Source organism: Hemitrygon akajei, chromosome 30 (assembly GCF_048418815.1).
Source record: "Hemitrygon akajei chromosome 30, sHemAka1.3, whole genome shotgun sequence".
Lineage (NCBI taxonomy): Eukaryota > Metazoa > Chordata > Chondrichthyes > Myliobatiformes > Dasyatidae > Hemitrygon > Hemitrygon akajei.
The window spans coordinates 11,007,883-11,136,134 of NC_133153.1; the positions used below are offsets into that span (position 1 = coordinate 11,007,883).

Genomic DNA, 128,252 nt, shown 5'->3' on the forward strand with positions numbered 1-128,252 from the left:
CAAAATGTTCCAGTAAGTTACAGTACTGATATCTAGTGGATATTGTGGACAATTGTCCAAGCATGGGATCACCTACAAGCTTAAATACACAGCAAAATATTAGGTGCCATCAATACAGCTATCAGTAGCATTGATAGCATTATTAAATGATTCTTAGGGATAGACATTTAAACTTTCCAACCAAAACTTTTAACCTCTGCTCCTCTTCCAAGTGTTGCTCAACACAGATGATGATGTATTCATCCTGGCTACAAAGGGAGTACAGTAGATGGAAACCATACATCTTTGCCCACATTGACACTTATGACACAAGATACCATGGGTGTTAGAGTAATAGTTACAAAGCCATTTGGCACTTAAACTGTAAGGTATGGAGATGTATGATCATGGCAGGTTGTTGCTTGACTTGTATGGGGAATGCAGACACACCAGTCCCTAGATGGGCAGAGGTCAATGGCCAGTGAACCTTCTAGCTTTATTCCTAACACATGTTTGTGTACAGAATTTGATAGTTAAGAATCTGGTAGCATTTAAACTTGCTAGTTAGGAAACGACACATTGTGGTGAAACCACAGACACGAACCATGGACCATGTAAAGACAGGTTTCCTCTGTAATGGTGCCTTAGTAAACAAGATGAGCTTTCGCAAAAATCTCGGAGTCACCATTGGTGAGGCCAGCATTTTTAAAATGTAATTTCAAATTACTGAAGTGAATTTAAATTCACTATATTCTGTGGTGAGTTTTGCGTTTGCATCTCCAGATTACAAGTTTAGATTTCTGGTTCATGTGTCAGTAATTTAATCACACTACCAGAATACCCAGGCATCCCCTGCTGAAAAGTCAAAAGCAGAGTATAGCTCCTCCCCTTCTTATGAACACACAACTTACATAACAGACCATATACACAAGTGAGGGGGAGATTGGTAGGATGCATTTGCCGGTTGCTTTGGGGCTGCAGGCACCTTCTGCCTTGTGGTATCTTGGTTTGCAACTGCACTCCCAACTTACAAAGTGCTCATGTTTCAAGAAGTTCTCAGGAAGGGACCCTGTCATAACCTGGGAAGGATCTGTATATATAACTGTCATAAGAACTTGAATGAGTAGAAGCAGAAGTTCGGTTTTTGGATAAGTCCCAAAGAAACATAAGAAAGATTAGCATTTACGTACTACATTTCACAAATTCAGGATGATATCTCAAAGTACTATTACTAAAACTTTTACTGTGGTTCACTGTGGTAGCATTGCATGAACTCATCTGAAAGGCCATTGACCCTGAATGCCAACTGTTCCCCTCCATTGATACTGTCTGACCTGCTGGAGATTTCCAGCTCTTTGTTTTTAAATTCAAAGCGATATGCAAGTACTGCTTACCCATAACTGCAGTTACCGTTTAAACTATACTGGTGGTCAATAAAGTTCAGACTACCTCAGGTGGATCTCTGACCAGCTGGTGATTCCTTCCTCCCTAAATATTGAAAGGAATGGGTTAGGAAACAAATACTTGGAATCCAAGTTCATAATGATATGCAATTGTTCAAAAAAAGAGATCTTTGGAATATGACATTTATTCGGTTGAAGCTAACTTTACAGAATTATTTTTTTAAAACCTGCTGATTTTCTCCATTCCCCTGCCAAGCTGTTAATTTCTTTTAGACAATGCTGAGTTAGCAAAGTAACAACTAAGTACAAGTGTGGCTGCTGCAACTGTTAATGTGAAAAAATGCTTACAGTTTATATATTGTCATATTTAAGTATTTATGTAGCACTTTTAAGGATGCTTCACAGGTAACTATGAAACTAGATTTAACATTAAAGAACATAAAGTTATAGAAGTGCAGAAGACCTAAAGCTTGCTTAGAACCTTGGGTTTAATAAATTAACTTAAACTTTATAGAGGATTAGACAGACTTGGGGAGGGAACACCAGCAGCTGGCAACTGAAGCCACAGCGCCAGGTATGCTTTATAGAACTGGAGGTACATGTGAAGCAGAGAAAGTTGAAGGGCTGGAGCTTGATTGGTTGAGCTGCATAATTGACATCCAATGTAGATCAGGAAGCATAGGAGTGATGAATAATTGGGAGGATGAGGTAGGAATTGGGAGTTAGAAATTATTTTAAATTTAAGGAGGGTCAAACAAGGGGTCTTTGTCAATAATGCACTGAAATAGCCAAGTTTATAGGTAAGAATGGCAAGGCTTAAGGTCTCAGAGGTACTAAGTGAGAGGGCAGAGGCCTTCAGGTAATTTTCTCCTTCTGGTAAACAAATCCTCCACCTCCCCCCCCCCCCCCATTCCCCACTCTGACCTTTTACTTCTTACCTGTCTATTACTCCCCCCTGCCTCCACTCTTCCTTCCCTTTCTCCTGGGTTCACTCTCCTCTCAGGTTTTTTTTTCTCTGACCCTTGACCTTTCGTACCCACCCGTCTTCACCTGCCACCTTCCAGCTATCCTTCATTCCCTCCCCGTGCCTTTTTATTCTGGCATCTCCCCACTTCCTTCTCAGGCCTGATGAAGGGTCTCGGCCCGAAACGGCCTCTATTCATTTCCATAGATGCGGCCTGATTTGTTGAATTCCTCCAGCATTTTGTGTGTGTGACTTAGAGATAATATTCTTCCATTCTCCACCTAGCGCTATTCTTCAGGTTGAATGGTCCACAATTTGTGATATTGGTACTCAGATTGTCTTTGTTTATTTTTAATTAACTATCCTTTCAGACAAACTCCAACTCCAAGAATATCACTTCTGCTGCCTCAGAACCATAATATGTATTTTGCCTCTCATTAGAACGATGCATGGCACTAAGTGAGTGCACGTACCCTTTCACTAACTCATCAGCAGCATTTAAATACTTGATTTAAGCTAAGTTGTTGATTTCTTGAAAACTTGAGCTAGTGCATTAAGTAGGACTTAATTTCATCTTCAGATATTTTGTGTTTCTTACCAAAAATGCAGCCTGGAAATATGGGTATCACCTTCATAAATGACACAGACAGCAAACATCCTGGTAATAATAGTAATGTTATTAACAAAATGGATACACTGCACAGATTAATCAAAATATATCATAGAACACAGCAAAACTTATATTCTTAACCAGTAAAGCTACACAAGTTTCATGATAACATGGTCATGTGCTGCTTGAAACATTAATTATAACATTTTGCAAGAGCTCTCCATTCATAGATGGATTTGACTGTCAGATCAATGCAAAGTTATTCCATAGTTACTACTTCAGAACCATCAGTAAGACTAATGGGTATGCCACCTGTGAATTGTGTTAATCAGAAATTGCCATTTATCCCAGCCTTGCCTTGTTTGTCTTGTTGAAGTTTGCTGGTGAAACACAAGAGTTTATTTTCTCCAACTATAATCCTCACTCGGGCTCTGTAAGATTTCTCTGATTTGTTTTCTGGTTTTAGTTCCAACATTTGAAAGAAATGAAGATATATAAAAGCCTATTGTTTCCATTTGGTTGGATGACAATTTCTGACCAATGAGCTAGAGTGATTCATATGAAAATACACTTTCAAATGTCGGTAAACACTCATACAGATATAAAACAATTAATAAAATTAAACTAAAACTTTCTCAATCTACCTTGGTGATTAAATTCACCAAAGGTTCAGGGTAACACGAAACTCAAACAGGTATCTCAAGTCACATTCAAAGTATCCGAATACAAACAATATAACATAATTAACACTTAAATATTTTATTGAATTGTGGCATTTAAATACTCTAAAAATGTATTAATTTGTTTACATTTAGAACACAAAACATTTACAAAAATTAGTGGTCCATTTCTTCAAACATTAAATAGTTCCGTTGGTACATTACCAGTTATAAAACTGTACAAAAAAATTCATCCAATGAATTCTTGAAGATTTTAGTTTTTCTTTGGTATTTCAAGTTAAGGTGAAAATGTACAAAAAACACATTAAAAAAATTATGACACCTATGTATCATAGCATTTTTCCACAAAAAAAATCGTTGAGACATTTCTGTATTTACTGAAGGATTGGATCCCAACCCATCAAGTCTAGAAACAATGCACAATAAAGTTTGGTCATCAAAGCTGTTCAACTCCAATCAATTATTTTCTGTATTCTGAAGGCTTTTTACTATATCTCCCTTTGATTGTTACAAATAAAGCTAAATAGTTTGAATTCTCAAGACAGTAGTTCCCCAGTACATCTTGATAGCACAATAAACCTTTATTACAACATGCGTTCCAGGATCACCTAAACGTCCTGAACATCACTAATTTCAGAGGCCATTATTACAAAATTTAGGACTAGTCAGTGCACGGGTGCAATAGGCAAAAGAAAAAAAAAAACAAGTTGTAGTGCCAACTACATACAGGGTGAAGGAAAATTTAGAATAGCCACGAGAAAACTTGCAAGTCTTTCTCATACGAGGGTTAAATGCTCCTGAGTACATGTATTCCTAGCAAATACAGTGTTACCTGAAAAAAAGCCAGAAACAACTCAAACTTTAATTATAAATTTATTACTTTAAAAAAGACAAGAAAAATAAAAATGATGGTTTCTAGAATGCCGAGGCTCCAAGACACATAACTCCTAGTTATTTCTTTTGTTTGATATGTCATTGTGGAGAGAGCCACTCCAGTGTCAGACCAGTATTAGATGTATAAGGCATTTCATATTTGAAAAGTAAACACCAGAGCTTTCTGTAATACTAGTGCCAATGTTCCAACATACAGTCATTCCAATAATAGTTTTATTGTTGCTTTTTGCAAAGGCAACATTCAGAATCATAGTAAGTCACTAAGTTTTATAGTGGAGCACGTTAACATTGTCACTGATGTGAAGACAAGTGTTGGGTCTTTAAAACTTGTGTGTAAATAAGAACGTTAAGGTATGGGATGTGCAAACATGCAACCACTACCTAAGGAAGGGAGCAAACTGTTAGAAGTAACTTTGAACACTCCTAGTTTACACATCCTCCCATCTGCAACAATATACAAACACATACCACAAAACCTGAAAACAAAATCTAGAAAGTGTCTGTTATGTCTCAGTGGCTAAAGCAGATTCTTGCCTTTACTTTTGCAAACTACAGAGTTGATTCACAGCAATCCTACCATGAGGATTCCATTGTTTATTATTTACTTCACTCAAGACGGGGGAATGGCAGTGAGAGCAAATAAAGAGAAAGAGGGCAGTAGCCTCTGTTCTTACCACCCTGGTCTTCATCACTTCTTTATTACCGTACTTCACAGCTACATTAAGTTTCCAAGCAGAGTAGAACCATGCATCAAGTCTGTAACAGGACCATTTTCTCTGCACTATAATTTTCTTCAAATTTTGACAGAACCAAGCATAAATTTCCATTGACCTCTGACCTCATTCTGGTAGGTAGAGAGAAGATCCTTTCATGATCTTATTTTCTGAGTTTACAAGACCTAATGTGCGAGGTGAGGGAGAAATAGGGGCTGAGAATTGATCAGATTCTTTTTTCAAATCATTTACTGCTGAATCTTCAATCTATGTGCTGGTATGCAGTCCTACTTCAAATTACTATTTCTGGTTTTGATTCTTGTTTCCATGAAGTATATTATTGTCCTCTATAAAAACTAAAGTCAAACTAGAAATAGGGTCTGCATTTCAATCTGCTTTATCATTGCCAATCAGATGTCAAATTGTAATTCTTAATTTATTTAGAAACCTAAGATCCAAGCTCTGACCTGAATTTAAATAAGAAGCACTATTTGTTCTGCTTAGAATTTGACTCAAGTGAAAAATATGGTAATATATAATTTTAGACTGAAGACAACATGCATTAAAAAGCTGTGTAGTTTTAAGATTTTTTTGTTCTGAAACAACTCATAGATACAAAAATGACTGGGCAGACACACAAATACACACTGTCATCAGTGCTGAAATAACTCCAGATAGTTGTTTGAAAAAACTAGAAGAATGAACTGAATGTATACAATTATATTATAACAATGGAAAAGGTTAGCCTACAATGTAGGTCAAATTAATGAGCCCCTGTCATTGACAGAACTGAAAGTGCCAATTCCAGTGTATCACAACTCAAGGGCAAAGATAACAGGCAGGTTAGTAACCAGCACAAACTGATGAGAGGGCACCATGGACTGAACAAAACTGAGTGAAGACATTTATTATATGAACATCTGATTATGATACACTCACTTGTCATCTCTTCTCCATCCCCCAATATTCTAATGCATTCCAGCATGTGACCAGCATTGCTAAAGCACCACAAATTTATAAGAGAAGTGAAAAACAAAAGCGGTTTTGGGATCAGTCTAAAAGAAAAAAAGGTATGGAAGGTATTGCAAGAAGTCCAAATCACAATGGCACCTTTGATGATTATATCTTATAATGTAAAAACACCAAACTGTGATGGCACCAGGAGACAGACTGTAGCAGTCTGCATTGTGAAGAGCATACACTGTCACAATTTGGAACTCTTTTATTTAAGACAAATTAAAAAAAAATCAATGGGTAAACATGTTGCTACAGAAGTTTAAGTTGAGGGGAGAAGGGCAGAGAGTGAAGTATCAATAGATGATGAAACAGATTACCATGGTCAAGTGATAGCTTCCATAACTTTTTTCTTTAAACTTCCCAACTGCCTCAGTTGTTCATGCAGCCTTCAAGTTTTCTTTTGAATGAAATGATCTGATGCACCATTTAATCAATATTCTATTTCCTCAAGGATTTCTTTTTTATTTCACTCTCAATTCTCCCTTTTACTAAACATTTGTCAAGTGTACATTATGTAGATACTAATTCAACTGTTTTCCACTTCTGTTTCACATTTCAAATTTGATTTAGATCAATTCTGATACAAATTTATAGATGTACCAAATATTTACTTATTCCATGACCACTACCATTCAAATGTCACCTGCTTCAGTTGAGTGAATTTGATCAATATGTTAAAATGAAAACCATGTGTTGAAAAGGTTGAATTGAGAGGGAGGAAATACTGAAACGTTTTGAACTTTACTAAATCAAAGAGTTAAGTATGTTAGTTTAGAGCATTTGCTTGGAAGTGAAGAGATTCTCCTGGAGTGGACCTACTGTGACAAATAAGTTCTTAAATTCAGAGAGGTACAGACACCCGCATTGACTTTCAATTTCATCAAATTGGGAATTGCATAGAATGTACTTGGGGCAAGGCCGTGCCTACTGCAAACCCTCAAGACTTCAAATTTTAACATTCAGATGTCATCAAACTTGTGCTTCAAATAGTCTTTCATAACTTTTGCAAGAGGGAGTGACTCCAGTCCTTTCAAATTCTGCAAGCCTATACATTGTCGGATTTTAATTCGGCACAGATCCTGCAAATTTCTAGGCTGTCCTAAAGAAGGAAGAAAAATATGAAAAGCATTAATGTTTCATAGCTGTATTATCAGATTTATATCAACCACTCCTAGGTTTACAACAGATACAATTCAAGAAAACTTCAGTTAGTAAAGACTTGCTGATCAAACTTCATCGAGATAAAATTGTTTGATCTCTATGATTTTCTTTCTTTGCTGTTGTGATGTTGAAGGTGAGCTTGAATCTTGCTAGCTGATCATATTTGCCAGGATAATACATTCATTTAGCATGTACTTAAATAATCCCATACCATTGGAGTAATTGCCATTCCCCTAAGCAAAATAATTAGATATAATAATACAGAACATTTGAATTATGATTTAATTTTATCTGCAGAGTTTTAAAACTCCATTTTCTATTGCCAATTTAGTTATTAGACATCAACTTGTTCTTTTGATTACTTTAACTCCATATTTTAGTGTGACACTATTTAGTAAATTGTATGACAACAGGTATTCTGAAGTGATGTCTTCAGAATGGTGATATTACCTCCTATTGACATTTGTAACAGTTGTATGTTATTGAAATATTTTTGCATACAAGTTGATTTTTTTCTCATATTGATTACAACCATATTGAAACAATCTTCAGCAGGAAATTATCAGAGGAATCACCAAGTGTTTAAAAGGAAACTATTTGCAGTTATTGCAGGGAGTGATGCTAACCCACTGAAGGTCAAGATCAAAAAAAATGATATTGCTTCAAGTATCTGTGTAAACTAGCAGTACAAACTACTGTATTTTCAATGAAGTGTAGACATAGAAGTTTTGTTTTAAAAGAGATTACAGGAAAGTGGTCTGTTCTGGTCTTTTATTTTTTACCATAATGCAAGACTGCTGGGCTTGTCAGTAATGAAGACAAGGAGAGAATCATCAACCTATGTGTACTGATTTTGCTTATATAAACTGAAAACAAAGACACACATCTGTCACTTCTGTGACAATTAAACATAAACTCCTGCTCCAAATACCTTTGCAAGTACAGTGATATCAAGCATTTCAATAGATGATATTAGCATTTCAGATTATGGTAGGTTATTCACACAAAAGGCATGAAACAAACAGTCTGCTGAAATATCATCTCGAAACTTGGGACCCTCTTAACATTTACAACAGCATTTGGGCAAATTCCTTTAGTTCAAGTCTAAGCAGTGAACTCAACTTGACAGAAAAATAATCAACATGGTTCCACTCTCCAAGTTTGATGAATCACTTTAAGCAAATCTTCTGAAATTTGCCTTATGGTTTAGAAGATCTATTTTCCATGCAAGCCTTTTCTCCTAACATTCCCTGTCAGTTGGACTTGCTGAGCTTAGAATGACCCAAAATGATAGAAAGGCACAATTGATTATGCCAGCACTGTAACTTTGAAAGAGATATCCAATTAATCTCATTTCCCTGATTTTAGCTCACTGATCTGTAAATTTCCTTCTCTTTTCTGGTAAATATCCAATTATCTTCTTAAGCTTACTATCAAATCAGCTTTCTGGCAGTGTAATCCTGATTACAGTTCCTGTCAAATAACCACGTATTCTCCTCCCCTGAATATTCCACCAAATACATTAAATCTATATCTTAATAGTTACCAATCCACCAGCCAAAAGATCTTCCCAATAATTCTATCAAAACCCATCATAATCGAGCTCTTATCTTTTAAAAACCATCTTGTTGCTCCATTCTTAAAATCCTTTCTCAAAAGTTTTTCCAAAAAAATATGACATGCCCACAAAAAAAAACATGTCTTTTATTTTCAGGAAGAAATCATTTCAATTTTGCATATTAACCATTTCTGACATAAAACCTTTAAACAAAATGCAGGGCTTTAAACCTCAGCTGTTAGAGGCAGCTTCCTCTGACAATGTGATACAATAGTCATTGATCCAGAAAAGTAATAAATCTAATTGGAAGTAAAATGACTAAGAAGTTTCAAATTGGAGTGTTGTAGTTTTAGAGGGGATTGGCAAAGGGTGTAACATTTCTGCCTTAGAAACTCTCCAGATGTCTGCACACTGAACTGAATGTGGTAAATTGGAAGCAGGAAAAGCCTATCTTAATTGAAAAAAATAGGGCATGCCATCATGTTTTAACAGTGAAGTCAATATGTAAACACTATACTTAAGATTCCAAAGAAAAAAAGTCATGTTTCTTAAACCCATTCACTGTGTCGTAGCAATGAATGACACAGCAGATTGTTTTCTGATTCATGATCATTAATCAATCCAACATCAGTCCTATCAAATTCAAATAAGTTTCTGACGTGTTCGTTAAGCTCTTCAGGAAAATTAGTCAATTTCAATCCAACAGCACTTTTCACTATTTATTACATATCATTCAAGGGCACAGTTATCAGCACAGATGTGCTAAGGGAAGGTTATATCTAACAAGCTGATTGTAAAAGTGGAAGCCTGTGAGATTTGAAGGGAAAGTGGAAATCAAAAGTTGTTCAGTGATAGAACGCGAGACTTGAAAAATTGCAAGCAGTGCGGTTCCCTCCCTTTTTAATGGAATGCAAAAATGATTTTGACCTCAAGATAGGGAACCTGGGCATTAGAAGGGAGGCAGGGATTTCCTTTAAATATAAAGAATGGCGAAGGTCTAAAAATAACTCCCCAAGAGACCAATAGAAGCAGAAACCCTTATCAAATTGCATAAACTCCTGAAAAAGAACTTGATGTGCTACAACCAAGAAGACATTACTTCTCATAATGAACCTAAAAGAATCTGTGGATGCTGGAAATCCTGAGCAACACACACAAAATGCTGGTGGAACTCAGCATGTCAGGCAGCATCTATGGAAATTAATATTTAACAGCTGAATTTTCGGGCGGAAACCCTTCATCAGGACTGGAAAGCTAAGAGGAAGATGCCAGAATAAGAAGATGGGGGAGAGGAGGAGTACAAACTAGCAGGCAGGAAGTGAGAACAAATGAGAAGGATTATTTTTCCTGATTGCCATGAATCATTCCAATGCCAGGCACATCCACAGTTAATTTTCAGATCCTCAATTTTCTATTTAATAACTTACACCTCAATGAATAATACAAGCAAAATCTACTGAAGCAGAGCCCGAACCAAATGCTTCCATTAAAAACCAAGCAGAACTTAGAAGCAACCATTTTGCCAAAATAAAAAAGCAGAAGCAAACTTCGTTGCGCAATGTGCTTTTTGAGTATGCTTTAGGTTCTCCATTTTGCACTCTGCCTACCAGCACGGCTCTGGCAGCATTGTGCTAACAGCTCAGATTTTGCAGAGTAATGGTGGTGAAATTACTTTCTCCAACATTACCACTGACAGCATCTTCAAGATTCCTGCACAAATGTATGTGAATAGAGAAATCAGGAAGATGCTATTAAGCAAGACCCCTTGAGCGAGCTGCATGCGCTCCAACGCTGGACTCAGGGTTCAGCGAAGAAGCGGGAACTTGGGGTAATTCCCCAAACTTACATTACGAACTTGCCAGTGAATTCTGCACCAGGTCCGAAGAGGCACAAAAGGAATTCTCCCATTGTTTTAACTGAAGTGAACAGCTGTGAGAGATTCAGACAAGAATTTGTTAATTTGAAAGGTCTTTGGGGAGGGTTATTAAGTTAAATATATTCTCAATATGGTCTTAAAATCAGTAATGGCTTACAATTTCAGATTTCTGTAAACACCTAAAGGTTCCTTAGAATTTTTAAAAAACTTAACTTTAAGTATGTACTGAAATGTATTTTTGTCTTGTTAATGCTGATTTTTTAAAAAAGATTTGAGATTTTAACCAGTTTGGCAGTTTTGGCGTTACTTTTCTGATTCAGTGGGTGAAACTTGTTTTGACCATTCCACGCTATTTGTTAAAATGCAGGCACAAGGGACTGCAGACACTGGAATCTGGAGCATAAATAAACTGTTGAAGGACCTTAGTAGCTCAGGCAGCATCAACAGAAAAAAAATGGGCAGACTCTTTGTGAACTCTGAGAGTTCTCAACCCAAAATGCCAACTGTCTACAAGTATTTCCATTCAGCAGTTTTTTTCACAGGAATCTTAATAGAGGAATCTGCCAAGTGTTACCTGCAAGTTCTTTCTAAAGTTATCACAAAAAGCAAAGTCTTCTTGTAAACCAACATCATAGACAGTGCTATGGTCAATGCAAGAATTTGGAGCACCAATCTGCTGGAGGGATTCAGTGAGTTGAGCAGTATCTGTGGGAGGAAGTGACTACTGCTTGACCCACTGGGTTCCTTCCACAGATTGTTGCTTCATTAGAGAGCGCCGCTGGCTCAGAGCAGACTCTACCTGATGTTACCCAGAGACTGAACTAATCGGTAACAGAGTCCACAAAGCTACTTGTAAATATTCTGCAGATTCACTTTATTCCATTAGGGCTTATCATTGTCACATATACCGAAGTAGAGTGGAAAAGCTTGTCTTGCATACCGTTCAAATATACCAATTCATTACACAGTGCACTGAGGTAGTACAAGGTAAAACAATAACAAAATATAAAAAAGAGTATTAACAGCTACTAAGGAAGTGAAATAAAGTGCAAAATTATATCAAAAGTATAATCTTTGATATAATTATGTCAATTGTGAGGTCAAGAGTCCATTTTATCACCCTAGGGAGCCATTCAGTGGTATCCTTAAGGCTGTGGTAAGTACTTTCTCCAGCATTTGCATCTTCTGCCTGATGGAAGAGGGGAGAAGGGATGTCTGAGATGGGTGGGGTCTTTCATTAGGCTGGCTGCCTTACAGAGGCAGCAATAAGTATTGGGAGAGTCCATAACAGGTAGGCTGGTTTCTGTGATGTGTGGAGCTGTGTCCACATCTCTCTGCAGTCTCTTGTGATCACAGGTAGAGTCGGTGCCATGCACACCAAGCCACACATTGGTGTATTCAGATAGGACGCTTTCCAGGCTTCGTTGATAAAAACTGGTAAAGGTCAACAGGGACAGACCAAATGTTTTTCGCCTCCTGAGGAAGTAGAGGAGTTGGTGAGCTTTCTTGGCGTCTACTTGGCAGGACACAGACAGACAATCTGCAGTGTTCAGTCCTAGGAAATTGAAGTTCTCAATCCCGCACCATTGATGCATGAGCACCACCTCCCTTCCTTTGCTGATATTGAGGGAAAGATTGTCATAACATCATGTTACTAAGCTCTCTATCTCCTTCCTGCATTCCGATTCTTCATTATTTGAGATACAACTCACTAGGATGTAGATGATGTTGGAGCAGAGTCAGGCCACACAGTCATGAATGCATAGGGGGTTGAGGATGCAGTGTTGGGAATAATCGAGGTGGAGGTGTTGCTGCCTGTCGTTACTGATTACATTCAGCTGGTCACAAAGGTCTTGATCCACTTGCAGAGGGAGTGGTTGAGTCCCAGGTCTTGGAGCTTGGTAATAAATTTGCATGGAATTATAGTATTGAAGGCAGAGATGCAGTCAATAAATGATAGACAAACACAGAATCAGGTTTATTATCACTGATATATTTAGCAAACTGTGTTGTTTTGTGGCAGCTTTTACTGCCCAGATGCTCCAGAGATGAGTACAGGGTTAAAGAGATGGCATCTGCCGTAGAAAGAAACTGGCTTCTCTTTCCTGGTCTGGGTAACATGTGATCTGCAGCAATTAGCTGATTCTCAAATTAATTAACCACTTCAAAGGAAAGAACATTTCAAGGTGGATAATAAGTGCTAGATACTAGTGTTGTAAGCAGTGGAAACAAGGCACTTAAGAACTCTAAACATGTGGAAATTCAGCAGATGCTAGAAATCCAAGGAAACACACTCAAAATGCTGGAAGATCTCAGCAGGTTAGACTGATTTATGGAAATGAATAAACAGTTGACATTTTGGGCTGAGACCCTTCTTCAGGACGTTGCCTGACCTGCTGAGTTTCTCCAGCATTTTGCGTGTGTTACTTAAGAAATCTGCTCCCTTGCCATGTATTCTGCCTCAACCGTGGTTACCGTCTAAAAGTCGTACAGATTGTTCACAATCTTGATGTCAGATCTGACCAAGATGAAGTTCAGAATACTTAATCAGCCATTGCAAGGATCACTGACCAGCTCAGCTGTTGCTGAAGCCTTCATTCACACTATGCTAACTCGAGACTTTATCCTCTTACGTTCTGGTCACACTCTCCCTTTGTGCACTTCATACAGTTGAGGTCTTCAAAGCATTATTTCTGATGTAATAACTTGCATCAAAGCAACACATCCAAAACGCTCGAGGAACTCAGCAGGCCAGGCAGCATCTATGGAAAAATGTACAGTCAACGTTTTGGGCCAAAACCTCTTGGCAGGACTGGAGAAAAAAGTTGAGGAGTAGATTCAAATGGCGGGGGGAGGGGAGGGGAGGGGAGAGAGAAACACAAGGTGATAGGTGAAACCTGGAGGGGGAAGGATGAAGTAAAGAGCAGGGAAGTTGATTGGTGAAAGAGACAGAAGACCATGGAAGAAAGAAAAGGGGGAGGAGCAGCAGAGGGAGGCGATAGGTGGGCAAGGAGATAAAGTGAGAGAGAAAATGGTGAAGGAGGGGGATGGGGGGCATTACTGGAAGTTTGAGAAATCAATATTCATGCCATCAGGTTGGAGGCTACCCAAATGGAATATAAGGTGTTGTTCCTCCAACCTTTGTGTGGCCTTATCACAACAGTGGAGGAGACCGTGGATGGGCATATCAGAATGGGAATAGGAAATAAAAATAAAATGGGTGGCCACTGGGAGATCCTGCTTTTTCTGGCAGATGGTGCATAGGTGCTCGGCGGAGCAGTCTCTCAATCTACGTTGGGTCCCGATATACATGAGGCCACACTGGGAGCACCGAAACAGTACATGACCCCAACAGACTTACAAGTGAAATGTCCCCTCACTTGGAGGAACTGTTTATGGCCCTGAACGGTAGTGAGGGAGGAGGTGTAGGGGCAGCTGTAGCACTTGTTCCGCTTGCAAGAAAAAGTGCCAGGAGGGAGATCAGTGGGGAAGGACAAACGTCAAGGGAATCACGGAAAGCAGAAAGTGGTTGGGGGGAGGGGAAGATGTGCTTGGTGGTGGAATCCCATTGGAGGTGGCAGAAGTTATGGAGAATTATGTGATAGGTGTGGAGGTTGGTGGAGTGGTAGATAAGGCCAAGAGGAATCTTATCCCTGGTAGAGTGGCAGGAGGATGGGGCGAGAGCAGACATGTGTGAAATGAAAGAGATGCAGTTGAGGGCAGCGTTGATGGTGGAGGAAGGGAACCCCCTTTCTTTGAAAAAGGGGGACATCTCCTTCGTTCTAGCATGAAAAGCTTCAACCTGAGAGCAGATGCGGTGGAAATGGAGGAATAGAGAGAAGGGAAAAGCGTTTTTTCAAGTAACAAATAGCTGTGACAGTCCGTGGGTTTTTAATAGACATAAGCTGTCTCCGGAGATAGAGAAAGTGAGATGCATCAAATCCTATTTAGCCATCGAATCAATTCATCTCCTGCCATTTCTCCTCTTTTTATCAACGTAGCAAAATATGTTTCTTCCAAGGATTCATCCTCACAAAGCCCAAAAGTCACAGCTTCTCTAATTTGTTCTCTGTAAGTTATCCCATACATGAGATGCTCCATCAATCCTAATCCTCCCAAACCCCTGAATTGTCCACACTTTCTCAGGATTAGAATCTGCTCATTTTTATGATCTCTTCACCCACCGTCTCACCAACCCCTCTGCTGGGACACTGTATGTTTCTCCTGTGAATTATGCCCTGTTCAACATCATCTATAATCAGATATACATTATTTGATGAACAGAAAGTATTCCCGTGACAGATCTCTGAAGCAGCCATCTTTTGAGGTTGAAGCAAATTCTTTGACCATGGTGTGAATTTAAAATTCATATCCTTGCCAGGACCAAACCTCTACTTAGCCTCGACACTATCATTGGTTCCTAAAATATTTAACAATGCTTTCACCAATTTTTATGTTCGAACAATATCCAAATTTCCATCTTGAATTGAGTCCACAGCATTCTTAAGTGGGAGGGTGAGCAGCCGGATCATGGTCCACGTCAGTACCAATGATATAGGTAGGAGTGATGTGTTCAGGTACTAAGTTAAAGCACAGGACCTGCAGGATTGTGCTCTCAAAATTGGTACCCATGCCACGGGCTAGTGAGGCCAGATACAGTTAGATTATACAATTTAACATGTGAATAAGGAGATGGTGCAGGAGGGAGGGCTTCAGATATTTGGATCATTGGGCTCTTTACCAGGCAAGATGGGACCTGTACAGAAGGGACTGTCTGCACTTGAAATGGAAGGGCACTGATATCCTAGCAGGAAAGTTTGCTACTGCTGCACAGGAAGGAGTTTAAACTAGAATTGCAAGGGGATAGGAACCAGAACATTAGAATAGATAGTGGAGTGGTTGTGGAGACAGATGTTAAGCCTACATTCCAAGTAAGGAATCAAAAGACTGAGCACTTATATTCTGAGCTGCGTATATTTCAATGCATGTGGAATTATCTTACGTTGTAGCATTACTGAGACTTGGGTGCAGGAAGGGCAGAACTGCCAGATCAATGTTCTAAGGTTCCGTTATTTTAGATGTGATAGAGCGGGAGGGATTAAAGGAGGAGAGGTGGGGGAAACATCACAGCAGTCCTTAGACAAGACAAACTGGAAAGGTGTCCAGTGACCCAACAGTCTGTGGGATTTAGAGGATAACATTTGTAGTGAGATTACAGGCTGTTGCAAGAAACATAAGATTGTATTAGCAGGTGATTTTAACTTTCCACATATTGACTGGTACTCCCATACTGTAAAAGGGCTGGATGGGAAAGAGTTTGTCAAATGTGTTCATGAAAGTTTCCTTAATCAATACATAGAAGTCCCAACTAGAGAGAATGAGACAGGGTGGGTCACAGAAGTTTGTGTGGGGGAACACTTTGCATCCAGCAATCATAATACCATTAGTTTCAAGGTAATTATGGAAAAGGATAGATCTGGTCCTTGGATCGAGATTCCAAATTGAAGAAATGCCAATTTTAATGGCATCGGAAAGGATCTGACAAGTGTAGGTGGGGACAGGTTGTTTTTTGGCACAGGTGTACTTAGTAAGTATGTTGGTGCGTGGCTAAGTGGTTAAGGCGTTCATCTAGTGATCTGAAGGTCACTAGTTCGAGCCTTGGCTGAGGCTGCATGTGTGTCCTTGAGCAAGGCACTTAACCACACATTGCTCTGCGACGACACTGGTGCCAAGCTGTATGGGTCCTAATGCCCTTCCCTTGGACAACATCGATGGCGTGGAGAGGGGAGACTTGCAGCTTGGTCTTCCATAAAAAAAACCTTTTGCCCAGGCTTGTGTCCTGGAAACTTTCCAAGGCACAAATCCATGGGCTATCGAGACTAACATAGGCCTACACACACACTTAGTAAGTGGGAGGCCTTCAAAAGTGAAATTTTGGGAATACAGAGTTTCTATGTTCCTGTCGGAATAAAAGGCAAGGATAACAGATTTATGGAATCTTGGTTTTGAGAGATATTGAGGCCCTCGTTAAGAAAAAGGAGGAGGTGCATAGTAGGTATGGGCAGGTAGGAACAAATGAGGTATTTGAGTACAAGAAATGCACAAGAATACATGAAGGAAATTAGGAGGGCTCCAAGAAGGTATGAGGTTCCTCTGCAGACGAGGTGAAAGAGACTCCCAAGGGCTTCCAGATATATTATCATGCATAATATAATGAGATTAGCCCTCTGTGGGAGGCTGGTGCAGAAATTGCAGAGGTCCTAGCAGAGATATTTTAAACATCCTTAGCCACGGGTGAAGTGCTGGAGGATTGGAAGATAGCAAATGTTGTTCCATTGTTTAAGGCTCTAAGAATAAGCCAGGAAATTATAGGCCATTGAGCTTGATATTAGTGGGACAGTTATTGGAAGGTATTCTAAGGGATTGGATATATAAGTATTTGGATGGACAGGGGCTGATTAGGAATAATCAACATGGCTTTGTGTATGGATGGTAGGCTGTGTCTAACCAATCCTATAGAGTTTTTCTAGGAACATACCAGGAAAGTTGATGACGGAGAGGCAGTGGATGTTGTTTACATTCACTTCAGCAAGGTCTTTGACAAGGTCTCGCATAGAAGGTTGGTCAAGAAGGTTCAGACACTTTGCATTCAAGAGGAGGCACTAAATTGAATGGCGAAGACTCGATGGACCAAATGGCCTAATTCTGCTCCTATGTTTTATGGTGTTAACTTGGATTAGACATTGGCTTTGCGGGAGATGCCAGGGAGTGGTAGTAGATGATTGCCTCTCTGACTGGAGGCCTGTTACTACTGGGGTGCCACAGGGATTGGTGTTGGGTCTTTTGTTGTTTGTCATCTACAGCACTATGCAAAAGTCATTGGCACATATGTATAGCTAGGGTGCCTAAGACCTTTGTACAGTACTGTATTTTTCAACGTGGAGCGGTGAGCGAGTTTGTAAATCTGGCAAGAGTAAAGGATGTTGGAAATTGTGAGAGTGAAGCACTATGGGCAGGGTGTGGGACAGGTGGCAGAGGAGTGCCAGGGTTGGTTAGACATGGCACAGGTGCATACACATTCAGCCCTGAGACACCAGGCAAGGTAATTTGATTCCAAGCAATTGGTTAATTGATCATTACGGAATGTCTCCCTGGCGCTTCCCGCTCGTTCCCCTCTCCCTTCCCCCGCCCCACCCATGATTCCCCTCTCCCTGCTCCCTTCCCAGTCTCAGTCCACAATAGAGACCCATATCAGAATCAGATTTACCATCACCCACATGTGTCATGAAGTTTGTTTTTTTCTTCGTGGATGATAGTGTGGTAAACTGGATCAGCAAATGTACGGATAACACTAAGACTGGGGGTGTAGTGGACAGCAGGAAAACTACCATAGTTTGCAGTGGGAGCTGGACCAGCTAGAAAAATCGGCTAAATAATGGCAGATGGAACTTAATGCAGACAAATGTGAAATGTAGCGTGATGGGAGGGCCAACTAGGGTAGGGCTTACAGTGAATGGTAGGGCACTGAGGTGTGTCGTAGAACAGAGGGATCATTAATTCCTTGAAAGTAGCATCACAGGTAGCGTCATAAAGAAAGCTTTTGGCAGATTGGCCTTCATAAATCAATGTATTGAGTACAAGAGTTAAGACGTTATATTTATAAGACATCGGTGTGGTCTAATTTGGAGTATCGTGAGGAGTTTTGGTCACCTACCTACAGGAAAGTAATGAAGATTAAAAGAGTAGAGGGAAGGTTTACAAGGATGCCGCAGGGACTTCAGGACCTAAGTTATAGGGAAAGGTTGATAGGTTAGGGCTTTATTCCTAGAACACAGAGGGAAGATTTGATAGAGGTATACAAAATTTTGAGGGGTATAGATGGGGTAAACGCAAACAGGCTTTTTCCACTGAGGTTGGGTGAAACTGCAACCCGAAGTCATGGATTAAGATTGAGAGGTGAAATGCTTAAGGGGAATATGAGGAGGATCATCTACACTCAGAGGATGGTGAGAGTGTGGAACGAGCTGCCAGAGCAAATGGTGGATGCAGGTTTGAATCCTAAATATAAAAGAAATTTGGAAACGATACCTGAATGGGAGGCGTATGGAGGGCTGTTGTCAGATACAGGTTGATGGAATTAGGCAGATTAATGTTTTGGCATGGACTAGATGGGCTGAAGGGCCTGTTTCTGCCCTGCAGTGTTCAATGACTCTGTAACACTCATCCTGCACAACATTGTGGGACGAAGAGTGTGTGGCCGTGCTGTACTGTTCTACATTAAAATGTGAGAAATCTGAAATTCAACAGATAATGCTAGAAATGCTACATCAGGAGAGACAACATTCACAGAGAGGGAAACAGTTAATGTTTTAATTCATCAATCATCAGAATGAAACTGGAGATTAAAAAATTGAAAAGCACAGAAAGATTGAAATGTGATGTGTACAAAAAGAAAGATCGTGAGAGAGTGGAAGGCTGGGGAAAATTAAGGAATAACAAAATAGCAGATCAACAGGGATGGAGCTGATAGGGGCATTGTTAAATTACAGAAATAGGAGTTGAAGTGTGAACAAATAATTACCTAAATTACTGCAAAATTAGAAACTGAATGCTGGACATTTGAGATGCAAATTACACATTTAAAAAATGTAAATCCCCTTCACATCATGTGCTGCTGCCCTGAATATATCAAGATGCTCCATTTAAACACCAGCACCACTGTTTTATTCAAGAGCTGTGTGTGGTCTCAATTTCTACCAGCAAAGACCGCCAATTTCTTTAATTCCCTTTTGAAAATAAAGCTGACTTTCCACTCTGCAACCACAATCACCTTCACACCTGCCCAATCCCACACAACAAAATCTATCATTATCATGAAACCAACTGCTTTTAGTGCTCACGACTGATACTGTATGTTCCAACTTATTCTAAAGATCAAATGTTGAAAGCAGAAAGAGCGAACAGTGAGGCAGAATGGAGGAGGGGGAGGGGGAGCAAGAGGTGGGGAAAGTTGGCTCATTGACTGCAAGGTTTGAGAGATGGAAAATTCAAAGATAGACAGACTGAATGGTGGAAAAGCCTCATGCTGCCAAAAAGCCGACAGAACTCATTTCCTGTAACACTTTTTCTTTCAACACATATAATAGGCAAAACCACTGGGACACTGCTACTGCTAAAGGGTGCATCAATTTACCAGTTTCAGGAACTGTGTAGATTAAAAATAGTTATTTCACTTGAAAGAGTAACTAATAACAATAAATTTACCATCAGCTGCAGGAATATAACTGTAAGATAATATTTATATAAGATAATATATCAACAACATAAATTCAGAGAATACTTGTGAAGAATAGATTGTATCTGAATTATTTGAGGCCTTCAGTGACACAACGATATGTAACAATATATAACACAAAAGATTAAAAGCAAAAGTGAAAGTCCATCAAATTATAGTATAGTAAACCTCTCATGGTCCAACAGTCTTGCAACTTCAGTGTTCCCAGATGGCAGATTTTCCAGACCAGTGGATGTTATTCTAATCTCCAACACATTAATCATTTTCTAAAGAGGTGATACACCAGTAGAATTAATTTTCTAGGTTAAAAAAAGTCTTATGAAGAAAGGTTGAACAAGCTTAAGTCTATTTTCTTTGGAACAAAGGAAATTGAGAGGCAACTTAATAGAGGTGAAAGATTGTAAGATGCATAGATAGAGTGCAATGGCTAATGTGAGAGGACATCCTTTTAAGGCGAGTGGTGGAAAGTTTAGAGAAGATGTCTGAGTTAAGTACTTTTTTATATACAGAGTGGTTACTGCCTGGAATGTATACTGCCAATGGCGGTGGTAGAGGCTGATTCATTAGGGGCATTTAAGAAACTCCTAGGCACATGGATGAAAGAAAGATGAAGGGCTATAGGCTGTGTAGAAGGGAAGGGTTAGGTTGATCTTGGAGTAGTTTAAAAGGATAGCTGAAGGAACTATGCTCTGCTGTGCTGTTCTACATTACAGGAAAAGCTGGCCTGAAGCACTTAAACAAAGTAGGAAACAGACCCAGTGAGTTAGATGCCAGATCATCATGATTTTCAAAACTCCAATTATCTGGCATTCTTTAGACTGATGGTGTGTTGGATTATCAGATTTTCGAGACTGTTATATGTTATACCTATCAACAAGCATACACTATTTTTACATGTATTACAGTAGTATAATAAATACAGTCCACCCTCCTTATCCATGAGGGATTGGTTCTGGGACCCCTCGCGGATACCAAAATTTGCAGATGCTCAAGTCCCTTATTCAACCTGTCTCAATACGGTGGACCTTAGGACCCAGCGGAACCCCAGACCTTATTTAACCTGTCTCAGTGCTGTGGACATTAAGACCCGTTATCAGAGCTCTGAATCCACAGTGTTTCTGTTCACGAAAATAATCACGATCACGATTAAAAATAAAGTGGAAATAACAAAAGCGATCGGAAAGCGGTGAAACGCCATCGGTCATTGGAAAAGTGTTAGGCTATGTCAGTCAACGATCGGAACAATTTTAAAGGATAAAGTGAGAAAGGCTCTGCCCTGATGAAAGCTACAATTATTACTAAGCTATGCAGTGGTTTAATTATTGGGTTTTGGGTTTTTGATCCTCCACATCAACCCGGCACGGTGGAGAGCGTGCTTGGAAGTGGTCTGTCACTGGATCGAACTCGGGAACTTCCCAAGCCCGGCGCTGAAACATACGTTCTTAAGTGTTTTATATGCATAGAAAGGTAAATTATATACTATACAATAAGACAAACGTTTGACTAACTGACACTAAATAATACCAGATGTACCTGTTCCGGCTTACTTAGTAAGAGAACTTACGACTTTTTTCGATCCCGATCCACGATAACCCACGCACATCTTCTGGTATACTTTAAATTATCTCTAGATTACTTATAATACCTAATACAATGTAAATTCTATGTAAAATAGCTGTTATACTACATTGTTTAGGGAATAATGACAAGAAAAAAAAGTCTGTACACACTCCAATGACAAGTGCTGGGAGAGCACTTCTGGGTTTTCGCGATTCGCAGTTGGTTGAATTCGCAGATAAGGAGGGCCACTGCACAGTTCCTCACATCATCACCTGTGTTTCACATGTAGTTTAACACTCCAGAATAAATGCATCACAAATTATAGAATTATAAGATTGAATTATGAATTTACACTGTATAACAGAGACACAAGAGAAACTGCAGATCCAGCACTTTATGTGTGTGCTTCAGGCTGTATAAACTTGGAATTCAGAGGATGAGAGGTGACTTAATAAAACTTTAAATGCTAAGCAGATTCAATTAAAATAATGTATTCATTATGTAGGTAGGGAAGTTCATATTGTGGCTCATGAAATTATAAAATATATTTAATTGAGTAGAGGACGAGACAACCAGGAAAAGTTGCCTAGTATGGAGGCTAAGGGACAAAGCGATTGGAAATATCTTGAGGGGGAATTCCACACAACTTCAGTAGTCCAGAGAATTTAAGAGTAGAAATGAGAGTGTTAAACAAGTCCTGAGAAGAAGAATTTATAAGAGTTGGGTTAAACCAGTGAGAATTGGAAATTAGAATTCTAACTCTACCACATCTGTTTGAACAGGCAAGCTATGTAAGGCATAAACACAAGAGTTAAATATCCTGCAAGTAGCAAAGTGGGGTGTCACCAGTGAGCCTTGTTTCAGTCAACACAAGTGTCCATGTTGAAGTTGTAGATGGGTCAAACCTCACTTACAAGTGAATGGACTATCAGTAAGAAGATATGTAGAATATGCTGACCTATGGGAGCATCTTCTCCCTTAGAGATGTGAAATGTTCCATGGTTCCATTCAGGAGGAAATTATTCTCTATTAAACTAATATACTTTACAACAAGTTCAACTAGTTATCTGTTTTACTGCTACTCGTGGCATACTCATGTGCAAGTTAGCTTCTGTAATTATGCTACGCCGAGACTGAAACTCAAAGGTAATTCACCAAATATAAAGAACAAAGATAAGTGTTTTATATTTGCAGATTTTTCATTGTCATCGTTCATACCATCCTCTGCAAACTTGTTTAGACTTTTCTGGTTTTATGGACCAGCTGAAAGATTGGGCTGAAAAGTAACAAAAGGAAGTTAGTGAGGCACTTTTTTGTTGAACTTTGGGAGGCCAAACGAGAGTAGGACTTACATGATGAGCAGAAGGGCACTGAGGAGTGTGGTAGAATAGAGCGATCTGAGGAATATAGATCCACACTTCCTTGAAAGTGGTGTCACAGCTAGATGGGGCCGTAAAAGTTGCTTTCAGCACATTGGCTTTCAATGTACTGAGTACCGGAGTTGGGATGTTACGTAGAAGCTGTATCGTAAGATCGTATACCACAAGACATAAAAGCAGAATTAGGCCAATTGCCCCGTTGAGTCTGCTCTGCCATTTCACCATGACTGGTCCATTTCCCTCTCAACCCCATTCTCCTGCCTTCTCCCCATAACTTTTCATGCCTTGACAAATCAACATCTGCCTTAAATGACCTGGCCTCTACAGCTGCCTGCAGCAATGAATTCCATAGATTTACCTCCCCCTTGCCAAAGAAATTCTTCATCTCTGTTCTAAATGGACATCCCTCTATTTTGAGGCTGTGCCCTCTGATCTTAGACTCCCCCACCAAAGGAAACATCCTCTTAACATCCACTCTATCTGGGCCTTCAACAAGATTCTCCTTCATTCTTCTCAATTTCAGTGTGTCTAGGCCCAGAGACTTCAAATGCTGCTATCATAACCCTTTCATTTCTGGAATCATTCTCATGAGCCTCCTCTGAACTCTCTCCAATGTCAGCAGATTCCTTCTTAAATAAGGGGTCCAAAACTGCTCACAATTTTCCATGAGGCCACACCCGTGCCTTATACAGCCTCAGCTTTTAAATTCTAGTCCTCTTAAAATGAACGTGAACATTGCATTTGCCTTCTTCACCACCAACTCAACGTGCAAATTTACCTTTAGGGAATCCTGCACGGGGACTCCAAATCCCTTTGCACCTCAAATTTTTGAATTTTCTCTCTGTTTAGATAAAGCTTTCTGCTTTTATTCCTACTACCAAAGTTCATGACCATACACTTCCCAACACTATTTATCTGCCACCTCTTTGCTCATTCTTCTTATCTAAGTCCTTCTGCAGCCTCCCTTCTTCCTTAACACTACCTGCTGCTCTATCTATCTTCATATCATCCACAATCTTGGCTACAAAGCATTCAATTTCATCAACCAAATTGTTGAGATACAATGTAAAATAAAACGTGGTCCCAATACAGAACCCTGTGCGACATCACTAGTCACCGGCAGCCAATCCAAAAAGGATCCTTTTATTCCTACTCTTTGCCTCCTGCCAATCAGCCAATGCTCTATCCATGCTTGTATCTTTCCTTTATTACCCTGAGCTCTTACCTCATTTAGCTGCCTCGTGTGTGGCACCTTGTCAAAGGCCTTCTGAAAATCCAAGTGCACAACATCCATCAATTCTCTTTTGTCTATCCTGTTTGCTATATCTTTAAACTTTTCCAACAGATGCGTCAGGCAACATTTCCCCTTAAGGAAACCATGCTGATTTTGGCCTATTTTGTCATGTGCCTACAAATACCTCAAAACCACATCCTTAACAATTGACTCCAACATCTTCCCATTCACTAAGGTCAGGCTAACTGGCCTATTACTTCCTTTCTTCTGCTTTTCTCCCTTCTTGAAGAGTGGAGTAACATAGCAATTTTTCCAGTCCCCAAACTGTGCTAGAATCAATTGATTCTTGAAAGATCATTACTAATGCCTCCACAATCTTTTCAGGTACCTCTTTTAGAACCCTGGGTATAGACCATCAGGTCCAGGTGACTTCAGACCTTTCAGTTTCCCAAGCACCATCTCCCTAATAATAGTAACTGCACTCACTTCTGCCCCTTGACACCCCAAACTTCTGGCATACTAATAGACAATAGGTGCAGGAGTAGGCCCTTCGGCCCCTCAAGCCAGCACTGCTATTCAATGTGATCATGGTTGATCATCCACAATCAGTGCCCCATTCCTGCCTTCTCCCCATATCCTTTGACTCTGCTATCTTTAAGAGCTCTAACTCTTTCTTGAAAGCATCCAGAGAATTGGCCTCCACTGCCTTCTGAGGCAGAAGTTTTTCCTCAACTCCGTTCTAAATGGCCTACCCCTTATTCTTAAACTGTGGCTTCTGGTTCTGGACTCCCCCAACATCGGAAACATGTTTCCTGCCTCTAGCATGTCCAATCCCTTAACAATCTTATCAATCAGATCCCCTCTCATTCTTCTAAATTCCAGTGTATACAAGCCCAGTCGCTCCAATCTTTCAACATATGACAGCCCCACCATCCCGGGAATCAACTTCGTGAACCTACGCTGCACTCCCTCAATAACAAGAATGTCCTTCCTCAAATTTGGAGACCAAAGCTGCACACAATACTCCAGGTGGGGTCTCACCAGGACCCTGTACAACTGCAGAAGGACCTCTTTGCTCCTATACTCAACTTCCCTTGTTATGAAGGCCAACATGCCATTAGCTTTCTTCACTGCCTGCTGTACCTGCATGCTTACCTTCAGTAACTGATGAACAAGGACACCTAGATCTCATTGTACTTCCCCTTTTCCTAACTTGACACCATTCAAATAGTAATCTGCCTTCCTGTTCTTGCTACCAAAGTGGATAACCTCACATTTATCCACATTAAACTGCATCTGCCCACTCACCCAATCTGTCCAAGTCACCCTGCATTCTCCTAATGTCCTCTTCATATGTCACACTGCCACCCAGCTTTGTGTCATCTACAAATTTGCTGATGTTACTTTTAATCCCTTCATCTAAATCATTAATGTATATTGTAAATAACTGCGGTCCCAGCACCGAGCCTTGTGGTACCCCAATAGTCACTGCCTGCCATTCTGAAAAGGACCCGTTAATCCCTACTCTTTGTTTCCTGTCTGCCAACCAATTTTCTACCCATGTTAGTACCCTACCCCCAATACCATTTGCTCTAATTTTGCCCACTAATCTCCTATGTGGGACCTTATCAAAGGCTTTCTGAAAGTCCAGTTACACTACATCTACTGGCTCTCCCTTGTCCATTTTCATAGATACATCCTCAAAAAATTCCAGAAGATTAGTCAAGCATGATTTCCCCTTCGTAAATCCATGCTGACTTGGACCGATCCTGTTACTGCTATCCAAATGTGCCGCTATCTCATCTTTTATAATTGACTCCAGCTTCTTCCCCACCACTGATGTCAGGCTAACTGGTCTATAATTCCCTGTTTTCTCTCTCCCTCCTTTCTTAAAAAGTGGGATAACATTAGCTATCCTCAAATCCTCAGGAACTGATCCTGAATCTATAGAACATTGGAAAATGAATACCAAAGCGTCCATGATTTCTAGAGCCACCTCCTTAAGTACCCTGGGATGCAGACCATCAGGCCCTGGGGATTTATTAGCCTTCAGTCCCATCAGTCTACCCAACACCATTTTCTGCCTAATGTGAATTTGTGAATTTCCTTCAGTTCCTCTGTTACCCTAGGTCCTCTGGCCACTATTACATCTGGGAGATTGTCTGTGTCTTCCCTAGTGAAGACAGATCCAAAGTACCTGTTCAACTCGTCTGCCATTTCCTCGTTCCCCATTATAATTTCTCCCGTTTCTGCCTTCAAGGGCCCAACTTTGGTCTTAACTAATTTTTTTTTCCCTCTTCACATACCTAAAAAAGTTTTTACTATTCTCCTTTATATTCTTGGCTTCGTAACCTCATCTTTTCTCCCCGTAATGCCTTTTTAGTAATCTTCTGTTGCTCTTTAAAAGTTTCCCAATCCTCTGGCTTCCTGCTCATCTTTGCTAAGTTATACTTCTCTTTTATTTTTATACTGTCCTTGACTTCCCTTGTCAGCCACGGTTGCCCCTGACTCCCCTTAGAATCTTTCTTCCTCTTTGGAATGAACTGATCCTGCACCTTCTGTATTATTCCCAGAAATACCTGCCATTGTTGTTCCACTGTCATCCCTGCTAGGGTATCCTTCCAGTCAACTTTGGCTAGTTCCTCCCTCACGGCTCCATAGTCCCCTTTGTTCAACTGTAATATTGACTCTTCCGATTTTCCCTTCTCCCTCTCAAATTGTAGATTAAAACTTATCATATTATGGTCTCTACCTCCTCATGGCTCCTTTACCTTGAGTTCCCTTATCAAATCCGGTTCATTACACAACACAATATTCAGAATTGCCTTCTCTCTGGTAGGTTCCAGTACAAGATACTCTAAGAATCCATCGCAGAGGCACTCCACAAACTCCCTTTCTTGGGGTCCAGTACTAACCTGATTTTCCCAGTCTACCTGCATGTTGAAATCCCCATTACAACTGTACCATTACCTTTGCGACATGCTAATTTTAGCTTTTTTTTAAAAACTTTTTTTATTGAGTTTTCAGATAATTACAGAAAGAAAAAAAAACCTTCCCCCCTCCCCTTAGCCCCTCCCCCCTAACATCCCTATAGAAAAAGAAAGAAAGAAAGAAAGAAAGAAAGAAAGAAAGAGTGCCTGGATATCGGAAGATCCCCACATGCTCCACGGAGTTCGTAATAACTTTAGTATATATATTTATTTATTTCCCCAAATAACCAATTATTTTATCTTCAGAGCACCTATATATTTAATCCTGTCTTTTGTAAATAAGGGAGCCAAATTTTCAAAAATGTTTCATATTTATCTCTTAAATTATAAGTAATTTTTTAAAGTGGAATACAGCTGGAAATTTCATTCTTCCAACGATCTATACTTAAGTATGCATCCAATTTCCAAGTAACTGCAATAGCCTTTTTGGCTACTGCCAGTGCAATTTTTATAAATTCTTTCCGAAATTTATTCAATTTGGGTTTCGATTTTATCCCTTCAATATCGCCTAATAAAAATAATATTGGATTATGTGGAAGTTGTGTTCCAATAAAACTCTTAAATTTGTCCAAAAAGGTTGAATTTTGGAACAAGACCAAGTAGAATGTAAAAAAGTACCAATTTCTTGGTTACATCGGAAACACTGATCAGATAAATTTGGATTTAATTTATTTATTTTTTGTGGTGTAATATATAATTGATGTAAAAAATTATATTGCACTAATCTTAACCAAACATTTATTGTATTTGTCATACTATCAAGACATAGTCTTGACCAATTTGTTTCTTCAATTTTAATATTCAAGTCACTTTCCCATTTTTGCCTTGACTTATGGACTCCGTGTTTAATTGCCTGTTTTTGAATCAAGCTATACATACAAGAAATAAATTTTTTAGTTTTTCCTTTTTGAATTAAAGTTTCTATTTCATTAGATTTTGGCAATAACATTGTTTGACCTAATTTTTCTCTTAAATAAGCCCTTAATTGGAAGTAACAAAAAAGAGTGTTGTTCTGGGGTACAATTACCCCAGAAGTTTTTTCAAGAGTTAAATAAATATGTGAGGAAGTTTCTTTGGAAAGGTAAGATGTCAAGAATATCGTTGGAAAAATTGACATGGAAATTTGATCTAGGAGGGTTACAACTTCCAAATTTTAAGAATTATTATAAAGCAAATCAACTTAGATTTATTGCATCTTTTTTTGAGAAAGGTAGACCGGCATGGATTAGAATAGAACTAGATAAAATAGGAGAAAATACACCAGAAGATTTTATATATAAATGGGAATCTAAATGGATACGGGAAAAGAAAGAATCTCCTATATTAAAACATTTGATTAACTTATGGAATAAGATAAATGTTGATGATGAGACAAAGAAATCTTTATTAGCAAAGAGATCTTTAATTCAAAATAGACTTATTCCTTTTACAATCGATAATCAACTTTTATATAATTGGCTTCAAAAAGGGATTAGATATATAGGAGATTGTTTTGAAGGACGTATATTAATGTCATTTGATCAATTAAAGAATAAATATAAAGTATCAAACTAATTTTAGCTCTTGATTCAACTTACACCCTATATCCACGCTACTACTACAAATAGAGTCTTCTACAGTGATATCAGATATTGGTGAGGCCTAATTTGAAGTATTATGTGCAGTTCTGGTCACCTACCTACAGGAAAGATATCAATAAGACTGAAAGAGTGCAGATAAAATTTACAAAGATGTTGTGGGGACTTGAGGAGCTGAGTTACAGGGAAAAGTTGGATAGGTTAGGATTTTATTGCCTGGGGAGCAGGAGAATAAGAAAGAGATTTGATGGAGGTATATAAAATGAGGGGTATTGATAGGGTAAATGCAAGCAGCTTCTTTTCCACTCTGGTCGGTTAAGTCTAGAGCTAGAGGTCAAGGGTTAAGGATGAAAGGTAAAATGTTAAAAGGGAACATAAAGGGGGAACTTCTTAACTCCTTGAGTGGTGAGAGTGTGAAACAAGTTGCCAGCAGAAATGGTAGATACAGGTTCAATTTCCACACTTAAGAGAAATTTAAATAGGTACATGGATGGGAAGGTTACAGAGGGCTATGGTCTGGATGCAGATTGATTGCACTATGCATAATAATATTTCAGCACGGATCAGATGAGCTGAAGGGTCTGTTTCTCTGTTGTTGTGTTGACTCTGACTAATCAACTTCCAATCAGCAGTAAAAAAACAAATTAGTTTGCTCTCTCATCTACTCACACAATTGAGTTTGAATTTCATATTCAAAAGTGAAGGCGGCAATTTCTAGAGATCTGCTTCCTTTGATTTTTCTTTCAAACCAAAAACTTAAATAACTTACTTGTAACTTCCTGCAAGAAATCCAGACAGGGTCTGCTAGTTCCAGATAGACTAACAGAGACAGCCAGTGGAGTCTGCCCTTCATAGTTCCTTGTATTACAATCTGCACCATAGTTATGTAACATCCTTGCACAAAGCACATCATCTTTCAACGCAGATAAGTGTAATGGCGTTTGTCCATCCTCCAGCCGCCCAAGGTTTGTGTCTGCTCCTCTTTGAAGGAACATTCTACAGTAAGAGTGGTTGCTTTTGATCACTGCATACCGTAACAAGAAACCATTCTGAATATCAATATTGGCATTGTGGTCCAAAAGAATTTTCACACAGCTTGAACGTTCTCTGATAATGGCCAACTGAAGTGGTGTTGTGCCTTTGTCACTGAGTGGATCGACTTCAGCTTTAAATTCCAGCAAAAGCTTGACAAATGAATCCCTGCCATAATGGGCAGCCACGTGAAGAGGAGTCCATCCATCGTTGCTTTTAGCATTAATAATATCAGGTCTGTGTTCAGATTCCAACATCAACCGTGCAATCCGTGCTCGGCCATGCATGGCTGCGTAATGCAAAGCAGTGAAGCCTCCAATTAAATCTTTAACAGTGGGATCAGCTGAAAAAGATTAAAAGCAATTTAAAAAACAGTACTAAATCAGTGTTATCATCTTCATTAATTGCATTGTAAAAGTATAACATCAAATATTTTAACAGACACAAGATTATTCCAGATGAATGAAACTTCCCCTGAATACAGTACAGTATATTGAAATCTCTGTCTTCTCTAGACAGCCGAGCAATCTTCAGCTCAGTTTTACTTATGTAGGGCAATAGTTTGAAACTGGTTTCGCTGCTTGTGACAACCACATCAGCCCTTCAGTTTACCTAGAAGTTAGCCTAATACTGTAACAACCTCATGTGATACTGAAACAAAAATGTGGTGGCACGTTTGATTCATATTTTGAACCACAGTGGCACTTTCCTCTCTGAACCACAACAATGCAGGTTCAACTACCACACCAGTTTCAAGCTCAAACTCCAGATTGACATCTCTGTGTAACACAGAGAGTGTTCAACCCTGCTGGAGGTGTTGAACTTGGGGCTATCTGGCCTCTATACTCTCCATGATTCCAGCTAAACAGGAATATGTGAATTTTCCTCAGAGAAAATCTCCCTCAACTAAAATCTAAAACAGATGACAGACGAAAATGTAGTAGGCCAGCTTTCACTTTAAGTCTGCTTCACTATTCATTATGATTTTCAGCAGCAGTGCAGAAAGGTGGCACAATCTCTAAATCCTATCATTTGTTTCATATCAGAGAACTTATCATTTTTTATTTTTAATGATTCAACACTCTGTGACATTTATTTTCATCTTGGTTCTAAATGGTTTACTCCTTAATGACATACCCAATTATTTCATTGTGTACAAGCTAGCTGATAGAGAGATACTTTATTTGATGCAAAGTACTGTAGGCCATATTGAGCGATAACATCTGAGGCTCTGTTCTGGGCAAAGCACATTGATCCAATCATGAAGGCCTGCCAGTGGCTCCACTTCATTAGGAATTTGAGGAGATTTTGTATATAAACAAATTTCTATAGATGTATGGTGGGGTGGAGACCATTCTGACTGGTTGCATCACTCTCTGGTATGGAGGCTCCAATACACAGGAATGTAAGAAGCTGTATATTCAGGTAGTTCCATCACAACCCTCCCCACTGCTGAGGGCTTCTTCAAGATGGCAGCATCCATCATTAATGACAGTCACCAGCCAGTACCCACCCTCTCCTTGTTACTACTGCCAGTGAGGAGTTTCCAGAGCCCAAAGTCAGGAACAGGTGCTTCCCATCTGTCATCAGATTTCTAAATGGTCCATGACCACCACCTCATTTTTTTCCCCCACACTATTTGAGTTTACAGTAAGTTTGTGCTTTGCATGATACTGTTGCCACAAAACAACAAATTTTACATTGTATAAAACGGTGATAATAAAATTGATTCCTAAATGCTAGTCTTTCATTCTTGGTTTCTGTATCTTGAAAAGCAAAGCAGCAAATCACCACCCACAGGTTTAGAATTCAGACTTTCATTGTTCACCACAAAGTATCAAAGTAGCACTACATTGTGTAATATTTTCCCCTGAGATGTGTGCAAATGTTAGTATTGTTAGGGGAGATTCAAACAAGAAGACATGAGTTGAGAGTTAAGGGGCAAAAGTTTAGGGGTAACGCAAGGGGGAACTTCTTTACTCAGAGAGTGGTAGCTGTGTGGAACGAGCTTCCAGTAGAAGTGGTAGAGGCAGGTTCGATACTGTCATTTAAAAAAAAATTGGATAGATATATGGACAGGAAAGGAATGGAGGGTTATGGGCTAAGTGCAGGTCAGTGGGACTAGGTGAGAGTAAGCATTCAGCATGGACTAGAAGGGCCGAGATGGCCTGTTTCCATGCTGTAATTGTTATACGGTTATATCATATGTGATGGAATCAGCAGTTTTACTGATAAGAGTCAATTAGAGATTTCAGTGGTGCAGAGGGCAGCATAGACTGGTGAAGCTGAAAATTCTGATTCTGTGGTGTAGACCTTAATAATCACATTCAATTTAAATCTGACTGATAAGAGTCCTAAGGCATTGTACAGAAGCACTCTCCATGAACCCCTAGCTACAATCCTTGCTTAAACAATAACACTAAAACCATTTAATTAACTTCTATTTTATTTTGCTTGAGGAATCCTGTAATGTGCAAATCAGCTGACAAATTTGCTTTCATAGCAACAGTGCCTACATTTGGAGTAGAATTATGATGCAGTAATCTGGATGTGATAACATGTTAAATAACTCATTTTCTTTGAGTCATTTAGCAGTGCCAGAGGGCACAATGTAAGCCTATAGAGGTGGGGATAGAAGTTTTGCTGGATGTTCACGCCGCAGAACCTACTTGCTCCTTGGCATTACGGGGACTGCAAAGAAAAGCCATCAGGACCATCACAGAGACTACTGACTGAGCCTCCAGATAGCTACGGATCAGGAGGTTTGACCCGTGGACCAATGTCAGGGCCTGAATGACCCTGGCTGGGTTGTTTGGGTGAGTGTCTGATGCTGAAAGATGCGAAAACACCCGATGACCCAATGTTACACTACTGAGGACGTGTCCCAGCATATCCTAGGCTGCATCTCAGTATCATGGTTAGAGCACTTTCATTTGATACCAGGAGCTACAGCAGTCAATACGTGCCATTCTTCGCATAGCCAGCAACCAAGTAGGAACAAAGTTTTGCTGACCCTATTTGATTCCCAGCTTACTGTCTATATACCTGCACATTTCCAGTGAAGCAACAATCTGCTAGCTAGAGGAACTCATTAGTTCAAGTAGCATCTATGTAAGGGGAAATTAAATCTCTGTAAGACAACTGACAGTAGAGAGAGGAGTTTACCTATGTAGAGGGGAGGGGGAAGTGATGAAGCAGGAGCACAATGCAGCATTCCCCCCCCCCCCCCAACTCACAGTGCTACTCCTCCACCCATGGAGTTCCTCTAGATATTGGCAACTGTAGTCTTTTGTCTCTCCATTTGTTGCAGGGCTTTGGATGATAATCAGTAAAGGCAATTGCAGTACAACTCTCCTCCATCCATCTCATTGGTACTGAACCCAGGACTTCCAATTGCTTTATTGATATTATAACAGAATAGAAATTAAATAGATTATCTATATTCTCAACAATAAAAGCTGACATCTATCCAAAGCCTTTAACACTAAAAGAATTTGTTAATGTGATTAACTGAAAAAGCTCAACTCTGGTAATACTAGACTCATTGTGCTAGTTTTTAAAGTGCCTTGTCTACAATTCTGGTTGGTGGATGAACAAAAACCTATAGAAACCTAGCAGTCATAAAATGGATGTTTAACCTAGAGACTGAAAATTCTAAAAGCCCTCATTTCAAATTTGTTAGTTTGCTTATTCTTGTTTAGTGCCAGGAAATCTACAAAATTCTTATAATTCCTACCACTCACTACACCAGTTCACCGACTCCCTTCAAAGAAATGTATCTGCTGCCTGAGATGGTCAGGGCAACACTTTGTCACTCTCAGGGCAATAAGTAGTAGGCAATAATAGTCAACAGCATTGGCAAACAAGCTTTAATAAGAGAATTAAAATTACATAATTGGATAATATTTTGTGTATTCCAAAATGCTCAGAATAAAACATCTATAATGCAATAAATATTTCATTTTTGCATTTAGTAAGATCCCATGTACAGATGAATGGTTTGTGTTGGCATAGAAAAGATTATTAGCATACTAAAATCTTTAATTATGGTCATAGCTTCACCAATGATCTTCTGGGTGCAAAGATGGGACACAGCTTCACAGCTCTTCTGAAAGAGCAAAATTTTTTCAATAATGCACTGAGGTAGGTGACTAGATGATGTTCAATTCATTGGGCGAGACTCCAGTCCATGAGATTCTGACTTGGAAACTTAATTAAATGAACACCATGCGAGCATAGTATGTAAGTTAACATTTTTTAAAAAGCTAACACAAAATAAAAAAAATCCTAAAAAGGATATTGGTTTAGTTGCAATCTATAGAAAGCTCTGGTTGCTATATCAGAAAGCAGAAACAAAAGCACTTTTATTTATTATTATGCTCCAAATTACTTGAAATTCAAGTTTTCAAAAACATCACCACTTTTGCAGTTATCAGTGAAAAATCCAGATAAGATTTAAATACATAAAATTAATTTTGGACAGAAAAACATTATTAAAAATTTCAACAATAACATCATTTTGGAATTACTCAGTTTCCAAAGAAATGAATCTCAAAATGCTTGTCCTCTCCATTGGTTAACACTGCCATCTACTGAGTTAGAAAACAATCAAAAATTCAGTGACAAATACTACAAAACAGATCTTGAAAATCTGAGAGGCCGAAAAGCAGAACCAAATCATGCTAAAAACATCAGAAAGGTATGCAGTATTAACAATGATCTAGAGAATGAGAAAGGATATACATTAGTAAAAGCAACAAGGTATTATTTTCTACGATGAGTTAACACTCACTGAAATTATCAGTAGCAATAGTTATTTCAGTTCTTAGAGTACAAATTTGGGTTAGATGGGTTCACATCTGTGCTATTTAACCCAGAGTAATCTGCACACTACCGTCTACACAAGCGTGTCATAAGTTTAAATTATTTGAGTGTCACAATTAGAAAATAGTGAGACAAAAGTCTGTAGATGCTAGAATCGGGTGCAACAATCTGCTGGAGGAACTCAGCAAGTTGATCAGCATTTATTGAGGGAAAGCAATTGATGTCCTGATGCAGGGCTTTGACTCAATGTCAATAATTCCTCCCTTCTAACAATGTTGCTTGATTTTTTTTCTCATTTCTTCCAGCAGATTGCTTGTTGCTGTAGGAAATAGAACCTTCGCAGCTTCAATAACTGAACAGGACAGGGTTTCAATCAATTACATGCTACTTGTGGTTCCATTAAACAAAGTGAAAGCGATTTTTAATGGGTCACCAGAACTTCCCATCTCAGTTTTGGTGTAATCTACTGATGTTAATAATTGGAACAATTGAGACCACTACTGCTTGCAATGCAGTCTATGATTTCACAGATCCGCAAATGACACCCAAATACTAACATTGCTCTCCTTGACCAGTCAGCTGGGAGATGAGACTGCAGATGCAAGGAACATTATCCTGCCAGCCTTCTTCCTCCCATCTCACGCTCCTGGTGCCTTTCATGCTTTGCAATTCTTTGCTGTTCTTCCTCATGCACAAGGTCTCTTTAACTTACTAGATTGTACAGAACTTAGCTACCACTAAAAGGTTTCACTAGCTATTTAGTGTATTTAGCAATCTGATAAAGGCAATGAGGCCTCACTGTGAGATGAGCAATCTTGCTCTCCATCTCTATGGGGCCTTGAGTCGCTTTCATTGTAACTGTAAAGCTGCTGTGGTTAGCGAGCATACTAATGAAAGTTCCCATAGTGGAAGGCAGTCCATCTTGCTGACCAGAAAATAAGGCAGCACTGTAGACCCCAGCAGGTTAAAAATATCATGTTTTCCAGAAATACTGCATGCACCAAAAGGAATTTCTTCTTATGATCCACCAGCACCAAGTATTTGCATATCCTCCATATATTGTAAATAGTATCTGGATGATCCAGATACAACATCAAAAACATTATGATGAAAGTGAAACATGAAAACATACAAATATGAGCAGGCCATTTGGTCCATCAACTCGACCCCATCATTCAATGGTATACTCCACGGAGATGTTTTTTTTCTTCCTCCTTCTGAAATGCACAAACCTCATTGCTCTGCCTCCAGAGGCGCTGTCAATTTTGTATGCAGTTTGCTTTGAACAAACATCACTTCCAGTTCACACGCTGTTTGATTTTACATAATTTCCTGCACAGGTTAATTCGGATTTGTACTTGGAGCAAGCACGGTAGAAAGACATCCATCCGCATCCGCTCTTGAAACAGTAATATCTGTGAATCTTAAGCTTTCTTGATATTAAGAAACATTTAGTATGTGTACTTTGAAGGACAGTTATCAATATTAATACAACGTTGCGCCATGAGTTCACTCTGGTCTACAGGGCATAGTAATGGAATGTTGAACGTGTGTATTACCTTGGTTAATGCTGATTGTGAAAATAGATTCAAAGATTCAAAGATTCAAAAACTTTATTGTCATTCTAACCGTACATCAGCTCTGCAGGGCAGAATGAGACAGCATTTGCCAGGAGCAGTGCAATCATAACATAACAAACTCAACACTAAATAATAAACATAACAATAAATAGTAAAAACACAACAGCCACAAGTCAGTTAAAAACAAATTATAAGTGTCCAGTACAAGTTAAAAGTATCCAAAGCAGAGTCAGGTAGAGCAGCTATTTAGCAGTCGGACTGCCTGTAGGAGGAAGCTGTTTAGTAGCCTTGTGGTTTTAGTTTTGATGCTCCTGTAACATTTACCTGATGGCAGAAGAACAAACAGTATAATCGCTAATACTAGTATATTCAGGTGTGTGACGATTCTATATTGAATCTAATACATGTTTTACTTAACTTACTGCAATTTCACAGTCTTCTCATTAAAAACCCTGAAGAAAACTTCAAGCTAGGGTGATTTTTGAGAAGGTATTTAACTCCCTGCCTTATTTTGTACACAACGCACTGTGACGGCAGTACAGTGAAAAGATAACTCATTTGCAAAGGCATTGCCCACACATTGGAGATGCATCTGAACATCATACACTACAACGCAAGCTTCCAACCCCCACCAATGTCGATCGCCACGATCTAGAAGTGAAAATGTAGCATATCGACTGTGTCTTTGCGACACTCCAACAAATCTACAAGCAGCATGAGCTCAAGTCAGAGCCAAAGCAGTGGTTTATGCTAAATGTGAAGCTGAGATGCAAATGCAGAAAGCTTGTATAGACATGGAGACAGCAAATGTGGAGGCTATGTTAAATGCACTCAGGCTGCCTTAACAGAGGCAAAGAAGTATGAAGTAGCACCTGACGTAAGACGGGGGCAAGTCTATAACCAGAATCAGTCATGCTTTGCTATCAAAACAGCCAATGCAGCTAACTTTCACTTAGTACAGGTATTGACAGTCAAGGTCTTCAGCAGTAAACACCCACAACACCCCTTTCTGCAGTTTTATCACAGCAAAGGCTTCAGTCAAGAGTCGTTACCCGATACCAATTCCATTTGCACAGACACGGACAGACTGAATTCTCACCCATCCCAGGATACACAGTTGACAAGCCATTCTCCACAATGCCCTTATTCAGGAGACGTAGGTGCAATGGATTTGACTCGTTGAGACCTAGTCACAGCAAAACTTGACCAGCCTACCAGTTATTTGTCTTGAAGATCAAGCTTTCACAATGCCTTGGAACTAGTTCTCAAGCCTAGTGAAGAACTGGACTTTCTCTGCAAGTGGCTTGATAGAGAGTCATTGCAAAATGTGACACCGATTAGGGCAGTGGACACTGATAGTGCAGCTACAGGTTTGAAAATGCTGTGCGGATGCTGGACAAATGTCACGACTCTCCAGTGGCAACTGAAGAATCTCTCTTCAGCAGACTTGACCACTTTCCAATGCTCCCACACAAAGGGCTGCAGAAGCTACTGTTTCGAATTGAACGGTTATACGTTGTGCAGTAAGACTGTTTCAAGACTGAGACTGCTCATTCTTTTGCCAAAAACATAATGATCATTTGACTTCTAGTTTCAGCAGTGAAATTTGACATCTTGGACCTCAGGCAGGTTGTGTTCTGCATCTAGAGGCACTGTTCATTTAGTATGCAGTTCGTTTTGTACAAACATCACTTCCTGCTTGTAAGCTGTTTTTTTTTAAATTTACACCACCTCCTGAACAGATTAATTTGGATTTCAACTTAAAGCAAACACACAAGAAAAATACAGCACAGTAGCATCGTGGTTAGCACAATGCTTTACAGTAAGGCAACTGACACAGACTGCAGTGGAGGCCAAGTAAGTACGCATATTTAAGCCAGAAGTTGACTGTTTCCTGATCAGTCAGGGCATCAAAGAATATGCCGAGCAGGCAGGTATATGGGGTTGAGTAGGATCTGGGATCAGCCATGATGGAATGGCAGAGCTTACTTGATGGGCTAATGGCAGAGCTTACTTGATGGGCTGAATGGCCGAATTCTACTTCTATGATTTACATCTTATGACCGAGGTTCAATTTCTGCCACTGTCTGTAAGGAGTTTGTACATTTTCCCCATGACCGTGTGGGTTTCCTTCCAGTTCAAAGACAGACTAATAGGGAAATTAATTAGTCATTGTAAATTGTCTCCTGATTAGGCCAGGATTAAAATCTGGATTAAATTGCTGGGCAGCATAGCTCAAAGAGCCTGACAAGTAGCCTTACAAGTAAACAGACAAACACCTACCTCTATCCACTATTTGCTCTTGAAACAGCAGTATCTGTGAACCTTAAGCTTTCTTGATATTAGTAAACATTTAGTAGATATACTTTGAAGAAAGTACTATGCTCATCGTTTACCACTATTAAGCTATCATTGCACTACGAGTTTACTCTGGTCTACACGACACAGTAAAACAGAATGTTGCATGTGTATATTACCTTGGCTAATGCTGATCATGAGAATAATCAACATTATTAGTATATTCAGGCATGTAACAATCCTGTATTGAATCTAATGTGTGTTTTACAACTTTTTGCAGCTTCATAAAGTTTTCTCGTTAAAAACTCTGAAGAAAGCTTCTAGCTTAGGTGATTTTTGAGGTATTTTAACTCCCTGCATAGCTTTGTACACAATGCCCTATGAGGACAGTAGCCTCACAGTAAACTCCAATGTTTCTCACCCAATCAACACACCCAGATTCTGTTGCAGAATTCAAATCTCTTCACCAAGCACGCTTCCCATCTGTGTCAACACATTACAAGATGTAATGCCGATACTTTATGTTGGCATTAGTCAGACCACATTGAATATCATGAGCAGTTTTGGGCCTCTTATCTAAGGAGTACTGGCATTCGAGAGGGCCTAGATATTCCAATTTGCCTACCAGAGCAACAGGTCCACAGCAGATGCCATCTCATTGGCTCTTCACACATCTGGACACATCACATCTGGACAGCAAAGATACATTCCTCAGGATGCTCTGCACCGATTACAGCTCAGCATTTAATACACCATCCACTCAAAACTAATCAATAAGTTCCAACACCTGGGCCTCAATACCTCCTTGTGCAATTGGGTCCTGGATTTCCTCAACAGTCACACAATCCCCATCAGCACAGGTGTACTACGAGGCTGTCTGCCTAACTCCCCCCCCCCCCCCCCCATTCTACTTGCTTTATGCTTATGACCATGATGCAAAGCACAGCTCCAATGCCATATTTAAATTTGCTGAAGACACCATTGTTATTAGCCAAATCAGCATGTAGAAGGGAGACTAAAAGTCTGGCTGAGTGGCACCACACAACACTCCATGTCAGAAAGACTAAAGTCCTGATTATTGACTTCAGGAGGAAGAAACTGGAGGTCCATGAGCCAGTTCTCATTGGGGGCGAGGGTCAGCAACTTTACATTCCTAGGTGTTATCGTTTCAGGGAACCTGTCTGGGTCCAGCACGCAAGTGCCATTAAAAAGAAAGCATCACAGCACCTCTACGTTTAGATGTTTTTCTACTGAGGTAGGGTGGGACTACAACCAGAGGTCATGGCTTAAGGGTGAAAGGTGAGAAGCTTAAGGGGAACACATGTGGAAACCTTTCACTCTGAGGGTCAAGTGAGTGTGGAATGACCTGCCAGCACAAGTGGTCCATACAAGCTTGATTTCAACATTTAAGAGAAGCTTGGGTAGCTGCATGAGGGTTATGGTCCTACTGCAGATTGATGGGAGTAGGCAGTAGGGAGTAATGGTTTCTGCATGGATTAGATGGGCCAAAGGGTCTGTTTCTGCACTGTAATTCTCTATGATTATGTTTGTAAAGGTTTGACATGTCATCGAAAACTTTGACAAACTTCTATAGATGTGTGGTAGAGAGTTTATTGATTGGTTGCAACACAGCCTGGTATGGAAACACCAATGCTCTTGAATCGAAAAGCCTACAAAAAGTAATAAGTATGGCCCAGCCCATCACAGGAAAAGCCCTCCCTACCACTGAGCACAAGTACATGGAGTGCTGATGTGGAAAAGCAGCACCCATCAAGGACCCCCACCATCCAGGGCAAGCTCTTATATGGTCTCATATTTATTGCTTATTTATTAGATAGATAGATAGATAGATAGATAGATAGATAGATACTTTATTCATCCCCATGGGGAAATTCAACATTTTTTCCAATGTCCCATACACTTGTTGTACATACAATACTTAACTCAGTAATAATATGATATGCATCTAAATCACTAACTCAAAAAGCATTAATAATAGCTTTAAAAAAAAGTTCTTAAGTCCTGGCAGTTGAATTGTAAAGCCTAATGGCATTGGGGAGTATTGACCTCTTCATCCTGTCTGAGGAGCATTGCATCGACAGTAACCTGTCGCTGAAACTGCTTCTCTGTCTCTGGATGGTGCTATGTAGAGGATGTTCAGGGTTTTCCATAATTGACCGTAGCCTACTCAGCGCCCTTCGCTCAGCTACCGATGTTAAACTCTCCAGTACTTTGCCCACGACAGAGCCCGCCTTCCTTATCAGCTTATTAAGACGTGAGGCGTCCTTCTTCTTAATGCTTCCTCCCCAACACGCCACCACAAAGAAGAGGGCGCTCTCAACAACTGACCTATAGAACATCATCAGCATCTCACTGCAGACATTGAATGACGCCAACCTTCTAAGGAAGTACAGTCGACTCTGTGCCTTCCTGCACAAGGCATCTGTGTTGGCAGTCCAGTCTAGCTTCTCGTCCAACTGTACTCCCAGATACTTGTAGGTCTTAACCTGCTCCACACATTCTCCATTAATGATCACTGGCTCCATATGAGGCCTAGATCTCCTAAAGTCCACCACCATCTCCTTGGTCTTGGTGACATTGAGACGCAGGTAGTTTGAGTTGCACCATATCACAAAGTCCTGTATCAGTTTCCTATACTCCTCCTCCTGTCCATTCCTGACACACCCCACTATGGCCGTGTCATCAGCGAACTTCTGCACATGGCAGGACTCCGAGTTATATTGGAAGTCAGATGTGTACAGGGTGAACAGGACCGGAGAGAGTACGGTTCCCTGTGGCGCTCCTGTGCTGCTGACCACTGTGTCAGACCTACAGTCTCCCAACCGCACATACTGAGGTCTATCTGTCAAGTAGTCCACTATCCAATCCACCATGTGAGAGTCTACTCCCATCTCCGTTAGTTTGTGCTTTAAGATCTTGGGCTGGATGGTGTTAAAGGCACTAGAGAAGTCAAGGAATGTAATCCTCACAGCACAACTGACCCCATCTAGGTGAGAGAGTGATTTGTGCAGCAAATACGTGATAGCATCCTCCACTCCCACCTTCTCCTGATACGCAAACTGAAGCGGATCCCGGGCGTGCCTGGTTTGTGGCCTCAGATTCTGTATTATCAGCCGCTCCATGGTCTTCATCACGTGCGACGTCAAGGCAACAGGTCTGAAGTCATTCAACTCCTTTGGTTGTGGTTTCTTCGGTACCGGGACAATACAAGATGTTTTCCACTGTCTGGGTACTCTTCTCTGATCTAGACTCATGTTGAAGATGCGCTGTAGTGGTTCTCCCAGTTCAGTTGCACAGGCCCTCAGTAATCGTGGGGAAACTCCATCCGGTCCAGCCGCCTTGCTGGTACAGATCTTCCTCAGTTGACCTTCCACCTGTGCAGCCGTAAACCTGGGCGTGGGCCAGGTCTCCTGTGAGTGGATATTTTCCTGTGAGGGAAGTAAGCCTGGTGTGGAGTTCTGCAGTGAGGGTGAGATTGTGCTGTCGAACCTATTGAAGAAGTTGTTCAGCTGGTTCGCTTTCTCCACATCTCCATTTATGTTTGCCCCCCGCTTTGCACCACATCCGGTGATGATCTTCATCCCATCCCACACCTCCTTCATGCTTTTTTCCTGCAGCTTTTGTTCTAACTTTCTCCTATACTGCTCCTTTGCCCCCCTTATCTGTACTCTGAGTTCCTTCTGAACTCTTTTAAGCTCCAACCGATCACCATCTTTAAAGGCCCTCTTCTTCTGGTTTAGGAGGCCTTTGATGTAACTAGTGATCCAGGGCTTATTATTGGGATAGCAGCGAACAGTTCTAACAGGAACAACCGCATCCACACAAAAATTAATATAGTCCGTTGTGCATTCAGTGACCTCCTCAACGCCCCCACAGAGCCCCCCTTGCAGTACATCCCAGTTAGTAGTACCGAAGCAATCTCTCAGGGCCTGTTCAGCTTCAGGAGTCCACTTTCTAAAAGAGCGTGTGGTAGTGGGATGCCTCATCACAATTGATTTATATCTTGACTGTAACAAAACCAGGTTTACTTTTTGTATTTGCACAGTTAGTTGTCTTTTGCATATCGACTGTATGTCTATTGCTGGGGGCGATCTTTTACTGATTCTACTGTATTTCTTGTATTTACTGCAAATGCCTGCAAAAAATGAATCTCAAGATTTCACATATGCGCACTTTGAACTTTGTATTCACTGCAGTTGAGAAAACTGAACGGGGGGGATCTCATTGACATCTATCAACTAATGAAAGGATTAGCTAACAGTGGACAAGGAGAGAATGTTTCCTATAGTGTGGGAGTCTAAGACCAGAGGACACAGTCTTAGAATAGGATATCCCTTTAGAATAGATATGAGGAGGACCTTTTGTCAGAATGTGATGAATCTATGGAACTTATTGCTGCATATGTGGTAGAGTTTATTGATTGGTTGCAACACAGCCTGGTATGGAAACACCAATGCTCTTGAATCGAAAAGCCTACAAAAGTAATAAGTATGGCCCGGCCCATCACAGGAAAAGCCCTCCCTACCTATAGTGTGTGAGTCTAAGACCAGAGGGCACAGTCTTAGAATAGGACATCCTTTTAGAACAGACATACCAGTTTAGAACAGACAGATGCAGTTTAGTGTGGTTAAATGTGAGGTTATCCACTTTGTTGGCAAGAACAGGAAGGCAGATTACTATCTGAATGGTGTCAAGTTAGGAAAAGGGGAAGTACAACGAGATCTAGGTGTCCTTGTTCATCAGTCACTGAAAGTAAGCATGCAGTGAAGAAAGCTAATGGCATGTTAGCCTTCATAACAAGGTGAGTTGAGTATAGAAGCAAAGAGGTCCTTCTGCAGTTGTACAGGGCCCTGGTGAGACCACACCTGGAGTATTGTGTTCAGTTTTGGTCTCAAAATTTGAGGAAGGACATTCTTGCTATTGAGGGAGTGCAGCGTAGGTTCACCAGGTTGATTCCCGGGATGGTGGGACTGCCACATGTTGAAAGATTGGAGCGTCTGGGCTTGTATACACTGGAATTTAGAAGGATGAGAGGGGATCTGATTGAAACATATAAGATTATTAAGGGATTGGACACGCTAGAGGCAGGAAACACGTTCCCGATGTTGGGGGAGTCCAGAACCAGGGGCCACAGTTTAAGAATAAGGGGTAGGCCATTTAGAATGGAGTTGAGGAAAAAACTTTTTCACCCAGAGAGTTGTGGATCTGTGGAATGCTCTACCTCAGAAGGCAGTGGAGGCCAATTCTCTGGATGCTTTCAAGAAAGAGTTAGATAGAGCTCTTAAAGATAGCGGAGTCAAGGGATATGGGGAGAAGGCAGGAACAGGGTACTGATTGTGGATGATCAGCCATGATCACATTGAATGGTGGTGCTGGCTCGAAGGGCCAAATGGCCTACTCCTGCACCTATTGTCTATTGACATGAGGAGGACCTTTTGTCAGAATGTGACGAAGCTATGGAATTTATTGCTGCAGAGGGCTGTGGTTGCCAAGTTTTTGGGTATATTTAAAGCAGAGGTTGATAGGTTTATGATTAGTAAAGGTGTCAAAGGTTGCAGAGGGAAGGTAGGAGAACGGGGTTTAAGGGGATAATAATGATGGAATGACGGGGAGACTCAATGGGCCAAATGCTGCTCCTATATCTTATCAACAAACAATGACACCTGCACTCTGCACAACACTACTTCCCGAGACATTAAATGATTGAAGACAAAGCAGAGATCCTCCTGCACCCCACTATTTACTTTCCAGTTTGAAAACAGCTCATTATTTTGACCATCTCAAATGCAATCCTTAATTAACATTAGCACACTTCTTCACAATGTCTTATCAAGTGCAGTAGCCTTTTCGGAGGCCCTCATTTAGAAATCCAAATACATTATCATCACATTCTCCTCCATCAGTTTGACTGCATTAGGCTTTTCTTCATTATGGACTCATGCATCACCTTAATAAATGTTACACTAACTTGCCTAGAATTCTCTTTTTTGGGGGGGGCTTGTTCCTTCTTGAGCAAGAACACATCTACTGATTTCTCATCTGCCAGGACCCTCCTGGAACAAATAAATTTTGAAGAACCTCAGCGCAGCCATTTCTTTTAAAACTCGAGTGCAGACATTGTATAAATTTGCTGATGAGAGCACTGTTGTTGGCAGAATCTCAGATTGCAAGGAGGTGGCATACAGGAGTGAGATAAAATTAAGTGCTCCCCGCATAACCAAAACACCTTCGAAATGAAGGTCTCAGCAACTAAGTACTGACTCTATAGCTTCCAGGCAGCCTGAAATTAATTCTTAAATTGCTCATTCAAGTCTTCAGATTTCAGAAGTCTTTTTAAATAGCAAGAAAAGCAATAAATAGGAATGTTCTCCATGTTATATTGACAGTGATGCACAATGTCTTTTGACCTTTGAGCCCAATTTCTATTGGCAACAGAAATATATAGTGTATGATTGGTGCACACCTAATACCAGGAAAAAGACCAAGCTCCCAGTCTAACTCTGCAGCCAGTGAGGTTTCAGCTGGAAACAAAGGCAAATGTCATATCTGGCATATTGCAGTTAGCCCTTAAAACACAAAGCACATGACCTGTATATCTCAAAGTCCAAAGGGATGCTTGTCCAAGATTGCTATGAAAGAATTAAAAACACACTTGCAATGTAGACAAATATCCTTTTGTTCAGATGGCCACACTAACTGGAAACTTACCCACCAGTGCAAGGAAAACCTCCCCTCCTCTAGATCTAACATTTTTAAAGTCATATTCTTCCACTCCATTCTCCCTCTTAGTTTTTAAATGGTTTCTCATTTAAGATACTTTTGCTAAAGTTTGTCAGTTTGGAAATTCTTAGTTGTAAACAAAAATCTTGAACAGTGGTTTGAACTGCACATCACCATTTAATACTAATTTTTGCTTTGAAGCAAACTGGTTAGCATCTTTACAAGCAAATAGCAATGTGTGTGTGTGTATATAAAATCTGTTATGTTCTATTAAGACTTTATTTATTATGAACAGGAATTTTAAAGTCATTACATCATGAAGCCCACTTAGAATCAAAGCAGATAAACATCATAAAAGCCTGGCCCTAGACCAGGGGCTCCTATCTGGGGTCCATGGCATAAGAGAGGTTGGGAACCCATCCTAGACAATGTGTAGAAAATAAAAGTACTGAGAGTACAAAGAACAAATCCCACCCAATACCATCTACAATCCAGAGATGGGTGAATGTGCAGAGGGAGTAGAGCTCCCTTCTCCAATTGCGGTATTATACATCTTCATGGCACTTTGAATCACTTACAATGTTAGAGAAGTGCTAAAATAATAAGCAACAATACAAAAGTTCAATTAAAATATACATCATGTGCATAATTATGATTAAAATTGAAAAATTATTCAACTGGCTTGATTAGAGGCAAAAAAATCTGACAACCAAAGTGCCTGCTAGTCAGATGGAGTTTAAATAGTTGCAATAAAGTAATAACATAAAGTAAAATGGTATCCAAGGTACATGGTTAAGCATCATATAACCTTGTAAGAGAAACTTATCAAGAGATGATTATTTCAGCAGTTGAAGTGAAATTGAAAATGTAATAGGGAATGCTTAGACTGGAGATCCATAGGGCAAACAACAGTAAGAAAAGCAGCAAAGTGTCATAACAACATTTTATTAACATGATACAAAATTAATGTGCAAATATATACAATAGAAAAATCAGTAAATTTTGTAATAGAACATTCCCCCCAATTGTTGCCTATAGTGGCAAACAGATTTAAAATCTTTTGCAAACAAGGAATTTTGAAAACTAGAAAACAATATTGCACATTAAATCATCACTCAGCCCACTAATTCCCTATTTCACCCCTGTCAACTTGTACTTGGGTAGCTCAGTTTGCCCAGAATATTGGAATCATGGAAGCCAAACTATAAAAGGCTGATTATATGATCCTGTATATATAAATGGATCCAATTCGGGGTCATGGGGTTGGGTCAAGGCTGGAATGAAGATGTATCCACAGTGAGGATCAAGAAAACTGATCTACTGAAGCTGAAATATTCTGAATTCGCTAGAACCAGTTATTACATCACAAAAGGAAACCATGTTGTCACCGCCAGCAATTTAAATTTTTCATAAATTTTCCATAAGGAAAATTCTGATATCCAAGTAATCTTGGACAGGAAACAGGACATTTAGAGCTGTGCACAGCTAGTGTAGACTTGTGTTAAAGATGTTTACGAATTCCTATGTATTTGAAAGGGCCAATTTGAAAATTTTAGGTAAATTAAAACTTATGAATGAAAAGTTTCCCAAGTTATAATACTCTGCATTCCATAGTCCCAACGTTTGTCAGGGAAAGAAACATAATACATCAACACAAGAACCCAGTGATTTACTCCTGCTTCTAACTCATAAGACCTTACTATTAAAAAGTTTATAGATGTATTTGCGGGCCTGATGAGATGCAAATTTGATTTTTTTTGAAGAGGCAACAAAATGCTTTGAGGAAAATTCTAAGTAACTTTTATTATCAAAGTACATACATGTCACCATATACAACCCATTCTTTTTCTTGTGAGTATACTCCATAAATCTAATGAATAACTCTCTATTAGGACATTCAACCAGACTGCAGAAGACAAACTACACAAATACAAAAAGAAGAAATAGTAAATAAATAAGCAATAAATATCAAAACATGAGATGAAGTGTCCTTGAGAGTCTATTGGTTATGCGGATATTTCAATGATGCATCAAATGAAGTTGATTCAAGAGCCTGAAGGTTGAGGGGTAGTAACTGTTTCTGAATCTGTTGGTGTGAGTCCTGAGTCTCTTGTACCTTCTTCTTGATGAAAGCAGCAAGAAGAGAGTATGTCCTGGGCTGAAGAAGCCTCTGATGATAGATGCTGCTTTCCTGTGACAGGTTTCATGTAGATGTGCTCAGTGGATGGAGAGCTTTACCTGTAATGGATTGGGTCATATCCACTACATTTCCATTCAAGGGCATTAGTGTTTCCATAACAAGCTATAATGCACCAGTCAATATACTCTACAGAAGTTTGTCAAGGTTTTAGATGTCACGCTGAATCTCTGCAAACTTCTAATGAAGTAGAGGCACTGCCGCACTTTCTTTGTAATTGCACTTACGTGCTGAGCCCAGGACAGGTTCTCCAAAATAATAACACCTAGTAACTTAAAGGTGCTGACCCTCGCCACCCCTGATCCTCCTATGAGGACTGGCTCAGGAACCTCAGATTTCCTTCCCTTGAAGTCTATAATCAGCTCCTTGGTCTTGCTGACATTAAGAGGTTGTTGTTATGATGCCACTCAGCAAGATTTTCAATCTCCGTCCTATATGCTGACCTTTAATTCAGCCCACAACAGTAGTGTCATCAGCAAACTTGAATATGGCATTGGAGCTGTGCTTAGCCACACCATAAGCGTAAATCAAGTAGGTCAAGGGGCTGAGCACACAGTCTTGTTTTGTTGCCAATCTGAGCTGACTGGAGTCTGTAAATAAGGAAGGTATTGAGCCCAAGGTCTTAAAGCGTATTGATCAGTTTTCAGGGAATGGTGGTATTGACTACTAAGCTGTAGTCAATAAAGAGCATCCTGATGTATGCATCTTTACTGTCCAGATGTTCCAAAGTTGAATAAACAGCCAACGAGATGGCATCTACAGCGGACCTGTTGCTCCAGTAGGCAAATCGGAATAGATCTAAGTCACTTATCAGACAGGAGTTGGTATGTTTCATCACCAACCTCTCAAAACACTTCACCTCTGTGTATCTAGGCGCTACCAGGCAACAGACATTGAGGCAGGTCACCTTGTTCTTGGGTACCGGTACAAATGAAGCTGCTTGAAACATATGGGTATGTCATACTGCAAAAGCAAGAGGTTAAAGATCTCAATAAACACACCAGCCAGCTGATCGGCATAGGTCTTTGGCCAGTACTAAAGTGCAGTTAATGTTTCCATGTAGACTTTAGTAAGGGCTTTAAGGAGAGCAAATCAAAAATATTATAGGCTAATTGATCCAGGTCAAATTGGATCCAAAATTGGCTTGGAAATTAGAGGCAGAGCATGATGATGGAAGATTGCTTTTGTGATTGGAAAGTCTGACCAATGGTGTGTTTAGGGATAACATCCAATAGTTGCTTGGTTATTTCTTTTAGTGCTCAGATTCCATTAATTTCCCCAAGGATTTAAGAAAGCTAATACTAATACCCTTTAACTCATTTCATTACACTCTTGATTTCCTGGCATTTCTGAGACTGTGGGTCTTCTTCTGTGAAGAAATAATACAAGTATTTACTTAATATGTCTGGTGTTTCTGTTTACTCATTATAAATTCTATTGCTTCTAGCTTGTTCTTGACTTAATTTATTTTTGCCAAATTTTAAACTGTTCTCAATCCTCAGGGTTGCTCATGAGGACTCAAGAGTGACAAATGCAAAAAATGTTATGACACTCAATGTCAGAATTTAATTTGACAGCAATTCAACATTGTAAACATTCTAGTTGCAAAGGTACAACATCAGAATTAGAGGTGGAGAATTGCACTTCAGGGAACAATGCATGATCTATTGTAGTTTCTTATTCCTATTAGACCTGTAACAATGGAAAAAAATGATTAAGCCACTAAGCCCAAATTTTACTGTAACAATTCCTGCCCATCACACTTCATCCCTTAACTCTTTTTTAGAACAAGGAACATAGAATAGTACAGTACAAGAACAGAGGCATTTGGCCCACAATGTTGTGCTGAACCAATTAAATTAGTAATCAAATGGCTAACTAATTTCTTTTCCCTACACAATGTCCATATCCTTCCATGTTCCTCACATTCATGCGCTTATCTAAACATCTATTAATAGTCTCTAATGTTTCTGCCACTATCAGCACCTCAGGCAACGTATTCCAGGCACTCACCTCTGTTTAAAAACTTGCCCCTCTCATCTTAAATGCATGCCCTCTGGTATTAGACAGTTCAACCCTTGGAAATAGATATTGTCTGTTTATCTATGCCTCTCATTATCTTATAAATCTCTATCAGATCTCCCCTCCGCTGTTCTTGACAAGTTTGGCCAACCTCTTGTTATATCATATGCTTTCTAATCCAGGCAACATCCTGGTAAACCTCTTCTGCACCCTCTCCAAAGCCTCAAAGTTTTTACAATTGGGCGACCATAACTGTATGTAATACTCCAGATGCAGATTTTTAAAGCGGCAACATAACCTCCTGACTATTGCGCTTAATGCATCAACTAATAAAGACAAGAATGCCATATGCATTCTTAACAAGCCTATCAACCTGTGTAGCCACTATCAGGGTGTATGAACTTGCACCCCGAGATCCCTCTGTTCATCAACACTGTTAAGGGTCTTGCCTTTAATAGTGTACTGACTCTTTACATTTAACCTACCAAGCTTCAGTATGACACTAGGTTAAATTCCATCTGCCATTTTATGCTACCCACACCACCACCAATCTTTACCCATCCATCAATATTTTCATCCATGTTATTTATACATATCACAAACAGCAGAGGTCCCAGTATAGATCCTTGTGGAAAATGACTAATCACAGACCTCCACCTAGTATGTTCCTTCGACCACTACCTTGTCTTCTACAGGAAAGCCAGTTCTGAATCCAAATGGCCAATTCACCAAGGATCCCATGCATCTTAATCTTTCAGATGAGCTTCTCATGAGGGACCTTGTCAAATGCCTTACTAAAATCCATGTAGACAATATCCACAGCCGTATCTCCATCACCCGCATCACCTCAGCAAAAAACTCAGTCTAGTAAAACATGACTTGCCCCATTTGCTCTCTGCCTAATGCTCGCTTAAATTGCCCTGCTCCAATTTAAGACTCTCCCAAACGGTCCATACTCACCTATAACTATCTTAAAACTTGAGTTGTGGTCACAGTTCTCCAACTGCTCACCCACTGAAATGGTCACCTGGCCAGACTCATTACCCATCACCAGGTCCAGTACAGCCCCTACCTTGCTGAATAATCTATTTATTGATTTAAGAAACCCCATTCTTGATGCACCGAACAAATTCTGCCCCGTCTAAACCTCTAACACTCAGATATTCCAGTTTATATTAAGAACGTTGATGCCGCCGATGACAACGATATTGTTTTACACCTCTCCTTAATCTGCCTGCATATCCCACCTCAATATACCAATCCCAGAGTAATCGCACCTTCCTATTTTTGAGATCAACCCATTTTGATTCAGTAGACGAGCCCTCCATTATGTGCACTGAGTGCAGCTGTGATATTATCCCTGATTAGTAGTCCAACTCCCCAACCTCTTACCTCCCTCTATTTTTTCGAAAACATTGAAACCCTGAGACACTAAGCACCCATTCCTGTTCGTCTCTCAACCAAGTCTGTGTATTGACCACATCATATTTCCATGTACTAATCCATCCTCTTAAGTTCATCACTTTTACCCACGATACTCCTAGCTTTAAAATACACACACTTCAAACAATCCATCTCATCGAATCTATTACTTTGCTCCTGCCTATTATTACTGGCCTTGACATCAACCTTCCTCTCCATCGCTCCACTTTCTGATCTGGTGCTCTGGACCCCATCCACCTGCCAAATTAGTTTCTGCATCATATATTTCAATTGCCCCTCAAAAATTCAAAGCTATGTGCTTTAATCACTAAAATGTTGTAAAATCCCATCTTCTCAGCTTTGCATAATTCTTTTCTTAATTTTCTTAATGTTTAAATTAATTTACAGAATTTTGGCAGGGCTGGCAAGGCACTATTGCCCAATTCCTGGAAGTGTTAATTACTATTGATTATTTATACTCCACATTCAACCCTTTTGGTTTAAAAATCTGGAACAAGCAGTTAGCTGCAAGTGGCTAATGGTGTCTCCACAACCAGGTTTTGGAAATCAAGTGATAAATTTTGTGACCTCCAACTCCGGACTGAGTCCTCTTATTTAGAATTCTCCTTTTATTCAATCTTTCTCACTAAATAGAACTTCTGAATTATGATATCTTTGTACATCTTCTCTAATTTATCCAATGCTTCAACATGCTCCCTGCAAAATGGAGCCCAGTTAGTACTCTAATGTAGATTTATACTATATTTAATACAATGCTGTTCCCAAATCAAAAAATCAGATGGGACAACACTTCCCTACTTGTCTATGCCTGAGGCAAAATACACAGGAGGTTAATAATCACAGCTGACACTAAGATAGATAGGGATGGAGCATGGATATCTTGGTTTAGCATAGTGGTCATCAACCCGTCGATCGCGATCGACTGATCGATCTTTGAGACTTTCCCAGTAAATCCCGAGAAAAAATGAAAAATAAATACACAAATACTGTTGAGAGATTGTTTCCGGGTTGCGGGGTTTTAGTTCCGTTCTTTTTGCCCAGTGAGCATGCGTGTAGCTCCCCCCCCCCCCCCACTACACAGTGAACGTCAGCGGTCCCTAACCACTGGGCCGCGAGGAAACAATATGAGTCAGCTGCACCTTTCCTCATTTCCTGTCATGCCCACTGTTGAACTTGAATACACGTGAGGTCATTACCCAAGTATGCCAGGGATCACTGGTTGGCCTCGGGTAACTGGCAACTTTGTGGGGCCGGCGGGAAGTGCCGTTGCTACTGGCTTGGAGCTCAGACAGATGAGCACCGCCTCTAAACCTGTTTACCACACCAAATGTTCGTGGGGAACCGAGTGCTAAAATATTTGCAGACAACTTAATTCAGGCTCAGGGTTTCGTAAGTAGCAGCTACCTCGCTGCGATCTACTGAAACAAACTTTTGTTGGCAGATAGATCCTACAAAGGCAGCGGGTGGGTGCCCTGTCACACTCCTCTCTCGGTCAGTCGCTCTCTCAGACTGTGACCGCCACGGCCCCGGCACGGGGAGCTCCGGCCCTTACCTTGTCCTCTCACCCCACCCACGACAAGCCGCGGGCGGGAAGCTGGAGTTCGGGCCCGGAGGCTGTCTAATGAGGCAATGAAGCACTCAAAACTGCTACAGTACCCTGAGTCCAAGCACCCTGCACTTAAAGACAAACCCGTTGAGTTTTTTGAGCGGAAAAAAACGTGAGCAAGCAGGACAGAAGCTAAGTGCTGACAACCATGTAAACTAAATTGTGGAATAGACTGGACATAAGGAACCTGCTTCGAGTATCGCTGTATTCCAGTTGTGTTTAACACAACCCCCAGCCACCTCCCCCCCCCGTTGGCCGGTCCGCAAGAATATTGTCAATATTAAATCGTTCCACGGTGCAAAAAAAGGGTGACCCCTGGTGTTCATACATTATTTCTACTTCCGGTCTTTTTCTGCCCCGGTGTGCATGCGTGTAACTAATCAATTTGGAGTTGATCTTGCCTTTCACTAAGACCGAGGTACGGGATCATGGGCTTCAAAAGGTTGGTGACCACTAGTTTAGCAGAAGCTCAATATCAAGTAGTGTATTCTAGCAAAATGGCACTTAGAAGCAATAACTAACAAATGTACATAGAGTAAAAGTGAGAATCTTATTCTTGAAATCAGTGTTGAAAGAACTGGTTTGAGCAGCATGTTTAGAATGGATGTTTATGTCAAGATATTCTAACACTACAGGAAATGCTGGAAATATTTGATTCACCAGAATTCGAAAAGCATATGCGTTGGATGTGCAGGATTACAATACAAAGAGAATAACTTATGAGCTATGCAGATGGTTAGCTAAAAGACATCAAGGTTGCTTTACTGAGATACAAAAAGCAGTACACTTGAAATCAAATGGCCATGTAGTCTATTCCTAGCGAGGACAGTTGCAAGAGTTGTGTGTCAGTTTTTCCTACCTGTGGCGAGAAAGCAGGGCCGACTCAGTGCTAAATATCAAATTTTGCACTTGGTCACCTTGCCTGCTCACCAGATTTAATGATAGTGAATCAACAACAGTTTTTAAATCAGACCTTCCAGAAAGAGCATCAAGTGCAATCAAAAATAGCTGTCAATTCCATACTGTACAAAACATAATCAAGATCAACGTAAGAAAGCATCAGAGGAGGTCAGCAAGTCAAGCGAGAAAGACTGAAAATGAAATGCAAACAAAAACCCACTTGGTTTCTCAGGGCACTCTGTTTCCTGCCACAGTTCAAAGATGTACCAAGTCAGTTAATTGGTCACTGTAACTATTAGGTTCAGGTTAATCAGGTTTGTCTGGGTGGCAAGGCTTGAAGGGCCAGAGGGGCTTACTCTGCATTGCATTGCTAAATAAACAAACTATGGAGGGAAATGGACAGTCAAAAATATGGGTCAAGACCCTTCCTCATGACTGAAAGAGATAGCCAGTATAAAAAGGTGGAGGGAAAGGGTGCAGCAAAAACTGGCAGGTGATGGATGGATCCAGGTGAGGGGGTGGTAGATACATGAAAGGAAGGGAGGGTAGGGATGATGTCAGAAGCTGGGAGATAGTAGGTGGAAGAGAAAACGAGCTGAAACTGATGGAATCTAATAGAAGGTAGTAGAAAATAGAAAAAAGGGAGGGAGATGAGGAGGAAAACTGGAGGGAGTGTGGGTGATAGGCAGGGGTGGGGAGGGAGAAGAAGATTGGACAATGGAACTAGAAGGATCAAAAGGAGAAAGAGAAAAATAAAAGGAAAAAGGGGCAGCAGGAAATTGTCACCAGAGTTTGAAATTTTCTGTTCCACTGTTCCAGCATCTGCTATCTAATATCTCCACAATCAAGGCATCTAACTTTGCAAATTAACAACCTGAGTATACTGATTAGATCTGAGAAGCCAATTTCTCTATCCAAAGAATGATACCAAACAAATTAAAACTATGCATCTAATGAGTTCTTATTCTAATTCAAGAGATATATTGGCATTAAAGAACTATTTTAGTTGAGACAAGTCAACCAATTTTGTACAATAAGTAGGATTATGCCGATCTACAAAACAACCAATCTACTTTGCTTTTGGCTTCCCAAAATCAACCATGAGATCTAACTCCTAACCATGATTGAAGGGTATTTATAACTTGTTCAAAATACAGAAGGAAAAAGCATTATTCCCCAATTTACAAAAGGATGATATTCCTGGAAAGTGATTTGTCAACAAAATTTAGCAAAATCAAAAGGCTGGATGAAAAGCTTTATTTGGGTACAGTGTATTCTTATCGGTGGAGAGTGGTGCAATATAGCTATAGCAAAAAGAAATGGACAAACTGAAACCATGTACTACAAAAAGAAAATCAATGGTGTTACAACAACAATTCATTAAGAGGACATTCATAAAACTGGAACCCGTTTATTTCATAAGTGTTGAAATCTGATCTTCATATCTCACAATGCATTAAAATAATCACAATCTGTGCAAGATAATTAATAATTTAGACTTAATGTACTGCCTTCACTTACCTCCATGCTCTAAAAACACTCGAACACATCTCTCCTTGCCTCTAGCTGCAGAGAAATGGAGTAGTGTCCATCCATTAGCATCTCGACCATTAGGAGAATAGCCTTGCTCCAACATCTTGCGCACAGTATGAACATCACCAGCTGCAACAGCATTTTGGATTTGCAGTTCTTGCTGCAGTTCTGGATTTCTTCTACAGTGATGATGGAACATGCTAGTGACTCACGTTGTCACAATAGATGCATGAGGTCAATGTTGTAAACCTTCTTCAAGCTTCAACAAGAATTCACAAATTAGTTCAATGTAATGACAGTCTTCAAATCAACTTCAAAAATCAAATCCTCTAATACAATTTACTACTGAATAAAATGGTGGCAAACCCATCAATAAACAGAAGCCTGCTTCAGGGTTACAAGTTTCATTCTCACCAAAATATCGAAAGAGGGGGCCTGGAGTAACATAAAAAATTCAAAAATAATTCCTCCATCCAAATAATATCAAAAAGATTGAAACATTCCCAATCTTCACAACTGAATACATTGAGTTTAAATTTCAAGATTTGTGCCCATATGCCCTTCTATAAAACCAGTTGACAACAGTTCATCAAAAATCTCATTTCAAGATATGCCACCATATTACAATTCATGATCAGTTCAACAGAATGAGCACAAAATTCAAAACAAACTGAGGAGCACTAACAGAAGATACAAATTCAGGATACAACAAACAAATAAGGTATTATATTACTGTTGTACTGAAACATTGCTTAATGACAAGAAGTGACAGTTATATATTTCTGGTTATAAGGTTTCCATAGTGAATAGGATCTAAAAGGAAGTTGCATATTGATTTAAACAAAATAGTAACCGTGCTGAAAGATGTGATGCTAGAAAGATCATCACAAAAAACAAGAAGTCAATAAAAAAAAGAGTAATTGCAATGCTGGGTTGTACTGTGGAGTCCCAAAGCAGCAAGATAATAAAGCAAATGTACAGGCAAATTTTTGAGAAATCCCAGCATCAGAGGCCGGTAGAATTAGGGGATTTCAACTACATGGCATTCACTGGGACAGCAGGAGTACTCAAGCGTATTTATTGCAAAGCCAGGAAGAGTGGTGTTACTGTTTGGTTTTGGGGAGAAGAACAACCGCAGGCAATTCAAAAAATTAGCAGTGTTTAAGACCACTTTGAAAGCAGAGATCAAAATTTTGATCAATTTTGTATAGTTTTGGCAAAGAACCAAAATAATAGAACAAAAGCAAGGATTTACTTATTTCATGGGTAATTTATTAAGCTGAGACATAATTTAGCGAAACTAAACTGAAATAAAAGTTATTTCAATCAAAGACCATGTCACTGTAAATGCAATAAAATTTGTTCTCACCAACGAAGGTGGGATGGGAGTAGAGAATAGATTCCCAAATTTAGACACAGCTAGGTGTCACATTCAAGGCAAGACCAGATGTATAATAAAGAAAACGACTAAAAGAAAACAAAGGCTTGATTCAACAAAATTTGCAGGGTTAAATTACACAGGATATCAGTAAACCAGAGATGCACAGACATCTTCAGATAAATGAAACCCATTTTTTAAACAATGTTTCATAAAAATAAAATGGAAAAGAGCAAAACAGTGAGTGAAGATCCTCTTCCGAATGTATAACTTACTGCTTTGACAAGAAAAGCATGCAACAGACACTGGAGTTCAGATGAAACACACGGGAACAGATAAAACTGCAGCCCTGGATCAAAACAGTAATGCATTCCAGAAGGGAAGAAATAGATTCAAACAATTGTTTTGCAATCCTCTGACTACAGGTACGTTGCGAGAGAATGGGAAGATGGTGTAGCATTATTAAAGGAAGAAAGACATCGAATAATTACTGGTGAGAGGCAATTTATTGAAAGAAGGGATCCAAGTTTGATCAGTCAGATATGGATTTGTTAAGGAGACGTTTTGCCTGACTTTGAATTTTGAGTAGCAAGGTGAGCCAAAAGGGCAGTGTATTTGATAACCTACGTAGATAATAATGTAGGATGAAGCCATACACTATGGACAGATCATCTCCCTCCTTGCTGATTCCATCTGTCTTCTGCCAGTCCCTGCTTTACCCTTCCCTCTCCCCTCTGCATTATCAATCCTGACACAGGATCATAACCCAAAACACCCACTACCCTTTTGCCTTCAGATGCTGCTTGACCCAGTGACTTTGTCCAGAAGTTGTTCCACCAGCTGCAATCTCTTATCTCCTGGGTTGTGTTAATGGACTGGTTAAGCGACTACATGAGTAGGAAATAAATTCAATCCAGAAAATAGTGAAATCACATTATAAGTCAAACAAGGCAAAGGCATCATAAATGGTTGGTTACAGAGAACAGGAAAAGTGAATCTCCAACGATCAAAGGTAGTTGGTGCAGGAAGGTGTTCATTAAAGCACATGGGTAACTTGCCTTCAATAACACAATATACAAGGGAGTTAAAACTGGAATGCTGATGAGATCACAGAACTGAAAACCTATCTGCAATGAAGTGACTGGAACTAATGTTACTTCACCAGAGAAAGTGTCAAGGAGATTTAAAGGTGTCATCAGGACTGCAGATTTTTAGCAATTGAAAAGGTACTGACTAAACTGATATTTGCTTTGGAACAAATGAGGTAGGAAAGCCTTAGTTTTAGTACAAAACTGGAGCAGCCTGGACTGGGGAAACAGGTAGGACCCACTACCTTTATGTGCTTAATAACAAGGAGACATTAGTTTAAGTTCATTACAAAATTACAGGGAGTGAAGAAATACATTTTCACTCAAAAAGTGTTGAATGTTTGAAACATGTACCCAAAAGGATGATTGGGGCCCGACACCTGAAATCGTCTGGTTAAGGGCTTAATATATTCTAAAAAAAATAAACTGCAGGGTTAGGGAACAAGAACTGAGGAAAAGTGAGATTGGCCTAAATAGTTATTAGCTTAAGTACAATGTTGGACTACATGACCCCTTTTTGTGTTCTCTGATTACTGATAATATTTGTTTCTTCTTACAACTATTTAGCCACAGAATTTCACAATGCAGCACTGTATTTTTGGTTAGAAATCAAAGGCAATTATACCAACATCAATTAGGAGATAACCTCATAAACCACATTCATCCCATCATAAGGAATTAATGACACAGGTGGCCTTCTGGCATGTGACCATAAACACCTCAAATCTGTCACTATGTTGTGTTGAAGATAGTGTGATTGACAAAGCTCCAAATGGCAAGTCACCAGATATGCATGGTATTGGTATGCATACAGGAAGGAGTAGCCCTCCCACCACACTGCCAAGTCTGCGGAGTGGTTAGTGTAATGCTTTACAGCGCCAGCTTAAGATTGGGGGTTCAATTCCCGCCACTGGCCGTAAAGAGTTTGCACGTTCTGCCTATGCCCACATGCTCTGGTTTCCTCCCATATTCCAAAGGCGCACAGATTAGGGTTAGTATATTTTAGACATGTGATATTGGCGCTGAAGGCATGATGACACTTGCAAGCTGTCTGAGGCACATTTCAGACTATGTTGATTATTGACTGAAAGCAATGCATTTCCCTCCCCGATTCAATGTAGATATGACAAGAAAGCCATTCTGGTGAAAAGTCAACGTGTAAGGTGGAAGTCGAGGTGCATCTTTCTACAGAAGGTTGCTGACTGCCTGGAGCTTCTTTTCAACATGAAAATAGTAGTCAACTGTATTTCAACCCTAGCAGATGCAACCATTGCACAGCAAATGCCTCAGCTTCCACTGCACACAAACAAAACCCAGTCAACATCAGAGTACTGAAGTTGTAACACAGACCTGTCCTGCAAGCTCAGGTCATTGAGACAGGACTGCAGTGCTGGATACCAGTTTTCAAAACAAGCTAACATGGTATTCCAGCAAATTAATCTTCAATTAGGGTTGCTAGAGCAAACATCCAAGGAAGATGCACCAGAACACAACTGACAACTATGTCTTTACCATTGCTCATTAGCTAGTTACTCTAGCATACCATTACTTGTTACAATACTATATGGCTTGAGATCAGGCCACCTCAGGATCATCCTTCAAATCAATCTGCTGCTTTCTTCACTACATAAGCATCCTTCTATCCAGCCTGGCTACAGCCATAGGGAGAACATTGTAAAGACATAGAAGCAATGGCAAAAGCAAGAAGTCGAGAACTAGGAACACAGCAAAGAGTACAGAGTTTATAATTGAGGCTTTTGGCATTTATGTGGAGATTTGATGTTCGATAAAGGCTGATAAGATTATCTTCAATAATGGCTAAGCGCTTGCCAGATTGATCAGAGGGAAAACTAACAGGAAGGAGAGCATAATGGAAACTGTGGTAGATGGTGGAATGCACGTTCCTTTGATTTTTTTTTTCTTTCTTTAGATGTGGACATTAATGACAGGTCAGTAATTAGTGATCATCTGCCCTGAAGAAGGCTACTCCAATGGCTGAACACAGATATTCCTGCAATTCAGATGAAAACACAATTGAGTTTTCAGAGAGAAGTGCGAACACAATTTCAGCTCAGGATAATGTGACAAAGGTCAATTAGTAGGCTGCGGTGTTTTAATTGTTGTCAGAAGCTGCAGGGATATTAGCAAGTTTTGTTCTGTACTTTGTAGATGAGTGCATCCAGAGTGTGGCAGTGGGAAGAAGAAGCAATGTTCATGCTGACATGAAGGACAAATCCAAAGGGCTGCTTTATCTTTCCTATATCAGCCGAAACGGTTACAACTGAAAGATATTCCAATACATTCTCGACATGCACTTCAGAGATGATAGAAAGGCTATGCAGCATCAGGTGAGACCTTTGTCGTAAAGTACATAGTCTTTCACATACTCCTGTTGTCACATCTGTTAATGCCATCCACGTCCTACAGCTTAAAATAGAAGCTGTTTGCCTGACACAGTACAAATGTAACTTGCTACTTCTCAGTCAAAAACAAATATTGTTGAAATATAATCCAACATGCAGGCACTACGTCTGGCACCTCACTCATCTGTTATGTCCATTCCATCAAGGACCATTTTTTGTGTCTTGTAACAAATAATAATTGCCCACCAACATTTCTTTTTTATGTTCTGGTGCTACACAGCCTCAGCTCACAGTAGATGCAGCAAGCTACCGAAGCTAGAGCTCATCTCTGCATTGAAGTATGCTCCAAAGTGGTCCAAGCATTGAAGCATTGGTGTTTTCCATGATGATGTAGGTATGAACAATACCATCATGCTCATTTGTCCAAGTCCTAATGCAGTGAAGGGTCAGGTGTGAAATCAATAGTTCTCATTCATCACCAGGGGGATTGAGAAGATTTGGTATATCAAAGACTCTTGCAAATTTCTGTAGATATACAGTGGCAGGCATTGACTGGTTGCATCACTCACTGCCTGATATGGAGGCTTCAATGCACACGATCAAGAGTCGTAGACTCAGCCAACTCCATCACAGGCACAATCCACCCCACCAGAAGACACCTTCAAGAGGAAGTGCCTCAAGGTGGCTACGTCCATCACTGGGGACACTCACAATCCAGGACATGGCCTATCCTCGTCGTAACCATTAGCAAGGAGATACAAGAGCCTAAAGAGCCATGCTTAATGTTTTAGGAACAACTGCTTTGCCTCCGCCATTAAATTTCTGAACAGTCTGTGAACGTTACCTCATTACTGTATTCCGCTTGCACTATTTATTCGTGACTCATAGTAATTTTATGCCTTACATTGTACTGCTGCTACAAAACAATAGATTTCATGACATTTCAGAGATAATAAAGCTGATTCTGACAATTTCACAATATTTTGAAGCCTTTCAAAGGCTTCATCCCAACTAGGGAATCGATAACAAATCACTTAAAAAGTTTAGGAAGGAAAGCAGAACATTGGCCTTTATAGTAAGAACAGCTGATAACATAACAAAAGTCTTGCTATATTCTTAATATAATTGGAGCAAAGGTTTTAGATTGAAAGGCAAGAGATTCAACTAAAGATATTAGTTATAACATCTTTTTTTGAAGCATTGTGGTGAACTATCGCCGCAGACAGTGAGGAGGCAGGTGGGGGCAAGACTGGTTCGGGGGATGAGACGTGCTGGGGCATTACAAAGCACAATGTGTTTGAGCTGGGGTCACAGATGGAGTTCGCATCACTACTGGAGGTGGAGTGAACGATTCAGAAAGCAGTCAAGGAGGAAGGGTTTCAATGCCTGTCCACCTATCCTGGGTGCGAGGTTGAATCGCTCCAAATGCTGAGCCAATTTGGTGAGATTGAGAATGGCTTTGGGCTTAGCGGCCCAACCGCATCATAGCACTAGGGTCCAGGTCCTAGAGCGAGGCACTACCTGATGCCTGGACAATTTAAATGTCAGCACAGATAGTCTTGAAGCCAGAGTGTCAAGAACGGAGGCAAGGGTTGGGCTGACTTTGCTCGCTCTCCTTCAAGTATTCATTCCTTTCTCAGAGGCCGTGAAGTGATCCAGTTGCTCCGAGTTTTTGCCTCACTGGCGTGATGAAATGGGAACAAGGCTGGGGCTTACTCCAGCTGCTCTGGAGAGGACCTGGGACTCAGACTGGTTTGGAATGCTGTTGGCTTGCTTCTATTGTTTGCGTGATCTGCATTTTGGTTCTCTCTCTTTCTCTGCACAAGTGTTTGGTCTTTCTTCTTTAAAATTGGGTTATTCGTGTTTCTGGCTGCCTGTAAGCAGACAGATTTCATAGTCTATAATTGATACATTCTTTGATAATAAAATTGCACTTTGAATCTTTGATCGCTGGGAGAGCAGGCTTGTGGTATAAGGGGAGATTAAGCAGAGTTTAATGAAATAAGACAATCTCATTGAATTGCAAAATTCTTATAAGGGACTTGACAAAACAAATACTAACTTATGCCTTCCCTGTCTGGGAGCACCGGTGATCACAGTTTAAATATAAGGAACTGGCCATTCAGGACAGAGATGAGAAGAAATTTCTTTATATAGAGGAAATAAATTTTGGAAGTCACTTCTCAAGACAGGAATAGATAACTTGACAGGTTTTATGATAGTTAAGGGATATACACTCAGTGGCCACTTTATTAGATACAGTAACAGAACCGAGTGTGCTCTTCTGCGGCTGTAGCCAATCAACTTCAAGGTTTGACATGTATTTTCAGTGTTACTCTGCACACATCATTGGCACACCTGTTATAACTCAACAATTTATATTGCTGTTGCCCTCCTGTCAGCTTGAACAGGTATGGCAATTCTCCTCTGTCCTCTCATTAACAAGTATTGATGTTCACTGGACTTTTTTTTGCTATTTGCACCATTCTCTGTAAACTCCAGAGAACATTGTGCGTGAAAATCCCAGGAGATCAGCAGTTTCTGAGATACTCAAACCTGTATTGACAATCATTCCATGGTCAAAGTCCCTTTTGTCATATTCTTTCCCATTCTGATGCTTGATTGGAACAACAATTGAACATCTATTTATTTATTTATTTAGAGATACAACAAGGAATAGGCTCTCTGGCCCTTCGAGCCACACCGTCCAGCAACCCCGATTTAACCTTAACCTGATCACGGGGCAATTTACAATGACCAATTAACATATCTAGTAAGTCTTTGGACTGCAGGAGAAAATCCTTGCCTTCAATGAGGAAGTAGAGACTCCTTAGAAAGGAAGTCAGGTTTGAACTCCAACTCCCTGAGCTGTTTAAAGCACCATGCTAACCGCTACACCACCATGGTGCTCCAACCTCTTGACCATTTCTGCATGCTTTTATCCATTGAGTTGCTGCCACATAATTGGCTGATGAGATATTTGCATTAAGGTGTACTTAATCAAGTGGCCATTGAGCGTAGAGCTAGTGCAGAGAAATGGCAATGAGATGTACAGTCAGCCATGATTTGTATGAATGGCAGGGAAGGCATAAGGAACAAAATGGCCAATTCTTGCTCTTATTTCTCTGTTCTTCTATACTTTCCTTTGGAGAAATACCATATTACATAGGTTAGAGTTAGTGACTATATCAAATTAACATGTAGGAGTGTCATAATACTCAGCATAAAATGCATTTCTAATGTTTTAGATTAGTCTACTTAAATAATTGCTCATTAAATACCAGATATTTTAGCTCCCCACAATGGGAAATCTCCAACTGCAAGTCACTACCCTGTTCTTCAAATGCATGATTTTATGTTTTTCAGTCACACATTTCTTATAGAATCACTGCTACACAGCTAAATTGAAGCAGTCAAATCGACACTAGCATCATAACAGGGCAAACTAGGTATACCTGGAGGTACTAGCTCACTCTCTGACAACTGAGAAACTGCCCATTACCTACACTGAACAATTCAAGAGCATAATAAAACAACAACAGTCAACTTGTATTACTGCAGATAGCGCAAATTATTGTAAGGTATCATCCTTGGAGTAAATATAACATACTTCACAGGATCAAGGACAACAGAACATTGACAAAAAGAAGTAGGATTAACGATCAACTAAAAAGGTAAGTAAATAGGCAGAGGGTTATGGGAAGGGATTTCAGGAACCTAGGGCTATGCAATTGAACATGAAGCTGCTCAGTGGGGCATCAGAAAATAGCAATACATGGAACAGAATTTGAATTCAGAGACCAAGTAAGCTTTGGGCTGGAGGAGGTTTTGTGGATCAATAGTTTAATATCATGGAATTCTCTATTGACACCACTGATGATAATGAAAATAGTCAAAGGCCAAGTAGCACCAAGTGAAGGAGACCACAAAAGGAGCAACATGTGCAGCCTTGCCACCATGGAACACAGTGCAAAAGCCAGTTTTAAACTACCTAGCAGTTCAATCTGAAATTTAATGTTATAAAGAGAAATCTAGCAAAGTATTATCCTACATAAATGCACACCTTAAATGAACGGCAAATCTCTCAAATGCCCTCTATGGCTCTATAATTACAAAATCTAATCACTGTTTCAGTGAGTGGAGAGGCAGAAGGAATGCTGCTTTATTCCTCCATCAATTCAAAATTCCAATTTTTAAATGCATTAGCAAATATATTAAAACTCTCCAAGTCAATAAAAATACAGACTTAAAAAATATCCTTTTTTTCTATGGACTCACTACTCCCAACAAAGCTCTGATGGAAAAAGATTTGGCTTGGAACAGATCATCACTCCTGAGCACAACGTCAGCTAAAAGTTACCATCCAATTGGACCAAATGAGAACAAGCAGTATTGGATTTAGAGAGCATAGATTTTCCAGAACTCCATGGAAGTTACAGAATGAATTATAGGAAAGCTGTGAACATTACAGCAGACCAAGGCTGAACTGTCAAATTACAGGCCTATATACTATGTTTTAATTTAACAAACAGGCACTGCATGCAAACATTATAAATTTTGAGGAACAGCAGATCAAAACAAAGGTTTGGACACACAGGTCACGGTAAGCAAATTTGTAGATTTGATGGTTACAAATCTAGCAAAATTAGCTCACACAAAGGTTTTCTTCGATTTCAGAGCAAGTACTTGACAGAGGTATATCTGACGGACTTTTGAATAAAATTTCACGCTATGATAGTGCAGAAAGATGCCATTTGGCCATACTGGCAAACTAGCACATAATGAAATTTGTATGATACAAGTTTTAGATTTGCACTCCTGGCTGTTGCTGGAAACATTTTTTTAAATCAATAGACATGACTGTGTTGTCTAGAATTAAAACACTTAATAAATGATCATTATGCATATTATTCACCTAAATAAACGGGGTTTATAAGGACTAGGTCTGTATTTATATGTGTGCATGGATAGGGAGTCGGAACTATGATTATGTCCACAACCAGAGAAACAGACTAAATACAGAAGTGTATATTCAACAAATTAACTTAAAAACTGAAGTTCCAATATCAAGGGGATAATTCTGTAAGGGACTGATTGGAATTTTTCTGCAATGAAAAAAAATTCCAACTCTTCCCTCTTTTATGACATTCATAAACAGCTTGAAATGGAAAGTATCAAGAATCATTGCAGGAAGTTATAATTAATGAAGGTTTTATTGCTTGATGATGTTCAATAACACCAAGTTTCATCAAAACAAAAGCACTGGTTCTTCGTAATGTATTTGAATCAACACTAGATCACAGGAATCTAAGCAGCAAAGTGTCATATGCTATGCAGCCATGCAATACACTCCAGCTCAAAGCACACCTCACCTAGTATTCAGTGAGAATAAAAAACAGAAAATGCAGTTTGACCAGAATGTTTCCAACATATTTTGTTTTTAATTCTGGTTTCCAGTGCCTGCAATAGCTTTGCTTTTTTGAGAGGTGCTTCCTAGGAGCAACATCCAGCAGTCAGGATTAGGATAGTAATTTTGATTCAAGATCCTGAGATCAATCCTCAAACCCCACTTTGTACTAACTTAAAACGATGTTTACCAGGTGACATGTAGTCAAACTGCACCCAATTTTTAAGTTAACTCATCCTCAAGGGACAAAAAGAACTGACCAAAATGTCAGTTTACAACGTCAGACACTTAGATTTAATCTAAGCGAAGCAAAATCGAGTAACTGCACAGCAGAAAACAAAACAAGATACTAGTTACAAAAATACTTGATAGCAAAGACTGAATAGAGCTGTCAATTGTCAAGAGAGCAAGGAGAGACTCTGGGAAAATTGTTTTGCAGGAGTACATGGTAGAGTTAGGACAGACAAAAGGAAAACACTCAATACAGTGGAAGAGATCTGAATATTCTATTGGTTGCACAATTGTGTTATTTTTCTCTCTCTCTGCAGTGATTTTGGTCTTTCTTTTTAGTAAATTGGGTTCTTTGGGTCTCTTGCTTTATGGCTGCCTGCAAGCAAACAAATCTCAAAGTGAATAATTTATATATTCTTTGATAATAAATGTACCTTGAATCTTTGAATATTTTGAAAGGGCATCATGATTCTAGTTATAAATGCTCTAGCATGGCCCTTAGTATACCCTGATGAGAAGAGACTCAGAACCTCCTCAAAAGATGTAACCAATGGACTAGAAAAAATGATGACTAAGAAACCAAATGAACACAAATTAAGTTTTTTTTTGTTCATTATGCATATGCATTCTACTGGGGAGTCTTCTGCAAAGGTAAGATATACCAACAGCTTCCCATGACAGACATGCCAACTGGGCTGCAGGAGAAATGGTGCAAGTTATGAGAGGAAACAAGCTGCTATACCACAATAAATGTGATTATCCTCCTGGTAAAGGAAAACAAGCCATCTACACTACAGGGAGTAAAGTATCTCCCACAGCTCCCAGCAGTTGTCCCTCTCCTATCCAATAATTCATTTGGAAGGTAATTTTAAATTCTTACTGAAGTGTGCGTTAGATCGAGAGCAGCAGAAGTGCAGGCAACCACTTTGGCTGTTAGCATACTGCTGAAAGGTTCGATTGTGCCTCAGTCCCTGGCCAAAGTACTATTGGAATAAGGGCAGAGCAGCTGGTGATGGCGAGTAATTCAATGAAGTCAAAAGAAACTGCAAATTCCGAAATCTGGAACAAAAATAAAACTGAAAGCCATCAGAAGGTCAAACAGCACCTGTGGAAGCAAGAAGTACAAGTCAATGTTTTGGGTTGAGATCCTGTATCAGGACTGATCAACTATTTAAAGTAGATCTGTCACGATGCAACCTGAAACAGTGGCACATATCTTATGCCTCCACAAATTCTGCCTGACCCACCGAGTTCCTCCAGCATTGCTTTTTGTAAATAGAGTGGATTTCAGTTAATTAAGCCATTAGTTAATTTGGACAGCTACTTATTTGGGACAACTCTTAAAGAACAAAAACAAATTGAGAAAATAGCCAGGGGTTCCTTCATTTGAGACACTATACTGCTTAATTGTGACAGGAAACTGCTGCTGAACATTTCCTAACGAGCATCAGTCATGTGCACATTGTGTGGCCGTTAGACACTACACCATGCTTAGAACGACCAGTTTTTAAAATAGCATCATTTGCAAGTTTGTGATCAAAAAAGGAGTCATTTTTGTCACTAAAGGTTGGTGAGTAATAAACAGCAAGATAATTCAGAACTATTTTGCTTACCGCAGTTTCAAGCATTCACTCTTTCAGATGCCAAAACCAGCCAGGAGTGAAAATGGAACAAGTTAGGAACTATGAAGGATTTGAAGGTAACAACAATCATCTTGACTGTTACAATTGAAATGAAGATTTGGAGGATGCAATCGAATACATTGTGTGAAGGCCGTCCATTATCTGCACTAGGTGTTTGCACTGATTGTTTATTTACAGAAATCAAAAGAACACGGCAGCATACACTGACTGAATTCTCCGTCAATAGGTTTTAAAAAGTAATACAGTTTTATAGTACCGTAGTCTTGTTCTAATTTATTCAGTTAAATGGCAATTTGTCTTTTTCATTCCTTTTTAAAATATTACCACAAATTTTTGGCTAATTGAGGCAGATGCTAAAATGTACTGGTCCCAATGTGTCCCATTTAACTGGAATCCACTGCAATTCGATTACCTGCTATACATCCCAGTCTGGTAGTTTTCTTCAACAATGTACTGAAACAAAGCCTGAAAAGCTAAAATAATTTCCATACTGGTATACAAGAGTGATTCACACCTGAAAGTGACTGGCAACTTTCCTGATTGATTCAAACCCCAAAAATTCTTAATTTTCCAGAAAAGACACAAATCAATATTTGGATGCAAAGCAAGCTAAATGTGTTATATAATTTAAATTATAGGGATTAGAATCTATAAGAAAGGGAAAATCTAATTTCAGCCGGATTACATTTTTATGAAACATTAATGAATGGGAGAGGATTGATAAATGCAGCAAAGCATGTTGTGTATACAGATTCTACAACATGTGGTTAATTGTTCTTTTTACAGCTGGATGCTAATACAAGGTGAGATCCAGATGTTAGCATTATGATCACTGCTCTGTTCTCTAAAATGGCAGTTAAAATTCAATACATCATCCACCACAACTTTCACCATCTCCAAAGGGATCCTACCACTAAACATATTGCCTTCCTTTTGCCTTCCCCCACACCACTCTCCACTTTCCACAGGGATCACTCCCTTCACAAATCCCTTGTCCATTTGTCCCTTCCAGCACTCATCCCTGCAAGCAGCTTAAGTGCTACACCTGCCCATTCACCTCCTCCCTCATCTCCATTCAGAGCCCCAAACAGTCCTTACAGGTGAAGCAACACTTCACCTGCAAATTTGCTGGGTTCAGTACTCCCAATGCAGCCTCTCTTACATTGCAGAGACAGTCGTTTATTGGGGGACTACTTCATTGAGCACCTTGACTCCATTTGCCAAACATGGAACTTCCTGGTGGCCCAACATTTTAATTCCAATTCCCACCTTGACATGTCAGTCCATGGGCTCTTCTTGTGCCGAAATGAGGCCATCCTTAGGGTAAAGGAGCAACACCTTCCTTATATTCCAGCTGGGTAGCTTCCAACCTGATGGCATGAATATTAATTTCTCCTTCTGGTAATTTTTCCCCTCACCTTCCCCTCTTTTTCTATTCCCCACTCTGGCCTTTTGTCTCTTATCACCTGCCTATTACTTTCCCCTGGGTCCCTTCCTCCTACAGTCCACTTTCCTGTCCTTTCAGATTCCTTCCTCTCTAGCCCTTTACCTTTCCCACCTACTTGGCTTCACCTATCACTAAGCTAGCCTCCTTCCCCTCCCCCCCACCAGCTTTTTATTCTGGTGTCTTACCCCTTCCATTTCAGTCTTGAAGAAGTGTCACAGACCAAAACATCAACAGTTTATTCATTTCATAAGTGTATCAAAGGTCGTAATACAGGAGTGAGACTGAAAATTTTGGGTGAGGTGTAACAACACTCTCTCACTCAATGTCAGTAAGACCAAGGAACAGATTGTAGACTTTAAGTTCCTGAGTGCCACTATCCCAGAGAACCTGTCCATCATACAAAAAAATTGCGAAGAAAGCACGACAACACCTCTACTTCCTCAGGAGTTGACGGAGATTCTGCATGTCATCAAAAACCTTGGCAAAGTTCTACAGACGTGTGGTAGAAAGTGTACTTACTGTCTGCATTACAGCCAGGTATGGGAACACCAATATCTTTGAGTGGAAAATCCCACAAAATGTAGTGGATTTGGCCCGGTACATCATGGATAAAACCCTCCCCACCATTGAGCACATCTACATGAAATGTTGCCGTATGACAGCAGCATCCAAAGACTCTCACCACCCAGACAATGTTCTTTTCTCGCTGCACCCTTCAGGTAGAGTGTACAAGAGCCTCAGGATTCTCATCACCAGGTTCAAGAACATTTACTATCCCTCAACGATCAGGCTCTTGAACAGAAGGGGATAACTACACTCATTTAAGGACTCTTTAATGCTTGTTATTTATTGCTATTTATTCATTACCTCAGTTTACAGATTCTGTTTACAGTTAGTATTCTATAGATTTGCTAAGTATGCCCACAGAAAATGAAACTCAGAGTTGTATATAGTGACATGCATGTACTCTTAATTTTACTTTGAACTTTGATTTCCATAGATGTTGCCTGACCTGCTGAGTTCCTCCAGCATTTTGTGTGTTGGTCTAGGTTTTCAGTATCTATAAACTTTCTCCAGTTAAGATTCCTGCAGAGAAGCTACAGTTTTGCAGGTGACAAAATTTTTTAGGTGAAGTGAACATGAAGAGCACAGTAACAACAAAGGTGCAATATACAGATTTTAAAGAGATGTGAAGTACTATATTGTGCAAGCAATTAGAACAGAAAATAAGAAAAAAGTACTTTCTAAGCATAGAAGATAGACCTGGTGCTTCAAGTGTACATAATGTTGAAGGCATAAGGCCATATAAAAAGGTACATGGAATACTAGGCTTTATATAGTAAAAGGTACAAAATAATTTTTTTAATATAAACTGTGAATTATTCACCCACTGAGGTAATGTGTACAATTCTGAGGATTTCTCGTCACAGGCATGATAGGGTTCAAAGAAGGTTATTGGCAGCATGGATACCAGAATTTAGATGAACAAGATGAAATCTGCAGATGCTGGAAATCCAAGCAACACACACAAAATGCTGGACAAAGTCAGCAGGCTAGGCAGCATCTGTGGAAAAGAGCATAGTTGACTTTTCAGGTCGAGATCCTTCATCTGAACTGAAGAAAAAAAGATGAGGAGTCAGAGTTAGAAGGTGGAGGGAGAGGAAAAAAAACACAAGGTGATAGGTGAAACCGGGAAGGGGGGGGGGGGTGTGAAGTAAAGAGCTGGGAAGTTGATTGATAGAAGAGATAGAGAGCTGGAGAAGGGGAATCTAATAGGAGAGGACAGAAAGGCATGGAAGAAAGAAAAAAGGGGGGGGGGAAGGGCACCAGAGGGAGGTGATGGGCTGGTAAGGAGATCAGGTGGGAGGAGTTCATCCTCAGGGTCCCCTCAAATATTTCACCTTTCACCCTTAACCTCTGCTCTCTCATCTCACCGAAACTCAACATTTTGTGATATATATGTACAATGTCTGAAATACATCTTATGGAAATGTTTGTTTGATGAACTTCAATAAAAAATTAAATTACAAAAAAAGAAACTCAGTAGAAAAAGCCTGATTGCATTCAGCCTACCTACACCCCTCATAATTTTGCATACCTCTATCAAATCTCCCCTCATTCTTCCATGCTCCATGGAATATAGTCCTAACCTATTTAATTTTTCACTATAACTCAGGTCCTCAGTTACCAGCAACATCCTTCTAAATTTTTTTCTGTCCTCTTTAATCTTGTTGATACCTTTCCTGTAGGTAGGTCAGCAGAACTGCACACAATACTCCAAACTTGGCCTAACCAATGTCTTATACAACTTCAATACAATATCCCATCTCCTGCACTCAATACTTTGATATCCAAAGGCCAATGTGCCAAAAGCTCTCTTTATGAACCTATCTACCTATGACACCATCTTCAAGGAACTGCGGATCTGTATTCCCAGATGCCTGTTTTATGTTAAGCAGCAAATGAGAGGAAAGGGAACATCAATGTTTCAGGATGAAACTGCGCAGAACTCGATGCAGGGTTTTGACCTGAAACATTAAGTGCTCAGGATTGTTCACTTCAGAAGAAACATTAATTAATGACAGCTTTTTGCAAAAGAAATAGAACTAGGGCTTTTTTAAATGTAAAGTTATGATCTAAAAAAGGTAATATAAATGTAGAATCAGAGTGGTTACAGCTCAGGAAGTCAATAAGTCACTCATGTCTGTGCCAGTTCTTAGCCAAAGTAACTGAATCCACATCCAGCCACTTCTCCAGGGTCTTTCAAATGTTCATTATCCTAAATTTACGCAATTCCCTCTTGAATATTGCAGTGAACCTGCCTGCCCCACAAGGCATACATTCTAGATTCCAACCAGAGGTTGCATTACAAAATTTTTTCCTGCCTCTATCCACTCAGCAGAAGCCCTTTATCATTCTTCTACCATCTCTCCATTTTTATTTACACTTTAATTCTGCCTTGCAGCCTGAATGGCCAACTCTTGCTTCTTGTTACATCCTTGAAAAATCCAGCAAAGACAGTACAGCAAAAATAAACAGTATGAATGTGCTCAATTAAAGTGAGAGACAGCAACAGAAAATATGAGTCTTTGCATTTCTGGCATTGGCACAAATGCAAGAACATGCATCAGAATAATTATGAACTACGATGGCTACAAAAATGCAAGCAAACTGTCCAACTAAAATGAATGTATGTCACCAAAGACACTCGCAAACTGATGAACCATGGAGAGCAATCTAACTAACTGCATCACCATCTGGTATGGGGAAGTGGAGGAGAGAGAGAGGGTGTTACTGCACAGAACCAACATAAGCAGCAGAGAGTTGTAAGCTTAGTCAGCTCTATCATGGGCACTAGCTTCTGTAGTACACAGGACATCTTCAGAGAGCGATGTCTTAAAAAGGCAACATCCATCAATAAGAACCCACATCACAGGTCATGCCTTGTTTTCATTGCTAATATCAGGAAGGAGGTACAGAAACGTGAAGGGACACACTCAACAATTCAGGAACAGCTTCTTCCTCACTGCCATCCAAAATTGAATGGTCATTGAACCCATAAACAACACCTCTCTACTTATTTCTATTTTTGCACTACTTAGTTAATTTAACTATTTAATGTATATACCTACTGTAATTCACGGTTTTTATCTATTATCATGTATTGTAATGCACTGCTGCCGCAAAGATAACAAATTTCACGACATATGCTGGTTATGTTAAACCTGATTCTGATTGCGTACATACAAAGCTATTAAAATATTAACAGAAAACGCTGCAAAACGTATCACCATCGACAGAGAGAAGTTAATATCAACTATAACCCCTGCTCAATTCACTCTATAGACCTGTCATGAGAACCGCTGCTTAATTCGCATTCGCGTTCAAGTTAGGGCAACCTCTAATGCTGAAGATAACCTTACACCCAATGCGGAAAGCGGTGCTTATCTCAGAAAGAAAACTTCAGTTGTCAAGTGAAACAAGTGAGTGAAGGGAGGGCCGCCCGGGTCTTGCAGCAATTGGAGCTGCAGCTCTCAGGAGCCGCCAGAAGGGCCGAGGCCGGGGAAAGGCCGGGGCCGGGTCCCCCCCAGGTGTGTCTCGCCCTGCCTTCACCATGATGAGGCAGATCAGCCGCGACCCCCCACCCCCCACCGCCGCCCACACTTACATTCCTCCAGTGTCGGTCGGCCTCCCTCTTGCCCCACATTACACCATCTCCATGCATCCTCGCTGAGCTCTTTCTGCGCTCGGGCCGGCCAGCCCACCCCGCCCCCTCCCCCCAAGCCTCCAGCCTCGCTGACCAACGCCGCGATGCCTGACAAGAGGTCCTCGCTGCACAGGGCGCCCTACCTGCTCGGGAGCTTGTGACCGGGGACGGAGCAGGCCCCGAACGCGACCAGTGAGCCGTACGCAATTTCCTGGAGAACTTGTTGCTGCGGAGCCATCTCAGGCCCGGCACCGGCAGCCGCGCTGCTCCATGCGCGCATGCGTAACCCCGCCCCGATTGTCCGGCCCCTCCGCGGGCTCCCAGCTCGGCGCATGCGCGGTGTCGGGAGACCGGCGATGGCGGCGTCTGGTGAGTGTGCGCGTGCTCGGAGGGAGAGGAGGCGGAGGAGGCGATGGAATGGCCGCTGCGGTTCGGGGAGGAGGGATGAGGAGATAGATTGGGTGGGGATTGTGATGCTGGGGATATAAGGAGGAAAGGGAAGACCAGAAGGGGAGATTGAAATCTGCAGGGAAAGTGAGGGACTCAAATTTAACAGATGCGTGATTGAAGAGTTTTGACCTGCAGGACGTTCGAGTGACTGAAGTGTGTTTAACATCATTCTATGCAGATAATTAGTGTTGTCTTAAAGTCTTAACACAAAATAACGTTTACTGGGGTAAAACTGAAGATTTATTTGCCTGGTCATTAAATCCCCTTTTTAAGCTCATCAACCAATCCGATGTTTAGTGCTAAAAAACTGTAAGGGACACACTCAGTTGACACTGTTAAATACCAACACAAAACCTATTTATTTAACTTTGCTTTTAACTTGTGATGATACAGTGTTTACTGACCACAAAGTTGTAAACTCAGACGAAGACTTTAAGCCCTATTGAATATAAATAGCCATGACTACTCTCACTAAAGGGACATTATACTGTAACTACCCAATCTTCAAAGACTAGCTTACTTCCCCACTTATACTCCATAGCGAGATGAGCTGCCAATACTTAGGAATCGAACGGCATGTGTCCTCTCTCCACCAAGGAAAAGATACTTCCAGCTAACAAAGTAGTTTAAAACAAAGTTCAAAGTAAATTTATTATCGAAGTATACAACCATATATCCATATATCACCATATACAACTGGAGATACATTTTCTTGCAGGCATATACAATAAATTAAATAACCATAATAGAATCAGTGAAAGACCGCATGAACAGGGTGGGTAACACATGTAAAATAAAGAAAAGAAATAATAAATATCGAGAACATGAGATGAAGAGTCTTTGAAAGTGAGTTCATAGGTTGTGGGAACAGTTCATTTATTTTCAGTGATGCACATTCAAATCTGTACAACATTCTTAAGACACATTTAAAACTCTCAGAGGATTTCTACCTTAAGCATTTCCAAATTACAAACTATTTCTAAAACACAAATAATTTCTAAGACACAAGGCATTTCTAAAACACATATACAATTCCTGTAAACTAAGAAGATTTACTAACAATACAGGCGAATGAATCGTTCCTTGCAGAAACTGAAACCAGAGGAATGGATTCTAGTTCACCCTGTGTTTCTATTCTTCTTCTTGATATTCCTTAACTATTCCTAATAAGCCTGAACTGCTCTCTACATTTACACAGTGACAACTCTCTGATACCTCCTCTTATTTACCCCTTGATCATGACTCCACTAAGGAGGACCAGGCCACTGTCTCCTATACCATCACCAACCTTATCAGCTCTGGGGATCTCCCATCCACTGCCACCAACCTCATAGTTCCCACACCCCACACTTCCCGTTTCTACCTCCTACTCAAGATCTGCAAACCTGCCTGTCCAGGTAGACCTATTGTCTCAGCTTGCTCCTGCCCCACCGAACTCATCTCTGCATACCTTGACGCTGTTTTATCCCCCCTTGTTCAATCTCTTCCCACCTATGTTCGTGACACTTCTCATGCTTTGAATTTTTTCGATGATTTTAAGTTCCCTGGCCCCCACCGCCTTATTTTCACCATGGACGTCCAGTCCCTATATACCTCCATCCCCCACCAGGACAGTCTCAAAGCTCTTCGCTTCTTTTTGGATTCCAGACCTAACCAATTCCCCTCTACCACCACTCTCCTCCATCTAGCAGAATTAGTTCTTACTCTCAATAATTTCTCCTCTGGCTCTTCCCACTTCCTCCAAACCAAGGGTGTAGCCATGGGCACCCACATGGGTCCCAGTTATACCTGCCTTTTTGTTGGCTTTGTGGAACAGTCCATGTTCCAAGTCTATACAGGTACAGGTCCCCCTCTTTTCCTTCGCTACATCGACGACCGCATTGGCGCTGCCTCCTGCTGAGCTCGTTGACTTCATTAACTTTGCCTCCAACTTTCACCCTGCCCTCAAATTTACCTGGTCCATTTCTGACACCTCCCTCCCCTTTCTTGATCTTTCTGTCTCCATCTCTGGAGACGGCTTATCTACTATAAACCTACAGACTCTCATAGGTACCTGGACTATTCCTCTTCCCACCCTGTCTCTTGCAAAAATGCTATCCCCTTCTCACAATTCCTCCGTCTCTGCCGCATCTGCTTTCAGGATGAGGCTTTTCATTCCAAGATGAAGGAGCTGTCTTCCTTTTTTAAACAAAGGGGCTTCCCTTCTTCCACCATCAACTCTGCTCTCAAACGCATCTCTCCCATTTCCTGCACATCTGCCCTCACCCCATCTGCCCGCCACCTCACTCGAGATAGGGTTCCCCTTGTCCTCACCTACCACCCCACCAGCCTCCAGGTCCAACGTATAATTCTCCGTAACTTCCACCACCTCCAACAGGATCCCACTACCAAGCACATCTTTCCCTCCCCCCCCCCCTTTCTGCTTTCCACAGGGATCGCTCCCTACGCGACTCCCTTGTCCACTTGTCCCCCCCATCCCTTCCCACCGATCTCCCTCCTGGCACTTATCCCTGTAAGCGGAACAAGTGCTAAACCTGCCCTTACACTTACTCCCTCACCACCATTCAGGGCTCCAGACAGTCCTTCCGGGTGAGGTGACACTTCACCTGTGAGTCAGCTGGTGTGATATACTGCGTCTAGTGCTCTCGGTGTGGCCTTTTATATATTGGTGAGACCCGACCTAGACTGGAAGACTGTTTTGCTGAACAGCTATGCTCGGTCCGCCAGAGAAAGCAGGATCTCCCAGTGGCCACACATTTTAATTCCGCGTCCCATTCCCATTCTGATATGTCTATCCATGGCCTCCTGTACTGTCAAGGTGAAGCCACACTCAGGTTGGAGGAACAACACCTTATATACCGGCTGGGTAGCCTCCAACCTGATGGCATGAACATTGACTTCTCTAACTTCTGTTAATGCCTCTCCTCCCCTTCCTACCCCATCCCTGACATATTTAGTTGTTTGTTTTTTTTTCACTCTCTGCCCATCACTCTGCCTGTTCTCCATCTCCTTCTGGTGCCTCCCCCCCCCTTCCCCTTTCTTTCTCCCAAGGTCTCCCGTCTTATGATCCTTTCCCTTCTCCAGCTCTGTATCACTTTCGCCAATCACCTTTCCAGCTCTTAGCTTCATCCCACCCTCTCTGGTCTTCTATCATTTCGCATTTCCCCCTCTCCCCACTACTTTCAAATCTCTTAGTACCTTTCCTTTCAGTTAGTCCTGATGAAAGGTCTCAGCCCGAAACGTCGACAGTGCTTCTCCTTATAGATGCTGCCTGGCCTGCTGTGTTCCACCAGCATTTTGTGTGTGTTGTCTACATTTATAGTTGTTCTTTCATAGCTTCTTGAACTGAGCAACTTAGCTTGTCTGTTTTGAAACAAGCTAAGTTAAATAGCCCATATCCTGCACTCTTGAGCGCCAGTAAACCGGCTGCAGTGAACTTTCCACAGACAGTGCACCTGCTATGTAGGTGCATTTTTGATGGGTTTTACTTTTATTGCTTTCAAGAAGGAGCTAGATAGGTATCTTACGGATAGGGGAATCAAAGGATATGGGGACAAGGCAGGAACCGGGTATTGATAGTAGATGATCAGCCATGATCTCAAAATGGCGGTGCAGGCTCAAAGGGCCGAATGGTCTACTTCTGCACCTATTGTCTATTGTCTATTTGCAATGGTGTGTTTTAACTTCAAGCTGATTACTGCTTGCCATTCACATTTAAGAACTGAAGACTGATTTCTGTTTGTGGCCAGAAATTAAACAAAGGAATATTAGTTATACAATTACTTACAGTTGCTGCTGTGTTTAGAAAGCGAGCTTTGCAAAACGTCAGACTCCCTGTTCCAGGAAATGAATATCCATCACAAATTAACTTTTTTTTTGTCTTGTATTATCATGTTTGTGCTTTATCCCATTGTCAAGCTCTTTGAACTACATCGTTTATATGGACAGTGCTCTATAAATATTAGTATTATTTTATTTTTATTTTTTCTCTGCTCAAGCTGGTAAAACCTGAGGTATGGGCATAGCCAAGCATGCTCATTTCTCAATTGTTAGGAACTTTCAAACTTTCCTAGTGGTGTTTAGTATTGTGGCTTTCAGGAGATTTGCCTAAATATTGCTGTGTAGGCCTAATTGTTTAATGCTATTGTGTAGTGACTTTGGAATGTACCAGTTGCAGATGTTATTATTGGGGCAAAGTATTCCATGTTCATGTTCCATAGTCTTTCAATTTCCTCTTTTAATTCAGCATATTTTTGGTGTTTTTCATTTATTGATTTCTGTATGTTATGTGTGCTTGCATTGGCTATATCTATTAAGTAAGTTGTTCCTGCTTGTTTATCCTGTAATATTATATCCGGATGGTTATCATGGAATGTCCTATTTGTAATGGTGGATCGGTCATAATATAATTTGTCGGACTTGGAAACTGGATCAGACCGTATTTATAATAAGGTATAATTGTCAGAGAGTGGTGGAAACATAATCCTTGACAGTATTAAAGAAATCTCTAGAAAGACATTTAAATTGTCTTTCACAAACACAACAAAGTCTGCAGATGCTGGAAATCCAAAGCAACGGCTACTAAACGCTGGAGGAATTCAGCAGGTCAGGCAGCATCTATGGAAAAGAATTAAACAGTTGATGTTTCAGGCTGAGACCTTTCTTCAGGATTGAGAAGGAAGGGGGCAATGCCAGAATAAAAAGGTTAGTGGAGGGGGAAAGAGACTAGCCTAAAGGTGAAGCCAGTATATCCTTCCTCAAGTAAGGAGACCAGAGCCGCACATAGTACACCAGGGGCAGTCTGACCTGTGCAGTTGCAGCATAATCTCCCTGCTCTTAAATTCTTAAACCAGGGTAACACCTATGTATCCCAGGTCCCATCACGGTTCAGGTGGAGCCCGTCCCATTGGTACAGCTCCCTCCTTCCTCAATACTGGTGCCAATTTCCCATGAATTCTAACCCACTTCTCCCACACTAATCCTTGAGCCACACATTTAACTCTCTAAATTTCTTGACCCTATGCCAATTTGTACGTGCCTCAGGTAGTAATACAGAGATTACCACCTTTTTGGTTCTGCTTTTTAATTTAGTCTCTGGCTGCTCAAATTCCCTCAGCCGAACTTCTTTCAAAGTTCTACCCACGTCGTTGGTACCCACATGGACCATGACAACTGGATATTTCCCCTCCCACTGCAAATTCCTCTGCGTCCAGGTGCAGGTCGGTGGGACTAGGCAGAAAAATGGTTCGGCACAGCCAAGAAGGGCCAAAAGATCTGTTTCTGTGCTGTAATGTTCTATGGTTCTATGAATCCAGGTGGGTGGGAAAGCTCAAGGGCTGGAGAAGAAAGAATCTGATAGATGAGGAGAGAAAATTGTCAAGGGAAAGAAGGACACACACAAAGCTGAATGAGGAGTGACCTGAGGATGATGGACTGACTAGCCTGTTTCCATCCTGTATGGATCTCGAGTGCACATGATTGGAGATACCAGACTGACTAATATAGGCCAAAGTTAGCATGGGTTCCTTGAAGGGAAATCTTGCCTGACAAATCTATTGGAATTTTTTATGGAAATAACAGGCAAGATAGACAAAGGGGAATCGGTGGATGTCACTTACTTGGATTTTCAGGAGTCCTTTGACAAGGTGCTTAACAAGATAAGGGCCAATGGTATTGCAATAAATTTACTAGCATGGATAGAAGATTGGCTAACTGGCAGGAGGCAAAAATGGAAATAAAGGGAACCTTTTTTGGTTGGCTGCCAGTGACAAGTGATGTTCCGCAGGGATCAGTGTTGGGACTGCTTTTTTTTGACATTATTTGTCAAAAATTTGAATGATGGAATTTATGGCTTTGTGGCCATGTTTGTAGACGACAGGAAGATAGGTGGAGGGAGCAGGAAGTCTGCAGAAGGACAGACAGATTAGGAGAATGGGCAAAGAAGTAGCAGATAGCGTATGGTGCATGACTATGCACTTTAGTTGCAAGAATAAAGACATCGGCTATTTTCTAAACAGGGATCCAATTCAGAAATCAGAGGTGCAAAGGGTCTTGGGAGTCCTTGTGCAGGATTCCCTGAAGGTTAACCTACAGATAGAATCGGTAGTAATGAATGCATTTTGAGAGGACTGGAGTACAGTCGGCCCTCCTTATCCGCGAGTTCCGCATGCACAAATTCAACCAACCGCAAATCGAGAAAACCCGGAAGTGGATTAAGAGCAAAGAGGTCCTTCTGCAGTTGTACAGGGCCCTGGTGAGATCACACCTGGAGTATTGTGTTCAGTTTTGGTCTCCAAATTTGAGGAAGGACATTCTTGCTATTGAAGGAGTGCAGTGTAGGTTCACGAGGTTGATTCCCGGGATGGCGGGACTGTCATATGTTGAAAGATTGGAGAGACTGGGCTTGTATACACTGGAATTTAGAAGGATGAGAGGGGATCTGATTGAAAAATATAAGATTATTAAGGGATTGGACACACTAGAGGCAGGAAACATGTTCCCGATGTTGGGGGAGACCAGAACCAGAGGCCACAGTTTAAGAATAAGGGGTAGGCCATTTAGAATGGAGTTGAGGAAAAACTTTTTCACCCAGAGAATTGTGGATCTATGGAATGCTCTGCCTCAGAAGGCAGTGGAGGCCAATTCTCTGGATGCTTTCAAGAAAGAGTTAGATAGAGCTTTTAAAGTTAGTGGAGTCAAGGGCTATGGGGAGAATGCAGAAACGGGTGTCAATGGCTGATTGTGGATGATCAGCCATGATCACACTGAATGGCAGTGCTGACTCGAAGGGCCAAATGGCCTACTCCTGCATCTATTGTTTATTGTCTATTGTCATGCGTTCTTCGAGCATGTACAGACTTTTTTTCTTGTCATTATTCCCTAAACAATGCAGTATAACAACTATTTACATAGTAGTTACATTGTATTAGGTATTATAAGTAATGCAGAGATGATTTAAAGTATATGGGAGGATGTGCATAGGTTATTGTGGATCGAGATCGAAAAAAATCAGAAGGTCTCTTACTAAGTAAGTCGGAACAGCTACATCCAGAATTATTTAGTGTCAGTTAGTCAAATGTTTGTCTTAGAAAATAGTATATATTTTCTTTCTATGCATATAAAACACTTAAACATATATATATTTCAATAATTAAACCACTGCGTTGCTTAGTAATAATTGTAGCTTTCATCGGGGCAGGACCTTTCTCACTTCACCCTTTAAAATTGTTTCTATCGTTGACTGACTGTAGCCTAATGCTTTTCCAATGACCGATGGCGTTTCACCTCTTTCCAATCGCTTTATTATTTCCACCTTATTTTCAATCGTGATCGTGATTATTTTCGTGAACAGAACACTGCAGATTCAGAGCTCCGCTGGGTCCTAAAGTCCACCGCTCTGAGACAGGTTAAATAAGGTCCGGGGTTCCGCTGGGTCCTAAAGTCCACCGCATTGAAACAGGTTAATTAAGGGACTTGAGTATTCGCATGTTTTGGTATCGGCGAGGGGTCCCAGAACCAATCCCTCGTGGATAAGGAGGGCCGACTGTATAAAAACAAGGCTGTAATGCTGACACGAGGAAATCTGCAGATGTTGGAAATTCAAGCAACACGCACAAATGCTGGTGGAACGCAGCAGGCCTGGCAGCATCTATAGGAAGAAGTATAGTTAGGGCAAGAAAGATCAACCCTGATGTTACTGAATGTGGAAAAGCTCAAGGGACTGAATGGCCCACTGTTTCAAATTCTTATGCCCATCAACCGGACTTTCTTTATTAGAATTTTCCTTTCCCCCTCATGATGTCATATTCATCGGAAATGCTGAGCTGTGCACTTGCACAGATGGGGTGCAGTGTTTGGTGTTCAGGATTGTTATGCTGAGGAGCAGCATTGATTTGCTAGTGTGTAATCTAGAGATTACCAAGTGTGGGGGAGATTGTGAGGAATAATTGGGATAGTGAAATGCAAGAATTCATCCCAACATTGGTCCTGTGTGCTGTCGCCCATTGCATGCTCTCGTCTGTGTTTACCTTGTGTTGATATTTTACATCTGAACATATAGAAGATTGTTGAAGTCTGCTCTTCGGCCAACCAGCATGCTGCAGTTTGTAAAATGCATCCAATGGGATATTTGAAGCATTATGTAGAGAGCTCTACTAGAATATACTAGCCCTTACTTTAGGAATTGAGGAGGGGAAGCTAGTTAGAGATGACTTTGCAGAAACCCTTTGGGAACAATGACAACAATTCATAAACTATATGGGGGGCATGGGAAAAATAAGATTGAGAGGGACACTAAACTAGGGTAAAACAAATTTTAAACATGTAAGACTGTACCTGTAAGTGAATTTGGAGCAGCTGCTGAGGTGAAAACAACATCCAATAAGTGTCATTTAAATGCAAGGTAATAAGAGTTCGCTGTCAGCATGTTCATGCAAAGGTGAGCTTATGGAATCTTGGTCAATATAGGATATTGAAGTTTATCAGCAAAAAGAAATAAAAATGTGTCAAGTATACAGAATTGGATCAAATGAGTCTTTAGAGGTCAATAGAGAGAACTTCAAAATGGTGGGTAAAAGGAACCTTAAGATTACTTTAGCAAGTAGGATAAAGCCCCTTAGGGAAAGACTGAGGCCCCTCAGGGACCAAGGAGCTAATCTACTTATGAAGCCAGTCCTAAATGAATATTTCTTATTTGTATTCACCAAGGATAAGGATGTGGATGCTGGAGAGTTAAGATATTCTGGAGCATATAAGGAAGGGGAATGCACATCTGCATGAATAAGTCTCTAAGGCTTGCTGGGATTTATCCTTGTTTACTAAGGGAATCAAGAGAGGAGATTGCTCAGACTCTGATGGAGATTTTTGAATATTTGTTAGCCACAAGTGAAGTACTAGAAGATTGAAGGATGAGTAATATTGTTCTCTAATTTAAAAGAAAAATTGACAATAGGGACAAGCCTGGAAAGTACATGCTGTTGAAACTTACATCAATCGTACAGAAGTTGTTGAAGAAGATTGTGAGAAGCAGGTTTTATGTTCATTTGCAAAAACAGGGATAGATTAAAAGAAGTTGGGACAGTTTTTTGCAAAGGAAATCATCTCTTTCAAATCTGATTGAGTTTTTTGAGAGGTGATTAAGAAAATTGATGACAATACTGTTGTAAATGTTGTTTTCATATTCCAAAAAGGTTAAGGCACAAGGGAACTGAGGTATGTTGGCTAACTGTTACCAAAATTTGCTTGATGATGATAGGAGACCAGGAGTGGTGGTGGATGAGTGTTTCTCTTGAGTGGAGCTCAGCAAGATGTGGTGAACTATAGATATAAGTGTTGGGACCTTTGTTGTTTGTAATAGGTATAAATGACAAGGATGAAAATGTAGGTTGCCTCATGAGTAAGTTTGCAGATGACATGGAATCTGTTGGAATGGTAGACAGTGAATATATTATAATACAGTGGGACCTAGATCAGGTGGATGGTTCAATGGAGCCGTGGCAGATGGAATTTAATCCAAATAAGTGTGAGGTAATACACTTTAGAAAAGTCAAATTTTGTTAAAAAATGTAGAGTAAAGGGAAGCGACCTTAAGAGTGTTAACGTACAGGGAGAACTTGGCATGCTAAAAGAGGTGACATTGGTAGATAGGCTGACAACTCAGATTAGCATAGATAGGCAACATGGGCAGCATGGTGAACTGAAAAGGCCCATTTCTGTGATCCTCCCTGTGTGGAAAATTATCCAGTTTTTAATCCTTGAAGTGAAGTTCCTTAACATTGATCTTGTATTTGATACTTAATATTTTTTCTCCTTTGCTTCTGCTACTTTAATTTGAGCAGATTTGAGTTTATTTGTATATTATTTAATACTTATGTATGTCAATGGGTTGACTGATTTCCAAACTGCAGTTTTTGATTCTTTTTCTTTTGTTGCCTCTTTTACAGTTGGCATCAGTCTTGATGCTCCATTCAAGATGTTCAAGAAGTGCAAGTATACTTCTCAGAATTCAGTGACCAGGATCGATTATATTATGATCTGGCTAGTGCCTCATCATAGCTTGTGAAGATATACTGTACACCAAAGCTGCTCTTTATCTGTGTTAACATTCTCATTCCCACAAACATTGCACAGACACTGAAATTTGAAACCACAGTCATTCTGCAATTCTGTTTGAAATCATCCTATTACAACTATATTCTATTCACTGAATTCTTCTCATATATCTGTTGATGAACTTATAATATACAGGTGTTTGACTATGTTTGTTTGCTATATTTCCAATATGAATTCTGAAATGACTTTTTTGCAATAATTCTATTTTGTCTCTATCTTCCTATTTGTCAGCTGATATAACAAGCTTATACAGTATGTTATTTCAATGTCTAGGCTCTCAGATGTAGATCAGAAATAACAAGTTCAAGCAATTAACCTCACACATGGGCACTTGTCCATTTGGTGTTACATTTCCTTTATTTTCTCTATTTCAAGCTTCAGCTCTAATCTGATTTGGTGTATGGACCTCCAATGACACAACATGATGGAGAAATGCTTCATAAGCCTTCGTCAAGTCTACAGTGAGTTGTTGGCTGGAGTGAAGCCCAGTAAAAACAGCCATGAGCTAGCAGTGTTCCTGTCTCCTGAAACGTTTGAACAAGAGTCGGTCTCTTCCATAGAAACCAAGAAAAATAACCTTGTTTATCATTTCCGCGGATGCTCATTGCGTATAAATGGCAATGACACGCAACTAGAGAACCATTCATCAGCAAATGATGGTCAGAATGAGATCTTCTTACTTCAAATGAATATGATTCATCTGATGAGTTCTAAGTTGTATTCAGAGATACTAAGGCAAGATGTCAGAAAAACATATCTGAAGACTGTAACAATACTACTGGAAGATATGAAAATTATATCTAAACTGGTGAGTGTTGGTTGATGCTTAATATTGATTGCTACTTTGCAGCACAGAAATAAGGATTTTGACTCCACCAGTTTAGTTTCTCCATAAATTTTCTTTCAATCTTCACCACATCTGGTAAGCTATTCTAACCCTTCTCAATAAAGTGCACAGTTTGCCCTAAATTCATTACTAGATCCTAGGTTACATTCCCTAATATATCTACATCTACCTTGAAAACATAGCTGATTTTAAAGATTTCGAATACATTACACCATGATACTTTTCACCCTTTCCACTGCTGATCCCTCAATGAGAACTGGTGTGTGTTCCCTCGACTTCCACTTCCTGAAGTCCACAAGCAATTCCTTGGTCTTACTGACTTCGAGTGCAAGGTTGTTGTTTAACACCACTCACTGGCTGAGACCAACAAGAGGCCAATGGAGGCCATCATGAGCTTCAACTTTCATTTTCTGAGTGGCATGAAACCAGCTCGTCTTTTCACAAGCAATATTTTTTAAACAAAATTTCATTAAGGAGGCAACTAAAGACCTCTATCGCCATGTGTGTAGTACACATCCACCTGCACTGCACTTTCTGTGTAGCTGTTGCACTTTATTCTGCATTCTGTTATTTTTTTACCTTGTTCTACCTCAATACACTGTGTAATAATATATCTGTATGAACAGGATGCAAGGCAAGCCTTTCACTGTATCGATTTAAATTGTGACAATAATAACCTCATTCCAAGACGAAACAGAAAATAGGATCAGGAGTAGGCATTCGAGCCAGCTCCACGATTCAGTAGATAATGGCTGATCATCTAAATTCAATGCTCCATTATAGTTTTCTACCTGTAGCACTTGCTCCCTCTGGAAAAATATTGAACTCCTTGGAAAGAGATGCTATTGTTAGAGAGAATAGAGCTGCTAGAAGCACCCATTTCAAACCCACAGGTTTATTTGTAGCCATGGATGATAGTGAGGTTCCCTGACTGCACCACATTTATCTTGTAGCAATTTGTGCCCTGAGCATCACCGAAGAAGCCCCATTGTACTCTTGACTCATCTGTGACTCAGTGGTAGTGCCCTTCATTTCAGAGTTAAAAGCTCAAATCCTGCTTAATCCACAGCCCTCTATTTATTAATGCCTTGAGTGGAACTTCATCAAGTACCTTCTGAAAATCTATGTAAGCAACTTCTGCATTTCCTTCATGAATATTCTCCATTACATCTTTAAAAAGGGTGTCGCAATTAAAGCGGCGCTATTACAGTTTGGGGTGTCAATGTTTGGGGTTCAGTTCAGGTGCTGTCTGTAAGGAGTTTGCACATTCTCGCCATGACCGTGTGTGTTTCCTCCAAGTGCTCCGGTTTCCTCCCACAATCCAAAGACGTACCAGTTAGGAAGTTCATTGGTCCTATGATTGGGCTAGGGTTAAATAGGTGGGTTGCTGGATGGTGTGGCTCATTGGGCTGGAAGGACCTGTTCCGCACTGTATTTCTGCAGAATATTTTTTTAAAATGAAACACGATTTACTTCCAACAAAAATGTGACTGCTGCCCTACATTCATCCAAATCAGCACCCTACATTAATTCAAACTCTGCAATGTCAGAAGTGTGTCTTTCTCTTGAGATTTCAAAGCATTAATAAGATATTAGACTACTTACTGCTTTCTTAAGTGGATATCAAAGATCCCATGGCATTACTCCAGTGAAGAGCAGAGAATTCTGGCAGTGTCCTGAACACCATTGATTACTCCATCACTATTACTAAAACAAATTATCTCATGATTATAACATTGTTGTTTGTAGTTTCTATAATACTACAGTACAACAAAAGCCACACTTCTGGAACACTGATTTTTTTTTTGAAGTGTATTCAGGGAATCCTGAGAGCACTATGAAAAGTTTGTTATATTGTCTTTAATGTATAAAATCTGTCACAGCCCCATATCTCTTGTCTTTCCCATTGAGTTCAGAAGTCAAAAAGTTATGTTACAACGTTATAGAACTCTAGTTAGGCCGCATCTGGACTATTACATACAGTTCTGATCGCTCCACTATAGGAAGGATGTTGAGGCTTTGGAGAGGGTGCAGAAGAGGTTTACCAGGATGCTGCCAGGTTTAGAGGGCATGTGCTATAATGAGAGGCTGGACAAACTTGGATTGTTTTCTTTGAAGAGGCTGAGGAGAGATCCGATAGAGGTTTAATAAGATTATGAGATGCATGTGTAGATAGAGTGGACAGGGAGTATCTTTTCTCCAGGATAGAAATGTCTAATACTAAAGGGCTTGCATTGAAGGTGAGAGGAGGTAGGTTCAAAGGGAAAGTGAGGAGAAATGTTTTTACTCAGAGAGTGGTGGATGCCTGGAATGTGCTGCCTGGTGTGGTGGTAGACAGAAATACATTAGAGGCTTTTAAGAGACGTTTAGATAGGCACATGAATGTGAAGAAGATGGAGGGACGTGGAAATTGTGTAGGTACGAGGGATTTTTGGGTTTTTTTTATTCCCGTTTAGCTGGTTTGGCACAATATTGTAGGCTGAAGGGCTGGTATCTATATCGTGCTATTCTATGTTCCCTGTTTAATTCCTTGGTTGCAGGGTTTTTTTTAACCTTTTTGCAATCTTACAATTCCTATAGGTTCCTTTTCAGCCACTAGCCCTTCCTGGTACCCTTACTCTAATTTACTGCATCTCACCCTTCCTGCACCCCCCCCCCCCCCAAGGTATATAAAATCATGAGAGGCATAGACAGGTGAATGGTCACAAATATGTTTTCTTCCAACAGAGCGGAGTTTAAAACTAATACATATAGGTTGGGTGGCGGGGTGGAGATGCACTGTACCAAAAGCGCTCCTTCCCTCCGCTAGCTTGCAAGTCACCCTTGGGGCAATGTGCAGCTCCTGCTTGGCATTGACAAGTTGGGCCTAAGGGCCTCTTTCTATCCTGTGTAACTCTGACTCTTTGCCCTTCTTCCCAGCATTTCCTCCTCTTCGTTCCTGTAAACATTTTGCTGTTCTTGTCCTCTTTGTGACACTCCTCTTCTATAACATTCTTTTCTCTCTTCCACCATGCATTAGAAATGCTTTGTCAGCAAACACTACATAATTAACTTTAAAGAGCGAAAGTCTCTTCAAGTATTGGCAGTTAACAACCATAGTACAACCACCCCTTGGACTGAAGCTCACTTTCTAAATTGGTTTCTAATTTGCTTAAGACTCAAAAATTCTAAACTTGATTCCTCTCATGCAAATATGCATTTGAAATTTAAATCCAAATCTTTTAATAAGTTATAATAGAAAAAATCACTGCTGTTAGAAAGCTCTATGCCACCAGAAACACGAAGTGTGGCCATTCTAATACCAGAGAACTTACTAAAGGATAAAATTTTGTTATTCTAAATTAGAAGCAAGAAGTGCTGGAAATAATCAGCAAGTTCAGAATGCATCTGTGAGAAATAAAACCGAGCTAATGTTTCAAGTGAAAGACATTTCTTCAGAATATCGTAACAAATTTTTTGATTTTCATCTTTGTAACTTGTAGTTTGGCCATTTTTTAATGTCCAGAATATGAAATGCCAACCTGTCTAGAATTGAAGCAGATGAAATGAAGCTTGGATAGACTAGCAGTTCTGTACTTCTATGCATATGTATTACGTACATGGTGATACTCCCTCAGTGAAAATATTTTGAGAAGACTAGCAGGTTTCATGCCACTCAAAGAATGAAAGTTAAAGCTAGTGATGGCCTCCAGAGGTCTCTTGTCGGTCACAGCTGGTTGAGTGGTGTCGAAATGACAACCTTGCACTCAACGTCAGTAAGACCAAGGATTTGTTTGCAGGCTTAAAGAAGTCAAGGGAACCCACACCAGTCCTCATTGAGGTATCAGCAGTGGAAAGGGTTTGTATTGATGCAATTACAAAGAAGGCACCACAGCAGCTACATTTCATTAGGAAATGGTGGAGCCTTATTATACCACCAAAGACTCACACAAATTTCTATAGATGTTCTGTGGAAAGTATTCTAACTAGTTGCTTCACTGTCTGGTATGGAGGGTCTATTACACAGGATTGGAAAAAACTGCAGGAAGTGGGGACTAGTCTCCCCAGCATTAAGGACACTTACAAAAGATGATGCCACAAAAAGGCAGCATCTGTCATTAAGGACCCCCAACACCCAGTCAATGCCCTCTTCTCATTGTTACCATCAAGGAGAAGCTACAGGAGCCTGAAAACTCACAATGTTTTTCCCCACCACCATCAGATTTCTGAATGGACTATGAACCCATGTACACTACCTCACTATTTCCTTTTTTTGCTCTCTTTTACACTTTTACATTATTAATTTTATATTATTTTATATATATACACACACACACACACATATATACAGTGTATATTTCTTATTGTAATTTACTTTTTATTATGTATTGCAATGTACTGCTGCAGCAAGATAACATATTTCTTGGCATATGCCAGTGATATTAAACCTGATTCTGATTCTAGTCATTGTAACTTTAAGCAGAGTTAACATTGTGCTAAAATCTCCTTAAAGCAGTCATCATAATTCACAAGTACCAAAATCTTTCTCAATCTTTTTTATTAAGTTTCGAGTAGATAAACATAACAATGATAACGGTACAAAGAGACCGGGATTACATTAATAACGGTTAACGTATACAGTAACAGACTCCGAGTAACATATGTAATGTGAGCCTCCCAATCTCTTAGTAACTAAACATGAAAAAATTCGCTGCCATGTTTTATCGGTTAAAATCATTATTTGTCATTAACTCCGCTCCTCTCTACATGAACAAAAAGTTATTGAGAAGGATTCGGAAAAGGTCACAAGTATTAAAACCTAGGGTACTGCATGGTGTTACACCATTGTTTTTCCATACCCATGCCCTCACTACCAGATGCCTGAGACTTATTCTCTTAAACTCCTTCTTATAAATCTAAATTCTTACAAGAAGATTAGGTCCAAATAAAAATCAGGGAGATGAGAGAGAATTGAATGGAAAAGTTATCCCTTAAAGGTCGAGTATTCATTACATAATTAATTATGCATATAATCAGAACAAAACAAAATGTCAGAATGATATAGAAAGAGTCTGAATTCAATATTTGCATAATGTTATTTTTATTAGTTGTTGTACTCTGAACATTTTACATTATACATGATGCATTCTTTCCCTAGGCTCTCTTGTTTGACTGCCAGGATAAGTTGTTGTCTCATATGGCAATGAAATGTGTTGCATCTTTAATTCTGGTTCAGATTCTTTTTACGGTGAGTATAAATAAAGCTTATATTGGCAAAGCATTTTACCACAAGATATGGTTGATGTGGTGTTGCTTTAAGTAGAATTGTGTAGTAGTACTCTAGTTGAAATACTCACAGCCTTGACACACTCAGTTTCCTCTTGCAAAGGAGAGTCTTTTAAGTTTAGTCCTCAAGTTGTCATGGTTAAGATTTTGAAAACTGAATACTGCAAGGCAACCAGAATGAGCACATTATTGTTTGAAATGTTTAGAATAATAAATTCATAGAAAATTTTGGCTCAGAAGGAGGTCATTCAGCCCATTCTGTCTCTTGGCGCAAAGCCTTGCAGTTACAGTTTATCAAGTGCTCATCCAGGGAATTTTTACAATGTAGTTAGGACTTCTGCTTCACAAGCCTTTTGGGCAAAATATTCAGATCCTGACCACTCTTTGACTAAGTATCTTCTTACCTTTCTTTTAATACATCTAATTAGTTTATATCTTGTTACCTTGTCACTCAGCTAAAGAAAATAGGCCATTGCTCTTTGACCTGTCTAGGCATTTCATTCAATAAACTATATCTCCAGACTCCTCTGTTGCAAAATAATAATTGCAAATTAGATGGTTTCTCCTTGTAATCAAACATTTCCAGCCCTACCTTTATAAGTTGCTTTAGCAGAAATATGCTTGGTATTTTTAGTATTCTTATTCCAGTCTAACTAATGTTTTATATAGCATTAGCTAAATGTCCTTGTTCTTATATTATATACCTCAGCCAAATAGGTTTAATGGCTTCTTAACCAATCTATTGACCTGCTCTGCTAGCTCCAGGAATCTCCAAATATGCACTGCCTCAGTTCTCACCAGACTAACTTCCATTTGCCACTTATTTTCCCACCTAACAAGTCCATTGACATATTCCTGTAGCCAGGATCTTTCATCCTCACTTTCAACAACACTGATATCTTGGATGTGATCAGTCTGTCTCCTCACTACATGATGTTATCATAGAGTAGGTGATTTGTACTGATATCCCTAGGTGCAAAGCCTCCTGGTGAGTTGACCTTAAGTCCTCCATTAGTATTTTCAAGAAAACTAGATCAGTCCTGTCATTATAGTTCAAATATTTATAACGCCATGTGGCCGATGGTAGACTCATTAGCCATAAGACATAGAAGCAGAATTAGGCCATTTGGTCCATAAGTCTGTTCTGTAATTCCATCATGGCCGATTTATCATCCCTCTCAACCCCATTCTCCTGCCTTCTCCCTTTAACCTTTGATACCCTTAGTAATCAAGAATCATGATCTTGAACCAAGATCAAGAAGTCAATAACTTCCACTTTAAATATACCCAACGACTTGGCCTCCACAGCCATCTGTAGCAGAGAACTCCATTGATTTGCCACCCTCTGGCCAAAGAATTGCTCCTCATCTCTGTTCCAAAGGGATGTCCTTTTCTTCTGAGGCTGTACCCTCTGATCCTAGATTCTCCCACTACAGAAAACATCTTCTTCATGTCCACTCAATATTTGATAGGTTTTAGTGAGATCCTCCCCTCTCATTCTTCTAAACCCCAGTGAGTATGGACCCAGAGCCATCAACTTCATATGTTAACCCTTTAATTCTGGGGATCATTCTTGTGAGCAACCTCTGGATCTCTCCAATACCAACATTTCCTTTTTTAGATTAGGGGCCCAAAATTGCGCACAATTCTCCAAGTGCAATCTCACCAAAGCCATTTCAAGGAGAGTATGAGTTGATAAGTATTATAGTTTGACATATAACGTGAAAAGAAGCAGTCCAAACACTGACCCTTGCAGAACATCAGTAGTCACCAGCTACCAACTAGAAAAAGCCTTCTTTATTCCCACTCTTTTCCTCCAGCCAGCCAGCCAATCATCTGTCCATACTAGTATCCTTTCTGGTATGCCATAGGCTCTTACCTTGTTTAGCAGCCTCATGTGCAGCACCTTATCAAAGGCCTTTTGAAAATACAAGTAAACATCTGCTGACTCTCCTTTGACCATCCTGCCTGTTATTTTCTCAAAGAATTCCCAAAGATTTGTCAGGCAAGATTGTCCCTTAAGGAAACCATGCTGACTTCAGCTTATTTTATCATGTGCCTACAAGTACCTTGAAAACACATCCTTAATAGTGGACTCCAACATCCTACCAACCTCTGAAATCAGGATAACTCCTGTAATTTCCTGCCTTTGGCCTCCCTCCTTTCTTAAAGAGTGGAGTGACACTTGAAATGTTCCAATCCTCCAGAACCTAGCAATTCTTGAAAGATGATTACTAATGCCTCCACAATCTCTTCAGGTACCTTTTTCAGAACACTGGGGTGTAGTCCATCTGGTCCAGGTGACCTATCTACCTTCAGACCTTACAGCTTCCCAAGCACCTTCTCCTTAGTAATGGCAACTACACTCACTTCTGCCCCCTGACACTCTCAAATTTCTGGCATACTGCTGGTGTCTTCCACAGTGAAGAGTGTTACAAAATACTTCTTGAATTCATCCTCCATTTCTTTGTCTCTCAACCTCTCCAGGGTCATTTTCCAGTGGTCCAATATACACTCTCGCCTCTTTTTTACTCCTTATATATCTGAATAAAGCTTTGGTACATCTTTTAAATTTATTGGCTAGCTTGCTTTCATATTTCATCTTTTCTCTCCTTGTGACTTGTTTTAGTTGCCTTCATTTAGTTTTCCTCTGGCTTCCCACTAATTGTTTTTATGTTATCTTTGATTTCCCTTGTCAGCCACAGTTGCTGCATCCTCACTTAAGAATACTATTTCTGCTTTGGGATGAACCTATCCTGCACCTTCTGAATTGATCTCAGAAGCTCCAGCTATTGTTGTTCTGCCATCATTCCCGCTAGTATCCTCTTCCAATCAACTTTGGCCAGGTCCTCTCTCATGCCTCTGTATTTCCCTTTACTCCACTGTAATGCTGATACATCTGATTTTAGCTAAATCTTCTTAAACCACAGGGTGAATTCTATCATATTATGATCACTGTCTCCTGAGGATTCCTTTACCTTAAGCTTCCCGATCAAATCTGGTTCATTTGTCTTTTGAATTACCAACATTATTATTCTATAATTATACTCAAACCCAAACCTTTACCATTATCTACCCACCTCCCCTGCCAGTCACTCCATCTCACACCCTGAACAAACTCTCCAACATATTGATTGTGTATTTTGGCTTTATATCAAAATATGTATGTTTTGAGAGAAGGTATATTGTGTTGATAAAGTTAGAACATTTGATGTGGTATATGTGGATTTTACTGAGGATTTTGGTCAAGTTCTATTAGATAGATTAAAAAAATGAAAGCTGTGAATTCCAAGGAAAAATGACAAGTTGGACTAAACATTGGCAGAACAGCAATGGCCGCCGGGTATTTTAATGTCTATAGGGCTAAAAATCATGTAATGATCCAGGGCTCAGTTCTAGACTTCTTGCTTTGAGGTTTATCTAAGTGGCTTTAATGTGGGGACTGTGTTAGCGAGCAGGGAGCCATGGTCAGAGAGTACATAGTTAATATAGAAAATATTGATAGTAGCAAGAACCAGCTTTCAACCTTAAAGGCAGTGATTGGCTTTGAAAGCAGTAGGGCATCTATGCAAAAATGGACTGTTATTAAAATAGCAGCTGCAATATCACACACATCAGGCAGATACCAGGCACACGTGGTTTAGAAACTGATCACCACAATTATATAAGAATTGTTCATTTCTCAGCAGGTACTGTACATGCATACAAATACACTTATTCAATAGCAGTGCCTGCTCTTCTTTTCTGAAAAGAATTCTGTTTCAAATTATCATAAGTTTTATTGTACTACTCAAATTTCATATTTCTACTTTTATGAGCTTACCTTCATTAAGGTGCTAGAATCAAGCAACTGTTGATGAAGCAATGCCTAGTGGGTCTAATTTGTGTTTTATCTTTCTGGGCTACAAAGTCAGTGTGTAAGGTAGTGGTCGCCAAACCGTTGATTGCGATCGACTGGTGGATCTTTGAGACGATCCCAGTAGATCCCGAAAAAAAATGAAAAATAAACACACAAACACTGTTGAGAGATTGTTTCTGGGTTGCGGGGTTTTAGTTCTGTTCTTTCTGCCCAGTGTGCATTCGTGTAGCTCCCCCGCCATGCACTACACAGTGTATTTTAGTGGTCCCCAATCACCAGGCCGCGAGAAAACGATATGATTTGTTGAACTTGAATGCATGCGAGGTCACCAGTTGCCTAAACACAGTGATACCCTCGCGCCAGGGGTCACTGGTTGGCGGGAAGTGCCCTTAGTAATGGCCTGCAGCGCGGACAGATGGGCGCCTCTAAACCTGTTTAGCACACGGAATGTTCGTGGGGAACCTGGTGCTAAAATATTCGCAGACGACCTAATTCGGGCTCGGTTTCTTAAGTAGCAGAGCAGCTACCTCGCTGCGATCTGCTGAAACAAACTTCTGTTGGCCGATAGATCCTACAAGGGGGGCGGACACTCGTCTGTTGCACTCCTCTCTCAGTCGGTTGCTCTCTCCAGACTGCGACCACCGCGGCCCCGGCACGGGCACCTCCGGCCCTCACCTTGTCCTCTCACCCCACCCATGACCAGCTGCACCTGGCCAAGGCGTCTGGCAGCGGGCGGGCGAGCGGAGGCTGGAGTTCAGGCGGAAGGGTGTCTAATGAGGCAATGAAGCCCTCAAAACTGCTTCAGTGCCCGGAGTCCAAGCACCCTGCACTTAAAGACGAACCTGCTGAGATTTTTCAGCGGAAAAAACATGATCAAGCGGGTCAGAAGCTAAGTGCTGAGAGCCACGTAAACTAAATTGCGGAATAGACTGGACATAAGGAATCTCCTTCGAGTATCGCTGTATTCCGGTCGTGTTTAACACCCGCCCCGCCCCCTGTCGGCTGGTCCGCAAGAATATTGTCAATATTAAACCGGTCCACGGTGCAAAAAAAAGGGTGGTGACCCCTGGTGGACATAAATTATTTCTACTTCTGGGTTGCGGGGTTTTACTTCCGGTCTTTTCTGCCCGGTGCGAATGCGTGTAACTGATCGATTTAGTAGGGTCGATCTTGCCTTTCACTAAGGCTGAGGTAGGGGATCTTGGGCTTAAAAAGGTTGGTGACCACTAGTGTAAGGAATGACCCAGATTGAATGCACCTAGATTAAATCATTGTCTGTTGTATGGTACAGCCTAAAAACTCATACGCTATTTATCACACTATAGAAAATATACTTATTATATTGTAACCATAAAAGTTTACAATATTGTTAATGGTTTCAACAGGCTAGTTAAACGGATCACCTTGTTGCACAGTTGTATTTCCTGAATGGACGTCTATCAAATTGTGAAAGCTAATTACAAGGCTAACCGTTAAGTTTGGTGGGTCGCTGTTGGTTTAATGTGAATAGAGTCACCAGGGAGACACAGCTTGTAGATATCAAAGTTATAAAAGTCTTTATTTGGGACACATACAAGATGACAGCCTTTGGAGTCATGAGAGTGACAGAGACAGAAGCAGAAACTCCTCAAATCATTATTTGAGCACATTTTTATATGTTAAAATACAAAGATAACAGGACAAATTCTATAGTTACAATGCCCCCATATTTCTTCTTTTGAGTTACACATAGTTTTCAGATGCCTGTATCTTCCCATCAACGCACCCAAAATGAGTGGTAATTATTGTGCTGTCTGCGTCCTATTCTTGCAATGGAGTGTTGATTGCATTCATGCATTTGCAGATATATCAGTTAAATGCGTGTTTTCTGGTGTGTTATTTACTGTTCTGAGCTACATTTTGAATTCAATCCACAATCTATATTCAGGTTTGAAAAATGGTTGTTGAAGGTATTCTGCTACATACCATAACTCCAGAATATGCCTTAACACTATCACTTCAGAAAAGAATGACATGTTTTATTGTTGCAGCTTCACCTAAGATGGAGAAGTATGGGTCTGGCCTTGCAGCTGTGCAGTGTTCCATTCTGAAGAACCTCTGTTGCATCATTGGTTCTTCATTTAAAAAAAAGTTCCAGCTGTAAAAGGCTTTAGGCCAGACGTCCATTGTTCTGTTTATTTATTCCTTTCAGTCCATTTGATACTTGTCTGATTCCAGCTAAATGATCTGAAGGCGACAACAAGGAAGGGACATTTGTTGACAAATACAAACATCTTCAATAAAATGCATCCTAGTTATTAAGTACTCTTTCCCTAAATAGGTAATATTTTGTTGGTTACTATTAACGATAGAATTAATTTAAATATTTTTTTTAGAAGTTACCCGTTGATAGTTGGATGAACAACTGCCTGGACATTCTGTCAAAAAAGCAAGGAAGTCGACAATCAGCTCATTGGCTTCAAACAATTACAGTGGTAATCAAAGAAATTTTAAAAGGAAAATCTCAGGACAAGACAGGTTAGTAAATCCTCGTGGCAACATCCAGAATTAACATCTAGTAGATAGTGTATATTTTATATTTAAATTTTCACTGTATTGATAATTTTTGGGTGTAATTGGCATCCATAGATGTCCTTGGGATGCTGATGTTGAGTCACATAGAACCACTGAAGTCTTTCTGGTGAGAGTGCTCCCACGTGCTGTTACTGAGGGAGTTCCAGCCCCCAGCATAATGAAGAAAAAGCAATGTGTTTCTAAATTAGGATGGTATTTGTCATAGTGAAATCTACTGGACTGGGGAATTGATATTCTCATTCATTCATTTTAGTGCACTATTTTTTCTTTGTTGTAGAGCTCACAAATTTGAGAGCTGCTGTTGAAGTTGTGAGGCTGAGTAACTACAGTGCATTTTTAGATCATTCCTGCACGAGGGGAGGTGGGTGGAAGGAATGAATGTTGAGATGGTGGATATAGTGCCACCAAGGAGACCTGCGTCCTCGCTGCAGTTGAGCTTGAGTGTCTGGTGGATAGAGTTTCATCACGAATCAACTATATCTAATTTTTCAGAACAGTAAAAACCAAGCACCACCCCTGAAGCTCTATGTGGAAAGATGAGTTTATTTCCCTTATAAAGCTCCACTCTACAATAAATGGAGATTGCGCATTTTGAGAAAGCACTATTCGAAGACTGGCTAAAGACTATTGTCGGACCTATAGCCCCTACTTTTATTTATGAAACCCTTATCAGGGCTGAAATGGCTAATGCGAGAAGGCATAGTTTTAAGGTGCTTGGAAGTAGGTACAGAGGAGATGTTAGGGGTAAGTTTTTTATGCAGAGAGTGGTGAGTGCGTGGAATGGGCTGCCGGCGATGGTGGTGGAGGTGGATACAATAGGGTCTTTTAAGAGACTGCTGGATTGGTTTTATAGAGCTGTGGGTAACCCTAGGTAATTTCTAAAGTACCGGTAAGTACATGTTTGGCACAGCATTGTTGGCCGAAGGGCCTGTATTGTGCTGTAGGTTTTCTATGTTTCTATCAGTGGTGTTGGAGTGGATAAAAGGTAAAGTCACAAGAGAAAATAGGGGTACAAAATTTCACATATGCATGATTAAATAAATGAAAAATAAAGTTTTTGTTGAAGTTCATTGTGAGTGATGTCACTAAAGAAATTTAATTGTTTAGCAAAATTTTATGAATCAATCAGCACACAGCCCTAGTAAAAGAAAATCAATGAGGCACAGTGACTGACGGAATAACTTTTCAATGAGAAAACCATTTCCTGGTGAATTGCAAAACAGTCTTTCTAAACCTCTTGTGTATCTTTGAATACAGCACCAGAATGAATGACAAAATCCATTGAGTGAAGTAACCAGCCTTTATCATCATGTCTGCCAAGTGGCAGGGGTCTTGCATGCATATTCCTCTGTAATGAGGGCAAGCAGATTTCAGATCAATGAATAAATTCACAATGTAGCTTGTGGACTCAGGCAGGGATGTATCAAATCATGTCCTCCCCGTCAACGTGGTTAATTTAATTGTGCCTGTATGTACCATAGGACGATGCATCTTACTGAAGCTGAATTGTAAATAAATTCAACTGAACTGAAAATAAGAATTGAATAATTGAATTCCAAAACCTACTGTATCTATCTTTTTTTTAACAGCAATACTTGCAGGGTCACGGCATTCACGTTAAATTGCATTACAAACTAACCAGCCAGGCTCTGTCAACAGAAAAGATTTTTGGTGGTGTATCTTTAATGCCTGTAATATCGGCAGGGAATACTGCAATTGGCATAATAATCATAAAATTAAGAGCCTCACCAAACTTTCTTTCAGGTCAGATTGGCTCAACATTTAGGAATAATGTGTAGGCCTGTACTTAATCACTGGATCACAATAAACCAGTTATTCTAGATACAGTATACAGTACTACCAGAGTCAAAGTAATTATTTTTTAACATAAATATGGCAATGTAATAAATTATACCCTTGTTGATTTTGCAAATTACTCCCTGCATCCCAAAATAAAGAATAATTACTGTCAATGTAATTAATTTCCATGTAATTCCCATAATTCCCATGTAATCATATCCTTCATAAATCATTGAATTGAGTGCAGGAGATAAGGTGTGTTTATGTTCCCTAGTGAGCTATTTACCAGGTACAGCCATATTCAAGCCTAAGGTGAATTATCAGATTTGTTAGTATGCAAAATTAATAGAATTGGGGGATAACGTATTGAAAGTTGTTTTACTACAGGTCAAAGAGAAGGATTTGTTTTTGTGAGGTGACAGGCAACAACTGTGGGTGTTGCAAGAATCTGCTTTTCACAAGATTTATCTATGACTTGAATGACGGTGCCCTGGTATGATAAGATTGACTCTTGATGTCAGTATTCCTCCTTGTGACTTTCCACTTTATTGTCTATCTGCACTACACTTTCTGTGTAATTGTTGCATTTTTATTCTGTATTCTGTTATTGCTTTACCTTGCACTACCTCTGGGTTATGATGTGATGAAATGATCTGTACAGATAGCATGCAAGGCAATGTTTCTCTCTGTATCACAGTACTTGTGACAATAATAAGCCAATTTACGAAAAGTTTTGCTGATGGCCTGATATTGGGTGTGGTTGTGAGAAATATGCAAGAGGCTTCAAGGCAATTTAGAAAATTTATATATAAGTGATTGGGCAGATACACTTAACATTACAGCAACCTGCCTTAACAATTATCATCCAGTGGCACTGACCTCAATAATAATGAAGTGCTTTGAGCAGCTGGTCACAAACTGCATTAAATGCTGTCTGTCTTCCCACTATTATCTTTATCAATGTGTTATCCTTATAACACATTGAATTTTAAATCCCACATAAAAAAGTGACCAGGGCAGCATTTCTACACTTAAGAAATAATACTATAAATGGTACTTCAATTTCTGTCAGGTAATGATGGTAAAAATTATTTCACACCTTTTATATCAAATAGACTAGATTACTGCAATACACTTTTTACTCGATTTCCAAAGCAATCTATTGACAAACTTCAATTAATTCAGAATGCTGGATTTAGCTTGGCATTTAACTAAAACCAGGATGAGAGAGTATTTCACTTCTGTTCTAGCTACTCTCCATTGGCTTCCTGTTTCTTTTAGATTTGATTTTAAAGTTCTTTCACTTGCTTTTAAAGCCCGCAATGGCCTTGGGCCAGAGTACATCACAGAATAACTTTCATTTTATAATACAGCTTGAGCTCTCTGGTCTTCTACCAGTTTCTTAAATTTAAACAATCTCCCTCAACGGATAATTGGGAGGTCAGCTTTTTGAACTACGCTCCTAAACTGTGGAACACGATACCTAAAGCTATAAGAGCTATAAGGGGTGCAGACTCAGTTGACAGCAGCTCAAAACCTATTTTTTTAACCTTACTTTTAACTATCATCTTTATGTCTTTTATTTTCAAATTTGCACTTTATCCCATTGTAAAGCACTTTGAACTACATCATCTGTATGAAACATGCTCTATAAATAAGTTAGTATTATTTCATTGGACTCCTATCAGTTTGCATTTCGCACAGATGGGTCCACTGATAAAGAAATAGTCTCTGCCCTCTATTCAGTTCTGCCCTATCTGGAGAGTGGTGTCTCCTCTGTTTCAGAAAGGACAGGGAGGGAGGCAAAAGAGGTGGGGGCGTGGCATTGTTGATCAGAGATAGTGTCAGGGCTGCAGAAAAGATGGATGTCATGGAGGGATTGTCTGCAGAGTCTCTGCGGGTGGAGGTTAGGAACAGGAAGGGGTCAATAACTTTACTGGGTATTTTTTACAGGCTGCTCAATAGTAACAGGGAGATCGAGGAGCAGATAGGGAAACAGATCCTGGAAAGGTGTAATAATAACAGAGTTGACATGATGAGAGGTTTTAATTTCCCAAATATCGATTGGTATCTCCCTAGAGCAAGGGGTTTAGATGGGGTGGGGTTTGTTAGGTGTGTTCAGGAAGGTTTCTTGAAACAACATGTAGATAAGCCTACAAGAAGAGAGGCTGTACTTGATTTGGTATTGGGAAATGAACCTGGTCAGGTATCAGATCTCTCGGTGGGGGAGCATTTTGGAGATAGTGATCATAATTCTATCTCCTTTACAATAGCATTGGAGAGAGATAGGAACAGACAAGTTAGAAAAGCATTTAATTGGAGTAAGGGGAATTATGAGGTGATCAGGCAGGAAATTGGAAGCTTAAACTGGAAACAGATGTTCTCAGGGGAAAGTACAGAAGAAATGTGGCAAATGTTTAAGTGATATTTGTGTGGAGTTCTGCATAGGTATGTTCCAGTCAGACAGGGAAGTTATGGTAGGGTACAAGAACCATGGTGTACAAAGACCATAATAAATCTAGTCAAGAAGAAAAGAAAAGCTTACAAAAGGTTACAAAACTCCTTAGATTCTGGATTAGTTCCTGAGGATTGGAGGGTGGCTAATGTAACCCCACTTTTTAAAAAAGGAGGGAGAGAAAAACCGGGGAATTATAGACCGGTGAGTCTGACATCGGTGGTGTGGAAAATGCTAGAGTCGGTTATGAAAGATGTGATAATAGCACATTTGGAAAGAGGTGAAATCATCGGACAAATTCAGCATGGATTTGTGAAAGGAAAATCATGTCTGACAATCTTATAGAATTTTTTGAAGATGTAACTAGTAGAGTGGATAGGGGAGAGCCAGTGGATGTGGTATATTTAGATTTTCAAAAGGCTTTTGACAAGGTCCCACACAGGAGATTAGTGTGCAAACTTAAAGCACACGGTTTTGGGGGTATGATATTGATGTGGATAGAGAATTGGTTGGCAGACAGGAAGCAAAGAGTGGGAGTAAACGGGAACTTTTCGGAATGGCAGGCAGTGACTAGTGGGGTACCGCAAGGCTTAGTGCTAGGACCCCAGTTGTTTACAATATATATTAATGATTTAGACGAGGGAATTAAATGCAGCATCTCCAAGTTTGTGGATGACACAAAGCTGGGCGGCGGTGTTAGCTGTGAGGAGGATGGTAAGAGGATGCAGGGTGACTTGGATAGGTTAGGTGAGTGGGCAAATTCATGGCAGATGCAATTTACTGTGGATAAATGTGAGGTTATCCACTTTGGTTGCAAGAACAGGAAAACAGATTATTATCTGAACGGTGGCCGATTAGGAAAAGGGGAGATGCAACGAGACCTGGGTGTCATTGTACACCAGTCATTGAAAGTGGGCATGCAGGTACAGCAGGCGGTGAAAAAGGCAAATGGTATGTTGGCATTCATAGCAAAAGGATTTGAGTACAGGAGCAGGGAGGTTCTACTGCAGTTGTACAAGGCCTTGGTGAGACCGCACCTAGAGTATTGTGTGCAGTTTTGGTCCCCTAATCTGAGGAAAGACATTCTTGCCATAGAGGGAGTACAAAGAAGGTTCACCAGATTGTTTCCTGGGATGGCAGGACTTTCATATGAAGAAAGACTGGATCAACTAGGCTTATACTCACTGGAATTTAGAAGATTGAGGGGGGATCTTATTGAAACATATAAAATTCTAAAGGGATTGGACAGGCTAGATGCAGGAAGATTGTTTCCGATGTTGGGGAAGTCCAGAACGAGGGGTCACAGTTTAAGGATAAAGGGGAAGCCTTTTAGGACCGAGATGAGGAAAAGCTTCTTCACACAGAGAGTGGTGAATCTGTGGAATTCTCTGCCACAGGAAACAGTTGAGGCCGGTTCATTGGCTATATTTAAGAGGAAGTTAGATATGGCCCTTGTGGCTAAAGGGATCAGGGGGTATGGAGAGAAAGCAGGTACAGGGTTCTGTGTTGGATGATCAGCCATGATCATACTGAATGGTGGTGGAGGCTCGAAGGGCCGAATGGCCTACTCCTGTACCTATTTTCTATGTTTCTAGGTTCAGAGAGCTAGGTAGTATTAGAGATCTAGAAGATTATAAGGCGAATAGGAAGGAGCTTAATAAGGAAATTAGGAGAGCCAGAAGGGGCCATGAGAAGGCCTTGGCGGGTAGGATTAAGAAAACCCCAAGGCATTCTACAAGTATGTGAAGAGCAAGAGGATAAGACGTGAAAGAATAGGACCTATCAAGTGTGACAGTGGGAAAGTGTGTATGGAACCGGAGGAAATAGCAGAGGTACTTAATAAATACTTCAGTATTCACAATGGAAAAGGATCTTGGTGATTGTAGTGATGACTTGCAACAGGCTGAAAAGCTTGAGCAAGTAGATATTAAGAAAGGGGATGTGCTGGAGATTTTGGAAAGCATCAAATTGGATAAGTCGCCGGGACTGGATGAGATGTACCCCAGGCTATGTGGGAGGCGAGGGAGGAGATTGCTGAGCCTCTGGTGATGATCTTTGCATCATCAATGGGGATGGGAGAGTTTCCGGAGGATTGAAGGGTTGCGGATGTTGTTCCTTTATTCAAGAAAGGGAGTAGAGATAGCCCAGGAAATTATAGACCAGTGAGTCTTACCTCAGTGGTTGGTAAGTTGATGGAGAAGATCCTGAGAGGCAGGATTTATGAACATTTGGAGAGGTACAATATGATTAAGAATAGTCAGCATGGCTTTGTCAAGAGCAGGTCGTGCCTTATGAGCCTGATTGAATTTTTTGAGGATTTGACTAAATGTATTGATGAAGGAAGAGCAGTAGATGTAGTGTATATGGATTTCAGCAAGGCATTTGATAAGGTACCCCATGCAAGGCTTATTGAGAAAGTAAGGAGGCAAGGGATCCAAGGGGACATTGCTTTTTTGGATCCAGAACTGGCTTGCCCACAGAAGGCAAAGAGTGGTTGTAGACGGGTCATATTCTGCATGGAGGTCGGCCACCAATGGTGTGCCTCAGGGATCTGTTCTGGGACCCTTACTCCTCGTGATTTTTATAAATGACCGGGATGAGGAAGTGGAGGGATGGGTTAGTAAGCTTGCTGATGACACAAAGGTTGGAGGTGTTGTGGATAGTGTGGAGGGCTGTCAGAGGTTACAGCGGGACATTGATAGGATGCAAAACTGGGCTGAGAAATAGCAGATGGAGTTCAACCCAGATAACTGTGAAGTGGTTCATTTTGGTAGGTCAAATATGAGGGCAGAATATAGTATTAGTGGTAAGACTCTTGGCAGTGCAGAGGATCAGAGGGATCTTGGGGTCCAAGTCCATAGGATGCTCAAAGCAGCTGCGCAGGTTGACTCTGTGGTTAAGAAGGCATATGGTTTATTGACCTTCATCAATCGTGGAATTGAATTTAGGAGCCGAGAGGTAATGTTGCAGCTATATAGGACCCTGGTCAGACCCCACTTGGAGTACTGTGCTCAGTTCCGTTCGCCTCACTACAGGAAGGATATGGAAGCCATAGAAAGGGTGCAGAGGAGATTTATAAGGATGTTGCCTGGATTGGGGAGCATGCCTTATGAGAATAGGTTGAGTCAATTCAGCCTTTTCTGCTTGGAGTGACGGAGGATGAGAGGTCACCTGATAGAAGTGTATAAGATGATGAGAGGCATTGATCGTGTGGATAGTCAGAGCTTTTTCCCAGGGCTGAAATGGTTGCCACAAGAGGACACAGGTTTAAGGTGCTGGGGCGTAGCTACAGAGGAGATGTCGGGTTAAGTTTTTTACTCAGAGAGTGGTGAGTGCGTGGAATGGGCTGCCGACAACAGTGGTGGAGGCAGATATGATAGGGTCTTTTAAGAGAGTTTTGGATAGGTACATGGAGCTTAGAAAAATAGAGGGCTATAGGTAAGCCTAGTAATTTCTAAGGTAGGGACATGTTCGGCTCAACTTTGTGGGCCGAAGGGCCTGTATTGTGCTGTAGGTTTTCTCTGTTTCTAAATGCTGTTCATCGACTTCAGTTTGGCATTCAATATGATCATTCCTCAGAAGGTGTTGGTTAAACTGTTCTTGTTGGATCTCAGCACCTCTCTTTGTAACTGAAACTTCTTGAAGGAGAGACCTCAGACAGTCCGTGTTGACAGCAACATCTCTAGCTCCATCATGCTGAACACTGGCACCCTCCAGGCTTGCATGCTGAGCCTGCAGCTGTACACACAGCTCTAACCACATCATTAAGTTCACTGATGGCATACCAGTATTTGGTCTTATCAGTGACAAAGATGAGTTGACATGAAACACAACTTGAGCCTCAACGTGGGCAAGACTAAAGTGATGATTGTGTACTTCAGGAAGATACGGTCTGATCACGCATCACACCTTAATGCACATCAATGACTCCTCCATGGAGAAAGTCAGGAGCACCAAGTTTCTGGAAGTGCACAGCATAGATGATCTCACTTGATCCCTCAAAACCATCTCTTGAGTCAAGATAGCACAGCAGCAACTCTTCTGATTCCTGAAGTGTTTGAGGCAAGTGAGGCTCCTGTTCTCACATCAGGGTCTCTCCTTCACCCCCCACTCCATTCAGCACATACACCAGAAGCACTGCATTCAGCATTGTCAAGGACCCCTCCCATCTGTCCCACAATCTCTTTGACCTCCTACCATCAGGCAGAGGTACACAGTATAAGAACTGTGACTGTTAAGCTGAGTAGTAGTTTCTTCCAGAATGTGAGACTTCTGAATACCCTGCTGCCACACATTTTTTATGACAGCACCAGTAATGCCAATATCGTTATATATTTAATGATACGTCATATATCGTATTTGCACTTTATGTCAGCTTGTACATCTACAAAATACTTTTCTTAATTATTAATATTATTGTGTTAATATTGTGATGTATGTGATACATAAGCTGTGTTTTGTACTTTGGTCCTCGAGGAATGTTGTTTCATTTAGCTGCATACATGTGTACAATTGAATGATGACAAACTTGAACATTTGTAAAACCAGAGTCTGGGGATAGGGGGTGAAATATTCAGGACTGACACTTGGGGGCGGTGAACCTAGGAATTTTCTACCACAAAAGGTTGTGGAAGTCAAATCACTGATTATATTTAAGAAGGAAAGTAAGTCATTTGTAGACCTAGAGGATTAAGAGCTATGAAGAGAGCTGGAAAATACTAATAAAATGGATGGGCACACATAAAATGCTGGAGGAACTCAGCAGGCCAGGCAGCATCTATGGAGAAAGGCACAGTCGACATTTCGGGCCGAAACCGTTCAGGAGGACTGGAGAAAAAAAGCTGAGGAGAAAATTTGAAAGGTGGGGTGGGGGGAAGAGGAGAGAGAGGAACACCAGGCGATAGATGAAACTTGGAGGGGCAGGGATGAAGCAAAGAGCTAGGAAGTTGATTGGTGAAAAAGACTGAAGGCCATGGAAGAAAGAAAAAGTAGGGGGGAGCACCAGAGGGAGGCAAGGGACAGGCAACAAGATAACATGAGAGAGGGTAAAGTGGATGGGAAATGGTGAGGGGTGGGGGGTAGGCATTGCTGCAAGTTTGAGAAATTGATGTTCATGCCATCAGGTTGGAGGCTACCCAGGCAGAATATAAGGCGTTGTTCCTCCAACCTAAGTGCGGCCTTATCACGACAGTGGAGGAGGCCATGGATGGACATATTGGAATGGGAATGGGAAATGGAATTAAAATAGGTGGCCACTTGGAGATCCCACTTGTTCTGGCGGATGGAGTGTAGATGCTTGGTGAAGCGGTCTCCCAATCTATGTCGGATTTCATGGATATCCAGGAGGCCGCACCGGGAGCACTGAACACAGTACACCGAACACCAACAGACTCACAGGTGAAGTATCACCTCACCTGGAAGGTCTATTTGGGGCTCTGAGTGGTAGTGAGGAAGGAAGTGTAGGGGCAGGTGTAACATTTGTTCCACATGCAAGGATAAGTGCCAGGAGGGAGATCAGTGAGGAAGGACGAATAGACGAAACTTCTGCCACCAACTGGATTCCACCACCAAACTCATCTTTCCCTCCCCCCCCAACTTTCTGCTTTTTGCAGGGGTCGCTCCCTAAATGACTCCTTGTTCATTTGTCCTTCCCCACTAAATCAACTTCCTAGCTCTTTGCTTCATCCCTCACCCTCCAAGTTTCACCTATCACCTGGTGCTTCTGTTTCCCTTCCCTCCACCTTTCAGACCTATTCCTCAATTTTTTTTTTCCTCGACTTTTTTTCCCATAGATTCTGCCTGGCCTGCTGAGTTCCTCCAGCATTTTGTGTGTGTGTGTGTGTTGCTTGGATTTCCAGCATCTGCAGATTTTCTCTTGTGGATGAAGTGGATGATCACTCATGCACATGTTGAATAGTAGAACAGGCTTAAAAGGCTGAATGGCCAGCTCCTGTTTCTGTATTTTATCTTCTTTTTCTTTTAGATGAAAAGCAATGACGTGATTCTGAAAGAGAAAGTAGGTCAGTAAAAATACTGTTAAAGTATCAAAAAGGGTAGAAGAGAGACAGTGGAAAGATTGAAAGCAGATGTAGATATGAATAACTAGTTTTCAAATTTAATTTACAGCATCAATTTCCATTGTTTTGTAATTTAGAGCTATTCTTGGAGCAAAATAGTCCTTACTGCATTTAAGCAGTTTTGATACTTTATTGTAGATACTTATAAAGAAATAGCAGCCGAACAGAAATCTGCCAGCCTTGAGAAATAACATTTTGTTCCAGAGCTCCCAGAAGTTTATGTAGTTAAAGACCCAAAACTCCTTTAATCACTACCCCATTCTCCTTTTGTCTTTTTCCATTCCCTTCTCCCTGGATGATTTAAATTCCACCTGAGTATTTATATCAATCATAATGTCAATGTTCCTCTTCACTCCCAACCCTTGTGTGTGCATCATGACTATACTTGAAGATGTATAGTCTTCACTCTAATCTCTGAAATGTTTCCCTTTTCTCAGGTACTTTGCAGAAACTCCTCAAGCCGGTGGACTCAGTATTCCATAACTTGTATTTCTTCACCTTTTCCCCGCATTCTGGTGCCTGCCAAACAAGTGAAGATTGTACAGGATCCAATATTGATAGCATTGCCACGACCAACCAGTTTGCAGTTATACAGGCTCTTGAAGTTTTTGTTGCTATTAGAAACCAGTTGGAACTAAACCTGCCTTGCATAAGGACGTTATACCTGCATGCCCCACTTATGCTGGATTTTGTCACTTCCTCTGCTCAATATTTCATTAAGAAAAGGTTAATTTTGCTACTCAAAAGTTGCATTCTTGGCTATGCAAGTGCTGATGCCAACAGTCCCTGCCATGCAGTGTCTCAGCAAGATCGCCACATACACAATGACTTAATGGGAGTATCTTGCATCTTGCTTCAAGCTGTAACATCTGGATGGCTGAGGCAGATTCCTGTGAGCCCCAGGCCATGTTTCTTTGGAGGCAGTGAGATATGTGGTGTAGAACATTCTATTCCTGGTCCAGATATGGTAATGCTGCGGGCTGTAAGTCTTATTGTGATCAAAGCCATGGAAACTAATCTGAAGAATGCGGTGGGTGCAGTGACGGATAAAGGTAATGAATAGCCTTTCATTCTTTAAATTAATTGGAAACTTCTAAGTAGAAAGAACTGTTTATGCCATCTTCTGAGTATTGACATCTGACAATGCCACAGAATAAATGAAAAATAGATCGTTGTAATTCAGAGATAAAATAAAGATCTCAAGATTTCTTGAAATAGTGGCAGTGAGTACTTCATTAATGTACCTGTACCTCAGCAGTGACTCAAAATGTATTTGTGCAATAAATCAAAATTAACATCCTAAAATACCTTATTGAACCTGCCACTCAGGTGGTAGGTAATACCTCAGTTTTAAATTCCTCTTTGTTTTCAAATCCTTCTGTGGGCTTACCTCTCCCCTCTCTAACCTTCTGCAGCATGATGATCCTTCATGATTTCCATGCTCTTTCAACTTTAGCCTCTTGCTCCTCCCAATTTGGCCTTTTACTCCCCAGTTTTAACCTTTCCACAACTGAGAAATGTGCTCTTAGCTTTTAGGTGCCTGTGTCCTTGATTTGGCAATGTTCTTTATAAACCTCTTGACCTGACACACTCCTTGGTACTTAAAATTGCTTGAGTTTCCATTTGAGGTAGTAATGCAGTTGTTCTTTTTAACCAAGCTTTTGGTCATCTGTTCCAATGCCTAAAGAGTTAAAGGAATTTTTGTGAAGAATTAATTGTTGCCTCAAAAATATAACTTCACACAGTTTTTATTATAATTATAATTGAAATTAAAGGGAGAGGGTGAGCAGCTGGAAGTCATGGTACATATTGGTACCAACGACATAGTTAGGGAAATGAAGACGGTCCTGAAGAGAATATAGGGAGTTAGGGAGAAAGCTGAAAATCAGGACCTCCAGGGTAGTAATCTCTGGATAGCTGCCTGTGCTACACGCCAGTGAGAGTAAGAATAGGATGATTTGGAAGATGAATGAGTAGTTGAGGAATTGGTGCAGGGGGCAAGATTTCAGATTTCTGAATAATTGGGATCTCTTCTGGGGAAAGTATGACCTGTACAAAAAGGACAGGTTACCTCTGAACCCAAGGGAGACCAATATCTTTACGGGCAGGTTTATGAGAGCTGTTGGGGTGGGTTTAAATTGATTTGGCAGGGAGATGGGAACTGGAGTGATAAGTCTGAGGATGTGGCAGTTGGTATATACATGTAGATGCAGTTTGTGGTGAGGCTATGAGGAAAGCCAGACAGTTGATGGGGCAAAATTACAGTCAGTGGGATGAGTTTTAAGTGTAAGATGGGAACAAAGTTGAAAAGGGTGATGAGTACAGCTTTGAAGGTGTTATATTTGTTTGCATGCAGTATACTGAATAAGGTCGATGATCACGTAGCGCAGTTAAGAGATTGGCAGGTACGAAGTTTTGGGCATCACTGAGTCATAGCTGAAAAAAGATCATCGTAGGGAGCTTAGCATCCAAAGATACACATTGTTTTAAAAGGACAGACAAGTAGATAGAGGGGATGGGGTGGCTCTGTTGGGGAGAAAATAAAATCAAATCCTGAGAAAGAGATGACATAGGATCAGAAGAAGTAGAATTCTTATGGGTAGAGCTAAGAAACTGAAAGGGTGAAAAGACACTGATGGAAATTATATGCAGACCTCTGAACAGTAGACAGCATGTGGGGTATAAACTACAATGAGAAAGAGAAAAGGTCAATGTTACAATTTACATGGGGGATTTCAATATGCAGGTAGATTGGGAAAATCAGATTGATGCTGTATCCCAGGAGAGGGAACTTGCAGAATGCTTCCAGAGATGGCCATTGTGAACAGAGATGAGATGAGAAGTAATTTCTTAAGCTAGAGGGTAGTGAATCTATGGAATTCATTGCCACAGATGGTTGTGGAGGTCATTGGGTATATTTAAAGTGGAGATTGATAGGTTCTTGATTAGTAAGGGTGTCAAAGGTTATGGGGGGAATGTAGGAATATTGGGTTGAGAGAGATGATGAATGAGCCGTGATATCCCAGATGGCCTTATTTTGCTCCTATGTCTTATGGTCTTATGGAAATTTAAATTTTTATGTCTGTGGAACTCCACAAACATAGTGATCCTTCAGTTACTGAAAAGTTCATCGGGCTGGAATATATATTTTTTTGAATATTGTGCCAAACTCTGTTTATAAAAACCTACAGACTTTACAGAGAGCAGAATATCCATGAGATAAATCAGATATAAAAATCAGTCAATTTAGGTTTGGAGATTTATAACACTGGAAATGTATGAGAAATTAGAAATAGAATGAAGATTTGAAGATTTTGATGTGAATTTGTGCCCAAAATAATGGATTAAATCTTGATTTTGAACAAACCCATAAAGATGGGAGGAGGACAATATTATTTTCAGCCAAGGAAGAATAAGGAAGCAAAATTACTTTAGTGGACATGGCAGAAGAATGAGGAGGAAGTTCAATAGACTTTAAAGAAAGGGCTTGTGACTGGATTATTGCACTCTGATGAAGGGCCCCGGTCCAAAACATTGCATGTTTATTCCTCTCCATTGATGCTGCTTGGCCTGCTAAGTTCCTCCAATATTTTGTGTATGTTACTTGTGACTGGATTAATCAGTTTGGAAATACTGTACTCCAGATCAGGGTCAACTTTTCCTTTAGCCAACGTAACCATTGGAAATGGAATACTGAAGCTTGCTGTTAGCAACCAATAAGGGAAGGCAAACATGGATGAGAAAGATTGAAGAAATTAATGGGAAGTTATTTTGGAAAGAAGAGTGAGGAACAACAAACATTCTATGGAAGATTTCAGAATAAAACAGAGAGACTAAATGATTAACTCTTGAGCAACAGCTGACACCTCTATAAGAACATGGGAACCAGGAGCAGGAGTGTGCTGTGTAGCCCCTCAAACCTGCGGCACCATTCAATAAGATCATACCTGTTCTTCTTTAGATCTCTACTTTGATACCTGATGCTCCATAATCCTTAGTTTCCCAAAGGTCTTTGGTGATGAATATCTCAAAGACCCAGCATTCCTAGGTCTCTAGACACACTCAAAGTTGTAAATAGGTGACCCTTATTGTGAAATGATGCACTTTGTATCTACCCTTCATTGCCTCTCAGAATCTTTTACATTTCAGTAAGATTATCTCTCATTTTCTTAAACTCCAATGAGTATAATCCCAGCCCTTTCAGACATTTGCATAAAAATAACTTCTATCATAGGAATCAACCTTGTGAACTTTGCCTGATAAATCTGCAACTATTGTGTATAATATTTATTCATAAAAGCCATAAAGTGTGAAAATTGATACCTATATACCTCAACGTTGTTTGAACTTCTGATCACCTTCATTTTGTTAATTATACTCAACACCTAATAAGCACAGGTTGTGTACCCTTTATCTGAATTTCCAAAATCGGAAAACCTCCAAAATCCAGGTTTATTTTGAGCGCTGACATGATGTTACAAATGGAAAATTCCACAACTGACAGGGAAGATTCCCAAACAATGGGCAGGTCTCTGCACAGTGTAGACAGTTCTAAGAAATGACCTCATGTGTAATGAACCAAAGTTAATGTAAAATAGAAAATAACTGCATAAGGTGAAAAATGAAGATCTCAATTGTGTATTGTCAGTGTCAGAGTGAATGTATGCCCCTTACTGGTATGCTGATCATGAAACAAGTGAAGTTTTATCATGATGAATTGAAAATTAAGGTAATTGTCAGCAGGCTGGTGGAAGAAACTTAAGAAAAGGCACAGCATTAAATTTTTAAAGTGTGTGCTGATCAGGAAAATCTAGTACCAGAGCAAGTCAACGATGATGATAGTTTTTATACCTTACATAACAGCATTAAGTTTTTAAAGCATAGATAGTGAAAAGCTAACACCAGAACAAATCTGCAATACTGGTTGTTTTCATACCTTACATAAACCCTAAAAAAAAACCTAAAATTCAAATGCAGTGTACTGTAACCTCTTAATCAAAGCATGACATTGTAGGTGGAGACTGAAAGCCTGCTGTTCTTTGTTGTTCAACAGCTGATGTAGGTATTCTCCCAATGCTTCTGTGCTGCTTGTTGCCCTGTATGCATCATATTTTCATTATATTAATGATATGTAATAACTTTTACTGTTAAGTACAGATTGTGAAGAACAAGTATAAGCCAAAGACTGCACATAAATTCAGAGTCAGAAATGATGTGGCAATCCCAAGCTATCTCATTATATATTTCAAAATCCAAAACAGTTCCAGCCCCAAGCATGTCGGATGAGGGGTACTCAACCTGTACTTTGGTTATTTTAAAGGTTCCTGTAATGTGTGTAGCACATTTTGAAGCAATACTAACTGCATGTTGATGTTTCCAGGCTGCCTGAAGAATGAACTCCAGGCCTGTGTGTCTCAGCTGATGCTGTTTCTGAGGAGGCATCTCCAGAATTCTGCACAATTCCAGCAGCTGTCTCATCCATGTGCCTGGGTTTCCTTCATCTTCCTGGAGCAGGATGATGACCTGGTAGAGGTTGTCAGTGCACTGCTGACCATCTATATGCAATCTTATGGGTCAGTATCTCCTTTATGGCTTGTGTTAACTTTTGAGTTAGTATTTCCCTCATTGATATTGGAATTGCTTCATTGTTCTCACTTGTACCAAGATACAGTGAAAAGTTTGTCTTGCATCCTTTTTATACAGACCAAATCATTACACAGTGCATTGAGCTAGAATAAGGTAAAATGATAACAATGCAGAATAAAATGCAAAAGCTACCAAAAAATGCTATGCATGTAAAATATAAAGTGCAAGATCATAACGAGGTAGATAGTGAGGCTAAGTGTGACCTGCTTTCATGATTTTGTATCTTGTGCTTGAAGGAAGATGGGAGAAGAGGGAATGCTGAGGTGGGTGGGATTATTGATTATGCTGGCTGTTTTATTGAGGTGTTGAGAAGTATAGACAGAGTCCAGAGGAGGCTGGTTCCTGTGATGTCCTGAGTTGTGTCCACAACTCTCTGCAGTTTCTTGCAGTCACATGTAGAGCATTTGCTAGGCAAAGCCATTAAGCTTCCAGATAGAATGCTTCTGATAAGAATTGATAAGGGTGGTCAGGGACGTGCCAAATTTCATTAGTCTTTTAAGGAATTAGAGGTGAGTTTTTTTGGCTGTGACATCAGTATAGTTGGACCAAGATAGATTATTGACGATGTTCACACCTAGGAGCTTTAAACTCTCAAACTTCTCAACCTCTACAATATTGGTGTAGACTGGAGCATGTGTATCACCCTCCTTTCTGAAGTCAATGACCAGCTTTTTATACACTCTTCATATAAAAAGTTATAAGATATATTGAGACAGATCTCCCTTTGCTCTGAGATCACAGACATCCTTAGATTATGCAGTGGAATCCCGTGTGGTGTTTTCAGGATCCAATTGTAGTATGGGACCTTTCCCAGTGCTGAGTGTACAGAGAGACTTTGACTGGAGTTGAGACTCTTCCTGATATTTACCAGTTTAAAATAAAATTTATTCTCAGAATGCATGCATGTCAATAGTTGGGAAGCTACTTCAGAAATTGAATGCTTGTCAAGTCTTTGCTGTTCACAGATAATCAAAACATTCAGGAAATATTAAATTGATTTTAAATTATTTAAACTTTTAACATTATGTATATCACTAAAAGGTATGCACTTAATACAATGATTTTGCAACCTAATTTATTGACAGTACTAGAACTAAATAAGTGACCTAAAAGCTGGGAAGTCTGTAAAGGTTTGAATTATACTCTTGATCTCTGTGAGTCAGCCCGGGAGGCATAGCTGTAGATATTACTGTGGGCTTCAGCTTGTGCTAACACTAGATACTGGAATTTCTGCAGAGAAACTTGGATTAGCATTGTTAGCATTACTTATGCTGAATGTTAGTGCCAATTCCTCCCAGCTTTTCACATCATTCGCAGTCTGCCCTCTCTCACCATTCTGCCTTCCCCTCTCACCAATACTCACCCAGTACCCGCCAACTCATGCTCTTCCTCCCCAACACTTTTATTTTGGCTTCTACTCTCCTTTATTCCATTCCTGATTGTGGTGAACTACATATACCTGTCTGGCCACGCCCCCCTGCTGACTGCTCCTGTGGCTCCTCCCACAGACCCCAGTATAAAGGCGATTGAGGCCTGAGCCCTGCCCTCAGTCTCCAGGATGTAGTATGGTGGTCAATTACTGCTTGTTCTTTCTTCCAGTCAATAAAAGCCTATATCTTGCCTCACGTCTCAGAGAGTTATTGATGGTGCATCACTGATGAAGGGTCTCTGCTGAAAACATTGACTCTTCATTTTCTCCCATTGATGTTGCCTGACCTGCTGAGTTCCTCTGGCATTTTTTATGTATTGCTTCAGATTTCCAGCATCTGTTGCCTCTCCTGTGCCTCGTTAGATTGTTTCCTTCTGTTTATTGTCTATTTGGAGAGATTTCTGTGCATTGGTTCAGAGATCAAGCAGTTAAATCAAACACAGGCCCAATGAAGAAATTTGCATCTTCTGTACCCTCAGGCCTCTGGGGGAAGAGAATGCCAAAGACTAGTGGCTTTTCAAGAAAATAACTTACTCTGAACTGAATCCTACATGACGTGACTGATTATTCTAATTCTGGTTTCCTCAACCATAGAACAGTACAGCACAGTGTGAGCCCTTCAGCCCCACATGTTGTGTCAATCCACGTAAACATACTATAAACATCAATCTAATACTTATAAACATATAAAAATGTTTAAAACATGAAGCATTAATCTAACTCCATCCTCCAACACATACCTTAACCCTCCATTTTCCTACGTCCATGTGTTGATCTAAGGGCCTTTTAATGGCAAACGAGATAATCTGCAGATGCTGGAAATCCAAGAAACACACACAAAATGCTGTTAAAATGATATCGTAATAATGGATGCCCTTGTTGAGACATCACCTTTGAAGATGCCCTCGATGGAGGAGAGGCTTATTCTTGTGATAGAGCTGGTTGAGTCTGCAACCTTCTGCAGCCTCTTTCAAACCTGCACACTTTTTAAAAAATATTTCTCTTTTGAAGATATCCACAAATATTAAATCTATGCTGTTTTATTAATATGACACTAAATATGTGCTGTTTTGCTATCTGCAATCCCCTGAGCCCAAATATAGTCTGCCCTCACCCCATCCTCCCACCACCCCACCAGGAATAGGGTTCCTTTTGTCCTCACCTACCACCCCACCAGCTCCATATTGAACTGATAATACTCTGTAACTTGCGCCATCTCCAGTGGGATCTTCCCTCTCCCCTCCCCGCCACCTTTCAGTTTTCCGCAGGGATTGTTCCCTATGTTACTCCCTTGTCTACTCGTCCCTCCCCACTGATCTCCCTCCCGGTGCTTATTCTTGCAAGTGGAACAAGTGCTACACCTGCTCCTACACCTCCTCCCTCACTACCACTCAGGGTTCCAAACAGTCCTTCCAGGTGAGGCGACACTTCACCTGTGAGTTTGTTGGGGTCATTTACTGTATTTGGTGCAGGTAGGGAGACTGCTTCGCCAGAAAAAATGGGATCTCCCAGGGCTATCCATTTTAATTCCACTTCCCATTCCCATTCCATTACCTCCTCTACTGTCACATGACATCAATTTCTCAAACTTATGGTAATATCCCCTCTCCTTCACCATTCTCATGCCAATTTCGCTCTCTCACCTTATCTACTTACCTGCCTCTCACCTCCACCTGGTGCTCCTCTCACCACTTCCCTTTCTTCCATGGCTTTCTGTCGTCTCCTATCAGATTCTCCCTTCTCCAGCCCTGTATCTCTTTCGCCAATCGACTTCCCAGCTCTTTACTTCACTCCTTCCCCCCCCCCACCCTCCCTGGTTTCACCTATCACCTTGTGGTTCTTCTCCCCCTCACCCCACTTTCTTACTCTGACTCCTCATTTTTTTTCCAGGCTTGATGAAGGTTCTCAGCCCAAAATATCAACTGTACACTTTTCCATAGATACTGCCTGGTCTGCTGAGTTCCTCCAGCATTTTGTGTGTGTTGGTTATATCGTGGAATAACCCCTGGTTTGCCTTTTTATCAAATACATATTACAGAGTTATACCGACAACAATGGTTAACCATTATCAGAACCGACAGATAGCCTCATAAGTAGCTGATCATGTCATTCCTTTTTTATGTTGGTCCAGGAGTTACTACTGTGGGCCAGAAAGAACTATAATCTACAAATCAATGAAGAGGATTGAGGCAATGACAATGGAAACAGACAAGCAAATTACTTTGTTCTTGCCATTTGGTCACAGAGATGGAGGTGGCCATTTTGTGAAAAGTTTCTTACAGCCGCCACTTTGTGAACTGTTTGGTAAACTGATTCTTGCTCAGTTAGCTTAATTAGTTAACTTAATCTGTTAACTTGTTTAACTTAATCAGAGCGACAGAATGCAAATGCACTGAGCTGTTTGATAATCTGCTAAACCTGTAACCATTTTAAGATAAGAAGCTCTTTATTATGTAAAATTGCAGTTTTATAGAAGGAGCAGCCTGTGATCTGGTAAGTCCAGTCTGGGTCGTGTTTGGCTGACCTGGTTAGACTGGTTTGAAACCGTGTGAGTTTGAAGTAATAAAAGGCATTACCTAGGGCACAAAGCTGGAGGAAAGAGCCGTAAAGGAATAGTGTTTGTAGGCCTAAGCCACATCCAATGAGAAGCTGACACAGGTCATTCAGGTGACTTTGTGCCAACAAAATTGAACTATCATAGATTGATCTGATAAGAATAAGAATGGGGGATTTTAGGAGCACCTACAGCGACAGCTGTGGAAACCAATCATTGCAAAAGGGATGACCCTATGCCAGAAACATGGAGATTACATCAAGATCAACGGGAATGCCAGGCCAGTGTAGACTCCTTCTCCTGGGTATTACCTTTTCTATGCTTCGCCTATTCTTGCAGAGTCAGAGAAACCTAGTGGGTGTGCACACAGATATTTAGTTTGTAAATTCACCTGCTTGCTAGCTGAGACAATTAAAGGTATTTGTCAGTAACTACAGATTCTCTCTGTGCCTAACTGATACTGTTGTTGAGAGTTAATGCATATATCACTGCTATCATTTGATGCAAATGTACAGAAGTCTGGACCTATCTTTTGCAGATGCCCTGTTGCTGACTTGGTCCTGATCCAGAACGATGTAGACCTGCAAGGTGACAGGGCATCGAGTGTTGTAATTTCATCAAGGCCATTCCACCTCGTTCAAATAAATAAGCTCATTGTTACTTGTATAACAGTGGGCAGACATTCAACAAATTCATGGTCCAGTGCTGGACTCCAGGAGTTAAAACAGAGTTCAGTCATGAAATTGCTGGCAAAGCTCAGCTGGAAAGTTTAGCACTTCTGTGTTTGGGTTGTAGCCCTGAACTTCCTGACCCTTCTCAGGAGAGTAGGAGGCTATTCTGGTAATTCAATGGAGGACTGCTATTATTTCCTGGCAAGATGTGATCCATTAATGTCCAATCCTATTATATGTGTCTAATGCCCGTTACTACACTCTAAAAATAGAGACTACCATTTTGTTAATACCAATACCATGGCAGCAGGCCTTTGGGTCGCTGTCTTATTTAAACAGAAGCATTACATCTGCTACCTTCTGATGTGCAAAGGTTAACGCCAGCATTGATAAGGCACAAACTAGGAATGTGATAGAGAAAACTTCACTGATCGAGGTACGTGCAGGTGCAGCAACATTCAAGAAACCAAAACATGATGCAAGTATCCAACAGGTCAGGAAGCAACTGTGGAAAGAGAAACAAAGTTAACGCTTCGTGGCTGAGACTTTTCATCAGGATCCAATATAATACATAGCAACACATTTGAATGACACCTCATCCATCACTTCAAACTTTAACTCTTTAACTTTAACTTTAACACTGTGCTTACTTTTTATCTTTTATCCATTTAGATACAGTACAATAGCAGGTCTTTGCAGCCCAAGAAGCCCATGCAACCCAATTACACTCATGTGACCAAGTAACTTACGATCCTGCACACACTCTTTACAGACAGCAGCAGAATCAAACACGTACCGTGCCCGGCTCCCAAACTTCCCCGGACTGTCATGACAGCACCCCCAAACCTGAGACCTTTAACATGAAGGAGAACAAAGGTGACAGGCTCATGGGAACACCGCCTTTCCTTCCAAGTCGTACAGTATCCTGATCTGAAAATGTAGCCTTTCATTTTCACCCAACCTAAACCACTGAATTTTCCAACCAGTAACAAGATGGTTGCTCACTACCAACTTCCAACATCATCCAAAGGAGGGCAAAAGATGATAGTCTTGTTAGAATCAGGTTTAATATCACTGGCATACAATATGTGGTGAAATTTGTTGTTTTATGTAACAGTACATTGGAATACCTAACAATAATAAACCTATAAACTACAATAACTATATATAACAATAATTAAGTAACAAGTGCAGAAAAAAATAGTGAAATAGTGTTCACGGGTTTACTGTCCATTCAGAAATCTGATGGTGGAGGGGAAGAATCTGTTCCTGAAATGTTCAGTATATGTCTTCAGGCTCCTGAACCTCTTCTTTGATGGCTGCAATGAGAAGAAGGCATGTTCTGGGTGTTAGGGGTCTGTAATGATGAATGCTCTCTTTTTAAGGTATCGCCTTTTAAAGTTGGCCTAGTTGAAATGATAGGGAAAGCTCCTGTGTGCCCCATTTTGAGACTGCTGATCATGGAGCTCAGGTTGAACAGTGCCTGCCTGAGGTGGAATGTACACCACTACCAGGATGATAGTGAAAACTTCCCTTGGCAGATAAAGATGGATGACATATGATCTGTGGATGTTCCAGGTTGAGTGAGCAGGATTGAGACAGAATTGCCTTATCTGTGCCCCACAAAGAGTTAATCATAAAGCATACCCAGCTCCTCTACCTTTAAATGACAGAGGTATACTGTCTTTGTGGAAAATGGTGAAGCCATCAGGCTGTAGCGCTGTATCCAAAATGGTAGTGGTGAGCCATGTTTCCATGAAGTAAAGTACACCATTGTCACTGATATCCCTCTGGTATTGCAGTCTTGCTCTGAGATTTTCAATTTTATTTTCCAGAGACAGTACGTTCACTGGTAGGATAGTCAGGAGTGGGGGTCTGAGGCCTCTGCGTTTGAATCATACCTGTAGACTGGCTCATCGTCCACATTTACATTTTCTTAATGGAGAACTGCACTTGTGACCTGAGTCTGTAGTCCAAGATCTGCTGATTTTTGACTATTTATAGACTTTTTAACACCTTAAAATGAGGCAGTGACTGGCTTTCAGCTGTAGTAGTCCTAAACAGGAATATTTGATGATTCCAATCAGAGCTGTGCAGAAGGAGTCCATTGAATTGCAAAATGTTTTTCATTGTAATTATTTACCGTTGTCTGCATTATTATTTTTAATGCAAATGCACAATTTGTGTTTAGCCAGTTTGCTCCTCAATTTATACATTTTCGTTCTACTGAATTGAAAACCTATGAGAAAGAAGCAGCATTAAGCCATATATATTCTCATCCCCAGTGTTTTGGACAATTAAATCGCCCACGTATTCAAAATGAAATTCTCATTATTGTTCCTCAGAGGCATATTTCATTCAGGGTTATTAATTAACCTTGCTTTATTGCACAATATTTAACCTCGACTAGTGTGTTCCCTGATTGATTCCTGGCACATGAAGCTGAAGAAGTATTTGATGCATTCATTAAACTTATCCATCACACCGTTGCTGCTAATTTGTTTTTTCTAGACTTTAAATAAACACATTCAACTTCTTGATTTACACCATGCCCAACATAACAACCATTGTTAAAATTTAAAACCACTCACCAGTATATTATTCATCAAAACTACTTTACTTCCTTATTTTTGCTGGCTTCATGCAAAACAGTTCTGAGTTTTTTCGATACAAGTTTTGATGCAAATTCTTTGCACATTCATGTATAGTGTCTTCAGCTTTACATTACTTTTTAAACTTTGTCCCTTTCCTACCAGGTTTTACTTTTACCAAATCATTGTTTGGCACTAACAGTTTGGAACTTCTCTTACAGGTTTTGAACTTGTATTTTGTTGAAACCTCTCACCACCTCTTCCATTATTTTACCCCCTCTTTTCACACTGGCAACTTTAAATGTCAGGGCTTCCGGTCCAGTTTAAGTGGATCCGTTTTAATGGAACAGCTCCCTCTCTCTAGAATTGGCAGGATTGCTCACAAATCAAAATCCCATATCTCTTTCACAATTCTCATCCACAATTGAAGTTCTCATCTGTCCTGTTGCTCATTTACACATGCTGCAATTGAGAGTCTAGAGGTTGTTACGTGGGCTTCGGTATGGATCTGAGTTCAAACTCTCCCCTTAGAATAGTAAGTCTAGGGAGAGTAAAATTGAAAAGCTCAGCATTTTCTGTTTCTATTTCAAATATCCTTAATCTGCAAAATTTTAAAAATTCTGTGCCTAGAACTTCATTCTTGCTTGTTTTATTATGGAAGGCTGATTGAATCCTTCCCTTACATTCCACAGTTAATAAGAGTCTTGTGCCTATTAGATAAAGCCAAAGGACGAATCCCTGCCACCACGCACTTAGGATCCCTTTACCTGTCTGCCTCACAGCTACACCTTCTTGTCCCGGAGCATTGACTGGACCTCTATCAATACTTGACTTGACGGAGTGTCACTGATTCTTGGATCAGAATGGCCACTTTCTTCCTTGCCCTCCAGGGTAACTCCACTTTGTGACCCAGAGGTGGATGTCTCAAAACACTGACACTTGCTAAACTTGTTGTGTGGGATCATCAGGCTTCACAAGCTCCAACATGCTCCAGTTGTAGCAAGCCACTATCTGATCTTGGTTTATTCAATGAATTAAAATTACTGGGTCTTCTGTCTACTTTATTTTTGCTCCAGTGATAAGCCATACAGCTACTTTGAGATCTCTTCCTGAATTGCGACATCACTCCACCCCCAACAGAATTGCCAAAAGCTGTTGACTTCATCTTATCAATATTCTGTAGTCCTACACTCACTCCCTATACAAAAAAGACAGAATTTCCTTGATCATTGCCTTCCACCCCTCTTGCCACATTCGACAGATCATCCTCTGCAATTTCCAACAGCCAGCCTGACCTGCTGGGCATTTTCAACATTTTGATTTTATTTCTGAATTATTGCAAGTGATTATGTTAATGCAGCACACTTCACCTCATCAGCTGTTCAGGAGCTGGAATCTGGGGACTTTCAAACCCGTGTTATGAGTTACTTTATCCAGACCAGGATCCTATTAACTAACATTAATCATATTATGAGCTTTGAACTTTGAAATATGATTTGTAAGTTTGAGTTCTCTGTTTGGAGGATTCACAATCTCTGCTTTTACTCTCTCTAGATATTTGGACAACCACCCTGAGGAAAAGGCAGCAACTTCTCAAGAAACTTGTGAGCAATGGTTCAATCCCCACAGCATTTTCCTGCTACTGTTACAGAATTTAGCATTTGATCATCGGGTCTTACTAGACTTCTTGATTTCCTCTGAAACTTGCTTCCTGGAGTACTTGGTGAGATATCTGCGGCTTCTTCGAAGGGACTGGCAGTCCTTCTGTTACGCTTGTGCTCAGTTTGATGCCACTCCCGAACCATTTAGTCCACCTCCAGTCAATGAAGTTTGTGACAGCCATCGTTTCACTGTTCAGGTAGAACAAGACGGTCATACTCTCAGTGAAGATTCAAGAAAAGCATTTGTAAGCCCTCAAATACCACTGTCTCACCTGCCCAAAAAGAAGCCTTGGCCTAGCCACAACCCTCACCTTGTGATGAACAGTGAACGGACACAGCTAGTCGGTCTGCCCCAAAGCCTAGTGGATTACGATAGCTCAGAGAACTCAGAGGGTGACGAAGGGGAAACCACTCGTGTGAATACTGACAGCCTGGGAGACAGTGAGGGAGATTTTGAGAGGAGTAACACAGAAACAACCAATAAAGAAGCACAACACAGGTCAGAAACAACTGGAAGCATCAAAGGTATAAATTCACACAGTTGTGAAAAGAACCCAGAAGTGGAATTATCCTTGGAGGGAATGTTTAAGAAATCTACAGGTTGTTTGATTGAGCTGAGGAAAGCCATTGGCCGATTGCAGGAAAGGAATCTGTTTCCATACAATGCAACACCCCTGCTGAAACTGCTGTTGGATATTGAGGCATGCCACAAAAATGATGCAGTTTCTAAATAACCAGCAATGAAGCAAATATCATCATTGATACTGGTCACACAACAGGCTCTAAGGTCTGGAAATAAACTGGATTTTATATTATAGAACTGCTCACTGGAAATAAATTTCTGTAATGTTTGTGCCACATTGTATTGTTTTTCATGTTATCTATTTTTGGGAAGAGATGTTTTCATGTTTTATTCAATTGTCTCTGGCTTTTGCCTCATAACACCAGAGACCCAGGTTCAATCTTGTATCAGGTTTGCACATTCTCCCTGTGACTGCAAGTTTCCTCAGGTACTCCTCTAATTTCTTCCCATATCCTAAAGACTTGGTGGTTGATGGCTAAGTTGCTAGGTAAATTGCTCCTAATGTGTAGATGAGTATTGAAATTTTGAGTAAATTGATGAGAATGTGGAGTGAGTAACAAAATGTAATTAACAAAACATTATTGTAAATAGGTGATTGATTTTTGACAGGGGCATATACCCATGCTGTAACTCTCCATGACTCATTGATTTATGATTCATATCGGTAAATACAAAACAGCAAAAATCTAATGTTAAACTGTTTAGTAAATTGAAGTTCAAAAGAGGACTGATCTTTTTGAAATGTACAAGCTTCTGAGAGGAAATGCAGGATGTTTCTCATAGTGCGAGGTATCTAGAACTAGGGAGTTTGCATTTCAGACGGGCTTCAAGAGGAACATCTTCTCTGAGGTTTGTGAATTTTGGAATTCTATACCCCAGAGACCTTTAGAGGCAGTGTTAGTGTGTCATTGAATGTACTCAAAAAGAAAATTGACAGGCATTTTAACAAGGAAAATCGGGTAAGCAGTGATCCACCAAAGTTAGATCAGCCATAATCTTACTGAATAGCAGAGTGTATCTGGGAACTGATTCCTTGTCTTCTGGAACATTTGCTCTGGAATGGATATGAAATTGGATAATCTACTCCTTTCTGAACTGAAACATGCATGACATTGGGTGGATTATAGTGTTTGAAAACCTTAGGCTGGCATTAAAACTGGGGCAAACACTAAATAGAAATAGAAATCTTGATATTTCGGAATGTAACGTCATCAGAGAAGGAAGATGGGAAGATTATGAAAGCAACATAGATTAGTGGGTGTCAATAAAATATAACATGAGAAATGGAAGCAGGAGTAGACCAAATGTGCCCTGAAGCCTGCTTTGTCATTACCAGCCCTCAACTGTTCCCCTGCCTTCGATCTCCTTTGTGTTCAAAACTGTACAGTCCCTGTCTTTAATATAGTCAATTTCTGAGCATCCGCTGTCTTGAAGCAGAGGACTTCTAATGATTCATGGTCCTCAGAAACTTCTCATCTCTCACCTCATGACTTTACATTTAGAGAATTTTTCTAATGGCATCATCTCTTTAAGTTCAAGAGAGCACTCAGTCCATCTTAATAAGACAGCCATCTGATCTTGGAAATCAATCCAGAGGAAATCTGTAGTGCTTCCTCTGTCAAAGTTCAAAGTAAATTTATTATCAAAGTATGTATACGTCACCATATATTATCCTGAGATTCATTTTCTTGCAGGCATTCACAGTAGAACAAAAAACTCAGCAGAATCAATGTAAAACTACAGTACTCACAAAGACTGACAAGCAACCAAAGTGCAAATGTTAACTCTTCTGCTCTGACCTGCTAAATAGTTCACCAATTTAAAAAAAAATTTCTAAGTAGAATTATGGCACTAAAATTTCACCCAGTACTCCAGCAGTTGCCTCACAAAAACCTTCACTTACTCCTGTCCTCAAGTTCCTTGCAGTCAAGTGTAACATACCATTGGCTTTTCGAATTGTTTTATGTATTTACATAACTTGTAAATAGATCCTCGAACTTTTCAGTACTCCAGTTTTTACCAGCCCTTCACCATTTAAAATATTTTCTATTACTCCTACAATGTAAATTACATTGCTTGCTATCCACGCCGTTTTCCTTCTGCTTTCTTGTTCTCTTCTTAGCAGCTCTGTTTTCTGGTACTTTCGCAATCAGCTTTGTATTATAAACAGAACTTGACGTATTATATTTTGGCATTTTACATAAATCAGAACTTTGATCAAACATAATTGAGCCAACTGTATTGATCTTCACAGCATCCTCAATGATAAAAGCCTGTTAACCTGTCTGTTTTCACCCTTTAACCAGTCATCCATCCATCTTAACTTCATGCCAAGAATCTCATGAGCCCTTCATCGAATGCCTTTTGAAACCTGCAATGTGCTATTCACTGAATTCCCATTAAAAAGACAGACACAATACATTTAATTGCCCTTTTAACCATTTTCTTTTGCCTTTTCTTCTCAGCCTCTAAGGAATTAACATTTTTGTTAATTACACCTGTGCAAATAAGTGTATATGTTTTTTGCTAATGTCCCTGTTCAATTTTCTCCCAGTTTGTCACTGTTTTGATCATTCTAATCTTGGCAAGGATATATATTTATTTTAATCTTGTGCTTTCTTGAGCTTCTATTTAGCCACAAATTAATTTTTTATTGTGGAGTTTTCCTTTTGACAACTGGAATTTAATTTCAGAGTTATGCAAAGTTTAAAAAGAACAAGAAGTGAAAAGTAGAGAGTTTAAAAGGAGCAGAGGGAATCAGGTCCAATGAGTGGAGAGTAGGAAGAAAGCAAGGAGAAAGAGGCCCAGTCACAATTTGTTCTTAGCGGCCCCTGCCAAAGTGTGGCATTGCAGTAATTGTTGGTTATTTCTACCCAGTCAATGTCTTTGTGTCCCTTCTGATTGGCCAAGAGATTTAAATCAGGAGAAGACATCTGTACAGCTAAGAAGTGTAAAATCTAAAATAATTAAATTGAAACCAATTAATTAAACAGAACAGAGAAAGCTGGGCAGATACTGTATGTATAGCTGTCTCAAATAGAATTGGTGCACTCCATTTGAGGTTCATGAGTGATACTGGGGAGTTAATGGGAAATAAGCAAATGATATGTTTTAAACCAATACATCAGTGTTCACCTGTAGTGTACCACAAACATACTCAAGATAATCAAAGGACTAGTTTCAAAGAGGAGGGAAGAACTTGCAACTATTCCTTTCAAAAGAGCCAAAGTGTTGGGAATAGTAATGGGAGAGGTTGCCAGACTCAATGACCTGCAGCTAGGAGTTTAGGCTACAGAGGTAAAAGAGCCATTGTTCAAAGATTTTTTTCAAATATTTTAGTTCAGGTAGGACATCAATGGATAGGAGACCCACAAATATGATGTCTTGTTTGGGAAAAGAGAGAAACAAAAAGCTGGAACTATAGGCCAGTTAGCTTAACATCTGTTATTGGACAGACATTCAGATAAGAGTAATTCAATCAATACCAAAGCTACATAGTTTTATAAAAGGGAAATTATGTTTAACAAATTTTTACTTGAGTTATTTGAGGATATACCAAACATACATCATAGAAAGGAATCCTATAGAATGATATACTTGGAGTTCCAGAGAGTATTTGATAATATGCCACATAAAAAGCTAAGTATACCAAATAAGAGCTAGGGAAATGTGTTAACATTGATGAGGAATTGGTTATTACCTAGAAAACAGAGTTGGAGATTAACAGGTCCTGGAAAGATGTGGGGTGCTGCAGGATCAAATGTTGACCTGAAATGTTTACTATGGAGGAGTGCTGATAACACAAAAGTAAGTCAAAGGGCATGTTACAATGACATTATTTGTACTCTAACCATATATCGATTGATTATTTTGTCTACTTGGCAGATAGAGATTAGGATGAGAAATTGTCAAGTCATGCACTGCAAAAAAAAAGAAGCAAAAGACAGGTTTCCCAAATTATATTATTCACTTTCCTCACGTACCTGTATAATCTACATTAGTGCCAATTTTCTCCCACTGTGCAGATGCTGCCTGGTGTGATATTTCCAGTGTTTTCTGTTTTCACCTTACACCTACAAGTTACTCCAGTTTTGGATGTAAGTACATCCGATTCTAACCCAATATAGTGCCTTTGCACATTAAGATAATCCTTTCTTTGGAAATGTTACCATGAAATTCATTGGCCTTCCTCACCACAGACTCAACCTGCAAGTTAGCCTTTAGGAAATCCAGCGCATGGACTCCCAAGTCCCTTTGCACCTCAGTTTTCTGTATTTTCTCTACATTTAGAAAATAGTGAACCCTTTCATTCCTTCTACCAAAGTGCACGACCAATGATGCCAATGCCCCATGTGAAATGAAACCATGTGATGAAAGCAGACTACATTAGTGGACGTGGGAATGGAGGGCCGTTGAATCAGTGATGTAGTACAACAACTCTAGGTACATTCTCACACAGAGTTCTCATTCTCATTTTCACATACATAGAGTCATTCAGTGAGGAAACCGGCCATTTGGCCTTCCTGACCTATGCTAAATGAAGTAATCAATACTTAAGAGTAATACTGCATGAATCACATTTAGTTCTGTCCACATCCCCATCAACTCACCTCAGATCTCATCTACATTCCAGGGACAACCTGTGGTCTCTTTCTGTACAATATGGAACAACGCCATTTAGCCCCTTTAGTCAATGTCAGCTCTCAGAGAGCAATCCAATTCTGCCATTTATTTCCTTACAACCCATTTCCTCACACAGATACTCCAGCTGTCCATCTATGCCAGAAGTAACTTACAGTACCTATTTAACCCAGCCATCCCATCTGGGATGTGGAAGGAATCTGGAGCGCTCTGCACACCACAAAGGAGGTCAGGATCGAATCCATGTAGTTGGGGCCATGAGACAATGGCACTCCTCATGGGGCCATTGTGCTGTTGGAGGCTCTGGGATTCTTTCCCAGAGTTAACTGTTCAATAATCATCAACATTCATGATTATTGCAGATAGAATGAGAAAGACAGATGTGATAAAGGGAGAGAGAAATACAGTGGTTGGATGTCCGCATGAAGAATAAATGACCAGATGGTCTAGATTCTTGCAACATTGTGTATTTCCTTGCAAAGCAGAAAGACACTACAACATCAAAGGTAATCAGAAACAACTGGAGACATACAGCCCAGAAACTGTTGTAACAGTACACAATTAGTGCTAGCAAGTCACCTCAACCTTCCTGACCCAAAATATTAAAAAAAGCTCTCAGTAACACTCAGTGCATGTTAAAGAATAACCCAGTAGAATTCATCACAAAATGACTGTGAGGTTTTTATCTCAAATTTGGTGTTGGCACAATTTTTTTTTGTGTGATGATATTTAATTGATTGTAAAAGAACTCTGTGAAATCATCGAGACTTACAGAACAGAAACAGGTCGTTCAATCCACACTGACCATCAGGTACCCATTTCTGCAAAATCCCTACTTGGTCTCTAAACTTCAATGCCTAGGAATTTCAAGTGCTCATCTAGATACTTATTAGAAGTTGTTAGAGTGCCTGCCTCCACTACTCACTCGGGCTGTGTGTCCCTAAACCCTGTGTGAAAAATTCCTTCTCAGAGCCCCTCCAAATATCTTGCCTCTTACCCCAGCACTGCAGACTTCTCGTTTTAGATACCTCTGCAATGGGGAAAAAATTCCTAATACCTACCCATTATAATTTAGTATACCTCTATCAGGTTTATTTAGCTCTCTCCAGTGCAAGGAAAGCATTCCCAGCTTATCCACAGTCTCGTAACTGAAATGCACTAACTCTGGCAACATCCTGGTGAATCTCCTCTGTACTGTCTGTAGTGCCCTTTCTGTAATGTGGTGACTGGAACTGTGCACAGTACTTTAGTGGAAGCCAAACCAATGTTCTGTAAACTTCTTGCTCTTACATTCTTTGCTCCATGTTAACCACCTGCGCCTCCACCTTCATGAGTTCTTGGACATGTACACTGTGGTTCCTCAGTACTCCATATAACTCTCCCATTCCCTGTTTATGTCCTGTCCTTATTAATCCTCCCAAAGTGCATCACCTCACACTTATCAGAATCAATTCCATCTGTCCACCTTACCAATCTAAGCCATCATTTAGCATGAGGTTCTCCTTCTCATTACAAGCCATCCTCAGTTTCTGTCTTTACTAACATCATTAAATTAGTTCTGCCTTTAAGTCGGAAAATGCTCACAAAACACTCACATGTAGTTTCACATAACTACACCTCCACAATCCACTTATTGTAATGAATGACACCACATAAGATGGATGAGAAAGAGGAAATACTAAATGTGGAGAGTGAGAGAAAGTGGAGGGGGGGACTAGCTCTGTCATTTGTAGGAATGAACTTGTGTAGGTACGTTAGACCTTTGGATTCAATATTATTACAGGAGCTAATTTGTATGTAGGGCAGTCCATAACTTGGGTGTTCATAACCCAGGGACACTTGTGCCATTTGAAACTTATTAAGAATACCTCCTATATTTATACCCAGACTTAAGCAGTAAAGAGTCCCAGTGGTACACCACTGGCCACAGGTTTACCATCACAGAAACAACATTCCATCTATCTATATACTAGCTGAAGAAATTCTCCTGGATGCACTTTAAAAAATCCACCCATTCTATGTCTTTCAGACTCTTAGTTCTTAGCTTTACCCGTGTGGTCTCATTTGAAAAACCTTATAGGGCATCTTCCCTCACTACTGCCATTGTGGACTCCTTATCAGCACTGCAATGCCAGGGGTTCTTTTGTATCTTCCCCCTGCTGGGACTAAAGATTCTATATCCTGGAATGTTGAGTTGCCAATTCTTTCA

At 40.3% G+C, this 128,252-nt stretch overlaps 2 protein-coding genes across 7 annotated transcripts; one reads left to right on the plus strand and one right to left on the minus strand.

Moving 5' to 3' along the window:
* Positions 1 to 3,699: 3,699 nt before the first annotated feature.
* On the minus strand, positions 3,700 to 73,130 carry asb7 (ankyrin repeat and SOCS box containing 7). Of its 2 annotated transcripts, none has more exons than XM_073032984.1 (4): positions 72,974 to 73,130; positions 55,055 to 55,325; positions 29,660 to 30,265; positions 3,700 to 7,359 (listed from the first exon to the last, which is right to left on the minus strand). In XM_073032984.1, exons 2-4 carry the CDS (start codon positions 55,263 to 55,265, stop codon positions 7,220 to 7,222), a joined length of 957 nt encoding a protein of 318 aa, XP_072889085.1. In that variant the 5' UTR covers positions 55,266 to 55,325; positions 72,974 to 73,130; the 3' UTR covers positions 3,700 to 7,219. The 2 variants fall into 2 exon arrangements, with proteins under 2 accessions (XP_072889085.1, XP_072889086.1); XM_073032985.1 differs by lacking the exon at positions 3,700 to 7,359 and adding an exon at positions 11,323 to 13,617.
* lins1 (lines homolog 1) lies at positions 72,532 to 121,679 on the plus strand. 5 transcript variants are annotated; one of them, XM_073032979.1, is made up of 8 exons: positions 72,532 to 72,606; positions 83,222 to 83,525; positions 83,766 to 84,198; positions 89,375 to 89,464; positions 95,737 to 95,878; positions 106,705 to 107,319; positions 111,648 to 111,840; positions 120,713 to 121,679. In XM_073032979.1, exons 3-8 carry the CDS (start codon positions 83,812 to 83,814, stop codon positions 121,551 to 121,553), a joined length of 2,268 nt encoding a protein of 755 aa, XP_072889080.1. In that variant the 5' UTR covers positions 72,532 to 72,606; positions 83,222 to 83,525; positions 83,766 to 83,811; the 3' UTR covers positions 121,554 to 121,679. The 5 variants fall into 5 exon arrangements, with proteins under 5 accessions (XP_072889080.1, XP_072889079.1, XP_072889084.1 ...); XM_073032978.1 differs by lacking the exon at positions 72,532 to 72,606 and adding an exon at positions 73,147 to 73,199; XM_073032983.1 differs by lacking the exon at positions 72,532 to 72,606 and adding an exon at positions 73,147 to 73,199 and having other exon boundaries at positions 95,740 to 95,878.
* The last annotated feature ends 6,573 nt before the right edge of the window (positions 121,680 to 128,252 follow it).

Excerpts from the sequence above, each read along its gene's own strand:
- asb7 (XM_073032984.1), bottom strand. The coding sequence starts at position 55,265 with ATGTTCCATCATCACTGTAGAAGAAATCCAGAACTGCAGCAAGAACTG. Across the intron at positions 30,266-55,054 it reads AGTGTTTTTAGAGCATGGAG|CTGATCCCACTGTTAAAGAT; the intron begins GTAAGTGAAGGC and ends AATCTTTTTCAG. Across the intron at positions 7,360-29,659 it reads TTTCTTGCAGGAAGTTACAA|GACAGCCTAGAAATTTGCAG; the intron begins GTAAGTTATTTA and ends TTCCTTCTTTAG.
- lins1 (XM_073032979.1), top strand. The coding sequence starts at position 83,812 with ATGATGGAGAAATGCTTCATAAGCCTTCGTCAAGTCTACAGTGAGTTG. Across the intron at positions 84,199-89,374 it reads TGAAAATTATATCTAAACTG|GCTCTCTTGTTTGACTGCCA; the intron begins GTGAGTGTTGGT and ends TTCTTTCCCTAG. Across the intron at positions 95,879-106,704 it reads AAAATCTCAGGACAAGACAG|GTACTTTGCAGAAACTCCTC; the intron begins GTTAGTAAATCC and ends CCCTTTTCTCAG.